The sequence below is a fragment of the Rhinatrema bivittatum genome, chromosome 8 (assembly GCF_901001135.1).
Source record: "Rhinatrema bivittatum chromosome 8, aRhiBiv1.1, whole genome shotgun sequence".
NCBI lineage: Eukaryota > Metazoa > Chordata > Amphibia > Gymnophiona > Rhinatrematidae > Rhinatrema > Rhinatrema bivittatum.
The window spans coordinates 22,333,855-22,478,033 of NC_042622.1; the positions used below are offsets into that span (position 1 = coordinate 22,333,855).

Consider the following 144,179-nt stretch of genomic DNA (forward strand, 5'->3'; position numbering starts at 1 on the left):
AAGGGTGAGAAGAATAAGTTTGCCTTTTTGCAAATGAGACAAAGATCTGCAACAGAGTGGACATGCCTGAAGGAATCGAGAGAATGAGAAGTAGTTGAAGGTTTGGCAGCTGGGATTCGATGCCAACAAGTCATGCAACTGGGATGCAGAAATCCAAAGTTGCTGTACGTGATGGGGGTGAAAGACTGATGTGCATGGACTGGGAGAGAGACCTTATGATCTGAAGGCAGCAAAAGCAATCTGACAAGGCAGTGGCCAAGGCCTAAAGGATGCTGGGCTGCATGGAGAGAGCAGAGGGAGGCATAATCAGCAGCAAAAAGGAGGTGGTGATGTCTTTGTTCAGGCCTATGGTGAGGCCTCACCTGGAGTACGGTGCTCAGTTCTGGAGACCGTATCTCAAAAAGGATAGAGACAGGGTGGAAGCCGTTCAGAGAAGGATAACCAAAATGGTATGCGGTCTGCATCAAAAGCCATATGAGATGAGACTGAAGGACCTGAATATGTATACCCTAGAGAAGAGGAGAAGATAGGAGAGACAGGGGAGATATGATACAGGCTTTTAAATACCTGAAAGGTATTAATGATATACAAAATCAACCTTTTCTTCCAATTGAAAGAAAGTTGTAGAACTAGGATTCATGATATGAAACTGTAAGGGGTAAACGCAAGAACAATGTCAGTCAGTCAGGAAATAGTTCTTCATAGAAAGTATGGTGGATGCATGGAATGCATGTCTTTGCACAATGTATATTTATTTCACTGTTGTATAAGATATGGTTACTTTTGATTTGCATGAGATAGTGTAACTATTTGTACTTCTTCCATTGTATTCCCCTGTTTTGCATGTATTATTTTTTCATAAACTACTACTTATCATGGCCTGCTACACTGGGGATGGGAAAGGCCAGATGGTTAGGCAGGGTCTACCTGGGGGACCGGATGGTGTGGAGCCGCTGTCTTCTGCCTAGGGCAGCCCTTGACCGCTGGCTACAACTGAAACAAGAATGGACTGAAGTCCAGGACTGGAGAAGGAAGCAGAAGCATAGCTTAAGGCCAAAACCGGAGCAGGAACCAGAAATCCGTACCACAGGAACCCAGCCAGGCAACAGGCTAACCAGTGAAGGTGTTTTAGGCTGGAGTTCCTTATTTACAGCTGTTTGTTTGGGCCTGCCCTGGAGGTGGGTCTCCCTAACTCTACTTCGCTTGGTATTTCCTGCAGAATTCTTGCTGATTCAGAATTCCCTGTGGCTCTGCTGCAAGATCCCCCTGGCCTTCCACACCTATGGGCACAAGTTGGATCCCTGCTGCCCCTGACGTACTACCTCCTCCCCCACGTGAGTAATTCTGGGCTTTTGCTTATGCTTGCATATTTCATCACTATGGCTTTATTTGAACTGGAAAATGTAGTTTAATGAGAAGCTGGAGACATGAGCTAATTGCACTGGGGCAGATTTTAAAACGTATGCGCACGGCGTACATTTGTGCGCGCTACCCGGCGCACACAAATGTACGCACAAGGGGGTGCACACTAGTGCACCTTGCGCGTGCCGAGCCCTCGGGGAGACCAGCTGGCTTTCCCCGTTCCCTCCGAGGCCGCTCCGAAATCAGAGCAGCCTCGGAGGGAACTTTCCTCCCCCCCACTTCCCCTCCCTTCCCCTGCCTGTCCCGCCCCCCCCAGCCCGAAACACCCACCGTACCTTTGTTTTCAAAGTTACTTCTGCCAGCCGAGTGCTGTGCCGGCGTGCGATCCCCCGGCCGCTGTGCCAGAGTCCTCAGCCACACCCCTGGATCACCCTGTCCCGTCCATTCAGAAAAGCCCCGGGACATATGCGCGTCCCGTGGCTTTAAGCACGCCGCCGGGCTTTTTGAAAATAGGCCCGGCGCGCGTAACCCCCCCATGCGCATAAATCCTCCTGGATTTACGCGTGTGGGTGTTTGAAAATCTGCCCCACAATGTTTTTCTACAGATTGCATTGTTATTGGAAAATATTTATTTATTTTATTTATTTATTATTTTTGTTATACCGAGTTTCATGACAGATATCACATCAACCCGGTTTACAATTAACAATGTGTGTAAAGCATAGCGTAACGTAATAAACAATATTCCCAATAAACTGTGAAACTTTAAATACAGTGTATCAATACCGTGTGTGAGAAAGTTACAATAAAACAGGGAAAATTAACTTGGAGCTGGAATAGGGGGAAAAATTGAACAATGCAATATATACATTTCTTCCAATTAATGAAATAGTATAGTAGAGTAAATAAATAAGCCTATGTGGATACATGTGATGGTACATAAATAAGAGACGGTAAAATAAGTGATCAAGGGAATAAATAAGACACAGTAGTGCATGGAAAGATATGATAATAAAATGAAACGGTAGTGAGTAACCAAGAGAATAAATAAATAAGACACAGTAGTGCAAGGTAATGATATGATAATACTCAGCAGGTAAAGATGATAGTACTCAGCAGGTAAAGATGAGTATAAGTTTATGGTAGGTGGATTCTTGATTAAATCCAGTTATTGTAAACAAGTTTATGAAGATGAGTAAGGGTTTTATTCAAGGCTTGGAAATGCCTTGAATTGAACAATGATTTCACATTTGGCAAGTTTGGGATGGTGACAATTGTTAAAATAACCCTGTTTTCCAAGGTTTTCCCAACATGGCCTTCTGTACTTTGAGGAAAATAGTATCTTTTTGCTCCCCTCTAGAATCCTTACTCTCGACTGTTCACATAATATTTTCAGTTTGTCTAAGGAGACAGACCACATAGAGATCGATATTCTAAAGATTTCTATGGTTAATATCGGCTTTAACCACACGAATCTAGCTCATTAAAAATTATCCCACCCCCTCCTCCCCAGACCGTATGAGCACTGGTTTAGCCAGACAAAAAAAAACCAAAAAACAGGCCAGGTTGGGGCACTCCAGGGGCAGGGATTTCAAATGTAGCCAGGTAACATGATATTCAGTGTTCACTTGCTAAATTTGTCCATCTAAAGGTGTTTGCGCGAGTGGCTCTCCTCAATTTAACCTCACAAGTTTTGCGCAGTTGGATTTCGTCGGATATTCAGCTGCAGATTTATACAGTTAGAGTCGCTCAATATCTGGGCAAAGTTAACCAGTGAATTGGCTACGCAGCAGCTCTTTGAATAGCTTCCCGATATCTCCCTTGGGACTCCGTGTTATCACCTCGTAGATTATCTGTTAAGGTTGTTGAAAAGCAGCAAGAATTCTGTTTTTCCTCATAAAGGGTGAATAAAAAAAAGAATGAGTTCTTTAAAATTATTTTGTCAGGATGGACTGGATTACTTGTAGTGTAATAAAACCGTTGGTGTTGTGCCATCCATTGGATTCCTCAGCAAATGCAGATCAGACATGACATGGTTTCATAGCATTTAAATAATACTCTGTTAGAACATTCCTGGAAATAAATGTCTCTCTCAGCTTATTTGTCACTGAATTTCGTAATAATGCGATGAGATTGTCATCAAATACCAAGCGCTCTGCTTACCCAGTTTTTGACATAGACTATGAATGGAATGGGATGAGACGGGTTGTGTCGACGAGCCACGTGTCTTCTGGACTTGACGCACTTTCATTGTATCTCATGGTCTACTTATTTACGACCCAAATGACAATGACAAGACTGCATCAGGCTTCCAAGAAAGTGCAGGGATTTGGAAAAATGATCCATTTCCTTAAAAAAAACCCCAACATCCTGACATCAGAAATAAATTGATTCACAGGTCCCTTACATATCTCCATGGAGCAACTTTTAAACTGGCAAATTGACTGACCAAGAAAATCTGACATGAAATCTAAACTTCCTTTTATGTGGTTTTATTACAGCTCTAACAATAAAATCTAAGAATTCAGTTGCTCAGCCGCATCCTACAGAGGCAGCTCGTTATACATTTTTACATTTTTCATTACATCATACACAATCAATACATTATTATTTGAGGTGATGATGTCATATTCTCATGACATCATCACCTCATACAGCCAATCATGGGTTTATTCCTTCACCCAAAGATATATTGATTAGTAATTAGTATGATATAAGCTACAATACGCCCCTTTCTTCCATCTTAGATCTTATCCTTCATTTTAGATCAAGGACAAGATATCCTTTTGTCATAAGAGCATGCCATACTGGGTCAGACCAAGGGTCCATCAAGCCCAGCATCCTGTTTCCAACAGTGGCCAATCCAGGCCATAAGAACCTGGCAAGTACCCAAAAACTAAGTCTATTGCATGTTACTGTTGCTAGTAATAGCAGTGGCTATTTTCTAAGTCAATTTCATTAATAGCATTCCTAACATTCTGTTTGCTTTTTTGCCTGCTGCAGCACACTGAACCGACGATTTCAATGTGTTATCCACTATGACGCCTAATCTCTTTCTTGGGTGGTAGCACCTAATATGGAACCTAACATTCGGGCCGATTCAGTAAAAACGCGGGAGAGCGGATGAACGCCCGCTCTCCCGGCGCTCGCGATTCAGTATGTAAATTAGGTGGTGCAGTAGAAACGGGCAAAAGGAGGCGCTAGGGACACTAGCGCGTCCCTAGCGCCTCCTTTTGACCCGGAGCGGCGGCTGTCAGCGGGTTTGACAGCCGATGCTCAATTTTGCCGGCGTCGGTTCTTGAGCCCGCTGACAGCCACGGGCTCGGAAACTGGATGCCGGCAAAATTGAGCGTCCGGTTTTCGGCCTGACAGCCGCCGGCCCAATTTAAATTTTTTTTCTTTTTTACTTTTTACACCCTTCGGGACCTCCAACTTAATATCGCTATGATATTAAGTCGGAGGGTGCACAGAAAATCAGTTTTTACTGCTTTTCTGTGCACTTTCCTGGTGCCGGCAGAAACTAGCACCTACCTTTGGATAGGCGCTAATTTCTTAGAGTAAAATGTGCGGCTTGGCTGCACATTTTACTTACTGTATCCCGCGCACATACCTAATAGGGCCATTAAAATAATTCTTGTTATGACTTAATCCTTCATTTCTTAATCAGATCATAAGACTTTAGACACATGCAAAAACAAATTGCCTAGCTCTGCTTTTTGTTCCAAAACCTTACTCTTTGCAGAACTGGCCCTGTAATGAAGACCCTAAGACACCAAGAGGTTCTTTTCTATTCTAAATTCCACAAAGGCACTGGGGGTATCCTGCACAGCAATTGCAACCCAAATTGCAGTGGTATGGCTGCATTGGCTTTCCAAGATTGCACTGGGGTAACTTGCATGGAGAGCCATGGTTAAAACCCAAACTTAAATGGCCTAGAGAGGCTGGATATTTTGCAAAATGGCTTTGCTAGTCTTGGTAGCTATGTGAATTGTTAGAAAACATGATAATAAGACAAGCAAGGGGTTTTGTAAATATCATAGAAGAAGATGAGGTGGTGGAGGCCAGTGCTTTAACAGATTCTGAGAACACTTGGGACTGATCTGGAGGGCATTGGCAGGAAAGAGGTTGAATGTTCAAATAAAAAACATAGAGGAAAGAAGCTGAAGTTGGGTTGAGTATGAATTTATATGCTGATGCTCATCTACCAAAATGGAAGAATTGCTACTGGACAGACTGCATGAGTCAATTTAGACCTCTGCTATCATTTGGACTTGATCTGATAATTCTCTTGTAGGTATGAGTTGAATGGGTTATTTGTACTCATGCTTAGGCCAGGCTTGGATTTTATTTATGTTTTTGTTATGCTATCACTTAAGTTGAATTTTTTTTATGATTTGTTATGTTTTGCACTGTTTGTTTTGCTGCTGGATTTTTTATATGTAGAAAATGTTGTTAGTTTTACGATTTGATCTTATTGGTGTTCATATTTCATTTGGCGGAATCACTTGAGAGCTATCTAGCGAAATGCTGACTTTTGAATATTTCCATCACTTATGCAGCTAAATTTTAGACAGATAACTCATTATCCAGCTAACGGTAAGATAGTCGAGTATATTCAGCGCTGCTGCTAATGTGCCACTGAATATCCTGCCAAATGTAGCTAGATAAACTTCCCCTGGCTAACTTTTCTGGCTGGACAGTGGCTGAAAATGGACCCCATTATTGTCAAGCTGCAGGCTGGCACCCTCCAGGGAGAGCCCCGATGACTGCAGAGAGCTGGGGAAGCAGCATTATTTTTATTTTCATTTTTTTTTATAATTTTATTTTTATTACATTTCAAATTAACACAATATATAACTTGTGGGAGAAAATAGGGGTACAAGAAATTCAATATAATCATTCATTGAAATCACAAGGAAATAAGTATAACCTTCAATATTTTGGAAATCAAGGAGGGAGGTAGCCCAGGAAATACCCAAAAGCGAAATATCAAAGAAATAAGGAAAAAAGAAAACAGAGGTCTTACCGCCGTTATACAATTGCCATACTGCACTGATTACAATTATCACTTAGGGTGAGAATCCAAGAGAAACCACAATTGCGACAGCTCGAAGAAAATATAGCTGGAATTTTGAAATGTTAATATACATTTGCAGGGATAACGTTAGAACAACTTGTCAGGGCTTCAGATCTCATGGATAGAAACTTTCTTCTCCTCTCCTGGGTAGAGCGTGTGATGTCTGGATAAATCCAGAGTTTCTGTCCATGGAAAAGTGAGCTCCTGTTTCGAAAGAAAAACCTAACGACTGTATTTTTATCACTTAAAAATGCAAAGCTCACTAACAACGTCCCTCTTTGAGCAACTTCATCATCCTGTGATAGTTGCAAAACATTCATAAGATTCATTGACTGTTGAACATTCAAGTCGCTTTGTGGACTCTTAGTAGGTTTCTGAGGTAAATAATAGGCCTTGGTGACTAAAGGCATAGCATCGGCCAGTATCTTGAGATTATTAGCCAAATAATTCTTAAATATGTCCACCGTGGATAGTAACCTGATAACAGGGAAATTAAGAACCCTGATGTTAAGGCTTCTTAAGGAATTTTCTGTATTTTCCATCTTTTTGACCTGAACATTTTCAGATTGTACCAAATTCTGTTGGAGTTTTCTACCGAGACTAATCTTTTTTCAAGGGCATTTAATCTCGTTTCTTGTTCTGAAACCCTTTTTTCAGTATTTATACTACGTCTATTAGTATCCAAGTAAACTTGAGCTAATGTAGCAATTGCTGATTCTACTGAGACTAGCGCCTCCCAGACCGAATCTAAAGTTATAACAGGCGGTTTTGAAAGACATAGGCCTGGTACATCCACATGCTCACCACTTCCAGTGATTTCAGGGTCAGTGTTCCGATTTAGGACCAACGTTAAAGCAGCTGCAGGAGTCTGTTCCAAAGAGGAAGAAGGTAAACAAGCCGTGGAAAGCCCATTCAAAACCTCTCCTGCAGCAATATTCACCTTGGAGCCTTCTCCCATGGCTTCCAGATCTTTCTCCTGCATTGCAAATCCCCCGGTAGAACAAGCCGGGGAATCTGCGATTGTGGCAGCTCTCACTGCACTCAGCCGATGAGGGGACGGCGTCTCTGGTGCGCCGGGACTGAGTGAGATCTCTTCGGCCATGGGAGGGAGGGGTTCACTCCACGTCTCCTCCCACCGCAGCCCTTGCTCCCGGCATTGAGGAAAAAAAGCTCTCAATCCGTGGCTGACTTTGATCCAAGGCATCCGAAACCGCTAAGCTCTCATGGAGCTTAGCTTTCCGTTTTGTATGCGGCATTAGGAAAATCAAAAAGGTAACAGTGGTAAGGTTCAGGCAACAAAAGTAAAGAGAGCCTTCTAATCCAGCTCCTCAATCGTCCGCCATCTTGGCTCTTCCCCCTCAGCAGCATTATTTTTATACTCCAGGGATTGGGGGATAGGACAAGAGTGAGGAGATTCATAGATTGAAGTATAATGAAAAATAATAAATTACTATGTTACTGCAGGGTGAAGTTTCAAAACATGTGAGTAAAAATGAGCATATAAGCAGGTAAGTTGCCTCTCCTCGCATACTCCGTATTTTATAAAAGTCCAAACTACAGGCATTTTTTCGCTTTCACTCGTACATGTATGCATGTAAAAAAGGGGGTGGAGCCATCATTTATGCATGTAAGTTGCTATTTTAAAAGGCACCTATGCACATACATTTGCCAACTTACTCACATAATTCTGCACCTGCTCGTTATCTGGCATAAGTGATATTAAATGTGCACTATTGGCTGGGTGGGCGGTCTAGGTGAGCGGGGGAGGGGGGGAAAGGGGGAGTTCAGGCTGAAGAACCAGGAGGGTCTCGATGACCTCAAGATGGACTGGATGAACTGACTGACTAATTGGAAAAACAGGTCATTTCATTAATGCACACATTTTAAAATACAGAGATTTGGGAGCTGACCTGTGAGGATGCATTGGCTGAGACTCACGGCTGTTTGCAGTTTCCTCCGAGCTAGACCTCTCGAAATTTTGCCTGTGGTTTGTTTCCTCAAAAGATATGCCTCATACAAAGAGGAAAGCACGGATAAGAGATATTTCCTGTGCACCCGATCAAGATTCTCGACAACCGGGGATCGAAACAGCCTTTGCGAAAACGCTGACGAGTAACCCCGAAGTTCTGGTCGCTGGGGCAGTCAAGGAGCAGCTTCCTAGCCCCCTAACACGAGAAACATCTTTGAGCCCAGGATTTCCAACTGCTCCGTATCCACCTATGAGAATGCCAGATAATGACGATTTACTTGGAAAAGCTTTTACTAATAATATACTAGCTACGAATGGTGTCCAGAGAAGAGATGGGGAACTTTCTTCGGTGAATCTAGTGGAAACAGGTTCCAGGAGCCATGAGAAACAGGCCCAACATCACCAGGAGCAACCAGGAAAGAGTGGAGATGGCCTTTTGGAAGTAGGAACTCCGATAAAAAATATATCTCTTATCAGTTCTACTCCTGAGCTTGTACCTTCCTTAGAAGAAATCAGGAATATCTTAATAGCGATGCAGAAATCTATTAACATGCTAACGGTTACAGTCCAGGAAGCAATAACTAAAACATATAAAGTAGAAGAAACATTGACAAATATGGAGAAAAGAACAGAAACTTTGGAAGGGAAAGTGAAAGAAATAGAGGATGTACAAATGAATTTGATAAAAATCGGAGAAAATGGTTGAAAATAAGATGGAGTTTTTTGAGACTCAATCAAAAAGAGCAAATTTAAGATTTTTAAATTTTCCCAAGACTAAATTGCAGTCTCCGATGGAGTTGCTGAAAAGCTACTTTATAAATATATTGAAATACCCATCAGAAGGAATACCTGTTATATCTGCAATTTATTATCAACCGCAACGATCATCTTTGGGAGAAAAGTTTCTACAACAAGAAAATCAGGATGATATAAGTTTGAACTTAACAGACTTCCTGGAAAAATTGAAATGGACATTAATTCAAGAGCAACATTACTAGTCCAGTTTTTTTTCTAGGACTGAAAGAGATAATGTTCTAAAGCAATATTTTAGATTCCAAAATTAAAGTTTTATGGTCATCCTATTCAAATATTCCCAGATACTGCGAGATTAACACAATTGAAAAGGAAAAAACTTATAGCAATGAGAGGAGAAGTAACTGAAAGAGGTTTAAAATTTATTTTGCGTTTTCCTTGTCATTGTATACTGCTTTGTGGAGACGCTAAGTATGTATTCACTGATCCAATACAATTACGTACGTATTTAGATTCTTTATCTTAATCCTAAGATCCTTCACAAGGTAGTTGGTAGTATGAAGTTTAGGCGACACTTACAGGGTTTCAGCTTTTTTATGAATGTTAATATGATTTTCTTTATATATCTGCTCTAATTATCCTTAGTCTCCCATATTTCCTTATGAATGGTTTAATGTGTACATGACCAGATGTATTATTTGAATTACTTTGAGAAAGATGATGTTGAATATTTGTATTTCTTTATCTGGAATATGTAAAACACATTGACAAAATTGCTTGTATTAATGCTAAAAATGCAATAAAATATAAATTTAAAAAAAATTCAGAGATTTATATGAGCAAGTCCTACTTTATTTTCATGTATATTTTTAAAATAGGAAAGTACCCATGTTTCAGTGCATGGATATACATTCTTTCAATGCATTGAATGTTGCGGGGATTTTCCAAAACATTGCAATATTATATGTGCCATATAAAATGTTAACATAGATATGCTCGCAGCCAGGGCTGGCGCGTCCTATTAGGTGAACTAATCCCGTGCCGAGGGCACTGACCATGAGGGGACACCGAAGACTAGATCAGCCATGTGGGGCTGCGAGCAGCGGCAGCAAAGAGGAGTGGAGATTTGGCTGGTGCAATCGCGAATGAGGAAAGAGTCAGGGCTGAAACCGGTTCGCCTAGAACGCCTAATCCCCTTGCACCGGCCCTGCTCGCAGCCATACATGTGCATATATGCTTCTGCACACATTTGCTTGAAAATGATCCTGTATGTTCATCCATCAAATTCAATCTTTTCTTGATTCACTAACTGCTGTTTCTTTCTGGTAATTCAAAAGAAACTGAAACAACAATAAAATGACAACATAGCCAGTTGAGCTGATAAGTTATGTGTTTTCTTCTGGGGGGGGGGGGGGGGGGGTGATAGGTGTAAAGGCCATTTAAGAAGCATTGGGACATTAGGATGTGTGTTAATGTCTCCATTCCCTTGGGATCAGTTATTAAATATCTACAACTCCTGAGTTTTCATTAAAATAAACTGACTTGCTTTTTTGAGGTAAGCAGCATTATTTTGTTATTATAAAATTGGCTATTAATCAGTTTCTTTGCATGCATTTGAAATTTCTATGCATTCAACTTCCATGCAAAGCAGCTCATTGTAGTAGGGCTAGGTTTTAGGCCTAAATATTGTGCAATATCACAGATATCACTGCAATATGAGTATAATCGTGTAATAAACAGCATTTTACATGAGATAAACCCAGTTTTATACCCATATTGCAGCTTACTAAATGAACACCAGAGTTAACTGCTTGCTAGTGGCACAGCCTCTGTTTTTCTAGGGCTATCCCTCACAAGGTGTGCAAACATGACTCACACATAGGGGCGGATTTTCAAAGGCCCGCGCGTGCCGGTGCGCCTAAAGCCCCGGGACGTGCGTAAGTCCCGGGGCTTTTGTAAGGGGGCGTGTCGGGGGCGTGTCGGGGGTCGGGGCCTACTGACGCAGCGTTTCGGGGGCGGGCCGTGGCGTTTCGGGGGCGGGCCCGGGGGCGTGGCACCGGCCCGGGGGCGTGGTCGAGGCCTCCGGACCAGCCCCCGGGACCGGAGGACGGAGAGGGGCTGCTGGCCGATGCGCGCAAAGTTACGCCTGCTTCCAGCAGGCGTAACTTTGCCGACAAAGGTAAGGGGGGGGGGTTAGATAGGGCCGGGGGGGTAGGTTAGGTAGGGGAAGGTGTGGGGAGGGCGAAGGAAAGTTCCCTCCGAGGGCGCTCCGAAATCGGAGCGGCCTTGGAGGGAACGGAGGCAGGCTGTGCGGCTCGGCGCGCGCAGGCTGCCAATTTTGTGCAGCCTTGCGCGCGCCGACCCCAGATTTTATAAGATACGCGCGGCTACGCACGTATCTTATAAAATCAGGCGTACTTTTGTTCGCGCCTGCTGCGCGAACAAAAGTACGCGCTCGCGCAACTTTTTAAAATCTGCCCCATAGTGTATGTGTGTGCTCTGCAGAATGAGTCCTTTTACACACACAAAAAGAAAGAGAATAAACTGAGAAAGCTGCAAGACTGCTTTTTTTTCACTGCAATCTGCAGATAAGCAGTGCAATGCATTATGCAGAGACAGATACAAAAATAGTGTTCATTGCTTCTGTATCTTCAGTCCACTATCCTGCCTCAGTGAATAGACAGAAAGCAGAGCTTCTGTTTCTATCTCACTGTGACTGCAGGGAAGATAAGAAAAACCCCTTTACCAATGCCAAAATTATTCTCCTTATTTTCAAAGCTCTTCTTTGATTTTGAGAGCTTCTGAAAAGATAAGCTTTCCCTCTGAAATCCAACAGAGAAAATGAAGATTCTTCGCACATGTTCTGATCTTTCAGTGGGTGAACATCAGTCACGTGATCCAGAAGTCAGCTATAGGCTAGTTAAAAAAATGCTTCATCTTGATTGATCCTCTGTCCTGTCTACTTGCCTACTTCTTCCGCTTCGGCTCCAGACCAGCTGTTACCTAACATGGACATTGGTTGGTTGCTATAATTAACAGTCTCATTGCAGCACTTTTCAATGGGCCATAGACTTGAATGGGAAACAAACAAATGAAAAAATGTCTCCATTCATTTTAGGGGTCTACAAATGAAAGCAATATGATCTTATTTGTTGCATTTTACCCATTTATTTCAAACAAATGCACATCATTACATTTTTTCCCCTTGTATTGAAGCTCAGGGGATGATGGCTCAGTGGTGGCACCTAGATTTGGCCAGCCAAAGTTAGCTAAATGAAAACACCCGCCCTGGGAATGACTGGATACATTTGTGCAGCCTGTGATTTTGGCCGGACAAATCTTTTGAAAACCCACTCCAAAGGAATTAGATGTGGACAATTTTCATTTTGATCCAGAGAGATGTTAGGCATGACCAAGAAAATCCATCCAGCAGGTCATTAAATATTCTGTCCACAAGGAAAACCAAGCAGAAACCCCCAGCAGTGTGAATTTGGGGGAAAAGGGGGTTCTTGAGCACCGTCGGTGGCAACACTTCAGACCCCAACTTTTAATGACTTGGCTAATAATTCCTCAAATGCAGGGATGACAACAGTGACTTTGATTTCGCATTGGACTCTGGGTCTCCTTCCCGGGCTTCTCAGCTTGCCAACAAGCCAGCAGACTTTGAAAGCCTGCCTTAAAAATAAATAATTTTGGTAGCAAAAACGGTTTGATCATGATTCTCTGTTTAATGATGCTGGCATTGTTTTGTTGGGTTTTTTTTTTGGGTTTTTTTTTTTATATAGTAAAGGCCGTACTCCGTGCCAGAGAGGATGAAGCAGGCTGCCCCCTCCCTGTATTAGCAGCTGCTCCCTTACTTTCCCAGCCAGAAAAAGTGCTGGCACAGAACCGACTCACCAGGGCTGAAGAAAGAGAGCAGGATAAGAAAGCACAATGCCTGCCGCACTACTTTGCACTCAGATGATGCAGACAAAGAAACGCGTCTGCTTTTGATTTTTTTTGTGTATGGTTTCATAGAGTGAAATAAGGTTGAAAGTCTAAAGGCTATATTTGGGCTTCCTTTCAGAAACTGTGAGGCAGCAAAGCATGGGACTAGATTCATATGGTGCATCATGAAAAGTAAATCGGTCCGATCTCTTCTGTATGCATCAGTTATCTTTGTAAATGTTCCCTTAGGGGCCAAGATAGTAAAGGTGCTTTAAAATGCATGAACTTGCTTTAAAGACCATGTAACCCTGTTTCACTCCAATGCCAGCATGTTAAATATTAGTACTTAACAGGTAGGCATCATGCTAGTAACCTTAGTGGTCAGCAGAGCGCTACGTACAATGTGCCATCAAACAGAAGCTATATTTAATGCACCTTTTTTTTTAGCATTTAAGATTTAGCTTCTCCCAGGAGCTAGCATTGTACTCCTGCGGGAGGCTACGTCCTTGACCTTCACCACCCCCCCCCCCCCCCCCGTTAAAATAAAGCCCCACCACCTTCAATCCCCCATTTCATCACCCCATACAACAGACATGAAGTTGCCATCCCTTGATCCCCCCTCCTACCTCGATCACCAAAAGATCAGAAACCCCTCACTCCCAAATCCCCAGCCTGCCTGATGGCAACAAAAAAACCCCAACCCCATCACCCCTAACCCTAATTCTCCCTTCCACCTGCCCATTGGAAAAAAAAAAAAAAAGTGAACCCTGCCCTCATGAACCCCTCCCACTCCTCAGGACCCGCGCGCCCCCAAAGCTTTCTAATGCTGAGCCAACAGGAAGAATCAGCCTTGCCTGCCATGCTACACGTTCCCCCTTCCCTATTTCTCCCATAGTCTTTCTTTCAGATGGCTTTCTCTCATTCTGTATATGTAGCAAAAATCATTGCTTCCCAGTCCCATCAGAATGATTAGGCTGCCCAGCATATGCTTTATGTCTGCAGAGCAGTGATTGATTTTTTTTTTTTTGCACTGCGCTGCACTGCGCAGGAAAATATAAGTAGATGGCTATTATTAAAACGCGACTGCCAAGCTACAGTATTGCATGCCTGAAACAGCAAAGATTTAAATAAGATTTAGGCATGTACCCCCCACCGTGTCCCTAATTATGGGACTAATTAGGAACTACCCCATTTAGTCACAGCTCAGACTCATTGATCCTTGGTTTCAAAGAAACCTCTCTTTTATCACTCACTGCATTCGATGTTATTAATAGGACTGTGCTAGTATTTGCTGAGAATGTTTCCTGTGAACTGTTAACATGCATAGGTGTGATTTGCCACAGCAAGGCAACAGCCCTGGAAGGAAAAAAAAAAAAAAAAAGAACATGAAGCAAAATAGAAAACTTGGAAGACAAGAATTTGACAAGGCAGATGCTAAATTCAGCAGCTAGGAAAAAGTGAGGTCAACACTTACAATACGAGGTGCCTGCATGGAGAAGGAACAGGTAGAATGCATAAAACTGATTTATGGACCTGGTAACCTCAAACTCCAGGTGTCTTTCTGGGGATGTTTAAATGGGGGACAACAGTTTGTGCCATACTAGGGTACAAATTATATCGCACTGATAGGGGGGGCATTTTATATGCGGGATGGCATAGAGTCCAACAGGATAAGGATCCTGCAAGAGACTAAATGCACAATTGAATCTTTATGGGTAGAAATCCCTTGTGTATTGGGGAAGGGTATAGTGATAGGAGTATACTACCGTCCACCTGGCTAAAATGATGAGATGGATAGTGAAATGCTAAGAGAAATTACGGTAACAAACCAAATTGGCAGTGCAGTAATAAAGGGAGATTTCAATTACCCCAATATTGACTGGGTAAATGTAACATCAGGACATGCTAGAGAGATAAAGTTCCTGGATGGAATAAATGACTGCTTCATGGAGCAATTGGTTCAGGAACCAACTAGAGAAGGCGCTATTTTAGATCTACTTCTTAGTGGAGTGCAGGATTTAGTGAGAGAGGTAACGGTGGTGGGGCCACTTGGCAATAGTGGTCATACCATGATCAAATTTGAATTAATGACTGGAAGGGGGAGAATAAGTAAATCTACGGCTCTAGCATTAAACTTTCAAAAGGGAAACTTTGATAAAATGAAAGAAAAAGAAAAAAATGAACAGTGCAGCTACAAAGGTTAAGCGTGTACAATAGGCAAGGACATTGTTAAAAAATACCATCTTAGAAGCGCAGTCCAGATGTATTCCATGCATTAAGAAAGGTGGAAGAAAGGCCAAACGATTGCTGGTTTGGTTAAAAGGTGAGGTGAAAGAGGCTATTTTAGCCAAAGATCTTCCTTCAAAAATTGGAAGAAGGATCCATCTGAAGAAAATAGGAAAAAGCATAAGCATTGACAAGTTAAATGTAAAACATTGATAAGACAGGCTAAAAGAATTTGAAAAGTTGGCCATAGAGGTAAAAACTCATAATAAAAACTTTTTTTTTTTAGTATTATGAGGAAGCCTGCAAGGGAGTCGGTTGGACCATTAGATGATCGAGGCTTTAAAGGTACACTTAGGGAAAATAAGGCCATTGTGGAAAGACTAAATGATTTCTTTGCTTCAGTGTTTACTGAGGAGGTTGGTGTGGAGATAACCGTTCCGGAGACAGTTTTCAAGGGTGACGGTTTAGATGAACTGACCCAAATCACTATGAAGCTGGTAGATGTAGCAGGCCAGATTGACAAACTGAAGACTAGCAAATCACCTAGATCAGATGGTATGCATCCCAGGGTTCTGAAAAACTAAAAAATGAAATTTCAGACCTATTACAAGTAATTTGGAACCTATCATTAACATAATCTGTTGTACCTGAAGACTGGAAGGTGGCAATGTAATCCCAATATATAAAAAGGGCTCCAGAGATGATCCGGGAAACTATAGACTGGTAAGGCTGAATTCAGTGCTGGGAAAAATTGTGGAATCTATTATAAAGAATAAAATCACAGAACATATAAATAGACATGATTTAATGGGACACAGCCAGCATGCATTTACCCAAGGGAAGTCTTGCCTTACAAATCTCCTACGTTTTTTTTGAAGGGATGAATATGCATGTGGATAAAGATGAACCAGTAGATGTGGTGCATTTGGATTTTCAGAAGGAGAAATTAATACTTACCTGATAATTTCCTTTTCTTTAGCACAGACACGTGTATCCAGCAGATAGAGACGGAGCAAAGCTGACATCATGGTATATATACCCCTGCACTGACATCAGTCTGCCAGTATTCTCTGCAAAAGTCAACTGTGGACAAACTAACAAAAACTTGATTATCAACAAACAACCACTCCAGTACTCAGCCAACAGGAAACCACTGAGCTCAGACTAGGAGTGCAATAACACTGGTTTAGGGAGTGGATTGACACTTACCAGTACTCCCTGGAACACGCAGTCATGCAGGAGGACCATAGCACAACCATTCGGCAGTCAAGGGCAGTGTTGCGTCGGAGGTGGACCCTTGGGCTGAGGTGGGGTTGATGTAACCCGTAGGAGAGGACCTACAGGTCCCCACTATCAGCAGGTGGAGTGGGTTGAAACTAGAGGCCGCTGGAGTTTCACCTATACCAGCCCTCGTTCCCCTCGGGTTGAGCCTTTGGGTGCCGGGGCCGGCAGGACTTAGGTGGGCCTCGAGGTTAGCTAGAGATGAAAGGTGTTTCAGCCCAGAGACAACAGTCGATAGAAGGCGTAGTCCTATCCTGGACTGGATTCGGTACTGGAACTCAAGCGCCAAAAGAACAATGAGGAACTGGAGGCGCTCAAGCAAAGGAAGGCCTAAGCCTTGAAAGTCCTCGTCCAGAGGATAGGTGAGGAGAGGCGTCACTGACAGGCTAGGATCAGAGCTGGCAGCGAGTGGAACTTGTGGCAAGCAACGTAGAACTCTGGACACAGGAAAGTCTGTAGCGTAGTCATTCAAAGCAAAGGTCAGGACACGGAGAAGGCAGGCATAATTAATCAAAGCAGTGGTCAGGGCACATTGAAGGCAGGCATGGTCAAGCGTAGCAGAGGTTCGGGGCTGGAGAGAAGCTAAAGAGTAGTCAGGCGTAGCGGAGGTCTGGGGCTAGAGAGAAGCTGAAGAGTAGTCAGGCGTAGCGGAGGTCCGGGGCTAGAGAGAAGCTGAAGAGTAGTCAGACGTAGCAGAGTCAAGTCCAAGAAGGCAGTCCAAAAAGTAGCAGAAATCAGGAACTAGAAGGGAGCCCGAGAGGCAACTAGGAGTGAGGGAACCTGTTGCAAAGGCAAACTCTGACTGGCAGAGCTTGCCTTAAATAATCCTGATGATTGATTACACCTGGACGGGCCCAGTGGCCCCAGCGTGCCACGAGCCCTTTAAGTCTGGGTGAGGGGCGTGCGCCCCAGAGAAACCCAGAAGAGGAGGCAGCCATCGGCGGCGCATCTGCAGCGAGGCAGGATGGCGGGGAGGACAGCAGCGACGCCTCCACTGCGCCACAAAACAAAGAGCTGCAGGCAGGACCGCCGAGAGGAGGGCCGCACAGGAGGCACTCCCTGCACATCGCAGAAGGGACCGCGTCTGCTCCGGCGGTGGCAGGAGGTGAGGAAGGCCGGCCATGGGTTCCGTGGTCGGTTGACGTAACAGGCAGGAAGGTGGATCCACCTGTCTGTACTAAAGAAAAGGAAATTACCAGGTAAGTAGTAATTTCTCCTTTCTTAGCGTTCAGACAGGTGAATCCAGAACCAGTGGGTTGAACCAAAGCTACTTCTGAACAGGGCGGGAGGCTGCCCGGGGTCCAGTCAAAACTGCACGTGCCAAGTCTGCGTCCTCCCGGGCCTGCTCATCCAGGTGATAGTGCCTGGAAAAGGAGTGTAAGGAGGACCACATCGCAGCTTGCTAAATCTCAACAGGAGACAACAATCTAATCTCTGCCCGTGATACTGCCTGAGCCCTAGTGGAATGAGCCCTAACTTGACTAGCCAACGGTTGCTCAGCATCCACATACGCGGCCGTGACTACCTCCTTAATCCAGTGGGCTATTGTAGCCCGTGATACCGGTTCACCCTGTTTACTTCCGCTATGGAGTATAAACTGCCGGTCATTCTTCTTGAGAGGTTCAAAAACCTCCAAATACGCCTCTTAACATCCAAGCATCGTAACAGGCGATATTCCTCCACATCGCTCTCTCTGTCCAGAGATGGCAGGGAAATTGATTGATTCAAATGAAAATCCAAGACCACCTTCGGCAAAAAAGATGGTACAGTACGCATCTGTATCACCCCTGGAGTCACTCTCAGGAACGGCTCTCGGCAAGACAATGCCTGCAGTTCGGAGATTCTTTGTGCAGACAAACTGCCACAAGAAACACCGTTTTCAACGTAAGTAACCTCAAGGACAGGCTACACAGTGGTCGGAAGGTGGAACCCGCCAAGAAATCCAAAACCAGATTAAGACTCCACAAAGTTACTGGCAACCTGCAGGGAAGTGTGAATGTGTTTCACACCCTTGAAAACAGAGCCACATCTGGATGAGCCAACAAGGGTCCACCATTCACCTGACCTCAAAAACAGCCAAGAACCGCCACCTGTACTTTCAATCCTTTTTCAATCCATCCTGTAAAAACTCCCGAATGTGTGGGATCTTAACCGAACGATGGAGGACCCCTCAATCCTCACACCAATCCTCAAACACTTGCCAAACATGCACATAGGCTAAGGAAGTGGAGAACTTTCTTGCTTGTAGCAAAGTGGCAATCACCGCAGTGGAAGACCCACACTTCAGCATCTGAGCCCTCTCATGGGTCATACTGTAAGACAAAATTGAGTCAGATCTTTGTGAAGAACAGGACCCTGGAGCAGCAGATCCCTGTGAACTGGTAATTGGATAGGAGGGTCCACTAGGAGCCTTTGCAGATCTGCATACCACGTTGGTATTGCCCACTGAACTGCCTTCCCTCACTGAGGAACCAGTTAGGGGAGTCCCAATTCCAAGCGAGATCTCTGGCAACTCTTTTCCCATTCCTGTAACAAGCTGGGAAGGACTGAGCTTAGCAAAATCAGATGGAGACAAGTCTCCTTGAGCCTCCAAACAGTGCTGACACAAATTAGAGGGAATACCAGGCTGAGATGGCCAAAAATGGCAAGCAGCACACAGCGCAAGGCACTTTGACTTCTCTGCTATTGGCGCTATAATAAACTCTAAACTGACTGCAAGAAGAGTAGGCGCCCAGCTGAGCTTGTCACTTGAAAAGGAATGGACACCCAAAAATTAGGTGTCCAAAAAATTATACGCACAATATACCTGATCAGCTGAATGCCCAATTTCTGGTGTGTCCAACTCTTAGGCACCCTAAAGCGCACCACTGTGCATCCAACTAGGCGCTTCCCAGCACACTATTCAGCACTCCAGAAGGCACCTATGTGCACAACTATGCGTCCATATGTGCCTACCTGGGTGTCCAGCCAGGCGTACTACTAGATGCGCAGCCAGGCATCCAGCCAGGCTTTCAGCGCAAACCAATGTCTTGAAGATGGTAGACTTACGTGCCATGGGAAAGCACGCAAACGTCGCTGCGGCCTACCACGTGGCAAAATTCTGAGCCTGAGAATGGGGCCTAGCCAAAAAGACTGCTCAACCCGCCAGGCCGCTCATGTTCTCCAACTCTCGCCGAGCACGGAGACCAGAGGGGAGAGGAATCCCTAAAATCAACTCCCCCTCTTTCACTTCCTTTTTTTTTTTTTTTTTTAAATTCCTCACCTGAATTCAGCCCATCCCAGCCAAGAATGGAATCGGTCTCCAGTTGCATGGGGAGAGGGCAAGTACCTCCACCTGCTTGCCTTTCAGCTGTTTTTTACAACTAAGTCCATGCCAGAAAACACAGATACTGGACCAAGGCACTCATCGGAGCAAGAATCCACCGAAATCACCTCAGGAAATCTCGACTGAGGGAGGGACCATAAGGTATCACCACAGGAGGGCGGGGCAATAAACTTCAATCCTTCTTTTTCCTTCTATTAAATTTCAACGCATTCCCCAGTAGGGAGATGCATGTCCACCATCTGCTGGAGATGGAGAATACTGGCAGGTTGATATCACTGCAGGGATAATATACTATGATGTCAGCTTTGTTCTGTCTCCATCTGCTGGTAAAGGTGCATAACCCACTGGTTCTGAATCTATCTGTCTGAACGCTAAGAAAGGCGTTTTACAAAGTCTCTCATGAGAGGCTTATAATAAAACTAAAAAGTCATGGGATAGGAGGCAATGTCCTTTTATGGATTGCAAACTGGTTAAAAGACAGGAAACAGAGAAAAGAATTAACTGGTCTGTTTTCACAGTGGAAAAAGGTAAACAGTGGAGTGCCTCAGGTATCTGTATTGGACTGGTGCTTTTTAATATATTCATCAATGATCTGGAAAGAGGTACGACGAGTGAGATGATCAGATTTGCAGATGACACAAAATTATTCAGAAGAGTTAAATCACAAATGGATTGTGATAAATTGCAGGAGTACTTTGCAACATTAGAAGATTGGGTGTCCATATGGCAGATGAAATTTAATGTGGACAAGTGCAAGGTGATGCATATAGGGAAAAATAACCCTTGCTATAGTTACAGGATGTTAGGTTCCATTTTAGGAGTTACCACCAAGGAAAAAGATCTGGGTGTCATAGTTGATATTACATTGAAATCGTTGGCTCAGTGTGCTATGACGGTCAAAAAAAGCAAACAGAATGTTAGGAATTATTAGAAAGGGAATGGCAAATAAAATGGAGGATGTCATATTGCCTCTGTATTGCTCAATGGTTACACCGCACCTTGAATACTGTGTGCAATTCTGGTCACTGCATCTCAAAAAAGATATAGTTGCACTGGAGAAGGTACAGAGAAGGGTGACCAAAATGATAGAGAATGGAACAGCTCCCCTATGAGGAAAGACTAAAGAGGTTAGGGCGGTTCAGCCTGGAGAAGAGATGGCTGATGGGGGATATGATAGAGGCCTACAAAATCATGAAAGAACTTGAACGGGTAAATATGAAATGGTTATTTACTCTTTCAGATAATACAAGGACTTGGGATCACTCCATGAAGTCAGCAAGTAGTACATTTAAAACAAATCGGCGAAAACTCTTTTTCACTCAACGCACAATTAAGCTCTGGAATTCATTGCCAGAGGATGTGGTTAAGGCAGCTGGAGTGGCTGGGTTTAAAAAAGGTTTGGATAAGTTCCTGTAAGAGAAGTCCATAAACTGCTATTAATCAATAAGGAATAGTAGCTTGGGATTTATTTAATGTTAGGGTACTTGCCAGGTCCTTGTGACTTGGATTGGCCACTGTTGGAAACAGGATGCTGGGCTTGATGGACCCTTGGTCTGACCCAGTATGGCATATCTTTTGTTCTTATGAAGGGAACGATCAAAGGTCAGAGCATGCAAAAGTCAGCTTCTCGTGTGTATTTCAGAAAGAAAGCCACAGACCATGAGGCAAAGCTGGAAAGAATATAAACTATTAAGAGCAGGCACTGTTGACCATTAGATAATCAAATGACATGTGGTGCAGCTAATCCCATGGGTAGCTTTTACCGGTAGGGTTTGCTTCAATAATAAATGGAGACAACAGGCAATAATCAAACAGCACATTTCCATGTTTTATATTCACAGCTATGACTTTCATTATTGTCCTCCCTGTGTTTTATTCTTCGTCTCTAAGCTCTTATGTTTTGATATGTTTCCTGGACCAGCTTTTTTGTGTTTTCCTGTTTGTTGAATTATGCGTTTTAGTGATTGGGCTTGTAATTGCTGTTTTTGATATTGCAAACCACCTGCGTTAACTTCGGTTAGAAAGGTGGTATACGTGGCTAAAATTAAATGCTAAAACTAGCAGTAACGTGCTCCCCTCCTGCCGTCTCACCATCTATCTAACACCCACATACACAGACACAATAAGTAAAATGCTGTTCTAGATTAGGAAACTTATTCCTAGCAATGCATCAAATGTAGGTGAGGGTTCGGAGAAGGGCGCAGATTGCTAATAATAATTATGTTTGAACTTCTTTTCTGCTTTTGCTGACATGATTTCTTTAGGTCCTGCTCAATAAAGATTCTTCATGTAAGCCCAAAATAGAAGAGAAGCATTCATGAACATGGCCATTCGAATTCGGGAACCATGTTGTTGACATTAACTTGGAGCCCAATTTTCCATAAACTGCATGAGCCGTGAAATGCACGCATAAGTGGCCCGCGTTTTTCTGCCCCGAAGGTGTGCATGTATATTTCGTTATGTGCATATATTTGTCATGCAGAAAAGCATACACTATCTCTACCCAGTACATAAAATAAATTACTTGTGCGCAGAAGAACCCGGAATCAAACACAGAGGTCAGCATTCTATAAAGTATGCGAAGACTCCGCTTACAAAACATAGTTCATTGTGCTCATAGTTGCATGCAACAATTTGCTGATACCTCCACCAGTTCACCCAGGCCGTCGCCATTTCACCTTAGATCCCTCCAGGACTTCACCCCGAGCCCACTCCCTACCAGTTCACCCCCAACTCTCCCACCCAAAATCTACAGACGAAAGACGAGTGTAACTACAATGGGGTGAGCCAATAATCAGGCTGATTAAAAAAAAAAATGAGGGAGAGCCGGCGCTCCGAGGCGAGCGCCCACTCTCCCGACGCACGCCCAGGCACCTGTCCTGGGCACGCGATACAGTATTTAAATTAGTGCCGGTGCTAATAAGGAGGCGCTAGGGACACTAGCATGTCCCTAGTGCCTCCCTATTAGCGGAAGTGGCAGCTGTCAGCAGGTCTGACAACCGACACTTAATTTTATTGGCGTCGGTTGTCAAACCCACTGACAGCCACGGGTTCGGAAAACGGACGCTGGCAAAATTGAACGTCCGTTTTCCAACCCACGGGCCGCAGGCAGATTTTTTTATTTTTTTTTAAAGAAGTTTTGTTTTTTTTTTAATTTTGGGGGCCTCCGACTTAATATCGCTATGATATTAAGTTGGAGGGTGTACAAAAAAGCAGTTTTTTCTGCTTTTCTGTACACTTTCCCGGTGTTGTCTGTGATTAACGCCTGCCTTTGGGCAGGCGTTAATTTCTGAGAGTAAAATGTGCGGCTTGGCCGCACATTTTACTTTCTGTATTTCGGGTGACTAACTAATAGGCTCATCAACATGCATTTGCACGTGATGAGCGCTATTAGTTTTGGGGGGGGGGGGGGGTTGGCTGCGCGTTTTCCAGGCACTATTACCCCTTACTGTATAAGGGTAATAATAGCGCGTCAAAAACGCGCGGCCAAACGGGGGCTAAACAGTGCGCTCGGCCGAGCACACCGTTCTGTATTGGCCTGAATGTAAGTGTGTATACTTCTTCCAAAACAGCGACTTGTGAGTCAACTTCCGAAACTGCTACGTCCCTCAGCCACCCATTTCTCTTACTCGAATATTTATGTGCAACACTGTTGATACGCGCGCACTTCAGGCCTTTGCGTAATACTGCTTGCACGCGTACATGCTACGTACACGCCTGCCTTCCATTTTCACATGCATAAACCTTTTAAAAGTTCACCCCTTATTGTAGAAATCTTACTAACATTGCTAGATATATCATCAAAAATGTAATTATTCATTTTGTCTTTCATTCTTTTTACTTTGATATTCGGGGGGGGGGGGGGGGGGGGAAGAATTAAAAACCCAGATAGCTAAAAGCATGAAGTTGAAAAGTAATCATCCAATAATTGACTACTCACTAATGGCATCTATTAGCTTATAGACACAGATGAACTCAGCTAATTTGTGCCTAATGGTGTTTAAAAGATAAACAGCCCAAATACTAAATCAACTTTGCATAATCTTTCCAAGGCATACCAAAATGCTATCTGAATATTTTACATTTTTAAACTGGTAAATACGTAAAAGACGATGATGTTAAAACTTGAAGAAAAATCAACATCAGGTTTTTTAGGAAATGCAGCAATATTCTTCAGGAGGAGATTTTGGATAAACCCGTGACCTAAATATGCAATCAAAGTCATATTAACCATTGGGTACCGAATCCTGTAGGGGTTTTGGACCACTTATTCATGCCTCTTTATTCTGGCCTCTGCATCTCTACCTTCTGTACAGATTTTACAATGCTATTTTGATCAAATTATAATAACATTTTTAGAATTCTCACATAAAGTCTAATTAAACACTACCAAATTATGCCCTTTTGTCCTTCTACTAATGCTACATATTTGTTTACCACTTGCTGGCCAGGTTTCATGGAGCCTTTTGCAGTCTCACGGTACAAGCTATTTATGCTGTGCATTGGACAAAAGGGATGGGAATCACGCTCTCACTGCTTCTGAGGATGAGCTGAAGCAAGCATCACGTCTTTCACATATTTTCTCTCGCCTCATACATTAGCTTGTAATAGAAAGGGGGCATGGAAGATGCCATAACTCCACAGAAGGTTTGCAAGTTAATGCAGCCAGGATGAAGGCATGAAGTCCCTGCTCTGTCTTGTGCGAACCCACTTTTACAGTATCTCGATGGGATGAGTCAAGCTAGAATTGTAATCTAGTTAAGGTAGAAGGAAGGAGCTGACATCATTTCAAGAACAATCTCTGTTCATCTACCAAAAATGCAAAACTAAAGCAAAGGAATGAACGATTTCCTCCATAAACTATCACATATGCATTCATCTCCAGAAGTACTATTATGACAAAGACAATTCATTAAAAAAAAATACATAAACAAAATCATTGGCTGATAAATATTTGCTCACTTTAGAGACGTATTCAGCGCCAATGTATAACAAGCCATTTACATGCAGAAACCTGTATTTTGCACACGTAAATGGCTTTGAAATCTCACCCCCATATAGATACTATGCTACGAACTTTCTTGGATCACTCCCCAATGTTTTGCACTACCTTCTGGAGTGTGCATCCTGGTGCAGATCTTGGCATTATCTGTGAAAAAGCAAACCTTCTCCAACAGCTGGCTTCACCCAAACCTACCACCAACATGCAACCATGAACAAGGGACTTTTCTGTGTTAAAGGGGTTTCTTTTCAAACCCTAAATAAAAATTAATTAATAATATGCAAAATGTGCCTCTACGTCAAGCTTTTTTCATCTTTAGAAACAATCAAACCAACCCAGCACTATTCATTACGTGCAGAAATGGGGTTTTATAGACTTACCCCCCTGATGTGCATATGTGCTGTTCATGAGTTCGTCTACCTGGACTGTAAGGAGGCATTTCTGGGGCTGGAGATGTCACTTACACTTTGTCATTCCACTTTTGGAATGACAAAGTGGGCATGAAAGTTTACAAGGGAAATGTACCACGCGTCAGTGAGCAGGTGTAACTTCTGCAGGTACATTCGGTGGGATTACTTCCTAAACGAACGCACCCATTTACACTCCCTTTGATATCTGGAGTCATTTATGCATGTATTTGTCACACATATTACCCACAAAGGTACACATTTATACTCCTTCATATTTGTGCAGCAAAGTTCCAACCTGCAGAACTTTTTTTTGTGCAAGTCTCAGATCTGAGGCTATGGGGGGAAAATGTATTTGTTTATTTATTTTAAATCATTTATATCCCGCCAATCCATAAAAACAATCTTGGCAGAGTACAATATAACAAAAATAGAACAAATAATCAATAAATACATTAAAAAGAATACAGTAAAAAGAACAATTCTCTCTAATATTCACAATTTGCAGGTGTGCTGGCAATAGTTTTGTTACCGCATCCTGATTTATGATATTTTATTTATTTATTTATTTGTTATTTTTATTATACCGAGTTTCATGATAGGAATCACATCAACCCGGTTTACAATTAACAATGTGAGTAAAGGCAGAGAGTAACAAAGTAAAGAACATTTCCCAATACAAGAACAAATATAGTATGAAACTTAACAAATATTATAACAATATTTTGGATGTGAGAAAGTTACAAAAAACATGGAAAAATAACTTGGATATGAAAGGGGAAGAATTGTAGAATATGTATAGGGGGCAATATTATAAGAATATGTATAGGGGGCAATATTCAGAAGTTTTTTACGCTATATAGAAACATAGAAATGTCAGCAGAAGAAGACCAAATGGCCCATCCAGTCTGCCCAGCAAGCTTCCACAATTATTTTTCCTCATACTTATCTGTTACTCTTGGCCCTTATTAGTAACCTTTTGGTTCTAGTTACCTTCCACCCCCACCATTGATGTAGAGAGCAGTGCTGGAACTGCATCTAAGTGAAGTATTAAGCTTAATTGGTTAGGGGTAGTAACTGCTGCAGTAAGCAAGCTACTCCCACACTTGTTTACCCAGCCTATGCAATTCAGTCCTTGTTGGTTGCTGTCTGAATATAAATCTTCTTTTCTTCATTCCCCCTGCCATTGAAGCAGAGAGCTACGCTGGATATGCATTGAAAGTGAAGTATCAGGCTTAATTGATTTGAGGTAGTAACTGCAGTAACAAGCAAGCTACTCCCCTGCTTTTTTGTGAATGGAAATCCTTTTTTCCACATTTCCTCTTGCCGTTAAAGCATAGAGCAATGTTGGAGTTGCATTAACCGTGTGTGTGCTTAGGGGCAGATTTTCAAAGGGTTACACGTGTAACCCTTTAAAACCCCTCCTGCGCTCACCGAGCCTATTTTGCATAGGCTCTGCGACATGCGCAACCCCCGGGACGCGCATATCTCCCGGGGCTTTGAAAAAGGGGCATGAAGGGGCAGGGATGTGGGCGAGGCACCGATCCGGGGGCAGTCTGGGGGTGGTCCAGGGGTGGAACCGAGGCCTCCAGCACGGCGGTCGTGCCTGGGGAATTGCACGCCGGCAGCCAGCCAGCGTGCGACGCCTGCCAGAGGCAGGCGTAAATAGGACAACAAAGGTAGGGGGGGATTTAGGTACTGCTGGGGGGCGGGTTAGATAAGGGAAGGGAGGGGAAGGAGGGGGGAGTGGAAGGAAAGTTCCCTCCGAGGCCGCTCCTATTTCGGAGCGGCCTCGAAGGGAACGGAGAAAGCCATCGGGGCTCCCCTAGGGCTCGGCGCGCACAAGGTGCACAAGTGTGCACCCCCTTGCGCACGCCGACCCCAGATTTTATAACATGCACGCGGCTGCGCATGCATGTTATAAAATCGGGCGTAGATTTGTGCACACCAGGTTGCGAGCACAAATCTACGCACTCGCGTAATTCTGAATATCTGGCCCTTATTGAATAAGGGTATTAATCACCAGGAAGTAGCTGTCGTTCCTGCAAGCCACCCCATGCCTCTTCTCTTCCTTCACATCCTGTAGACTTTATGGATCCACAGTGTTTATCCCACGCCCTTTTGAAATCCTTCACAGTTTTGGTCTTCACCACTTCCTCCGGAAGGGCATTCCAGACATCCACCACCTTCTCCGTGAAGAAATACTTCCTGACATTGGTTCTGAGTCTTCCTCCCTGGAGTTTTAAATCGTGACCCCTGGTTCTGCTGATAAATTTGAAAAAATACCCTCCCCCCTTACTGCAGTCAAGAAAACTCGCGCTGTTAACTGCGTTAAAAAGCATTGGCAAAGGTTGGGGGAAGGGATAGTATGAATGGGGATTTCATTTTGAAATCCCCGAATGTATTTTAACGTATGTACTTTGTACCTGCCTCCAAAGTACCCGTGTTCCTCTGCCGGCCTGCATTTTCCATGATAGGGGGGTCCGAAAACTGCCCCTCTGTGCCCGGATTTTGTTCCAGCCTGTGTGAAGACCGGAATGCGCAGTGTATTCTGCTTGAGATAATGACTGAATGCTGACAACCCCGCCTCATGCTGAAAACCATTCAACCAACATAGAAAGCTTGTGGAGAAAAGTCCTAGGAGCGGGGGGGTAAAATCATCTTCAGAAGACCGGGGCAGTAAAGACACCCAAGACTGCTTAATTACAGAAGACACATTCTCGTCCCCTGGTCAGGCAAATCAGATGCAGAGTGAATGGTGCAAAGAAACCAAACAACTAAACATTCATGCTGAACGCACATGGATGACAAGATTAGAATCACTCTGCTTTTTTAAGAAAGCTTTTTTTTGGCAGCTTTTAGTAAAGTAGCATGACTGACAGCGGTACAAAAAAAATATGGGTCTACCCATTGTACACCTCCAGCACTTCCTTATCCTCATGCTGAGAAATTTCCAGCTATTTAAAGTCATCCCTCCAGCCCGTCAGCTCCTGCCACCGTCCCTTTTGTTGTTTAGTTATGTTGGATGGATATTTGATCGTGTTTCCATTAAAACCGAGAGGTGTAACTTTCGTCTGAAAATAGCAAAACAAAAACAGCCTGAGTCATAAGCAAGAACATCACATGAGCATAACATCGTGGTGTGAAGGAAGAAAGCAGGAATGATTCTGTCTCACGTCAGTCCTGGCCGGTGCATTTGTTTCTAGAAAGAAAGCTGCTGGCACTCAGATACAAGCAGGGCCGGTGCTAGCTGTTAGGCTGCCCTGTGCAGAAAAAGTCCTGCGTTTCCTCACCCTACCTCACCCCACCCCCGATTCATTTAGTGCCTGTCCACGGCCCATCAAATAAAGCCCAGCTCCCGCCTGCAAGCCCATGGATAGGGAAGGATATGAGGTACCCTAGGCAAACCTTCCAGACTTGTACACACACACCCCCCACACACACACAATCCCACACCCTTTACAGATATACAGAATTGAATTATGCATTTATAACAAATTTTACATGAAAAAGAGCATTCAAGAATACAGTCTGCTGAGGCAAAAATATCACTTACAACATGCATATTATACTTACATGCACTGCTGTGGTGCCAACCCGAAAACTCTGCAAAAAAAGACACTTGCAGCTCCTATGGAATTAGATTTTTTTGAAATGTATATTGGGTGTGAGCTTGGCTCTCAGAAAGCCATGAACAAGCAGAATTACCATTACAATACAGTAAACCTCCCAGACCAAAACAACCCTAACTGCCAGCACTCAAACAGTAACAATCTTTTCTATGAGAAGGCTACACTGCACATATTACACCAGGCCCTAAAACACGAATAAAACTCTTAAGAACATAAGAACATGCCATACTGGGTCAGACCAAGGGTCCATCAAGCCCAGCATCCTGTTTCCAACAGAGGCCAATCCAGGCCATAAGAACCTGGCAAGTACCCAAAAACTAAGTGTATTCCATGTTACCGTTGCTAGTAATAGCAGTGGCTATTTTCTAAGTCAACTTAATTAATAGCAGGTAATGGACTTCTCCTCCAAGAACTTATCCAATCCTTTTTTAAACACAGCTATACTAACTGCACTAACCCGATCCTCTGGCAACAAATTCCAGAGTTTAATTATGCGTTGAGTAAAAAAGAACTTTCTCCGATTAGTTTTAAATGTGCCCCATGCTAACTTCATGGAGTGCCCCCTAGTCTTTCTATTATCCAAAAGAGTAAATAACCGATTCACATCTACCCGTTCTAGACCTCTCATGATTTTAAACACCTCTATCATATCCCCCCCTCAGCCGTCTCTTCTCCAAGCTGAAAAGTCATAACCTCTTTAGTCTTTCCTCATAGGGGAGCTGTTCCATTCCCCTTATCATTTTGGTAGCCCTTCTCTGTACCTTCTCCATCGCAATTATATCTTTTTTGAGATGCAGCGACCAGAATTGTACACAGTATTCAAGGTGCGGTCTCACCATGGAGCGATATAGAGGCATTATGACATTTTCCGTTTTATTCACCATTCCCTTTCTAATAATTCCCAACATTCTGTTTGCTTTCTTGACTGCCGCAGCACACTGAACCGACGATTTCAATGTGTTATCCACTGTGATGCCTAGATCTCTTTCTTGGGTTGTAGCATCTAACATGGAACCTAACATCGTATAACTACAGCAAGGGTTATTTTTCCCTATATGCAACACCTTGCACTTGTCCACATTAAATTTCATCTGCCATTTTGTTGCCCAGTTTTCCAGTCTCACAAGGTCTTCCTGCAATTTATAACAATCTGTTTGTGATTTAACTACTCTGAACAATTTTGTATCATCTGCAAATTTGATTATCTCACTCGTCGTATTTCTTTCCAGATCATTTATAAATATATTGAAAAGTAAGGGTCCCAATACAGATCCCTGAGGCACTCCACTGCCCACTCCCTTCCACTGAGAAAATTGTCCATTTAATCCTACTCTCTGTTTCCTGTCTTTTAGCCAGTTTTCAATCCTCGAAAGGACATCGCCACCTATCCCATGACTTTTTACTTTTCCTAGAAGCCTCTCATGAAGAGCTTTGTCAAACGCCTTCTGAAAATCCAAGTATACTACATCTACCAGTTCACCTTTATCCACATGTTTATTAACTCCTTCAAAAAAGTGAAGCAGATTTGTGAGGCAAGACTTGCCTTGGGTAAAGCCATGCTGACTTTGTTCCATTAAACCATGTCTTTCTATATGTTCTGTGATTTTGATGTTTAGAACACTTTCCACTATTTTTCCTGGCACTGAAGTCAGGCTAACCGGTCTGTAGTTTCTCGGATCGCCCCTGGGGCCCTTTTTAAATATTGGGGTTACATTAGCTATCCTCCAGTCTTCAGGTACAATGGATGATTTTAATGTTAGGTTACAAATTTTTACTAATAGGTCTGAAATTTCATTTTTTGAGTTCCTTCAGAACTCTGGGGTGTATACCATCCGGTCCAGGTGATTTACTACTCTTCAGTTTGTCAATCAGGTCTACCAAATCTTCTAGGTTCATCGTGATTTGATTCAGTCCATCATTATTAGGAAACCAGGCTGCTATAGATCCTTACACAGATCACAGAAATTACATGCCAGCAAAACAGCTCACCTAAATACCTCATCTCGGTCACAAATGCAGAAAATAGACAGACCCTCACCAAATACAGAATAAAGAGATCAGAAAGTATGAACAGAAACGTGCTGAGAAGAACTGAACTGGAACCCACAACAAGCCAGCCTCTATATGCAGAGCAACAATGGAAAAACAGAATCATTACCATGCTTCATAAAAACAATAAATAATAAGATCAAGAAATATAAAACAATCATAATAGTAAAATCATATTCATAAAAATAATATTTCAAACCAGTTAATGAATAAAATATTGAAAATTTCCCAAACACCAATAAAATATTTCAAAATATTTGATAAATAAAAAAATCCAATAAATAAAAAATTGTTGGTTGCAATAACATGTTTGTTGATCGCCCCACCAGAGGGTCCAGCGTCTTCACTGAGGCGAGGGGATTGCTGCGAAGACAGAGAATTCTTTGCTTCTGTGTTTACTAGTGAGGATGTTGGGGAGATACCAGTTCCGGAGTTGGTTTTCAGGGGTGATGAGTCAGACAAACTGAACGAAATCACTGTCAACCTGGAAGATGTAGTAGGCCAGATTGACAAACTAAAGAGTAGCAAGTCACCTGGACCGGATGGTATGCATCCTAGGGTACTAAAGGAACTAAAAAATGAAATTTCTGACCTATTAGTTAAAATTTGTAACCTATCATTAAAATCATCCATTGTACCTGAAGACTGGAGGGTGGCCAATGTAACCCCAATATTTAAAAAAGGCTCCAGGGGTGATCCGGGTAACTATAGACCAGTGAGCCTAACTTCAGTGCCAGGAAAAATAGTGGAAACTATCCTCAAGATCAAAATTGTAGAGCATATAGAAAGACATGATTTAATGGGACACAGTCAACATGGATTTACCCAAGGGAAGTCTTGCCTAACAAACCTGCTTCATTTTTTTGAAGGGGTTAATAAACATGTGGATAAAGGTGAACCGGTAGATGTAGTGTATTTGGATTTTCAGAAGGCGTTTGACAAAGTCCCTCATGAGAGGCTTCTACAAAAACTAAAAAGTCATGGGATAGGAGGCGATGTCCTTTCGTGGATTACAAACTGGTTAAAAGACAGGAAACAGACAGTAGGACTAAATGGTCAATTTTCTCAGTGGAAAAGGGTAAACAGTGGAGTGCCTCAGGGATCTGTACTTGGACCGGTGCTTTTCAATATATATATCAATGATCTGGAAAGGAATACGACGAGTGACGTTATCAAATTTGCGGATGATACAAAATAATTCAGAGTAGTTAAATCACAAGCAGACTGTGATACATTACAGGAGGACCTTGCAAGACTGGAAGATTGGGCATCCAAATGCCAGATGAAATTTAATGTGGACAAGTGCAAGGTGTTGCATATAGGGAAAAATAACCCTTGCTGTAGTTACACGATGTTAGGTTCCATATTAGGAGCTACCACCCAAGAAAGAGATCTAGGCGTCATAGTAGATAATACATTGAAATCGTCGGCTCAGTGTGCCGCAGCAGTCAAAAAAGCAAATAGAATGTTAGGAATTATTAGGAAGGGAATGGTTAATAAAACGGAAAATGTCATAATGCCTCTAAATCGCTCCATGGTGAGACCACACCTTGAATACTGTGTACAATTTTGGTCGCCGTATCTCAAAAAAGATATAGTTGCAATGGAGAAGGTACAGAGAAGGGCAACCAAAATGATAAAGGGGATGGAACAGCTCCCCTATGAGGAAAGGCTGAAGAGATTAGGGCTGTTCATCTTGGAGAAGAGACGGCTGAGGGGGGATATGATAGAGGTCTTTAAGATCATGAGAGGTCTTGAACGAGTAGATGTGACTCGGTTATTTACACTTTCGAATAATAGAAGAACTAGGGGGCACTCCATGAAGTTAGCAAGTAGCACATTTAAGACTAATCGGAGAAAATTATTTTTCACTCTATGCACAAAGCTCTGGAATTTGTTGCCAGAGGATGCGGTTAGTGCAGTTAGTGTAGCTGGGTTCAAAAAAGGTTTGGATAAGTTCTTGGAGGAGAAGTCCATTAACTGCTATTAATCAAATTTACTTAGGGAATAGCTACTGCTATTAATTGTATCAGTAGCATGGGATCTTCTTAGTGTTTGGGTAATTGCCAGGTTCTATGGCCTGGTTTGGCCTCTGTTGGAAACAGGATGCTGGGCTTGATGGACCCTTGGTCTGACCCAGCATGGCAATTTCTTATGTTCTTATGTTCTTAAGTGAAAGGCTGTGTGCAGGGCCCCAACCCCTGTGATCCTAGGGCCATGGAGGTTAAATCCTCCGCCTGCAGCGGACTGAGTGGTATGAGAGAGGAAAAAGACAGAGAGTTGGGGGGGAAAAGGTGGCCCTGGGGACAGCAGTGTGTGCGCCTGCATTCCAGGAGGTCCTTGAAGAGAGGTTTCTACCTAAATTTAAGTCCCTAAGCTTTCAGCTGAAAATTCACATATATTTAGGACGCCTAAATCCTAGGCTCCTCATTTTAGGCCTAAGTTAGGCACCTGGTTTTGAAAATCAGAGCTTTTTATCCCCATCCTAACTCTGCCCCCATAGCCGTCCACTAGTTAGGCTCCTAAATTCAGGAAGTGTAATGAAACCAGGGGATCAATACTGAGAGCAATTTGTCCGGCTGACTCCCAGACTTGGCTGAACAAATCACAGGATTTTAAATCCCGACGCTCTGACTGCCCCAGACTTGGCCGGCTGACTTTTTATCTGGCTAGACAGGTAGCCAACTATGTCAGGGCTGGGGTGGGGGCCGTTATGAGTCGGGGTCCGTAAACCGGTTCTGTCAGCCAGATGTACAGCATTATCTGGCTGACAAAACTGGGCAACGTTAAGACTGCCAGACAGTTGTCCTAAAGTTAGCCAGATAAACCTATTCGCTTGCTTGCAGGTAGTCGGGGATATTCAGTGGCATGTCCAAGGCTGAATATTGGCTTCTAGGAGGTTGATATTCAGAGACATTATCCAGATAAGTAAGGACTTGTCCGACTAAGTGGTGGCAGCTGAATATCTGGCCACGTTTAGCAGCTGCCACTTATCCAGCTTAGTGGTGGGATGGAAATGGGCATTTCAGGGAGAAGTTACTTATCCGGTTAATAAAGTCAGATAAGTAACGATATTCAAACGTATCCAGCTGTGTTAAGTGGATAAGTTAGATTTGCTCATTAAGAGCTCTAAAGTTAGCTGGTTAAGACTTATGCGGCTAACTAGTGATTTATTCAGGGATATTCAGCAGCATAGTGTTAAGAGATCAATATTACATTGTGCTTTTATCCGAAATTCATTCTCTCTTCAGGTGCACATGGAAACGACTTTCATTGCCTCTCTTTTGGCTCAGTCTAATTTACGTTTGCTGGTTTCAGCTTGGACTTCAGGTGGCAATGCCACTGCGCTCCCCTCTTACAGGGCTGAAGTCATTAGTCAAGGCCTCTCAGAGGTCGACCTTGGCAGCTGCCATCGGTCTAGGAAATGCTGCGTCTGGGAGCAGCGGCTAGTTTACCTGGGCACAAGAGCTTGTATCTTGTAGGGGGTCTTCATGTTAGCAGGTTCAGCAGCATCAGAGACGACTGGAGGACCAGGGTGCCTCACCTTGCATGGACCACATGTTTTTGAGGGAAATGTTTTTTGCCTGACTGTGTGCTAATTAAAGATGGCTGGGTGCTGGTAAACTAGTCTTAGACTCTGGAGGACTGGGGCTCGAATCTGAATTAGGCCACAAGTGAATTTCTAGTCCTTGGTAGATACCGTTTCACTGCCCCACAAAATTACCAGGCGATTCGGTGAAAGCTGACGCAGCAGCCAGCCTTTGCTTGAGGCATGGCGGGTACCAGGAGCAGTGGTGGAGACGTGGCGAGATCAGCAGGAGCTGCGGAGCGGCAAGGTACAAGAAAAACCAACCGCTCCTGCCAACCACACGCAGCCATCCCTTCTCTTACCCTGCTTACTTCTCGCATTTCAAATCACGTGCGTTCAAACTCACACAAACGGAAGAACTAAAAAAGAAACAAAACATTTTCGCACTCTTTAAATATAGCGAGCAGCATTCGCTAATGAAGGTCCTGAGCCCGTGCTTTGTACTAGTGTAGAAACAAAACGATGGCATTTGTCTGCTGTTATACAATGATCTATCATCCTGATCGAGATATAAAGCCCTCTGCACCGGCAGGAAGAATCTGTCAACAGCATGAACACTGCCTTACTTTCACATTTGCTAATATTTGCTAATTAACCAGGTTGATGCTACCACTAATTACACACTGCCCTACAAGGAGGGCAGTGTCGAAAAGTCATTGAGGTGTATATTTCATTTTGAAAATGAGTGTGAAAGGTACTCAAGCGCTTTGCACCAATGCAGGCAACCACTAAATTACACCCTTAAGACCATGCTCCGGGAGCCGGCCCGGGGGCTCAGTGGCCTTGCTGGCACCGTATTGTGAAGGGACCTGGATCTGGTCTTCTGCTCCCCGGATCAGCTGGGTCTGGGGAATGCTGCAGGAGCAGAGCTCACAGTCACTCGGGACGGGGGAGGGTGTCCCAGTTATAGCGCGACACCTAACGACAGGGCCCGAGATTGAGCCCTGGTGCACGGCCCACGACCAAAGGCCGTCGCTGGAACGACCGGGTTAAAGTCATTCGGGAAAGGGCACGGGGGAGAATATCCCCCCCAGGGTAGTTGTGAATGCAGGGTAGTGGTGCCAGATCCCAGAGCTGGTTCTGATTTAGCCTAGAAGCCCAGAGGAGCAGGAGGGAAAACTGATAGGGCCAAACCACCACTGCCGCTCCCTCCCAAAGGGGGAAAAAAAAATATCTTAAAACCCCAGAACCCTAAAATAAAATGAAGAAGTTTCAGTTTTTCAAGAAGTACCTGTATTCCACCACTTCTCGCTGGTGATTACCGTCACTCAAAATATCATTTTCCAAAGATGCCTGTCTGAAGCTTTTCCTTTGGAGCCGTGCCTGTAAATTAAATAATTCAGGCCAGCCAAGCTAGAAACGGCACGAAATTGCTGTCTTCTCCAAGATAATCGAGAAGAATCCCTGCCCCGTGCCTGCATATAAAGTCTCCTTCTACCCAGTTACCCATGCCATAAATATTTTTGGTATACTATATGTTGAATATTGAACAAAAAAATCCTATGGAAATGTCGTTTTATTGAAGAATTCATAAATTAAAAGTGGCTTCAAAATGTTGACACCACCACCAACTATGAATAAAGGGAATTAGTTACTAGGGCCTCAATATTCAAAGCTGAACGGCTATGTGTGAGTTAGCCAGATAAGTTATAACCAGCTAAGTCAGGCCTGCTCTATGGCTGGATAAGTCCAAATTTAGCCAAATACGTTCCTACTTAACCGGCTAACTAGCGCTGAATGTTGGCCTCCCCGTGCAGAAATCAGATTGAGTGACAGGGATAACAGTATTCAAATTACCGGTACTGAAGTAAGCACTTAAAAAGTAGCCACCGAAACAAGATAAGTCCCAAATATATTAGGTCAGGCTGACTCAGTTGGATCCTTTCTTCTTACTGTTCAGGACATTGCTTGTGCACTTCTGTCATAGCATTCACTGTTCCTTAAAACGTTCGGAGGGGCAGCGGTGTTAATCTGTGGCAGCAGGGGCTGACTGATTTATTATTTGATTTGTATTCCACCTTCAGGCATCTTGTACACAGATTAGCAGATTTATTGAGGGATAAGATTTCAACAGCAGGAGTCCTCCTTTTTTTCGGATTCATGATCCCCTGGCACCAAGTGTTCAAATTTCATGATGAGTGCGGGCCCCCATCCCCCCCAGATTATGGGGCCCAGAGCAATAGTCCCAGTTTGCCCTTCCATAGGGACAGCCCTGGGTGCATGCACTAAGGCACAATAAATCCGGCGTGGCGAGTTCCCGCTGGTTTTTAATGCCCATGGTGCACTGGACTTCTTGATGTACGAAATGAACGAGTGGCGGAATCGTCATGGCTGCCGTGTCAGCCGGCTCAGGTTTCCCCCCACGCCGGGGAACCCACCCTCTCCAGCTCTGAATATAATCAGTCGGGCCTTCTGACCCTGGGCCCACAAACACCAAAGAGCCCTTTGGACTTCTATTCCCCCACCCCAATCCTCCTGAGACATCCGTCCACAGGTCCTTCCAGGCTTGCAGACTCCTAGTCACCCCTCCAAAAACCACTTCTGGGCCTTCACCGGCAGGAAGGAGCCTGCACCGGGAACAAAATGAAAGTGGCATCGATGCAACTGACAGCAAAGCGAAATGCACGTTCCTTCTGCAAACCCTTCTACCTGAAACCCTGACTTTTCCCAGCAGTGACCTGTTTTGAATCCTGGATGGGAGGAGAAATTTGGGGTGGACCTTGCCAACAGTAGCGATGCCTCCCTTGAGGGTACCTGACCGCACGCCCCTGCCCAAAAGCATCTAAGGCTTAACCTTCATTAGAATAATTTCTCCTCCTATCCAGGATTCAATAACACACACGCATGCAGTTATTCTTACATTTTATTTGTTACTTTATTGCTCACCTTTCCTTTCAAACGCTCGAGGCAATAAACCGCTCCTTTAGCATTCAGCAGCAGCTCATTAAAGGCATCCAGGGCCCGTCAGGGGTCCAGGCTTGCCTCGTGGCTCCGGTCATGCCCTGGCAGACCCAGACTCTTATTAGCGTGGACTGCCAGAAGCACGGGAAAACGCACAGGAGCCAAAGGATGCAGCCACCGATACAGGCCCCCTGCCCGTGCCGCCTACAGGGGCCAAAGAGAGAAGCCACCGCTGCCGCTTCCCTCCTGATGTGGCCTGCGGGAGTCGAAAGCCGGCTACTTCTGTGCTCCAGCGCTGGGGAAACCCTTGGGCCTGCTGCTCCCTGTTCGGCTTTCCTGGAAAGGTAAAAAAAGGCCCAGCCCCTAATAAATCCGCCACTGCTGGGGGCGGGGGCGAGAACCCCAAGGAACCCCACCCTCCTAACCCTGTCGATCTCTGTCTGTAATCCACCCCTGAAAGCAGTGGCGTGCAGTGGCATTTATAGCAGGGGATTCAATCTCGCTCCCTCAGTCCGCTTTCCCCTCCTAATGTGCCGCCTGTCCTCCCTCCCTCCCTCCCCCAGACTACAGCAGTCTCACTCCCTCACCCCCTCTCCCCTAGATTCAAAAGACAAGTGGAACGCATGTGGCACTGGGCCTGTTGTAACATGTAATGAGTGTGGGCCTGGCCCTCAGAAAGCCATGAACAAACAACTGCAATATAGTAAACCTCCCATACCAAAACAGCACTAACTGCCAGCACTCAACCATACCTACGAAAAGACAACACTGCAAATATTACATGAGGCTCTAAAACACCAATACACCTCCTATTTAGAAAACAAAACAAGCCAGGCTGCCTAAAATACCTGTAAAATAAATATATGTACCTAAAAAAATTGTACACAAGCTTTTAAAACTACATAAGTCCCTTCTTCAGATGTCAGATCAGAGAAATTCACATCTAAAGATGGGTCCTATATTGTTGTAGATTGGGGGATGGAGAGCTATACAAACTTTATCCTCTCATGCACACACACATACAGGCTCTCTTCCACACACACTGGTTCTCACTCACACACCCACCCACACACATGCATGGGCTCTCACCCACCCACCCACCCAGGCAATCACCCATCCACCCAAACACACAGTCAGTCATCCACCAACACCCACACCATGGCAGTCACACATACACACACACATGCTATCACCCCCCCCCCCTCACACACACACACAGATAGGCTCTCAACCTCCCCCCCCACACACACACACAGATAGGCTCTCAACCTCCCCCCCCCCCCCCACACACACAGCCTCTCACCCACAAGCATGCATCCAGACTATCACCCATCCACCCAGGTAGTCATCCACACACACACACAGGCAGTCATGCACCCATAATCACACAGTCACACATACACACTGGCGCTCACCCAGACATACACACACACAGACTCACCCACCCACACTCTCATCCCCCCACCCATACAAGCAGTCACCCACCCACTACTACTCACACACAGCCTCTCTCACACACACAACTCACATATACACAGATCTCATCTACCTACAAACACACATCCAGGCTCTCACACACCCACATAAATAGTCATCCACAAACACACAGGCAGTCACACATACACCCCCACTCCCACAGGCTCTCACTCAGCTACTCAACCATCCACTGACATCCATCCACACAGGCTGTCACTCCTCCACATACACACACACACACACACAGAAGCAGTCACCCAGCCACACATACACATATAGGGCCTGGGCCACCAGTGGGATGGGGTCCACTGATGACCACGGTGTCCTTCTTCTTTCTTCAGCTGCCAGTGGGATGGGGGTCTGCTGGCAGCCGCTGTGTCCCGGGATGAGGTCTGCTGGTGGCCACGGTGGCAGATCTCTCTCTTTAGTCCTGCGGGGACAGGCTCCGCAGCGGCCTACTGAGTCATGGGGTGGGCGGCAGCAGCAGGAGTTGCGCTTGGATGAAAGCGACTCCTGCTGCCCGTTGTGAGGGAGGGGAGGAGTAGCTGGACGTGATGCAACTGATCGGATCGAGCAGGGTTTTTGGTTTATCCCTGCCCGATCCGATCTATAAATTTGGGGTGGCATTTGCCACCAGTAGCGATGCCTATGGGCTGGAGATTCACTGAATCCCTTGAGGGCCCTGCCACTGCCCAAAAGCATCTAGGGCTAACTTTGATTGGAATAAATTCCCCTCATATCCAGGATTCAAAGTTACCAACTGCGCTTGAGAAGAAAGAGAGAGAGAGGGGGCAAGAAATACTGAAGAATCAAGAAAAGAAAATTGACAGCAAACTGAAGCGTAGCATCTCATTTCACTTGGTTACAAAAACAGTGCGAAATAGATTATGTTTTTCCCAAGAATGCAGTCTTGGTATTACAGACTGTTTCATGCTTCATTAACCCTTTATTTATCCTTCAGGGAGTGTCCCTTTCTCAATTATTCAGCCGGAAAGCAACTGAGTCAAAGGATGTGGCGGCCTGACTTATTGCCGACGGTTTGCGCAGTAACGAAAATAATTAAAAAACGTGAAAAATGAATTCCCGACCCAATTAAGACCTCATTAAGGTCACCAGCTGTGTCTGCGTGAGGGGGGGGGGGGGGGAGTGCAAATTTAAAACAGCTGAAACAAAGACAAATGCAAAAGAAAAAAAATTAACTTCTTAAAGATTTTGTTTTAATGCAACTTTTCTTAAAGGAACTTAAAGGAACTTGAGGCTGAACTTTGGAGGATACAGGAACAGTGCAAGCATCAAAATCCCTAAGAAGAGAGCTTTCTCTGTCCGATTGCTTTTCTCACTCTCTCTCCCCCCCCCCCCCCCCATGCTAATCCCATTTCTATCTTCAGATCTCCCTCCCCCTCTACCTTTCTCTGAAATGAGGACACGCGGGCAGCCGCACATGTGCACCATTCCACCTGGCCACTGCTTACAGTTTCATTCTCTCCCCCCGGATCTCTTTCCGGGCGTTGCGGCAACCCACACCAGAGCGATCCGAGACCGTCTGACGCCAGGCAGAGAAGCGGGTCCACTGGCTGTGCTAGGCCTGTATTAGCACTTTCGGTTCTGCAAAAGAATTTTGCAAACCTACGCCATGCAAGGATATTTAGGGAGTTTAAAGAAGCGCGGGGCGGTAACACTGGCGGCACCTTCCAGTCACCCAGGGGGAGGCTGGGGGCGGTCGCAGAGACAAGCAGATGCAGTGCCTCTCGTACAGCCTGGAAATGGGAGGCCGGGTAATCAAGGCAAGCGAGCACCATCTTGGAGGTAGGGGGAAACCTAACGGGAAAGTTTGCAATTTGTCTTGAATCCGATGAGCTGCGGGATCCAACGCGGCAGGCCTTCACCAGTCAACCAAATCCAATCGATATTTCTTTCTCTGGGCGACCGAGGGAGGACGCTGGATTTTGTTTATTTAGATTTCAGTGTGGTTTGTGATGCCTGTTCCAGCCAGAAAACCCATCTACAAGCCGGATGGAGCCTAGGGTGCCAGGCTGACGGGGTTAGAAATTACTTAACTGCTAGGCCACAGAAGGTGACGGTAAAGAGAATTCACTGCGAGCAAGGCTTCAGTTGTGTGGTGCAGACGGTGCGGTGCCACTCGGAAAGGGGCGCAGACCGAGCTGACAGCGAGGGCGTGCGGCGGCAGAACGGTTAACCTCCGGCCATTTGGAGAAAGCGGGATGGCTTCCCACTGTCTCAGCAGCACAAGGCGCTAACATCTTCTGCCGCGGCCTAGACCCCGAAGGGAAGAATGTACGGTAAGTGTCCCGAGGGCCTCCACAGGCCGCATCCATTCTGGGGACTGTTCCCTTCCGGGTACTCATGCGTAATGCCGCAGAGGAGATTCTTTTATGTTCTAGGAGAGAAAACTGACATCAGAGGGAGCGGAAGAAAGGAGGAGAGATTTAAGGAAACTAAAGCAGTGGTCAGCTTTGTAACTGCCTTTCAGCTGTGCCAAGCAAGCACGGATGTGGTCCATTTAAGTAGCTGTGAGGCACAGCTCTTATGGCCGTGAGGATGAGCGAGCAGAAAACCACACTGACTCCAGCCTTTTTCTAATGCAGTTTCAAGTTTCATTACACTTTAGCACAATAGTGGACTGCCTTACCTCAGGACAGTGCACTCACAAAACTTCAGAGAGCGTCAGGAGCGCTTTGCTCATGGAGAAGCAGGGTCCTCCTGATCCCAGCTGGGCTCACAAGAGGATTGTGAGAAATTGCAAGAGGATATTGCAAAACTGGGAGACTGGGCTTGCAAATGGCAGATGGCATTTAATGTGGACAAGTGCAAAGTGCTGCACTTAGGGAAGAGTAACCCAAATTATAGCTACAAAATGCAAGGTTGCACAATAGGAGTCACCACTCAGGAAAAGGATCTAGGCATCATCATGGATGATCTAGGCATCATGGATGATGCCTAGATCATCCCACACCTCCCCTCAACCAATCCTGATACCTAAATTATATTGTCACCAAGCCTTAATGTATATATGTTATATGCTATAATCTTATTTTTTATTTTCCATGTATATTTGTTATACTCGTTACCATGTTATAATTGTTATCATGTTATAATGTAAAATAGGGCGGACCCCGCCCTTTTTCTGTTTCCTGTAAACCGATGTGATATCTCGATCGAATGTCGGTATATAAAATAAATAAATAAATAAATAAATAAATAAATAAACAAATAAATAAATACATTGAGATCTTCTGCTCAGTGTGCAGCAGCAGCCAAGAAAGCAAATAGTTTTCTAAGAATGGCATTTTTGGGGGAATCCAAGATGGCGGAACTGGCTGTGCATGGTTGAGTCATCTCTCTTACTTTTCTTACCTGTTTGTATTATGCCTCATTCTGGTTGCAAACGGAGGGCCTGGGAGAGGGATGTCCCAGCTGCCCTGCCCTTGACCCACATTGTTGGACCGATAAACACACATGTACACTGGGAGACCATTACTCCAGGAGTTGGATCGCTGGAGTGTGTACAAGAAGAGGAGGTTGACCCCTTTCCTGACTCGCTGATATCTCTGTCCCAGAAGGAGCAGACCGCCCCTGCAAATCCTGCCAAAGCGAAGACGCTAGAGCCACGACAAGACATGTCGCAGGCTGATGATGCCGTTAGCGCTGAGCCTCATCCTGAGGCCACGGGTCTGGCTGGATTTGCCTCGTAGCCGTTTGACATCCGTGGCAGTGCAGGGAGAATTCCTCCCTATACTGCTCAGCAGCAGTATAGAGAGGTTCCTACTCGGGTGATAGAGTTACCGTCATTACAAACTTTTGACCCGGTAAGACCGAGCACTTTTACTTTAGAAACGATTTGGGATGCTGTTGAGACTCATAATAACAAGATTTCCGCTCGTATAAATCTGGTGGTGAATCGTGTAACTGCTATGGATGTCCGAGAGAAAAGGTTGTAACATAAAAACACTGCCACCAAAAAAGCATGTGAGACTTTTAAATCGGATCTGGAAAGTACCAGTGCTCTTCAGCAATAGATTGGAGCAAATGGAAAATCAAATGAGGGGAAAACCCCCCGTTTTATTAATTTTCCTAGGACCCACTCGTTCCTCTTAATGATATGCGGAAGAAATATCTGGTGGATATCCTAAAAGCTCCTGAGGGTTTATTATTTACCTGATGAAAAGAATATGCAGGCTCCGCCTCCGATCCAGCCCTCCAGTTTGAACCTGACTGCAGGTCACTCCTGCAACTCTTAAGTGCCACATTTCTTCTGGGCTCAGACTGAGACTGGGTCTTGAAATTGTTTTTTCGAAACCAATTGAAAACTTTCCGAAATTTAAAAGTTTGAGTATTTCTGGATCCGGCCAGACAAACACAGAAGGAGAGGCGGCAGTTTCTCCTATTGAGAGAGTATTAGATTTGGGTTGCAGTTTTCCTTTTAAAGTTCCCTTGTAAATGCCTCATTGAGTATCAGAGTTTTTCTTATATTTTTTTTCAGCCATCTCACCTTTCATCTTTTCTGAGTGAAAAGTCTTCGCCTATTAGATTCCTCTCCTATTTCTGTTAGCAGAGCTTCTGATATCCAGTTATGAGTCGTTCATTATATGTTTACAGGTCCCCCTTTTAGGCCACTGATTGGCTTCTTTGATGTAATATCTGTTTCCTAAGGTTGAGTTAGGATTCCCCAAGACTGAGGGCTAGGATTCTATGAGTCATGTAGTTTTCTCTTTGTTTTCTTTCAGTTTTCGTTTATACTTCTGATTTGGTTTTATAATTTACTAAATGTCTCATTGTTTGCTGATTCAAGTGGATTCTTGAAATGTGTTTGAGAAAATTCATAAATAAAAAATAGAATGCTAGAGATTATTAGGAAAGGAATGGAGAATAAAACAGAGAATATCACAATGCCTCTGTATCACTCCAGGGTGCGACCTCATCTTGAGTACTGTGTGCAGTTCTGGTCTCCACATCTCAAGAAAGATATAGCAGAACTAGAAAAGGTACAGAGAAGGGCAACCAAGATGATAAAGAGGATGGAATGAGGAAAGGCTGAAGAGGTTAGGACTCTTCAGTATAGAGAAAAGACGGCTGAGGAGAGATATATAATAGCAGTCTATAAAATAATGAGTGGAATGAAATGAGTAAATGTTAAATCAGTTGTTTACTCTTTCAAAAAGTACAAAGACCAGAGGACATACGATGAAGTTACTGGGTAACGCATTTAAAACTAATAAGAGATAATATTTTTTTATTCAACACATAATGAAGCTCTAGAATTCATTACCAGAGGATGTGGTGAAAGCTATTAGGGTAGCTGCATTTAAAAAAGGTTTGGACAAGTTCCTGGAGGAAAAGTCCATAAACCATTATTAAGCTAGAGATGCAGAAATCCACTGCATCTCTTGTCTACCCCTTGGGATCCTGCTAGGTATACCGGGCTTGATGGACCCTTGGTCTGACCCCTATGGCAAGTCTTATATACTTAAGTCAGATGAATCTAATGTATACTCTTTGGGTGAGAGTGAGCAGTAATAGTGCTTTTCTAATTTGCTGTGACCTTGGCTCAGTCATGATCTAAATGCTGCTGTTGCGGGCGTGGATCCTTGGGCCGAGGTGGAGTTGGCACAGCCCTCAGGGAAGACACCTGCAGGTCCCCACCATCGGCAGGTGGTGGGGACCTGCAGGTGTTGGACGAGGCAGAGGCCCAGCTGGAGCTTCACCTTTACCAGCCCTCGTTCCCCTTGGGTTGAGCCTTTGGGTGCCGGGGCCAGCAGGTCTTAGGAGGGGGGGGGCCTCTGCGAATGACAGAGATTTTTCGATGTAGCAGGGTCGGAACGGACGGAGACGAGGCGTATCCTGAGGCAGGCTGGGATCAGCGGCAGGCAGTGTTCGAAGATGTCCCGGAGACAGGCAATGGTCAGTGGCTGGTGGCAAGCAAGGATGTACAGGAATCAGGCCAAGGTCAAGTACTGGGTATCCGTCCGAAGGGAGGAGGGGACGGAGGTAGGGCAGAAGGTAAGGAAGGTAAGAAGCAAACAGACAGGTGAGGGACACACAGAAGAACTGAGGAACATAGACCCTGGAGCTGAAGACGAGCTGGAACTGAAGAATGACACTCTGGAAATTTACACTATTGTTCAGGCAATTCACAAATATGAATAAAGAAAGATAAAGAAAGAAGCAGGGAAGCAGGCTGAGCTGTTGCTGAGGCAATGGAGTCATGTCAGGAGAGGCCTTTTACAGGCCTCAGTGGCAGGCATCATCAGTAGGGGCAGCAGGGAACTTCCATGCATGGTCCCTTTAAATCCTGAAGAGGGACACAAGCACATGCCTATGGCAGCATGCCGTGTAGGAAGTCGGCGGCGGTGGGTTTGCTGGTAGCGTCTTTCATGCATTGGCAGCATCCCGCAGTGTTGCAGAGTGGTCGGACTGGAGAAAAAAGCAGGAGCGGCAGTCCATGGAGCAACCCACGGGCCACTGATCGTATCGGGTGTGCTCGTTTCTGGGTTTTTCAGACTGACCTGGAACCTGATCTGGAGCTCAGAGAGGGCTCCTCTCACTCCTGGCTACCAAAAGATAGAATTTGGAGACTCTCAGGCACCTCAGTGGCTGGTGGAAGACCTAGAGGGATATGAGAGTCCAGGAAATCAGCTATGAATGTGCTCCTTTTTATCTATCTCATTGTGTGGTATGATGGCTTGGTTGTATGCTAGGCGACGAATCTCCAGCGGGAAAGAAGCTGCTGAGGGCTCTGCGATGAGGAGGGGGATCATCCCTACTGTCTGCATGCAAGTTTTCTTTTACACGATATGTCCATTAGGCATGCTGGCGTGCTAGGTAGCGATTAATTTTGTGTGTGTTCATGCCACAGTTCACACTTTATGCACTACCCATCTGCTGCTTGTATCTCTGTGCTGCGTGGCTGTGGTTGTAGTGTGCAAGACTTACATTTGTGCTTTGCATGTGGTTTGCTATTGCATGCAAAGGAAAAGCACATGCTTTTTGTGTGCTGAGCTAGTATCATTCCTGATGTGACTACAACCGGTTCTGTTTCTTATTCCATTGTCTTACTGTGTATTTTAGCTTTCCCATTTCAGTGTTTTGACATGCGTGTGCAACCGTTCTCAACTTGTATTGTCTTCCCAACCCGCCAGCCTCGTTCTGTTGCATCTTTTATTGCTTTCCTTCTTTAAAAGGCCTGACTGCTCTAACCTGAGGTCTCCAACAATGGATGCATGCACTAGGGCGTACTCTGGAGTGAAAGAGACAGGCCCTTTTACTTGTGGATCTGTATTACCTCTTCTACTGATTTCCATTTTCAGTACAAAGGTTTGCTTTGTGCTAGAAGTCACTTGAGGGTACTTTCCTGATTTTCTTTTTTCCTTTTCAGCTGCTCCATGGGATGCTGGTCATCAAGAGACAAGACTAGCTGAAGAAGAAGGAACTAGGGCTGAGAGACAGGAAAGAGACCGTCACCTCCTCAAGAAACACTGAGATGGAGTTTCATATCTCAAAAACAGATCCTTTTAGGACAGTTGCTATTTGGTAAAACCTGGATTTTGCAGGCATATTTACCCTCTAGAACCCCAAAATTGTGTGTGTGTGTGTCTGTGTGTCTGTGTGTGTGTGTGTGTGTGTCTGTGTCTGTGTGTGTATCTGTGTGTGTCTGTGTCTGTGTGTATCTGTGTGTGTGTGTGTCTATGTGTGTGTATCTGTGTGTGTGTGTGTCTGTGTCTGTGTGTGTGTGTGTGTGTGTGTTTTGGGGCTGGGGAAAGAGAATTGACTCCATGTGATTACTGACTCATCACTGACAGAGTTTTCCTGCACCAGTGTATGTTTCTCTCTTCAAAGGGTATGTTCAAAGGGTACATTTCATTTGTAGATTTACTGGACACAGGTCTTCACAATCACTACTGTTTTCTTATTTTTCTTATTTATTTATATTTCATCTTTTGGCACTTCAAAGCAGAGTATATTCAAGTGCTGTACTTGTGAACTCAGCTTTTGGCCAACATTTCTTTAATGACGTTTAAGTGAAATAAAACTCTTAGCTCAAATGAATCATGTAGCCTGCTAATGAAGGGGCTTGCTAAGTTAGAAGTATATCATTTCACTATCTGCTACTCAAACTGAACTTTAGTAAATACTGTATGAATTCTGAAAATAACCCTCATTTTTCAATTTGCAGATATTTTATTAAAGTGTCCTATTTTATTTGGCCCTTGTGGACCTGGATGTTAAGGAGGAGGGAGGGGCTAGAGGAAGAAGCATGTTTTTCCAGTGTTATGGGTTTCTTCCAGTTCTGCATTTCAGGTGTCAGCCTTGAAGACGTCTCACCGTAGGTCATGCAGATGTGACCTTCAGCTATATCAGAAGACTCGAGGAAAGAAGAGCGTCTCGCCACAGGGAAAGCCTGCCAGCTTTATGGCAGATTGTGCCTGGGTCAAGCATTTTGGTGAAGAGATAAAATCAGTACTGATGTGGCTTACCAGGAGCCCCTTCAGCTGGGATTTAAGGAGCAGGGTGAAAAAAAACAGGACAGAAAGCCTGCAAGTCCATTTGCTTCCCCTGGTTCAAAAGACTGCATCAGTTTCTCAAGAATTAAATTTCCGGCAGTTTCCGGAAGAGAAACCACGTTCATAGGGTTGGGTGTGTGTGTGTGGTGGGGAGGAATGATGAAAGCAAAAACTAGTGCAAAAAATTAGTGCTTTCAAGCAGGTGTTCCTCAATGTTTCTTTAGGCCAAATTTTGTTTCAACAAGTTGACGTCTCTGTCAATTGAGCCTATGGATGAGCTGAATGATACCTGGTACTCTATAATGGAATACTATAAGTAGCTCTGTATGGAATTATGGACGTTTGACTTGTCTGAGTCATATCTTTAATCCATTAACTTGTGTGGGGTTTTTGGGTGGGGGAACGGGGATTCAGCCATATAGGATGGACTGAGTCAGCGGTTTCCCCACAGGAAGAACCAGATGCATGTCCCTCTTCTGATTGAGTCAGGCCAAAGTCATTTTTTTGCTTCCATAATCAGAAATTAGAAAACATACTTCTGATAACAAGGCTCTTAGCCAATCAGATAGCAAGTGATATTGGAGCCCCAAGTTATAAATCACACGCAGTCGCTCTTAGTGCAGTACATTCCAGTATGTATTAAAGAAATATTTGAAGCACTCAATCAACCCAGATGCTAAAAAGGTCATGGTTTTAACAGTGTCAGTTACTCAAGGTGGATAAAAATAAATTTAAAGCAGAATTAAAACAGTTGTTCAAATTTCAGCTTCCTTGTACTTACTGTGCGCAGCTGGGCCCAATAGTGGAACTGCTGGGTAAAAGCCAAGAAACACAGGAGCCCAGCGTAAGGATTAAATAAAGGCTAAACAAAGAAACCTCGCCAATGCAGTGCTTTTAGAGCAGGTGAGTCAGAAATGAAACTTAGCCCTGGACAGGGGATTGTTGTGGGGCTGCCACCATGCGTCAAGCACCACGGGGGACACTTCTCACCCCCGTGTGAGCGAGGCCTCCACGGACCACGGCTCTGATCAGACTCCTGCTGGAGCATCTTTCTGCCATGTAAGAAGGGGGAGGGGGGGGGGGTGGAGCGGGCGTGAATAAATGGAAGAGGAAACCCTGGTATGTTTTGGCAGAATCTGAGGATTTATCAAAAAGTGGAGGGGGAAAAAAAAAACCCCCAGCAGAAGTGTACCGTGGTTTTTTTTTTTCTTTTTCCATTGACCTTAGCAATTATTTTGCAAGGAAGCCATTCCAGAGAGCGTGTGGGTGTCCGGAAACATCTGGCTTGGCTGTACCGTAATTTTGCTCAACCTGCAGGGTAATACGGGGTGGCTGCGGCAGCTTCCACGCTGAAGTCCTGTTCAGGAGTCCACTTGGCACCACGTGGGACGTTCGTGGATCCTCCTTGAATATTTTTGAAAGGTTTCAAACGGTTATTTCATGTTCTAAACGATATCGTTCAAGTCCTCCAATAGAAAACATTTTATTTCTTGTAACAGCAAGCATTTGTTGTGGAATTAATTTTTTTTTTTTTTTTACATCTCTTGTGCAGGCTGTGATTCAAAGTTTGCTAAGGAAATTGTGGGGTATTTTTTTTTTTTGTTATTGTTATGCAGGCAGTAAGTAAATCACAACTGGAAGGGCCAACACGCAAGCTAAACCTGTTGAGGCAGGTCTGACTTGTTGCATGCTGTTCTTTGCAGGCCGCTGCCTTCCTTCAGTGACTTCTCATTGTACTATTCTGTACTAAGTACACCTCTTTTCTGCTGACTACGCTCCCTTGCTCCTCAAACAGAAAAGGAAATAATTAGGGATGGGAAAACGAATGCGGCTTGAAACAGACCCCGTTAGCGCTCTGGGGGTGACAATGTATGCAAACGTATTTTGGGATGCAAGCCTCCTTATATTCTGCTTTTCCTTGTAGAGGATGCTGGGGAAAGTAAGGCATTTCCATCCAATAAAAAGCTCTCTCCTTGCTGCCTGTAACAGCCTGGTAGATCCTTTGGTTTAAGATGGCTCTATCATCCTGGCCCTATCATCCTTTCCCACTGCTACTGCCACCGCAAATCAAGATGGGTTATAAGCTTCCCAACTGGCAGGGGGAGGGGAGCAGGTTATTTATTTATTTTTATTTTTCAGCCAGGTCTGATCCAGACCTGGTTTAGTCTGCCTGCATTCACAAAAGGCGTAATCCTGTTTTTCTTTACTTGAAACCATAACTATAAACAAATTCATGTCTTCGGCAGTGTAAAACCGGGACCGGATAAGCCTGTCCTGGAACAAAGGATCCAGTTGTTTTGCAGAGGGCATGGAGTAAAGCGCGCACTGATTGTTTTTATGCAAAGTGCAGTTTTCTCTTCAGCTCCACGCAACATTTTTCTTGTTAAAGCATCAATTACAACTCCTGCTCCAGCCTTAACTGCTCACTGGTGTTACCGACTGCAAACCTCTACCAACAAGAGGGTCATTTGAAAGGGACTTCTGCTAAAATAGCCATTTTGAAACTTGCCCAGCTGAAAATGCATGTAAAATTATGCACCCTTCACCCTGTATGCAGGGAATTATGAGCCCATTGGGGAGAGGCATTTCAGAGGTGGAGTCTGGCTGGGATTTGCATTTACGTACATACACACTATTCAATTTTAACAAGTGTGCGCATAAACTAGCCAGTCCCCCCCCCCCCCATAAGTTCCCCGACGAAGAAGCAGGTGTAACTATGTGCGGGTTATTTTTGTGGGATAATTTCACAAGTTTGCTTTAAAAATTGATGTAACTTAGATGAATACTGGCCTGAAAATGTATGGGGCTGTTATAATATTAAACCCCCTCCCCCCCCATGATGATTAAATGAAAATCTGGAGCTATAAAAATTGCATTTACTATTTCATTTATACAAATTATTGGCCCTGAACCCAGAGGTGCTTTTGAATATTGTTAACCTAAACTGTATAGTGGGGTGTATGCCCGCATTTTCCATTGCCCAGATACGCCCCGGTAAGGCACTGCTAGCTATGTGCATGCCATATAGCAATGTACGGTGGCAAGAAACGTGCAGGTCAAGCTGAGGGGACACCGGCAGAACTCATCTTTCTTTTGTGATGTGTTTTTCCTCCTAAAACATGGCAGAGTGGGTTGTTCAGAGATGGACAACAGATTGCGTGTCAAGATGAAATCAGATAATTTGCTGTGCAACACTTGTCGCAAGAGAAGCGAGTCTACACCCTTCCTTAAAATAGCTCCTGCTCCCATCGTCTGCATGATTAAACTTCTGTTCATACTTACATAAGTTTACAGCCTCAGCCATGACATAACTGGAAAACCAGACTGGAACACAACACAAAGAAGGGTTAGGTGTGTTCTGCAGACAGGGCAATAGCTTAAAGGACAGAGGCAACGAGACTGGGCTTTTAGCCTTCCTGAGGTATTTTGGATGTATAATTTGTCACGTGTAACTTAATTCAGTTCCATTCTAAAATGAGATATTTTAGGGTGAAAAAAGGACCTATTGGCCTTCCAACCTGTTATAACTTTTGTATGCAGACCTTTAAATTACACTGATACGTTACATTTGATACGTTTCACATATCAAAACCAACCAGTTATGGAATGGATTTCTTTTTGAGAGAGTCACCACTGGCAGACGTTGCGTTAACCCTACCTCTCCCTGGTGCAGGGCTTCCCACAACTGTCCTGGTGACCCCACAGGCAGTCAGCTTTTCAGGATTCCCACAGCGAATATGCCTTGAGATAGATTTACCTGCAGATTTCTCATGCAACTTCACGGTGGACATCCTGAAAACTCGGCTGCCTGTGGGGCTCAACTGGAGAGGTTTGGGAGGCCCTGGCCTCGTGTAATTCTTTTTCAAAAGAATTCATTTCAGAAATGATCCAGGAACCCCATCGTTGGAATAAAGTATACCTATGTTGCTAGGAAGAATGGCAGAACCACTGCTTACCTTCCAATAAAGGAATAAGTAGATATTAATTTAAGGGCAATATTCAAATTCTCTATGTTGAGATGACGTTTGCAGATACAGTTTCCCCCATGAATTTTGCATTAATTTTCAGAGTGAAAGTAAGTACACAGGCACTATGGCTTTGAAACCTGCCATGCATTACGAAACTCCAGTGGATATTTGCATCTGCCTTTTTTGTGCGGGTACATTTTTCATGCAGAACAATGTGTACAGAGTTGGAAATGCAATTTTCCTCCTCCCCCCTAAACACAGGCCCTAGGAATGCCACCTCTGAATGGGGCAACTCGTCTACTTTTAGCCCTACGTGACGGCCCTTTTCACTAAGCCGCGGTGTGCGTTAATGTGCCTGAATTGCACGTGAGCTAATAGGTTTTTTTTCTGCAGGCTTGATTTTATTGGCGTCTATTCACCAAGAGCCTGCATTGACGTGCACCACAGCTCAATGAGCAGGGGCAAGTTTCACGCAGCCAGTTCCTATGCTTCGATTGCTATTTCCCCCTTTCAATGGCTTCGAAAATTGCCATTTTCATTTGAACAAAAATGTTTCCCTTCATGATTTATCCTCCCTTTTCATCTAAGTGGTTAAAAATAACTCAATCATCTATGTATTAAGCAAAAGTTCTAAAGTGTACACGATATTACTATTTTCCCCATCTCAGTTCTAATTGTTGGTTGGTGGGCGAGGCCTTTATAATCTGTCCTTCTGCTTTGCAGTCGCACTTTAAGGTGGATTGTCAAGTGCATCAGCATCCGATTGGTTCACACTTGAGGTATACTGTTTGTGATGTCACAGCCCATATGGACCAATCAGATGCAGTGGGCAAAAATGTGGTTTGTGGCACTCAAACAAGCATGTCTGTTCCTTGGTGAGCAGAGGACTCACAGATTAAGCAATTTGAATAGAACAGTCTGCAAATCACATTTCACCTTGATACTGCTTGCCAATGTGTGCACATTCGAAATGTGGCATGGTTTGCAGTTTTATTACAAAAATAAACCATCAATAGGGACCTGGAAAAGTGATTGTCTGGGACATCTGGAGTGAACCTGTTTTGTGCTCCTTCCTCTGTGTCATTAGCTTTTGGATGCTGTAGGAATCACATCCTGGGACATAGGCCTGTTCTGTCTCATTCAGTGGGCATTTTTCACATTAATATCTAGATGAGATCTCTGATATCATAGCTCTGATTTTGCTGAAATACATTTCAGAACTAAGATTTATTTATTTTATTAAGATGTCTTGACACACATTCACATGCTACCACTCATTGAATTTCCACAAGGCTGCATAATCTAACTGAAGTGGGACCAACCTATGGTAAACTCTTGTAGCACTTGGAGACACTGATCTTTCAAAAGCCTGACTAAAAGGCCAGAATCCAGTTTAGAGCAATAGTTCTATTATTTGAGGTAAAGCAGTGAATTACAGCAGATGCCACACTTGAATGAGCCAGCATTAGTAAATCATAGGATGAGAAAGCAAGCAGGAGACATGTCAGCCACAATATCCATACAAATAATAAAGCAGCAGAAAACAGCATAAAATTCACTAGCTGGTAGACCATGAGGACCGTAGACCAAGGATTAAAATGAGTGCCCTCAGAGTTTACTCCTCCTCATTTTATTCCATGCCTATTGTGCTTGCTCCATGTTATGGGGAGCTTTGCTTTTGCCTTGGGTATAATCATTACCATCAGCATCTGAATTTTGCTTCTTGAGTATATAAAAATTCAAGATGCCTGACGTAGGTGCCCCACGTATGCTTGATCTGCTCCACTGGCAAAACACATTCACTGTACATATATACACAAACGAGACACGAGTCACTATTTTCCAGGAAGCACGCAGCTCTGAATGCATTTTCTCAAGATTTCCATGTTGTCATAGAAAGCAATAGAATAAGCAAAGTGGCAATTATATAAATATATCACACTACTAATCAATCAATACAATATAGTGACATATAAATCTGTTTTAACAACCTTTATTTATACAAAACTTTTTATAAAAAGAATTTTACATTTTACATCATCTTCTTTCTTCTTCGGATACATACAAGAAACCTATATTTAGGAACAACACATCACTAAAATTTCATTCATACACTCATTCACACTTATATAAAAAATCCCACTTGATAATGAGACTTTCTTTTTCGCCGTTTTGTTGAATATTGACACGCCCTTCCTCTATTACTGTATTTGCAACACTCTCAACATGTTTCGCCTTGATCAGCTTCTTCAGGGGAGCAAAATCCAATCCACTATTGTTCTCAGATCTTCTATACGGCTTTCTCAATTACACACATGTGCAGGGGCGGATTGGGCTATCGGGGGATCGGGTATCCCCTGTTGGGCCGGTCGATCTAGTCACTTGGTCTGCCGAACACGGCTGTGACTCGGCAGACCACATGGTATCTCCTGGGCGGCGAATCCCCGGGCTGGTCGTCATTGGGAATCCGCCCCTGCCCATGTGTATCCTTTCTCCATGTCCAATTTCAGACTCATCAAGTCAGTCCACGGAGAAAATGCTATTTTTCCATTTTTACACAATTTTTTCTTTTCCATAAACCCAACGAAAAGCGTTCACAATCTCTCAGCGTCTTACCATAAACCCAACGAACGCTCACAATCCTTCAGCGTCCATTGCATCACGTCTTTCAACCAATTGGATGCGATGGATGCTGAGGGATTGTGAACGCTTTTCGTTGGTTTTATGGAAAAGAAAAAATTGTGTAAAAATGGAAAAATAGCATTTTCTCCGTGGACCTACTTGATGAGTTTGAAATTGGAAATGGAGAAAGGATACACATAGGCAGGGGCGGATTCCCGATGATGACCGGCCCGGGGATTTGCCGCCCAGGCCGGCCCAGGAGATACCACGTGGTCTGCCGAGCGCGGCTCTGTCACAGCCGTGCTCGGCAGACCAAGTGAATGGAGCGACCGGCCCACCGGGGGATGCCCGATCCCCCGATAGGCCAATCCACCCCTGCACATGGGTGTAATTGAGAAAGCCGTATAGAAGATCTGAGAACAATAGTGGATTGGATTTTGCTCCCCTGAAGAAGCTGATCAAGGCGAAACATGTTGGGAGGGTTGCAAATACAGTAATAGAGGAAGGGAGCGTTAATATTCAGCAGAACGGCGAAAAAGAAAGTCTCATTATCAAGTGGGATTTTTTATATAAGTGTGAATGAGTGTATGAATGAAATTTTAGTGATGTGTTGTTCCTAAATATAGGTTTCTTGTATGTATCCGAAGAAGAAAGAAGATGATGTAAAATGTAAAATGCTTTTTATAAAAAGTTTTGTATAAATAAAGGTTGTTAAAACACATTTATATGTCACTATATTGTCATAGAAGGCAATGGTGGAATAAAAGGGAATTCTGGTATATAATCTGGTAGATTATCTTTCTTGTGAACAGCAGTTTACCAGGGTGAATTATAATCCCAAACTGTGAGGGAGGGAATTTTTCCCATTTGTTTATTAAAAAATATAGCAAAAGAAAGCAACTATTAATTTATTTTGTTGTCATTTAAAACGTGTAGTGAGAGACATCGCTTCTTGTCTGAAAGATGTCATCTTGAGTCAGCCAACAGAACCATCTGGTTTCTCCTGGGGACCTCTTGCACTGCTTGTGGTAGATGGCAGGAATAATGTCATTAGAGATGGTTCTTCAAGCAGCTGTCAACCCATCCTTCTTGTTTTATTTCATTCTCTGCTTTAGGAAAAATTAGACATTTAATAGAAATACCCAATCTTTAGTCGTTTTCCAAATCCATCAAGTTGAAGAATAGCTTTGGTTAGCATTCAAATCAATTAAAATAATAATAGTAAAAAAAACAACCCATAGCCATTGGTACTTCATTCTATATGTGGATTTCAACATAAGTATTGCAATAGTTCTGCTCCATTTTGTCATTTTTTCATTTGAGGATCTCTGTTGCTTCTTCTCTCACTTGTTACCTAAGACAGTAAAAAGCTAGAAAGTATTTTCTTCTCACAGAGTCAGGGCTTGTTGGAATGCCTTTCTTTCCCTTACATTCTGGGGAAGACTCAGAACTAAGGTCAGGGAATATTTCTTCACGGGGAGGGTGGTGGATGCCTGGAATGCCCTTCCGGAGGAGGTGGTGAAGGAATTCAAAGGGGCAGAAATGAAGAAGAAGGTGCATGGGGGTAACCTGCACGGTGCAGCAGTTACTACCCTTAGCAGAAACACGGGGCTTACTATCCTCAACCAGCAGCCTTGAGGTTTTTGACGCAACTGCACCATCGCTCCTCACTTTGGTGGAGGGGAGGGAATGAAAAGGGGAATTGGATACAGATGACAATCAACATGGGCTCTGACTTTTTATGGTCTGGGGGAACTGACATTCAGACATAAAGGAAAAAGCGCAGGACGGCTTCTACAGCCAAGTCCCAAAGCAAAGACCATCAAGCAGCACTGTCTGAATTATCAAGAGGGCCGCTCACCCAGTAAAAACGTTGCTAGCAGTAATTTGTTATGGGTTTGACAGTTGCTTGGTTTTGATTGTAAATATTACTACCCTTAATATAAGGCTCGGGGGTAAGTACGCGAAGCGGAAGTAATTACCATTGGGAGAAACATGGGGATACCCTGCATGCAGTGGGAGAAACTATCATAAGAAGCTTGCTGGGCAGACTGGATGGGCCATCTGGTCCTTTTCTGACGTCATTATTATGCTACTACGCTCTCACTTCTTTTTCAGTCACATCCTGGAAGCAACTCCTCCTGTGGCTTTTCTCTCTCTCTTCTCGTGTCCATACCAACTCCAGGGAGACCTAGGTGGGATGCATCCCCATCCCATTGCTTTATTAGGGCATGGATTTAATTTACTGTTATCAAATTAAAGAGACCACAGGGCTTACATATAATACAAAAAAGCCGAATATAAATCAATGAAATAAAAAAAAAAGCATAAAATAAATATAATTTACAGTAATACCACACAAGGCTAACAAGACACAATTCTGCCTATCTTCTGCCGCCACAAAATGATGCATCTCACTTCTGTCTTTTACTGTTAACCAATGTGATATCATTGATGAATGTCGGTATATAAAAACTATTAAATAAATACATGCATAAATAAATGAAATCAAGGCTGAGTATTTAACTTGTGCAGGGGAGTTTACCCCCAGTCAGGAAGCAACTCATGGAGGACATATTTCTATTAAAGACGCAGGCCTCAATTTATCAAAATTCAGATGCACATAAATGGGCAAATATATGGAGCATCTGAGCCTATGGCATTTTAGTCCAGATTAGTTGAGGAGACGTAATCACAGTCTAGAAAATGTCCTCCAACCTTCCTTTATTTAAATATTATATATCAACTATTATCTCCTGAGATCATCATGCTAGCTCTTCTAGCTTGACACAGCCTTCGTAACCTTATTCATAATTACAGGTCGATGACAATAGTTTTGTTGTTATTGCGGTTAAAAATCAAGCGTTCATCTTTATTGCCCTGCTGCGATATACTGAAAACCCCAACAATTGGTTTGTGTTTCGATGCAGGATCTGGGTCAGGGGGAAATCACCTCATTCTTCTTTCCGCCATGGTACCCGTTTCTTGCAAGGTTCAGTCAGGAACAGCACCAAATTCTACCAGTCCCCCGGACGGTGTAGCCCTTCCTGGGCACGGAAGAGCAGAGTTTCCCCTTAGATCTGAGTCCACTGAAGTCACCGGTACTTCCCTGTACGGGCACCCCTGTCTGCCATGGGGGGAGGGGAGGGGGGGTTCCCCCTTCTCAGGAGTTGTCTTTCTGGCAGAAGCAGTAAAGAGGACATTTTTATTAGGAAAAAAAAATGTGACAAAGTCCCCACCCCCTTTATTTTTGGTTTTTTTTTAAAGAAATTTGTGTTTCCTAATTGCTGTTGTCTCTGTGTCCATGCCTGGGTAGAGGTCAGGCCATGTCCTTGGAGCATTCTTCACTCATCAATATGGCATTTTATTCAGGGCTACCAAAACACATTTGGGGCTGAAAGGCTATTTGATACTGCCCTTTAGAAATGTAAGGAAATAAAGATATGTAAATATCTTTGGTAAATAAATATGTAAATAAATGTAGAAATATAAATAAATGTAAATAAATATGTAAATAAATATAAATAAATATGTAAATAAATGTAGAAATAAAAGATAGCGCGTCTGTACAACCGACGCGATATCTTGATGAGCGGCGGTATATAAAAACCAATAAATAAATAAATAAATAAAGGTGGGGGGGGGGGGGAGGAATGCCAGACCGGGTCCTGAACCAGGCCTCTTTCCTGTTGGAGGGCTGAGCCACAGACCGGATCTTTTCCTTGTGGCCCAGGTGAGCTGAGAAGGCTTTGCCTACCTGCTTTCAGCCCAGACCTGCAACCCTGCCCTGGGGGACTGATAAGGGGACCACTGGGGCTATCCCAGTGTTCCCAGCAACTCCAGGGCGGGGATGCATGCTGTGCAGCCGAGAGGAAACTCTGTCCCTTGCCCAGAAAGTTCTAGTCCTCCAGTCCCGTTCCTTGGATCCAGAATTGGTGTAGCTTGGGGGCCTAGTATCCATGTTGCGCACCTTTGCCTTCTGTGGTGGAAAGCTTATGCTGAGTTATCCTGTAATGCAGGCCAGCGGTAACAGCCTACCCGCGTTTTGTGTTTGATTTGCACGGTGAAGTAACTTTTGATTTAAGAAATAAACCACGAGGGTTGAACCCGCCTTGCATCTGCGCCCCACAACTTGCCAAGTCCCAACCTGACACCAGAGGCCTAGAATATGTCTGGGATGTGCCAGTTTACTGCCTCCTCCCGTCCCCAAGGGCACGATTGTGGGTAAGATAGTCCTGTTACTGCTCTCCAGGCTTTTGACTATTTTAATCATTTGTTTGGAGGCCTTCTAAAAATACCAGCCAATTTACACGGGCTGCCGGCGAGACGACTTAGGCTGGGACCAGATCAGGCAACGAAGCAGATCAGGTAATGCAAATATCTAGTTGGACCTCACTCGCCAAGAACTTCCACCACACCTGTTCCCCTGTGACAGACAGAAAAAAAAGGAACATTTTCCAGATCCAGAAATGCATCTCTGGATCAGAATGTGGCCCTGCATCCCCCCATCTCTAGACTCTTTCTGGGTTCACGAAAATGCGAAGGTATTAATGCTGCTTCTCAGGGGTCAAACAGCTAACTTACAAATATATATACGCACTCCATGGAAACTTGCATGAAAAGAGTTCAATCTGATCTGTTGACTAGCTAATGATGGAAGTTTCTGGTATGTATTCGCGTTCTGGGAGTTGGCACAGGATGTAAAACAATTGATGTGATACATAAATCCTTAGCAAACTGATAGTACCATACACACCCAATTGAAAAATGTAAGTCAACACTATCCTGTCTTTTAATGCATACAGTATATTACTTCAAGCTTCAACAAGCCTTAATCCTGCACTATTTGATATCACTTACCCTCTCCGACAAATGCAAACGGATATTTTTCCTTTTGGACTACCTTAAACTTTCTACGAAATAAATGTTGTTTCATTTTGATTTTGATTTCCTTTGCTATTTATTTGCTTTGTTTCTTTGATATATATATATTTTCTTTCTGTTTCCTTTACTTTAGAAGGTGCAAAATAGCTGTATACGTGCTAAACGGCTTTGCTGCGCAGCACCACAATTTAAAGGGTAAGTTTGCACACAACGCGCATAGACAGGAAGACAAATATGTGCATAGACCGCACCGTTTTTTTTTATGGCAGGCATCTGCGCGGGAGGCCGCTTAGAAAATGATCTGCACACCCTTAAGCCCCGCTACGTGGGAACCGCAGTTTTGCCAAGGGAATGCGCACGCACGCATCCCTTTTTGCCTGTAAGTCCCAGCCCCCGCCAGAAATGCAGGGCATTATCGCAGTCCTGAGGAAATGCAAACGGAGGTGATTTTATTACCTAAACCCCGAGCCTTCCAGACATTTCCTCTCGTCTCCTCATACCTGCCCTCTTATCCTCCTCTGAGATAAGTGCCACCGAGCCCTTCCCTGCTTATTCGTTTGCTGGAGGCCACAGCCCAATTCGTAGCTCATACAGTTTTCCAAGTTCATCCCTATCTATTCCCTAGTGATGGATTTTGGGTTTTCTTGCCACCTCTAGGTTCTGATGGCACCGTGCTGCCCGTCCCCCTCAAGACCTTGAATCCAATGCCTCAATCCCCATTAACCCCCCACTCCCTCCCCCTCCCCCACCCCAATGTCCATCCTCCCCTCCCCCCCCCCCCTCCGCCAACCTCTGATGTCCGATCCCTCTGCGAACACAAGGGCTCCAGCCGCACTGTAAAGAGTTGGGGAGTGAGTGCAGGCCCCCACGCTCACAGGACACCCCCCCTCCCCTGCCCCCGGCATGGAAGCCCGGAGGGGGCGGGGCCTTTGAACCCATGGCCACAGGCTGACCGCGGCCCCACCCTCACCAGAGCCTTCATGTTCGCGGGGGTTCGGTGGGGAGGGGATCAGATTCTGGTGGAGGTCTGCGGAATGGTGGGGGACAGGAAATTTGTGCCTGCATATTGTGGCAGGCAGGTGCCAGCCCAGGGGGGAGTTTTTCAAAACCAGCCCACAGGGAATTTGTGACCAACTAACCTGCTTTCTGTGCGGCAGCTGCTTCCCTACCTACCTCCCAAAAAGCACACCGAGCCAATCGTTGAGCGGTGCGGCATGTGGCTTAGCGCCTGACAAAACTGAGACAAAAAAATCTCCAACACCCTAGACCGGAGTGAGCAAACCGAGCTGCCATCTCTATCTTCTATCCGGGCAGTTAGTCGGTCACCCCACACATCTGGTTACATCCCTCAGATATCCTGAATTCCTGGTCTGGTGCTAAAAGTCATTTTCCAACCAATCAGCTCTTGAACCGGTTGCCAAGCAATGAGACAGCCACCCTGCCAAGCCAGTGGCCCAGAGACACGCACACAAAGACATTTGCTGCTGTGCTGCTTCTCTTGTGCTGGCTCGGTGAGTGCCTCCCTGCCCCTCGAAGACCTCGGACAGGAGGCTCACTAACACTACACGGGCCCTTCTTCCCTTCCTATAACAGCAGCTTGCCTCCCCTTCTCAGGGCCTTCCCCACTCCAGCGCGTTCTCACCGTCCTGCCGCTCGCTCGTATGATTCCCCAGTCTCTGCTCTGCCTGGAGAGGGAGGGGGTGCTAGGAGTGACCCATACTGCCTGCTTCCTGCAAAGCTAAAGGGAAAGAAATGCGAGCCCTGCGCCAGGCTGCAATGCAGCGCTGCTGCGGCGGAGGCTGGGGGAGAGCCTGAGCCACAGCAGCGCAGCTCCACGTGGAATTCTGCTTTGCCACGTGCAGCCAGGGCTGGCGCAAGGGTATCAGGCACCCCAGGCAAACCGTACAGCCTGCCATCCCCAGCCCCTACCCCCCCACACTCACAACTAAAAATTATACATTCGTAACAAGATTTTACATGAAAAAGGACATTTGAAGTACAGTCTTCTGATATAAGCATCTAACATGCACACTACATTTACCTGCACTGCTGTGGTGCCAATCATAAAACCCTGCAAAACGTAAGACACTTAGAACTCATATGGTATTAGGCCTATTGTAACATGTGCTGCACGAGGGCCTGTCCTTAAGAAAAGCATGAGTACGTTAAATTAAAATTACAGTATACTAAGTTCCCAAATCAGAACAGCACTACCTGCCAGCACACAAACAGTAACAACCCTACCTATGAAAAAGCAGCAATGCACATATTACACAACACACCTCTTATTAGGAAAACAGAACAAGCCAAGCAGCTATAGAGCCCTACACAGAAACTACACCCTAACCAAATACCTCACATTTGATCTGGCACAGGTGGAATACAAGACAGAGCCTCAACAGAAACAAAATAAAGAGACCATAAAGTATAAAAAAAAAAAACAACAACAACAACAACATGCAGACAAAATCTGAACTGGAAACTGCAACAAGCCAGACACTGTATATGAAAAACAGAAACATTACTATTCTTCATAAAACATCAAACAATAAAACCAAGAAATATAAAACAGAATAGTAAAACCATACTAAAAAAAGAACAAATATTTCAAAACAACTGACAAATAGATTATCCAATAACTGAAAACTCATACATTTTTTTAAAATGCACTCTTTTCAAGTATTCTATTGCTGTTTGGGAGACACATTAAATAACACCCAATATGTAAAACTAGCAAAAATAAAAAAATATATGCTATTCTCCATATCTGTGATTTGATTTCCACCCATCCTAAAATTGTCATGGATTATTAGCAGGAGAGGGGGTGCACAACCTTTCTCCTTCCTCTCTCACACACATGCAAGCAGCCTCCCAATCATTCTCTCACGTATGCAAACAGGCTCCCAATCTATCTTTCTCACAGGTGCACACACACACACACACACACACACACACACAGGCAAGCAGGCTCCCAAACTCTCTCTCTCCCTCTCTTTCACAGGCACACGCACACACAGGCAAGCAGACTCCCAAACTCTCTCTCTCTTTCACACACACACACACACACACACACACAGAGGCAAGCAGGCTCCCAAACTCTCTCTCTTTCACGGGCACACACACACACAGGCAAGCAGGCTCCCCAAACTCTCTCTCTCTTTCACACACACACACACACACACACACACTCTCCCTCTCCTTCACAGGCGTGCACACACACACACACACACAAGTCAAGCAGGCTCCCAAACTCTCTCTCTCTTTCACACACACACACACACAATCAGGCTCCCAATCTCTCTCACACTATTGTACCTCTGCTCATTCTTTGGCTTCGCTGGCCTGGAATCCGGCAGCAGCTCGCAGCAAGTCTCTCTTTCTATTTCAGCCCCACCGGCCCACTGCATGTCTCTCTTTCGGTCCCGCCGGTCTGGAATCTGGTGGCGGCTGCTGCCAGGTCTCCCTTTTTTTTTTTTGCTCCGGCAGTGGCCCGGACCTCTCTTCCTCCTTTGGTTGTCAGCAGGATGGCTCTTCCTGCGGCTCCTTTAGGCCCAGACAGCGGGGACACAGCACAGCAAGCAACCAATGCAGAGGTCATCATGTAACCAACGTGACCGGCCCATCGGGGCATGCCCGAAGCCCCAGTAGGCCAATCTGCCCCTGCACAGGCCTCATAGACCTGTGCATAAACCCTCAGCTGCTATTCGCAAGCAACAGAAAACATTTGTTGCAGTAGGGTCAAGATCCTGAATGCTGCTTTTAACAAATGTATAAACCAGGGAGCTTCTAATTCTTCCTCTCGTACCCTTGTTCACCCTCTGTGCCAGCCCTGAGAAGGGACCATGGTTGTGACACCGCAGGCAGTGAAAAGGTGCACAGCAGGATTCACAAATTCTGAGAAATCTGAGGGGAGGAGGGGCTGTGAACTTAGGGCTTCTGCTATGGCCCTCATCCAGGAAACTGATATTCTCATATTTGTTAGCCTGGAGCGTCGTTAAAATTAATATGGTTTTTCTATCCACCCAGTGCAGATAAAGCTAATATCACTTTCCATTCTTGGGTAACACTTTAATATTGCCTTTAGGAAAAAAGCAGGATCTGGTTGCTCGGAATAAAAAGGGACAATGGTGCTTTATTTTGCAGGCGGCTTGTGAAAAAAACAAGAGAAATTGCTGGTCACTCTTTCCAAATCCATTCAACGTTTTATCAGCCGAGAGCTGCCACCTCGCCCCAGGTCGACCAAACAGGCTGATCCAGTCCTGATTCTGCCCCGTTATATGCAGGGGGTATGTAGCTGTGATTTTTCCCATTGGGCTTCCGACGAAAGTCAAAAAACTACAAAAATCCCTGCCTGCAGTGAGTGGGAGGCAGCATGGGAACTGGATCAGCCTGTTTAGTTGGCATAACCAGCCGGGGACCGGTTCTGCTGGGTCCCTTTTAAACTAAGACTTGCTCAGCATCAGTAGAGCTCAGAGATTTTTTTTTGCTGGACGACGCTGCTGCTGCTGCTGGAAAAAAAAACAAAAGTTCTCAAGTTTTGTAAAATTCCTCCACTGTCAATAATGTAAACACTGCAAAGTTTTGTGCTAACACGGACAAGGAACTCTGTGGTATGATGAATAATTCATGCCTGTGCTACTCTAAACGTGAGAAAAAAAAGAAAAAGTTCCCATTGAATAGATCCCTAGAGAAAATGGCGTGCATTTGAGTTTCAGTGGGAGAGAGGAGAGATTTCATGGTGTCTGCCAGTGGTGAAAATCTGTGCTTTATCGTGTGTGCTGCTCTGTTTTAAAATGTTGGTCTTTTTTTTTTTTAATAGGGGTTTATTGAGCTTTTGAATTTGGGAGCGTGAATAATCAACGTCTACCAAACATTCTCGGCATGGGATCATTTTGTTTTACGAAGCAAGACGTAGCACAGCCAACCTAGGTGTGCACTTTTCTGACTCTGAGGTAGTGTGCGCACTGGGGTTTTGTTTACGATCAGGTCACGTCACGGGTTCTGCCAGTCTGAGGGCCAAAAAGGCTAGGATCTGCCATCTAGGTAGGTCCACTCCAGGAGACCCACGGAACTGGCCGCCTCCCGCAGTGCTTGGGAAATATTAACTGGATGCATTTGCGTACGTACGGGGCTGCAAGCCAAATTAATCTGCAGAATTCTGGTGTCCTGAAAACTGGACCTTTTATGCGCAGCCTTGGAAGGATTGAGTTACCTAACCTGAACTCTTCCCAAAATTAGCCCTCAGAAAGCTTGATCACCAGTGACGATTCACCACCTTCTCCTCTCCCACAGTCACGGCAAGCTCTGCGCTCCACCAGCCTGAAGCTTGGAAACTGCAGGCCCATCCCCTGAAGCCTGTTCCGCTGAGAATCCCTCAGGCTGGCAATGTGTCAAATCTTGATAATTATTCCCTGCCCAGGGTTTGTAAGATAGAGAAAGGGGAGAGGTGGTTTATTCTGTGCTATTTTGAGCAATTACATTACCACATATGAAATACATTTTAGGTACTTTACAACATAAAAGCTTTACTCCATGTGTGAAGGAAGTGGTGGGACAAAGCCACATCTTGTTAAGTGGAAAGTATAGCGTTCAGAACCCCTCATACTATAAAGTCGGCAGACATCCTGTTCCCATATTCCTTGGCTAGCACAGCATTGTCTTTCCAAATTATATAATAAGACAAAAAGGACATTCAAAATAGCTCAGCTGCAAAGTCTGATTAAAATCAGATTGCACAAATCAGAAGAGCATTTAATACCAATTCTGAGTGAATTGCTCTCTGTGTTTCTGTTTCTACTTTTGACGGTGTTGTAATAGTGCAATAATAATTCATTAATATTGATGATTTGCTAACACATACTTCTGAAGGAAACTTGGTAAAAAAATAAAACAAAACACGATAGCCATTTTCTTCCGTTCTTGTTAGCATGGCACTTGTACAACAATGGTGATAGGCATGCAGGTCTAAGACCCTGCCCCAAAGAGCTTACATTATCAGGGGAGAATTCTGAGAAGGAGCTACGTGCATAAAATTAGCATATACGTGTATAAGCAGCTTGTAATCGCGCACCTGCTACTTCTTAAGCATCAAAAATATGACGGATTTTCGCTTTCGCGCACGCATTTACCTGCGGGGGGGAAAGGGGCAGTCGAAGAGCATTTCAGGGTGGGACTCAAAGGCGCATATGTACATTGCTATTTATGAGGTAGCAATTTTACACCTGCTAATTAGCCTGCGCAATTGATATCAGACGCATCAAGGTTTGGTTGGATGGGAGGTTTGGATGAACTGGGGTGGTGGGGGAGGGGCGGGGAGTTTAGGGTGTGGAACTGGGAGGCTCTCGATGACCTGGAGAAGGACTGGGTGGAATTGGTGGAGGTATCGGCAAACTGGTGATTTAAATTACGTGTGCAGGTTTTAAACTATCCCGATTCACGTCCACCTACAATATGCATGCATATGTTTATAAAATAAGTAGGAAAAGCGCACTCTGTCAGTGCATTGCAGGTATTTGCGCATAAGCATGCATACACAAGTATGTTAGGGGATAGGCATACACCTACGCCTGATAACGTGCAGGTCATCAAATAATGTGGCAGATCTCCGCCCGGGTCAGATACATGCATTTATAGGGCCCTGCGGAGTTCTTTGAAAGTTACTCTCTACAGCCTAATTTCAAAACGATCCCACGTGCGCCCACAGACGCGCGTATCGGCGCGTGAACAAAGATACGCTGGAATTTTAAATCATGTAGGCTCCTAATTTTAAGAGGTTACTCGAGCACAGCTTAGGGCCCTTGTGTCTTCCGTAGGACTTTGCTGGCTTTTCTGCACGCACGTAGGCAGATTTTAAAACAGGCTCGCGTGAGGGGCAAACCAGTTTTCCAATTAGTCCACCAGTCTGCCCAGTTAATATCGAGGTCTTCCAAAGCCCCTCTGGTTCTTCATCTTGTATGCCCCCTGCCCCGCTGACCCAGGCCCCTCACCCTGTCCTGTGGGCCATAATCCTCGAGATCTGCAGGCTTGCTCCTCCTCTGGAGCAGCAGTAACGTTGCGCGGATAACAAGCCGATGTGCATCGTGGTCTCCAGTTAAATTAAGGAGTTACACGCGTACCTGTTGGCCCCTCCCCAGAGCATCCATGCTCCGCCCATGCCACACCCCTTTCCTGCCGTCTCATTTTTTGACGCACGCACCAGCATATAAGTGCATGCTTCATGGGCTTTTTAAAATCGGCGTGGCTGGTGCGCGACCCAGGCAGCCGAGGCAATGGGGGATAAAGTGACTTACCCGAGGTCACAGGGAGCATCAGTGGGAGAAGTGGGATTTGAACCCTGGCTTCCAGCCTGCTGCACTAACCACTAGGACCCTCCTTGATGTACACTGAACATTCTCTAAGGTTTATCGTTCAGTGTAGGGTCAAGATCTGACGCAGGTCCTCATAAAATAATGGAGGTAGTTCTCAAACTGTCTGCAGGGGAACAAAGACCGCTCGTACTATTTACCCATATGCTTCACACCAATTATCAAAATGAATGCATGCACGTAGTTGTGCTTTGCAGCTCTCCGTGGGTCCGAAGGACCCTCGGTCACTTGCTCCTGCTTTTTCTGCATGGGCGGAGGAATTCTGCGGGTAAGTCCATGCAAACATTTGAAAATGCCATCTCCCATGTACTTTTTCTCCCTCAACTCCCCTCCCCCCTCCCTGGGGAATATCCCCGCCCAATGTTGCTCATTATGGAACACCATGCGACCTTTCATTGCACTGAGGGCACTCGGTGTGCATGAGTAAAACACTTGCAACCCACACAAGTCACTAAAGACCTGATTTTCAAAAGCATTTACTTGCTTAAAAATAGGGGGCAATCTCCAAAAGGAGTTACATGTGTAAATGTAACTACTATTGTAGCAATCTTCAAAAGCCCACTTACTTCAGTGCATTTTCTCATGTAAAACCCAGTTTTACTCGAGTAAAGGTTTTTTAAAACCAGGCCCATGGGTTTTACACGTATAAATGCACTTTACTCGTGTAAGTAGGTTTTTGAAAATTGCTACAATATATGCCATTGAGTTTCCATAGGATTTACTTGTATAAGTGCATTTTGCACATGTAAATGACTTTTGAAAATTGCTACGATAGTATGTTACTTTTACATGTGTAAATCCTTTGCAAATTCACCTGATAGATAATTGTCCTCCATGCACATATATTTTTATTTATTTTTATTTATTTAGCCATTTTATATACCTTTATTCCAAATGAAGATCACAACGGTTTACATCATGACATAAATATATAGGTAGCCAATTACATTCACTTGAGGAGTTCATATGTCATACATTTTAGCGAGAGACGTGTACATTAAGGCGGTCAGGGGAGGGGGGATGTGCAGGGACAGGGTAGCAGGGATGAGGTGCTTTTTAATAATGATAAAATAATCATTTCTTTTAAAATGAAACAAAAGAAACCAAACAGAATTTACTTCGTTTTTCTTGGTTTCTTTTTTTTTTTTTTTTAATAACTGTTCGAGCCCCCTGCAAAAAAAATAAAAATCCTCCTGCACTCCTCCCCCAGACCAGAGCCCGAGCATCTCTTGGACCCTCTTGCCGCTTGGCAATAGTGATCATAATATGATCAGATTTGAATTAATGACTGGAAGGGGGGGGGACAATAAGCAAATCCATGGCTCTCGTGCTAAATGTTCAAAAGGGAAACTTTGATAAAATGAGAAAAATAGAAAAAAACTGAAAGGAGCAGCTACAAAAGTAAAAAGTGTGCAAGAGGCTTGGACATTGTTAAAAAAAATACCATCCTAGAAGCACAGTCCAGATGTAATCCACACATTAAAAAAAGGGGAAAGAAGGCAAAACAATTACCATCGTGGTTAAAAGGGGAGGTGAAAGAAGCTATTTTAGCCAAAAGATCTTCATTCAAAAATTGGAAGAAGGATCCAACAGAAGAAAATAGGATAATGCATAAACGTTGGCAAGTTAAATGTAAGACATTGATAAGACAGGCTAAGAGAGAATTTGAAAAGAAGTTGGCTGTAGAGGCAAAAACTCACAGTAAAAACCTTTTTAAATATATCCGAAGCAGAAAGCCTGTGAGGGAGTCAGTTGTACCGTTAGATGATCGAGGGGTTAAAGGGGCACTTAGAGAAGATAAGGCCATCGCGGAAAGATTAAATGATTTCTTTGCTTCGGTGTTTACTGAAGAGGATGTTGAGGAGGTATCTGTACTGGAGAAGGTTTTCATGGGTAATGATTCAGATGGACTGAATCAAATCACGGTGAACCTAGAAGATGTGGTAGACCTGATTGATAAACTGAAGAGTAGTAAATCACCTGGACCGGATGGTATACACCCCAGAGTTCTGAAGGAACTAAAAAATGAAATTCCAGACCTATTAGTAAAAATTTGTAACCTATCATTAAAATCATCCATTGTACCTGAAGACCGGAGGATAGCTAATGTAACCCCAATATTTAAAAAGGGCTCCAGGGGCGATACGGGAAACTACAGAGCAGTTAGCCTGACTTCAGTGCCAGGAAAAATAGTGGAAAGTGTTCTAAACATCAAAATTACAGAACATATAGAAAGACATGGTTTAATGGAACAAAGTCAGCATGGCTTTACCCAAGGCAAATCATGCCTCACAAATCTGCTTCACTTATTTGAAGGAGTTAATAACCATGTGGATAAAGGTGAACCGGTAGATGTAGTGTACTTGGATTTTCAGAAGGCGTTTGACAAAGTTTCTCATGAGAGGCTTCTAGAAAAAGTAAAAAGTCATAGGATAGGTGGCGATGTCCTTTCGTGGATTGCAAACTGGCTAAAAGACAGGAAACAGAGTGTAGGATTAAATAGACAATTTTCTCAGTGGAAGGGAGTGGGTAGTGGAGTGCCTCAGGGATCTGTATTGGGACCCTTACTTTTCAATATATTTATAAATGATCTGGAAAGAAATATGACAAGTGAGGTAATCAAATTTGCAGATGATACAAAATTGTTCAGAGTAGTTAAATCACAAGCAGATTGTGATAAATTGCAGGAAGACCTTGTGAGACTGGAAAATTGGGCATCCAAATGGCAGATGAAATTTAATGTGGATAAGTGCAAGGTGATGCATATAGGGAAAAATAACCCATGCTATAGTTACACAATGTTAGGTTCCATATTAGGAGCTACCACCCAGGAAAAAGATCTAGGCGTCATAGTGGATAACACATTGAAATCGTCGGTTCAGTGTGCTGCGGCAGTCAAAAAAGCAAACAGAATGTTGGGAATTATTAGAAAGGGAATGGTGAATAAAACGGAAAATGTCATAATGCCTCTGTATCGCTCCATGATGAGACCGCACCTTAAATATTGTGTACAATAATGGTCGCCGCATCTCAAAAAAGATATAATTGCGATGGAGAAGGTACAGAGAAGGGCGACCAAAATGATAAAGGGGAATCGAACAGCTCCCCTATGAGGAAAAACTAAAGAGGTTAGGACTTTTCAGCTTGGAGAAGAGACGGCTGAGGGGGGATATGATAGAGGTGTTCAAAATCATGAAAGGTCTAGAACGGGTAGATGTGAATCAGTTATTTACTCTTTCGGATAATAGAAAGACTAGGGGCACTCCATGAAGTTAGCATGGGGCACATTTAAAACTAATCGGAGAAAGTTCTTTTTCACTCAATGCACAATTAAACTCTGGAATTTGTTGCCAGAGGATGTGGTTAGTGCAGTTAGTGTAGCTGGGTTTATAAAAGGATTGGATAAGTTCTTGGAGGAGAAGTCCATTACCTGCTATTAATTAAGTTGACTTAGATAATATCCACCGCTATTACTAGCAACGGTAATATGGAATAGACTTGGTTTTTGGGTACTTGCCAGGTTCTTATAGCCTGCATTGGCCACTGTTGGAAACAGGATGCTGGGCTTGATGGACCCTTGGTCTGACCCGGTATAGCATGTCCTTATGTTCTTATCTTCACAGAGCAGGAGCGATCCCCGGTTGCTTCTGCCCCACCATTGCTGCTATTTCCAGTGACTTTGATAGAGCAAGGCCAAATTGATCCCTGAATGTTACTATGGATGAAAACTGTAAAAATGTGCAAAGGACATCATAAGCGGAGGGCAATGCATTTTAATCATAGGTCCATTTTATGAAGTCCATTTTTACGTGCACAAATCATCAAAATCCACTTCTGTATGCAAAAGCATCAAATGCTTAACTTGCCATAAACTGTTATTCAACATCTTGTGATAGAAACCCCCTCAGAAGCAGTGTTTGTGCAGAAATCCTCAGCTTGCTGTATCGCTGAGATTCCATTTTGTCACGCATGCAGCCCTGGCTTGGAGCCGTGTTTCGAGATGTTCTGCATCAGGGGGTTAATTGCAGATTCCACTTCTGGAACGGCCCCTGCTGTCTCTCGGAAAATAATGTTTAAATGCAAAGTCCGTTTTTCCCCCCTAAAGAGCGAGTGTGTAACAGTCTAGTTCCACAAGTGATAACATTTGGCAGACTGAGGCCCGTGCAACGTTACTTTCTTCCGTACAAAATGGCCCAGCTTGTGCCCCATGAAGACTTAAACTGATTTTACAGACTTCATGGAGTAAGAAGGGCCTAGGAGGATGGGGTGATGGGGTTTTATTTTGTTTTTTATTTCTTTCCTTTTATTTCTTTTTTTTTTTTTCATTTCAAATAAACAAAATAAACTTTAAAAAGGTTGCAAGCTTCCAGAAAGGTTGCAAGCAATCAACATATATTCTTTTTTGCTTCAGACTATAATCCTGTTTTTGTAATTTTTATATAGAGGTTTAAACATGTTAAGTCCATGTATGCTAAGCACTGCAGCCCATCAAGCTTTATTTCAAAACACAGCCAGCTTTTCTGGAAGGGCTGCATTTTTTTTCAGCTTTTGCAAACAGACACTTACTGAAACCTGCCATGGCTACTAACGATAGCATTCAGATAATAAACTTTCCTTTATAATAAAGAAAAAAAAGTAAGCAGAAAAAAAGCAAGAAAAGTCATGCAATTCAGAGAATAAAACATGTAGACGTGTAATGGATGAAATACACTTGGTATGTCTTAGAAAAACAAAGCCATGTTTAGGAGGCATTGACATTTCCAGTTTAAAGTAAGGTAGATTATTTAAAGAGAGCCTTTGAGCTCCCTGTGTATGCCTACAGTGGGATTTCTAATTCTCAGCCTGCCAGTTAAAACAATGTTTAGATCAGCTTTGTGCAGGGGCAGGCGATGGTTTTTGTGTCTTAGCAGAGCCCCGATCTAATACTGAGTTAAATGCACGATTCTCATGGCTGGTCCCCTGGATCATCTGTGGTCCTGGAGACTCAGGCTTGAGGGCCAGCAGGGATGCATTGCAGGCTGCAGAGATGATGGGGGATCGGGATAAGGGGGGCAGGCAATGCCTGCTACTGGAGAGACTCCTGCTGGCACAAGAGCATCACTGAGTGGGGTTTAGTCCTGGAGGAAACATTCTTGTAATATCTGGAATGGGTATATTCTGCGGCCCAAAGTGCCATGGAAAAGATGGAAATGTTGTTGATCAAATTCACTGGTTGCAAGCCGTTATTGTTGAAAAACTACTACTGGAGGGAAAAAAGTTTACAGCTTGTAAATATCATTTGTCATTTTTAGGAGTAAGATCCTTTAAATTTGGGGCAATCTGCCTGGGAGTGACAAAGACCGCTTGTATTATTTACTCAAGTAGTTAGGACAATTCTGGGAAGAACTGAAGAGTCTTTATCTGCAGCCTGACAACAAGAGTTCGCCCTTAACACACCACACGTACTAGAAATCCTCCATTCTTCATAACAGAATCTACTATGAATTTAAAGAGCAACAAACAAATATCGTTCTGAATGCAACTCCCCGACTTCTGAGTGGGTAAAGATTTCCACTTACATTATGAAACCTCCTTAGACTGCAAGATGAAGTCATCTCTGTTGTCCTGGAATACAAGAATCTCAAACGATAACTAATATATACCCATACTTTAGCCTGAAAGCACCATGGGTAATTTGCAATTTATAGAAATCTTCTGGTGGCACCTCTGGTGTTTCCAGTAAAGGCAAAAGCTTTGCTGCTTGCTTGGAAAGTTATTACATTAAGAGAGCCTACCTTAAACACGACATGGCTTATCCATCAACAGCAAGCTCAACGGAAGGGGGGAAAAAAGGCAGATTGAAAAGTTTCCCTTCCAACCCGTGTTTCTATCTGATGTTGGGTGATCAATGTAAACACACGGGAAGGTACGGTCTTCTTTGGGCAGGCATGTTTTTGCTTAAGTGCCCTTACACATCAAACGGGTCTTTTCGCCCATTTCTTGCAAAATTTATATACGGTCTCTATCCTATTGTTCTTTAAACCTGAGACCAATTAGTTGGCTTTGGAGATTAGCTAGGAGACAACACAAGGAAGGCAGTGCTCCACGTGACTCCATCCTTAACCTACAAATGGAGAACAGGAAGGATTTTATAGATAGATAGATAAATAGATAGATAGACCCTTTCTTTATTATTTTTTACTAGAGGTTTTACTGTCTTACAAGCTATTAAATGCAGGGGCCTTCCCAGTAGTGCAGGCACTATCAGTTAAGTAAGGGAAGGGCATCTGTTCAGGACCAAGTCTTTCTTAAGACGTCTAGCATCGGAAGAAAGGTGGTGAAGACAAGAATGGTCTTGGAATTGTCTTGGGACAAACACAGAGGAAGGATCCCTACTGGCTGAAGACTGGAAATGAAGAAAAGGGATAACTTTTCTATTACACCTAGAGAGTTTACATTTAGGATTGGGCCTGCACCCAGTGGCAGTTGCCGCTACCCTAAAAATAAATAAATTGCCAGGCAGGCTGGATGGACCAATTTGGTGTTTATCTGCCGTCATTCACTATGTTAACCCCTTGACCCCCCTTGGATTGGGTAATTGAACGTGCACCCTACCCTTCCGACGTTTTAGGAGAATTTTGCGTAGTAACAGCTGCATGGCCTGTGACAACGGATGCGCTGCTGGTTTCTTGCTAGGGCTGCCACCTGGCTCCAGATTTTCAGGACAGGTTGATCCAGTCCTGCTTTTACCCCCATTGCATGCAGGGATTTGTAGTCTTTCTTTTCTAAGGACCTGCAATAGGGAAGTCTGCACTACAATTACCTGTGTGCAATGGGGTGAAAGCAGGACTAGAGCAACCTGTCCTGAAAATCCGGAGCCAGTTGGTAACCTTACTTCTTAAACTGTTGGGTGGGGGGGGGGGGGGGGGGAGCTGCCCCCTGGCTCTGCTCCCCTTCATAATTTAAGTCGTGGCAGTGCTTGTGATTGGCTTCCTGGCAATTATCCGTGGCTCTGCCATCTTTCAGTTGTTAGCTGCAACTTAGGCATTACAATATTTTAAAAGTCCTGCACAGTAGCAGTTAAAGTTAAGGAAAAACGTAGCTTAGCAGCTTTAGAATTTCATGGTGTATTTGTTTTGTTTCGTTTCTAGGGAAAGATTGCAAAATCCCAAATCTCCTTGTGCTAATCTGGCAAAACCTGTCAATGAAGAAAGCCTCTGTCCTGAGTCCCTTGGAAAAAGGTGACGGTGAGATCTTGCATCAATCTCTCTCTTTACATTCTGATTACATCCCTTTCTGCTAAATTATTATTATACCTGCATGATGGCATTAAGTTATGCCTAAACTGATGGAGCAGATTATATATCTGAAGTACTGTGCTTCTTCTGTGTGGTTATCACATTTCTTTTTATTTCTCATTAGTACCTAGTACTGTCATTTAAAAATCAACCTCTGACTCTGACATTTTCCTGGTTCAAGTTTGCATCAAACTGTTCCGAACATCCCTAATCAAGCACTGTAAGATTTTTTTCCAGTAATCGTTAACCCTAGCTTGGACAGAGGTCAAATAATTATAACTGAAAGCACTGTACTCAGGCAAACCATGAGAGGCAGTAAGGAGAATCAGGAGCTCCGAACTGAATACCCCTCCCCCCATCCCGCCAATCTTCCAAAAATAAGCTTTTAAAGCATGAAGGGCAGACATGTAAATTCTGGGAGACCCTTAATTCATGACAGCTATTGCTGCGGTTAATCTCGAGCAATGCAACAAGTATCTGTGATTACCACATCAACCTTCCCCTTCCGAGCCGCACACAAAGATGCGTGCGCGCTTAAAGGCAGAGACGGCGGGCAACGTTCCAAAAATAGAAGAGCGAGCGCAACGAAAAGGGGGAGGGGGAGGCAGCGCACTGAATGAATTTAAGGGGGAGCAAAATCAAATCATCTCGCCCACTTATTGACGTGAAATAAACAGAGGCTAAAGGTCGGCAGGGAAAGACCGCATGGCTTTCGGTAAAGCAATGCTGGTCGGTGCAGTGTGTGTGTGGCTCTCAACTCAAGGGGGAAGTAGATAAGAGAGGATAAACCCTCCTACCCCCTCCTTGGCACGAGCCTTTGCAATGGCTATACTTGCCCTGCAAAGAAAATAGTCTCAGGAATGAATGCTCCATCTGTTTTGTAACCACCGAGATCAAAGAATGGGAAGTATAAATGCGAAATCCCCCTGTTTTCCAGAGCTCTCTGTTTACACATTTTCGCTAATCAAAAAGAAAAGTTAAAAGAAGATGCAGATGAATGAAATACTCCCAGTGCTCTCTTAATGACTTCCAAGTCCTCCATGTTCCCCATAAAGAGGTTTTAAAAGGATCATCAGCTCTTGCATGCAATGGTGTTACTTTATCAGCAACAATAGCTCTTTTCATGTAGCGCGAGCCTCGCAGCAGCAGCTGAGTCTGCGTGGCCATCCAGCCGCTCGGGCTCGCTCTTCGGGACAGGAACCGCGGCGTCTTCTTCAGGGGAGCTGCTGGCAATACACTTCGGAGCAGCCATTGCTTTATGACATCCCAGAAGCTCCAAGACATACCATCGATCCCATCTTCTAGGGAAGACGATAGTGCCTTTCAGGTTGCATGAACAATGCAACAAGTATCTGTGATTACCACATCAACCTTCCCCTTCCGAGCCGCACACAAAGATGCGTGCGCGCTTAAAGGCAGAGACGGCGGGCAACGTTCCAAAAATAGAAGAGCGAGCGCAACGAAAAGGGGGAGGGGGAGGCAGCAACAAGTACGGGGGGGAGGGGGAGGCAGCGCACTGAATGAATTTAAGGGGGAGCAAAATCAAATCATCTCGCCCACTCTGCCACAGCCTTATTGACATGAAATAAACAGAGGCTAAAGGTCGGCAGGGAAAGACCGCATGGCTTTCGGTAAGCAATGCTGGACGGTGCAGTGTGTGTGTGGCTCTCAACTCAAGGGGGAAGTAGATAAGAGAGGATTAAACCCTCCTACCCCTCCTTGGCACGAACCTTTACAATCGCTATACTTGCCCTACAAAGAAAATAGTCTCAGGAATGAATGCTCCATCTGTTTTGTAACCACCGAGGTCAAAGTATGGGAAGTATAAATGTGAAATCCCCCTGTTTTCCAGAGCTCTCTGTTTACACATTTTCGCTAATCCGGGAGCGATCTCCTACGCTCCTGACGTCGGGGGACAAAAAACAAAATGGCGCCGGCGCTACCTTTGCCCCCCAGGGCAAAGGTAGCACCGGCGCCATTTCTACAACGCACCGCAGGCCCGAGAGTAAAAGAACACACCGGGACCCCCGCTCTGGACCCCAGGTAATTTAAGGCATTTTGGGGGGGTTCGGGAGGGTGGGGGATTTATTTTAAAGGGTCGGGGTGGGTTTTAGGGATGTTTTAGTGTGCCGGTTTTCCCGCCCTCCCCCGATTTACGATTTACACGATATTTTAAATAACAAAACCGCAATGATAAGATTCCCTCCCCCCCCAGCCGAAATCGATCGTTAAGACGATCGATCACACGATTCACATCTCTAGGGGCATTCTAGGGCTGCTCTGGGGTGGAGTTAAGTTAGCCAGCTAAGTTATCCGGCTAACTCAAATATTCAGATTTAGCCAGATAACTTACAGTGCATTCAGAAAGTATTCAGACCCCTTCACTTTTTCCCTCCTCAGCCTACACACAATACCCCATAATGAAAAGCGAAATCAGGTTTGTAGAAACTTGCGCAAATTAATTTTTAAAAAACAAACTGAAATATCACATTTACATAAGTATTCAGACCTTTACTCAGTACTTTGTTGAGGCTCCTTTTGTAATGATTTCAGCCTCAAGTCTTCTCGGGTATGACGCTACAATCTTGGTACACCTGGATTTGGGGATTTTCTCCCGTTCTTCTCAACAGATCCTCTCAAGCTCTGTCACATTGGATAGGAAGCATAGATGCACGGCTATTTTCAGGTCTCTCCAGAGATGTTCGATCGGGTTCATGTCCGGGCTCTGGCTGGACAACTCAAGGACATTCACAGACTTGCGCCGAAGCCACTCATGCGTTGTCTTGGCTGTGTGCTAAGGGTTCTTGTCCTACGGAAGGTGAATCGTCACCCTGGTATGAGGTCCAGTGCACTTTGGAGCAGGTTTTCATCAAGAATCTCTCTCTATGTGCTCCGTTCATTTTTCCCTCGGTCCTGACTAGTCTCCCATTTCCTGCAGCTGACAAACATCCCCATAGCATGATGCTGCCACCACCATGCTTCATGATAGGGATGTTATTTGCTAGGTGATGAGCTGTGCCTGGCTTAGTCCAGACATGACGCTTGGCATTCAGGCCGAAGAGTTCAGTCTTGGTTTCATCAGACCAGAGAATCTTGTTTCTCATTCTCTGAAAGTCCTTTATGTGCCTTTTGGGCTGTTGCGTGCCTTTTACTGAGGAGTGGCTTCCATTTGACCACTGTACCATAAAGGCCTGATTGTTGAAGTGCTGCAAAGATGGTTGTCCTTTCTGAAGGTTCTCCTATCTCCACAGCAGAACTCTTGAGCTCTATCAGAGTGACCATCGGGTTCTTGGTCACATCCCTGACCAAGGCCCTTCTCCCCCAATTGCTCAGTTTGGGAGGGTAGTCATATGTAGGAATTCCTCAGGATAAAGCTCTTGCCTCACTGACAAACATCCTTTACGCTCATAGGGGTGACCTGAGAATTCCTATTGACTACATCATTGGATTCGTGACCTTAGCCTTGAGCAAAAATGATTTTGCTTTCAATGGGAAGTATTTTTTACAGATACGTGGTACAGCGATGAGTGCAGCGATGGCACCTGACATTGCTAACATTTATGTGGCTGCCTTTGAAAGAAAACATTTAATTACGCATAGATGGACTGACTGCATGAAATGATGGAAACGATACATTATTGATGTCTTTGTTCTGTGGCAAGGATCAGTAGCATCGTTGATGGAATTCCATACTCCATGTGCAAGAAACCCATGTGTAAATCAGAGGCACGGTGGTCCAAGTGACCTGTTCCAGCAGTGGGTCCCCATAGACCGAGGATATTATAAGTGGAGGGGATTTCTGAACAGTGTTCTCTCAACCTAGCTTGATGGTCGCTCTACCTGGGTAACATCAAGCTAGGTTGAGAGAACATTGCACAAATCTCAACTTTGAGTGAGTTTCCTCACTCTCTAGGTCATCAAATCTTCACATGAGAGCACTGTTCTGTTCGTACGTCTCACTTTGAATGTCAAAGTGGCCCCTAACCCCCTACACTAATACCTAAACATCACCACGAGTTACTAGGTGGGCCTACCATAGGGATACAAATACCTACCTCTGGGAACAACATTATGGCCAGGTGTGCTCTCTCTCTCTCTCTCTCTCTCTCTCTCTCTCTCTCTCTCTCTCTCTCTCTCTCTCTCTCATATGTGATTTGAAGATGATCATATATCACATCCATTATGGGAAAAGTGTACCCCCATAGATACAGATGTTTCCTGTAAATCATTTTTCAGGATATTCATCATCAGTTGTCCATGTGGATTATATTACATTGAGATGACAAAATGGATGGTGAGAACTTACTGAATAGAGCATAAAAGTTGTTTGAACACAAAAAAGATGAAGGCATCGATTGTAGAACAAAGCCATACTGCTATGGACATACAATGAGCTGTGTCGGAAATCACACCAGCACATTGGAGAGAAGGGAATAGGGTGCTTAATTTGCACTCTGTTGCCCCTTTGGACTTGAACAAAGAAATTGAGTGGACTGTGTTTGCTGACTGAATGGGTTGCCTGATGTCATCAATGCGGTAATGTTTATGTAAGTAAATGTTCCTATAAGAGTGGGAATTAGGTTAGGACCGGTCACCTAAGACGGCTGCTTGATGAAAGACTAGCTGTGTCAGTGCCTGGTCATCATTCTTCTAATGCGGGGACTTTTCACTTAAAAGTGATTTTATATGTTCAGTCGACTGAAGCTGTTTATTGTGGAAATCTCTGGATATGTATCACTGCCCATCTGTTATAAACATGTTTGTTTTATTTTTTAGAGCATGAGTTGGTGTTTCTAATTGATATTCAGCCCCTGAAGAGGTGACCTCGAAAAATGGCGCCATGTCAGACCAACAGATTAAATTATGATTAAGCACTGCAAGGAACTCAAGTACACAGGTAGTATTCATTTCTTTTTTATGATTAACAAAATATATACAAAGAGAAAAAGAGCAAGTTTTGGAACCAATGATTATATATGATCAATAAAGCAGTAAAAACATCAGATTGACAAAGTAACTGCTCAGTATTATGAGGATCTTGTTATATTAATGAAACGTCTTTCGTCTCAGAATTGAAAATTCAAAACTTGTTATCCAAGTGTTTTTCTTGTGAATTATTGATTGATACACTTTGGGATGGACATTTTTTTGTATGATTGGTTCCAAACCTCTTCCATTTTAGAATGATGACGGCCACTGTTCTTCGGAATCTTCAGTGCAGCAGCAATTTTTTTGAACCCTTCAGATCTGTGCCTCGAAATAATCCTGTCCTGGAGGCCTTCAGACCATTCCTTCGACTGCATGGCTTTGGTTTTGCTCTGACATGCACTGTCCACTGTGGGACCTTATATAGACAAGTGTGTGCCTTTCCAAATCCTGTCCAATCAACTGAATTTACCACAAGTGGAGTCCAGTCAAGTTGGAGAAACATCTCAAGGATGATCAATGGAAGCAGGATGCACCTGAGCTCAACTTTGAGAGTCATAGCAAAGGGTCTGAATACTTAGGTAAATGTGATAGTTCAGTTTTTTGAGATTTTTAAAATTAATTTGCACAAATTTCTACAAACCTGATTTATTTTGTCAATATGGGATATTGTGTGTAGATTGAGGAGGGGAAAAAAATGCATATTATCCATTTTGGAATAAGGCTGTAACGTAACAAAATGTGGAAAAGTGAAGGGGTCTGAATACTTTCTGAATGCACTGCATCTGGTTAACCCTGGTCATGCCATAGGAGTAGTCGAAAAGTTAGCCGGATAAACTTTAGCCGACTAAGTTTAAGATAGTTGGATATATTCAGCGATGTGCCTGCACCAGATAAGTTTATCTGGCTAACTTTGCAATCCAGCCAGTGACTGAACATTACTCCCTAATACTCAGAGTCCGTGGGGGGGTCTCTGATGTAGAAACGGGCAGGACGGAACTTCAGCCACTCCCGCCCCGCTGCTGCTTACGGCTGTAGAAACAAAATGTTGCCAGCTTCAGAATTAGCCAGCGCAATTTTTTAAGTGGGAGTCAGCAGGGCAGGAGCAACAGGGGATGACTCCTACCACGTTGTATATTGGAGACCTTCACTGAAGGGGTAAGCACGGCACAGAGTTGGGTGGGAAAGCGGGAAGGGCGAAATCTCAGGACTGTTAAGGGTTTTTTTTTTTTTCCATTGGCATTCTCAAACAAAAGTCAATGGTTTATTTTGTCATTAAATAAAATAAAGCAAATAAAGTGGTGTCTTTATTTGCCTTGTGTTATAGACAGGCTCAAGCGTGTTTGGTGTCTTTTTGTGATTAAATAAAACCCAAACAAAATCCAAGTATTTCATTGCATTTAATCCATCCCCCTGAGCACTGAGCAGTAGTACAACAGCAACTGGAAAAGAATGGCGGGCAGAGTAAGATTCTGCAGGCTGACAGGAAATCAATGGCATATTCATGGAATTGTCCAACAGATAAAGTGAGGGACTAGGAATATGAACTGCTGGGACAGGGCATCCCAAACCTGTTCTTGTGACTCCACACCCATAATGAATATACATGAGACACATTTACATGTATTGGGTCTCCAATATATGCATATTTATCTCCTGCTGAAACCCAACTGGCTGAGGGCTCACCAGGACAGGTTTGAGATGCCCTGTCCTAAATAAAGTTGTCATGAGGGACAGTCCAAGTCGCTTGAGGTTTTACCTCACTGTAATCCTGCTTTCCTTAGAAGAAGGGCAATGGGGTAAAGCCAAAACCGATTCCATCCATCCCACAGCTGGCCAGCTTATCCTAGGCTCTAATACCAGTGGTTCTGCATCCATCCCACAGCTGGCAGCTTATCCTAGGCTCTAATACCAGTGGTTCTGCATCCATCCCACAGCTGGCAGCTTATCCTAGGCTCTAATACCAGTGGTTCTGCATCCATCCCACAGCTGGCAGCTTACCCTAGGCTCTAATACCAGTGGTTCTGCATCCATCCCACAGCTGGCCAGCTTACCCTAGGCTCTAATACCAGTGGTTCTGCATCCATCCCACAGCTGGCAGCTTATCCTAGGCTCTAATACCAGTGGTTCTGCATCCATCCCACAGCTGGCAGCTTACCCTAGGCTCTAATACCAGTGGTTCTGCATCCATCCCACAGCTGGCCAGCTTACCCTAGGCTCTAATACCAGTGGTTCTGCATCCATCCCACAGCTGGCCAGCTTACCCTAGGCTCTAATACCAGTGGTTCTGCATCCATCCCACAGCTGGCAGCTTATCCTAGGCTCTAATACCAGTGGTTCTGCATCCATCCCACAGCTGGCAGCTTACCCTAGGCTCTAATACCAGTGGTTCTGCATCCATCCCACAGCTGGCAGCTTATCCTAGGCTCTAATACCAGTGGTTCTGCATCCATCCCACAGCTGGCAGCTTACCCTAGGCTCTAATACCAGTGGTTCTGCATCCATCCCACAGCTGGCAGCTTACCCTAGGCTCTAATACCAGTGAATCTGCATCCATCCCACAGCTGGCCAGCTTACCCTAGGCTCTAATACCAGTGGTTCTGCATCCATCCCACAGCTGGCCAGCTTATCCTAGGATCTAATACCAGTGGTTCTGCATCCATCCCACAGCTGGCAGCTTATCCTAGGATCTAATACCAGTGGTTCTGCATCCATCCCACAGCTGGCAGCTTATCCTAGGATCTAATACCAGTGGTTCTGCATCCATCCCACAGCTGGCCAGCTTATCCTAGGATCTAATACCAGTGGTTCTGCATCCATCCCACAGCTGGCAGCTTATCCTAGGCTCTAATACCAGTGGTTCTGCATCCATCCCACAGCTGGCAGCTTATCCTAGGATCTAATACCAGTGGTTCTGCATCCATCCCACAGCTGGCAGCTTATCCTAGGCTCTAATACCAGTGGTTCTGCATCCATCCCACAGCTGGCAGCTTATCCTAGGATCTAATACCAGTGGTTCTGCATCCATCCCACAGCTGGCAGCTTATCCTAGGATCTAATACCAGTGGTTCTGCATCCATCCCACAGCTGGCAGCTTATCCTAGGATCTAATACCAGTGGTTCTGCATCCATCCCACAGCTGGCAGCTTATCCTAGGATCTAATACCAGTGGTTCTGCATCCATCCCACAGCTGGCAGCTTATCCTAGGATCTAATACCAGTGGTTCTGCATCCATCCCACAGCTGGCAGCTTATCCTAGGATCTAATACCAGTGGTTCTGCATCCATCCCACAGCTGGCAGCTTATCCTAGGCTCTAATACCAGTGGTTCTGCATCCATCCCACAGCTGGCAGCTTATCCTAGGATCTAATACCAGTGGTTCTGCATCCATCCCACAGCTGGCAGCTTATCCTAGGATCTAATACCAGTGGTTCTGCATCCATCCCACAGCTGGCAGCTTATCCTAGGATCTAATACCAGTGGTTCTGCATCCATCCCACAGCTGGCAGCTTATCCTAGGATCTAATACCAGTGGTTCTGCATGCTGTCTTCATCTTGGGTTACCTACATCCCTATAATCAGGACCCCCCCCTGTCTCCCCTGACTCCCATGGCTCCAGGAAGGGCTGACAAATCCGGGCCTTCCTACAGAATTCCCCAATGCCCGTGGAACTGCCGCATGAGAGCAGGCTCAGAGCTTTGGCTGTGGGAGCCTCGCACTCAGCATGATCCTGGCTTGCTTGTGGCACAGCAGCAATGCGGCAGATCCCGTCCCCTTCCCTATCCTCTATCCCTCTCCTAACCTCTTCTGAGATCTTCTCTCTCCCCATCCCCGGATCCCTTCCCCTCCCGCCTCTTCATCACCAATCACTAAAGAACTAAATAAGAACATAAGAAAATGCCATACTGGGTCAGACCAAGGGTCCATCAAGCCCAGCATCCTGTTTCCAACAGTGGCCAATCCAGGCCATAAGAACCTGGCAAGTACCCAAAAACTAAGTCTATTCCATGTAACCATTGCTAATGGCAGTGGCTATTCTCTAAGTGAACTTAATAGCAGGTAATGGACTGGATCCAGAAATGCCAGAAAATGCCAGAAATGCCAGAAAATGTCTTTATTTTTATAAAGCAAGAAAAAAAATCTTACATTTTAATATGCAAATAAGACACCTATTTGCTACAGAATCTTGAAAAATCTGTCACAGGAAACCGAGAGGGCCCTGCCTATAATTATGTAATCTAGGGAAAGCGCTGCTGCCAGACCATAGCCTTTCAGAAGCTGAAATGTTGTTTGATTTTATGTTTACATCTTTTATATTGTGCATTTGTTCCTATTGTATACCACTAAGCGCTAGGCTTAGATATGGAACTGTATTCTGTAAACATGGGAAATAAATTATTAACCCAATGTACCTGGTCCTCTACTCCGACAGCTACAAATCTGTTCTCTTTATGCTAAAATTGAGAATTACATTGGGGTCCTTCAGGAAAAAGAACATTTTATAAGCACAAACTGTGGATGAGTGCTCAGCAGCAGTGGTGGGCACACCAGTCCTTGAGAGCCCCCAATCAGTCGTGTTTTCAGGATATCCCTAAAGAAAATGCATGAGATAGATTTGCATAAACTTGAGGCATTGTGCATGCAAATCTGCCTCATGCATATTCATTGTGGATATCATGAAAGCCTGGCTGGCTGGGCGGGTAACTCGAGGACTGGCTTGAGAAACACTGATCTGAAAGATAGGATCATGGTGAAAGAGTTTCTCCCAAAATTACAATCACATCATTTTTCTCATTATTATTTGCTTGACTTGATTGACCACCACTCAGTTTATAAATTAACAATGAAAAGAAAACATTAAGTAGATGCAATAAAAATAAAACTAATGTAACATTTAAAAACAATTGAATTTCTAAAACAATAAATAAATGCAATAATAAAAATAACATTAAAATCAAATCAAATAAAAATATAATGATATGAAAAATCAAACAAGATAAAATGGAAGAAAAAAGAAGCCATCAGATACCTTCTAAGCTAGACTACACAAGCTTCATATACTTGAGAAAATCTCCATGCTTTCAAAGCTTAGAGAATTTCAGGTGATTTTTCTCTTTCCTCCTTGTTAGTGGAACCCAATTCCATAATGCAGATGCAACATAGCTAAAAGCTGTTTGCTGGGTGTGCTCAAGTCTAATTTTAACTGAAGAGGGAACAACCAGAAGTTCCTGTTGAGTAGGTGCACAACTGGCTGGCAGGGAATTAAAAGATTAACAAGATACAAAAGGAGTTCATTAGATAAGACCTTAAAGATCAAACAGAAGAGCGTGAACTTAATTCTACAGCTGATGGGAAGCCAGTGCACTTTAATCATGAGAGGAGTAATGGAATCATATCAAGATATAAAAAAGTCATAAAGTTTCCTATCTACTGTAATTAGAAGTTTAAAATAACTATATAGCAAAATTCTTATGGTCAAAAACACAATAAATGAATCTATTATTTACAAGAAATCCCTGGGAGTCAGAAAGGATTTTTTTTTCAATTATTCTTTTTTATTTGAATACTGTCGAAGAGTAATTTGTAATATTATGAAACAGCATTGACCAATTAAGTATATTGCCACATAGTTGAAGAAATAAGCACTCATTGCTCCCATATTCCTGGAAGCTGAAAAGTCGGTCGATAAAAGCAATGCCCAGGCAGGGTGGAGCAAAGCCAGCCTGAAATGTGAAGGAATCCTGGAGAAATATTGCAATTCTCCTTCAACTATTAGGACATTTTTCCTCAATTACATAAGGCACCTGGGCCAAAAGAAGCTACTCTCGCCTTCGCTCTCCTCCTCCTTTTACTGGAGATTAGAAGCCATGGAGACTTCTCCATGCTGGTTGTTGTTGCATTGGAAGGTGGTAATTCTGGTTGATACTCATCTTCATCTTCTTTCAGTCCATCTCACCATCTGAGTGAATTTCAAGTGCTATAACTTGTTTGTTGATCCTTATTTCTTCATATTCAAGTGAACTAACTTGGCACCACCATACCATGCTCAGCTATGGACATGCACATCACCTAAACTGTGAATAACATCAAGTTTTGGGGGGTAATCTAAATCTTGCATTTCCACAAGGGAACATTCAACACAGGATCTAGGTCCACTGGCTTAGGCCACAAAAAAAAGCCAATGCACAGACTGTATCTTAACAATATTATCCAGGTGGACTGACCTGATGGCTCAGTAGTGGTAATGTCCTTTGCGCGGGAGCTGGGTTTGATTCCAGGGTGAGAGAAAATCCCAGTGATCATACTACAGTGATATCTAGTGGCCGGAATTAGAGTCAACGCTAGCTGGATTCGGTAGGAGCTACGATTTGTGGCCTCCTGGCCGAGGACTTTCATTGCAATGGCTGTGCAGACATGGGAGAGATATAAAATTGGAGAAACCCCAACCAGGTAGTTAAGTATGAAGGCTCATGGTTCTGTAGTCCAACAGAGGCCAGTTCTGTTGAGTCAGAAACCCAAAAGGCGCAGGAAGAAACTGCTTGGCCAAAGAAAAATACCCCAATATAACCAGAGTATTTATCTTAGGCTGAAGAAGTCTACGGTGTGGATGTTATATAAAAAGAGTCCATATAAAAATAAAGCAGGTAATTTTTAAAATGAGTACATGCACACACAAGTAGTCCGTACTCACATAATCACTATTTTATAAAAGTCTAAAGTACGTGCACACATTACGTTTCATGTGCACATAAAAAAGGGGGGTGGTTTGGGGATATTCGAGGCAGGACCACCAGTTACGCATGTAAGGTGCTATATTTAATAGGGATGTGCATTGGGTGCCCACTTGTTTGCACTTTCGGGTTCGTGTGGCCGTGGGAAAATCTCGTTTTCATGCGGATCGGCATTTTTTTTTTTAGTAAAAAAAATAACAAAAATAAACTTTTTTTGTTAGTGCGCGCTAACCCGAAAAACGATTTTCATGAAAATTTAGGGAGAAAAGTGTTTGTTTCTCGTTTTAACTGATGTATAACGAATTAAGAAATATCGTACAATATTTCAAGTCGTTGTAAAAACGATTCGCATCCCTAATTTTTAAGAGATTTACTCACGTACATTTGGCAGTGTACACACGTAATTGTACACCCGATAATTATCTTGGGTAACTGATCTCAGCATTTTTTATTGTGTGGGAGGTGTGGGTGAAGTGGGGAGAATTCAGGCTGAAGAGCCAGGAGGGTCTCGCTGACCTGGAGAAGGACAGGGCGAACCGATGGAGCAACTGGTAAACTAGTTCATTTCGTTGTAAAATATGCCGACTTACAGCCAGTCCTACTTTATTTTTGTGCATAAAATGTACGCACTTATATTTTTAAACTAGATAGGAAAAGTATGCGCTTTCAACGCATTGCAAGTATTCGCCCATAAGCATGCATCCGTGCATGTGTTCCAGGGGAAAGATCCAGGTATTTATAGCACATGCTATACTCCCATTAGCGCGCCCTAACAAAAAAACGTTTATTTTTGTTATTTTTTGTTAGGGCACGCTAACGGGAGCTAGTGCGTGCTAACTCCCGTTAGAGCGCACTAAGCCGAAAAACAATTTTTTACTAAAAAAAAAAAAATGCCGATCCATGGGAAAACGAGATTTTCCTCCACGGCCACACGAACCCGAAAGCGCAAACGATCAGGCACTCGATGCACATCCCTAGCATATGCTTACATGATATACATATTTATAAAATACTGTAGTAGATCTACGCATGGCCATGTACACAAGAATATGCTGCTGTGCATAGCTGTTTGAAAGTTATCCTCAAAACGTAAATAACAAAACTTAGTTTTATGCTTGTTATATAACATCTTCCAAAGCATCTCCAGTGGCCTCAAATCACATTTTGTTCTCTTTTTTCCACAGATGAATTAATTTAGAGTAAGTCCTGTTGTCTGTAGAGCATTGAAAGTACAAATAATAAACAAGTAATTAACAGATCTTTTTTTCTACTCATTTCTAGACATTTACCTAACTAGTTTACAGAAACTGTAATTTTAAAAGTCCACTGTATGGGAATTATATATTAGATATGCTCAACATTACAAAATGCTATAGGGAAATTACACTAAAATAATTTTTTTGCGTGGTATTGAAGATATTTGAATTGAAATGCAGCCACAGACCCTTGATACAGCCAATTGTTATTTTATCACAGTAACATTGGAGAGGATGACAGATAAAGGCAAAATTGGCCAATCAAGTTTACCCAGTTCAGATTCCTCAACTTTGGTAGCTGCACATATAAATTCTCATATGCAACCCAGCACCAACTGCCCCCTTCCCCCATGACTTCTACCTGATCTTAACCGGAGATTGCCATGCATTGTTGATATACATTCCCCCTTCCCTCCAGCTAATCCATCCTCTCTCACACCCACTTTCTATCTCCCCTTACCACCCACCTCCGCCTTCCAGGGATGACCCAGCACTCTTCCCTTTCTTCTCCGACCCCCAGAAATGTCATCTCACCATTGCCCCCTATAAATCACTCACAGCTCCCTAACTTGTGATCCAGGTTGTCTGTGTCTCCTTACTTCTCCCCAGTTCTACACTCAGCTGCATCCTGGGATCACAGAGAGCTGCCGGTTGAGTTGTGCTCCAGCCCTTCCCCTTCTGTTTCTCCCCACATGCTGCCTGTTGGCATGGGAGGAAAGGAAGCGAGGCTGGCATGGATATATCAGAGCAGAAAATTACTCTGCCCCTTTCGCCAGCCCCTCCTGTCCTGTTTCTCCTCACATGCTGTCTGCAGTTTCTGCTCCAACCTCACCCTCACCACTCCTGTGGGGTTAGGAGGCGATGGGGTGAGGCCGGAGCAGGCACTGCAGACCAGAAAGCAATTGCTCTGCTTCCTTCCCCAGCCCCTCCCCTTCTGTTCCCTGTGTATTGCCTGAAGGGGAGGGGCTGGAGCAGTAACAGGAGGCCCCTGCATGGAGCTTGCTAGTGTTTCCCTGCCCCTAGACTTAGCAAATTCCTGAAGTCTCAGCATGCAATCCGGAGAGCTCCCAGGTCTGCAAGTATTGTCCAGCAAAGCAAGGGGAACAGAGGAAGTTGGATGTTCAGGCAACAGCCTTTTTAGCTTTAGTAGTTTAGATTATTACAAAGCTTGGATGTAAAACATTAGGGCCGGATTTTAAAAGCTCTGCGTAAATCCAGTGGATTTACATGCATAGAGGGAGTTACGCGCGCCAGGCCTATTTTATAAAGGCCCGGCGATGCACGTAAAGCCCCGGGACGCGTCTAAGTCCAGGGGCTTTAAAAAAGGGGCGGACCGGAGGTGGGGAAGAGGGCGGGGCCAGAGGCCATTTGCCGCTGTGTCGGAGGATCGCGTGCCGGGAGGCTGCCGGCGCACGCAACTTACACCTGCCCGGAGGCAGGTGCAAAAGGAAAGATAGAGGTCGGGGGGAGGGGGTTAGAATAAGGCTAGGGGGTGGAAAGGTTAGGGGAAGGGGTGGGAAGGTTAGATTAGGGGGGGAAGGGAAGTTCCCTCCCAGGCCGCTCCGATTTCGCTGCCCAGCACGCACACATGTACGCCCGCACGTACCTTTGAAAATCTACCTCTTCGTGTATATGTGGGGGAGGGGGGTTGGATGTAGGATTAAGTATGGGATCCTGTATGATCATCCAGTCAAGAGGGTAGAAAACTAGGGAGGAAGAAAACAGAAACTGGCAGGATAAGGAGTGATATCCTGCAGGCTGGCAGCTGGGATATATCCTTGCAGTGTAGACAGGAATAACAAGGAAGGCTTTTTATGCCACTGTCTACTATAAAGCAATGTAATATAATTTAGGGATTTTTACCCAGAAACCAGTCTATGTCCAAATGCAACAAGGTTTAGATGTCACAGTCGAAAAAAAAAATAACTAAGAGTGGTAGGGGTGTGTGCATTTCTTTTTAGATGAAAGAAAGAGCAAAACAAAACACTCCCCTTTTGCTTAAAAATGAAATTTAAAAAGACCCCCCCCCCCCCACACACACACACACACACAACTCAGGGGTTTATTTCATCAATGCAAAACGGAAGACATAAATTCCACCGCCACTGCTGCCTTCCCTGAGCGCCCCCCCAGTCCATACTTACCCCTTCCGTGGCGGTCTCTGACACGGTGATCCGCAGTCGCTCCTGCCCCACTGGCCCCCGTTCAGAAATTGTTGTACTGCTGGCACTTGCACGATGCTTCTGACACTTTGGGCTCCCTCTGGCCAAGGGTCGTCTGGTCTCTTTTGTGAAGTTGTCTTTTTATCATTTTTAATATTGTTCTTCATGTTTATGTTTCTTTGTGGTGTATGTTGTACTTTTTTATATTTTAGACACCATTCTGGGAATGTGCTGTATAACCTGGATAAATAAATACTATTGGCTTGCCGTAGCCGGAACATTTTAAGTAAGAGTTTGTAATCTATAATCCTCCTTATTCACGCTTGTTGTAAAGGTTTGTTTAACATTTCTAGCCGTGATAATAAGTACAATAGAGAATAACTGAAGTGTGCTGTCAGTGAAAGCCTATGACTATATTTTGCTTCTTTTATAGTGATTTTATCATCATTTTCTTGCTAAAACTAAGCATTCCATAACAAGGTTTGTGACGATTAATCATAAGCAGACATGTAGCCACAGCTGCTTAGCTATTTCTTGTCTAAACCTAGCCATGAATAACTTAAGCAACCAATAGAAGTAGAATAATAAATACAGAGACCAAACATAGGCAGAAATCCAAGGCTACCATTGCTGTTCTTCTTAAACCTGATGTCTTTCAACAGTGCCGGTCCCTGCCATTTTTACTGCTGTAGAATAAAAACAAAAAAACAAACAAAAAAAAAAAAATCCCATGCTGTCCGGCTGGTAACCTTAGCCAGCTCAGAGCACCTGCCCATCCTCAGCGAGTACTTCGCAGGCAGAAAAGTACAGCAAGCTTGGACTGGTTCGAGGCTTAACCTCCCCGCCTCTCTCCTCCGGCCTCCCCTTGCTATTTCGCACCAGGCGCACACCCAGTTTGCAGCCCAAACTGTGAACCTCACCCCCTTCTCAGGCAGGAAGCCCCCAGGTCCCCAGCACAGCAGCCAAGAGCAGCAGCTGAAGAGGGGCACAAACGCAACTTTGAGAAGTTTGTCCTCACACACTGAGCTGGGATTTGCTTGAAACAAGATCCCCACACACACACACACACACTCATAGAGTCAATAGTCCCTAACGAGCTGATACAGTACAGTGCGCTCCGGCGGAACGTGCTGTTAACCCGCGTATGGACACGCGCTTTCGATGCGCTAGCTTTACCCCTTATTCAGTAAGGGGTAATAGCGTATCGAAAACGTGCATCCAACCCCCTCCCCCTCTCCCCCGAAACTAATAGGCCCACAACATGCAAATGCATGTTGTGGGCGCTATTAGGTATTCCCGCGCGATACAGAAAGTAAAATGTGCAGCCAAGCCTCACATTTTACTTTCAGAAATTAGCGCCTACCGGCACCGGGAAAATGCACAGAAAAGCAGTTTTTACTGCTTTTCTGTGCACCCTCCGACTTAATATCATGGCAATATTAGGTCGGAAGTCCCAAAAGTTAAAAATAATTTTAAATAATAAAAAAAAAATTTTAAATCGACCCAAGGCTCGCGGGTTGAAAACCAGATGCTCAATTTTGCCAGCGTCCGGTTTCCGAGCCCGTGGCTGTCAGCGGGCTCGAGAACCGACGCCGGCAAAATTGAGCGTCGGCTGTCAAACTCGCTGACAGCCGCCGCTCCTGTCCGAAAAGAGGTGCTAGGGACGCACTAGTGTCCCTAGCGCCTCTTTTTACCGCGGGTCCTATTTTGAATATTTTTTTTTTAGTGAATCGCATGCACAGGAGAGTGGCCTGCGCGCGCCCTGGGAGAGCGAGCACTCGCCCGCTCTCCTGCGAATTTTACTGTATCGGCCTGTAAAAGAGGTGCATTTTATGTTTTAAAAACAAAGACGCTGCTTCGGACCTCCATGAATCTGAACTGAAAGTGCATTCTTCGTTTCGTCCCGTCTGCCTGCCTCCTTCATAAATATCCCTGCTTTCAGGGACTGAAGGATTCAGCGGGAGCAGAGCTTATTCCAGCTCACTTTTGTGACTATAAACTTTTTATAATACAAACAGACAGAGACAAAGAATGCCCCGGAAGTCTGTAATAAAACAGACTCCTTTCTAATTCTTTGAAAGGAGAAAAAAAAAAATAAAAGTTACAAGGATCTAAAGACTGGTTGATGTCTCCATTTGTTTAAAAATAAATAGCAAATTGGCAACGTATTTATGTATGAAGAAAGTTGGGCAGAATTAGGAGCTTTCAGGCGCAAAGGACACATGATTGCCTCCAGCTTTGAAGTAAGGCTTTTTACTATGTCAGTCCTGTATAAAGATCATTCCATGCTGTCTGCTTTTTTTTTTTTTTTGCTTTTTAATGGAATTTGCATGACAGATGCTCTTTGTCAAAGCACTAATATCAACTATATATAGGTTAAACAGCAAAATCTATAAGAGTTGATGCTGTATCAATAAGAAGATTGAACCACCATCCAGCTAACTTGGCCAAGAGCGCCGCTGAATATACTCAGTTATATTATATAATTAGGGAGATAAGTTTATCTGGCTAACTTTAGGACAGCCGAATAGCAGTCCTAGATGTATCTGGCTAATCAAGCTGGATAAACACTGAATATCAGCATGGTGAGCTGGGCACTTTGCTTCGTACAGTGACCCTCTACTTTGCAGTGATCGATACCATCTAAATACTCTCTTACAGGCTGATACAGTACAGTGCGCTCCGGTGGAACGCGCTGTTAACCCGCATTTGGACGCGCGTTTTCGACGCGCTAGCTTTACCTTTTATTCAGTAAGGGGTAATAGCGTGTTGAAAACACGCGTCCAACCCCCCCGAAACTAATAGCGCCCGCAACATGAAAATGCATGTTGATGGCCCTATTAGTCATTCCCCGCGCGATACAGTAAGTAAAATGTGCAGCCAAGCCGCACATTTTACTTTCAGAAATTAACGTCTACCCAAAGGTAGGCGTTAATTTCTGCCATCGCCGGGGAAGTGCACAGAAAAGCAGAAAAAACTGCTTTTCTGTGCACCCTCCGACTTAATATCATGGCGATATTAAGTCGGAGGTCAAAAAGTTAAAAAAAGTTACAAATTTAAAAAAAAAAAATTTTAAATCAGCCCGCGGCTCGCAGGTTGAAAACCGTACGCTCAGGTTTGCCAGCGTCCGTTTTCCGAGCCCGTGGCTGTCAGCAGGCTCAAGAACCGACGCCAGCAAAATTGAGCGTCGGCTGTCAAACCCGCTGACAGCCGCTGCTCCTGTCCAAAAAGAGGCGCTAGGGACGTGCTAGTGTCCCTAGCGCCTCTTTTTACCGTGGGCCCTAATTTAGATATTTTGTTTTACTATATCGCGCGCACAGGACACTGGCCTGTGTGTGCGCCGGGAGAGCGGGCTGTCGCCTGCTCTCCTGCAAACTTTACTGTATCGGCCTGTTAGGGAGTTATTTTCTATTGCTTATCGCATGCAATAGCTTGCCGGGGGTGGAGTCAGGGCGGAGTCGGGGCAGCAAGGGGAGGAGTCGGGGTGGCGAGGAGGCGGACGCTGCGATGTCTTTGCTGGCGGTGAAAAGGTAAGCACCGTTATTGTCGCCAGTAGCATGCCCAATAGCGCCACCTTTCATGATGGCGCTATTGGATGCGAAAGCCAGCAGCGATAACACCGCGGTGGTGCGATGGCTGCCGGCTTTCGCAGACCCACCCCCCGTTTTCGCTGGATTCACCATTCTGCGTTAGAATGGTGAATCCAGGCCTTAGTTTACTGTATTGTTTTATGTAAATATGTATTTTTTTTTATCGTAAGGCCATTAAAAACATTGGATTCTTGTGGCATATAAATATCTTAATTAACTAAGGTCTAGATTCATCAAAATGCAATAATTTTCACATGAATAATGTCTGTGATAAGGAAAAGGGGTGTGGCTATGATAATTTGAGAGTTACCCGGGGGAGTGAGGGAGGGGAAGGGAGAGAGAGAGCCTCTTTATAAGGCTCTTATAATAGTCAACTCTTTATAGCAATTTAGGAGGGCCAGCTAGTAACTCGCGGTGAGGTTTTGATGGTGGACTACCCTGGTAGGGTACTATCAAGCTAGGACGAGAGGACATTGTAGAAATCTCATCTTTGTTTGACTTTCCTCACTCCAAATCACGTCAAATCTTCACTGATGTGTCCTGTGCTGTCCGTACATCTCACTGTGCATGTAAAACTGGCCCCCAAACCCTACTGATGCGTCTGAATTTACTTTTAAAAATAGAATCTGATTAAATTCAGTTAAGATTGGCCGAATGATTAAAGCAATAGGCTGAGAACCAGGGAAACTGGGCTTCAGATCCCATTACCCCTGCTGACACTCCTTGTGACCTTGGACAAGTCCCTTTACCTCCAGTTGCCTCGGGTACCCATTTTAACGTGAATTCTAAAAGCCGGACACGCACCGAAATCTGGAGATGGACGCACATCTGGCACTTGCGCCCCGTCCACCCGATTTTATAAGGCGGGTTAGATGCGCGTACAAGTGTCGATGCATGAATATCTCACATCGGCCTAAAAATAAAAAAGGGGGTGGGGTGGGGTGTGGGGGTTCCAGGGCGGGGACGAGAGATGTGCGTGCAAGTTACCTACGCGCCTGGGCGCGCACCTATGTCTAGTGCCACGTGGCTTTACTTCTGCTATGGAGGAGGTGTAAATCTAAAATCACATTTTTCAAGCATCTGTGAGGGGTTTGAGGGGCTCTGGGGTAACTGGGGGCGGGGGGGGAGGGGCGGGCTAAAGAGGCAGGGGGGGTGGGTAGGAGGACCTAGCAGAGCACCGGACGAGCCGGTGGATGAAGTGGTGAAACTGGTGCTCAGCTGGACGCGCGGCTGTTATAAAATGCAGGCAGCCGCGCGTCCGACAGCCGACTTGCGCTGCTGGGCGTGCACAAGCTTAAAATCAGGCGCACAGATGCGCATGCCTCGGCTGTATTATAACGTGCGCGTGTATATGCAAGCATGTTGTAAAACTGCCGCGTCTCTGGGTGCACACCGACGCACACACACGTCGACGTGCACCCGCGCGCGCCCGTTTGAAAGTCGCCGTCCCTGACTGTAAGCTCTTGGAAGCAGGGGGCTTATTGCTCTTGACTTCAAATAATGCTGTAAGCTGCCTCGAGTATCATTTGGGAAGATGGGGCTAAAAAATTCTTCTCTCTGTTTGTATTTTCACCTCTAGGGATCTTCATACCGTGGAGTTCATCTCGTCCTGCTGTCCGTCCCCTTTTGTGAAAAAAAAAAAGAAAATCCGGTTGCAATCACTGTAGCACGCGTTACTCTTGTTTGCAAGGTTGAGAGCATACGCCTGTTTCAACCGCAAATTTTAATTAAAAATTTGAACAAGAACAAGAAAAAAAAATATCTTAGGTATAAGCTTTATTGCTCATAAAAAGAGCAGGATGATAACATTTGGTTCATGAGCAGTGCTGTGCATCCAGGCAGATACGTAATGCAATGACATCATTTCTCCATCACTTTGCAGAAACTGCATTCAGTGAACAAACAGGACTGGCATAGGTGGATAAGATTAAAAAAAACAAACAAACACATCATTAATTTGGCTAAAACCTGGGGGGGGGGGGGAGGGGGGAATCATGTCACTTTGGCAAGGTAGACTATGATCTCTTAGGAATTTAATATGGACACCGTCCAAACGGCCTAAAGGCGTAACATTAGTTTCCAGTCAGGTGGAAGCATCTTCCTTACGGGATGTTCGTTAAACACAAAACAGTTTTCTATTAAGTGGATCGTGAAAATCTCGCTGCTCAGCTGCTGCTGGGCACATCCAGCGATGTCACCGTGCCTCTCCTCTCGCGGCAGAGCCGGGGGCCGAGCAGGACCACGCCAGTTGCTGTTCGCGAAATGGATGCTCCCCCGTCCTCAGAGGGATCCTCTAGGCGCGTATATCCATGGAATGGAGCACCCCGGCTTTTTATAGAAGCGCAAAGGTCAAAAACAACTGAACTTCACAATGTAGTTCGCTGATAGGTGAGTTTCAAAAGCCCGGCCCGCGTCGAAACTGGGAGACACACGAGAACATGAAATCAAGCGCACACCGGGATCCCCCTACCACGTAATTTTACTTCTGCTATGGATGGCGTGTAAGCCCTAAAACAAAACAAAAATCTAAGCACGTCAGCAGGATTTTAAGGTTCGGGGTTAAGAGGGGAAACGGAAGGCTATTTAAGTAGGGAGGGTTAGGAAATCCTATCCCTTACCTGGGCGAACTGGGAATGAAGTGGTTTAACTGGTAATTGCATCGTGCGCGTTTCTATTAAAGTCCCCTCACTTACGCGGTAGAGGCGGCATTTGCACGCACGTGTGCGCATCCATATAAAACTGTGCGCACACGTACGTGCGGCCAGCCTATTTTTCTACCATGCATGCGTATGCGAGCGCCATAAAATGGCCGCATCTCTGGACGTGAGCCGGTACATGTGCGAACATGTGCGCCCGCCCGCCGGTGTTAAAGTTACCGCCCGAGTGTACACTGGAGCACAGGACATCAGTCCCTGATGCCTCCTTAGACTCCTGACATTCTGTGAGGTGCGTGCATGAGGACTAAGATGGCAGGCAGCCTATTCCAACATGTGCACATGGGCAAATGGTGACCTTATTTCACTTGCTGCCTTTTCCTCGTTAGGTATATGCAGGCAGCTTTAACGATTTGGCTTAGGCTCTGACTCTTGGTGCCAAAACAAACCCCAGTGGCTTCAAGCACGCTGGCTTCCCAGATTTCTATAATAGTTCCAATAATTGCACTATATATGGACTGTACAACCTGCAGTGCTGTTCTCTGCCTAGCATAGGCTTCAAGCTCGCATACTCCAGGAAATAATTCCTGTTCACTCTGAATTCACTGGCTCCTTTCTCCACATTTCTTTGATGTAAGGCTCCATCTGATGGGATGGAGTCTCTGCAGGTTGTTGGACCTTTGGTTGGGCCAGCCGAAAAGATATTGCCAACATGAGCATGTGGGGGTCTCTTTATCAGACACAACTACGTGGTCCCCGGAGATGTGCCAACTTTAAAAAAAAAAAAAAAACCAAAACAAGCTCCTCAAACCTCGAGAAATTTGAAAATTGTTTGATAAGAACATTTTTTATTTAAAGAAAAAGCAGAATCAGAAGCAGTTTCCTTGAAATCAGCAAATCTCATTGGAGTTTAAGCAAATTTGTCCAATTCGTAGGGTCTATAGTTGGCAGATATGATGTGGCTTCCCAGAAATCAGCAAATCCACATCAAATGCGCATCACATCCTGTCAACTTTCTCTCCAGGCAGGAGAAACGCTGACAAATTTCCTGGTCAAACCTAAGAAAAATCTAAAAAGCTTCATGATGTTTCATGATCTCAAATATTTTGCATACTTCTAGTGATCAACCATCTAGGAGCTGCCTGGGGTCTTGAAAGCTCATATGCTCCAACTAGTTCTCTCCGGGGCCAGTGTGGGTTCTAGAACTCTGCACATCATCTCTCCGGGGCCAGCGTGGGTTCTAGAACTCTGCACATCATCTCTCCGGGGCCAGCGTGGGTTCTAGAACTCTGCACATCAGATGGAATGCAGCGCATGTAAAAGGCATTCACAGTAACGCAGTAGATGACAGCAAAAGAAGGCCAATCAGACCATCCAGACTGCCCGGCATTGCAGGGACACATCCCAGCTGCCAGCCACTGAAGACTGAGCTCCTTATCCAAGTCGGTCCTGGTTGTGCTCCTCACTAGTCTCTACCATCCTGGATAGGTCTATTTCTGGAATGACAATATTAAAGTCAACCTGGAACAGGGCTTCGTTCTGCTAAGGTATTTGTCTCAAGACTGTGAAGAAGGCTCTGTTTTTGATTCAACAAAATCCTCAGGCATACAAATTCTTTGACAGGTTCAGCAGTTATCCACCGAGGAGAACTGCCATGAGTTTCTTGAAAAAACAGCTCAGAGTTTTCTCAAATACATTGGATAAAGTAGTGGAGTAGTTATCGACTTAGTCCACTAACTAGAATATGTGGAAACATCAGCCTCTGCCTTTGAGCTGCTCATTTTATTTTGACCTGAAGAAGGGAGTATTAACTCCCGAAAGCTGGTCAAGGAATGTATTCAATAAGTCCAAAAAAAAGGTATCATCTTATATTATTTTTTTGTTTGTTTACCTCAATTAATTCCTCAATGCATGTTGTACCTTGCAATAATTATAAATGCTCTGCATGTATATATGATCATAATAGCTCTGTTAATTTAATTTTTTTTTGTTTAACCTGCTGACTCAGTCCTACTTGCCAGATTCAGCACAAGTCACTTAAACCAGCAGAGGGATACATCGGTTATAATTATAGTTGCAGTAGACTGCCCTGATCCCTGGTTGCTCGAGGGGTTGGCAGGTACTATGTACATACCTTTTCCACTCCCTCTAGAAATGTAACTCATGGGTCTTTTATGGGGCAGGGGTAGGGTTTCCAGTATTACTTATTTATAAAATAAAATTATTTTTCCATGCATTCAAGTAGAATATAGACATCTTATATTAGGCCATCTTCCAAAACAGAAAATCAGTTCTTGCCTGGACAGAATGAGAGACCAAATAATCCTTTTCTTTCCGACATTATCTACTTTATGATTCCATAGGACCTTGCGAGCGCTTTCAAAGATGCTCGCCTGTTGTGAAGCCTAAGCACAGTATTTGCTTCCCGTATTTCACTTGTTTTCTCTCTGCATTAAAATCCATTTGCATTGGAGGGGTCATCTGGATTGGTTTTTAATTTTTTGTATGCAAGTGCACAAATCCAAACGATGTGTTTTAAATGTTTACCACTCTGTAATGTGTTGAGCAGGACAGCCTAGGAATGTGTCCAGTCCACTTCCTTTAGAATTAAGGACTTAACTTCATTTGTATGGCATGCCTTACTGGGACATTTCACTAGCAGAACTGGACACGCCTACGTTAAGTATGTGATTCTGCCTGCTAGGAATGGGATCCTTATGTGTTTAGCTACCACTTAGATCTGGTTTGTTTTTTTTCCCCAACACAAAATTCAATACAAATCAGTGTCGTGATACGGTCCCACCCAAAAGTCACAAGTCACACTTTAACAGTTCTATTCACTAACCTGCAGTGTGAATTCACGCGCAATATTATTATTATGGGCCCCATTATTCCTAATTATTGCTAACTTAACCCCAAACTGGGCTCCCCTAAAGGTGTCAAGGAACACACTCAATACCACAGCTAAGTCCTAGTCTTCCCTAAATGCAGGTCCTCCATTGATGGAAAAGATAAAACCTCCAAGGCCCTTGGGATTATGTGTCTTATTTTCTTCTGACTGCCAATGAAGAAGTTGGACACTGTGATGATTTTCCCAACATAAAATTTAGTTAAAGTAATAATTCACAACTGATGTTACTTTTCCAAATCAAAGGGGAAAAGATATTCTTTTAATGGATTAACAAATTAAAAGAAGAACGTGTGTGTGTTGGGGGAAGGGGGTACCTGACAGACAGGGCTTTGCAGACAGAGCATATTATCTTATCTTTGTACAGTGCACCCTTCTACTGGTCAAGGCGCCATCTGATGGCCAAAGACAGTCATGACGGTGTGACAACACAAGCCTTGTATATACAGTATATAGGCTTAATGCTATGATGATAAGCCTCTTGGATTTGTGGTCATGATTCTGGGGCTGCCAGGTGGAGCTGACTGTCAGATGCTTTAATTTGGTCTGAAGTCTGCCTCCATCCCATGACTAATTGTTCAGTGTATTCCAAGCCACCACGGCAGCTTGGAATGAAACCACTAAGCCAGGGTGTGCTCTCATCCGCTACCTGGAGATTCCTTTGGTAAAGGAGGCCCCCGCCTAGCTGACTTCTCTCTGGAGGCCCGCCAAGCTGACTCCTCTCTGGAGGCCCCGCCAAGCTGACTCCTCTCTGTAGACTGGATTCCGGAACATATGTTTCAGGCACAAAAGGCAACAGGCACAATACTGAAACGAACTGACTCCTTCCCATTCCTCAGCTTCTCTTGGAGGAACAGCCCTTGAGGGAGAAGGTGACTCATTGTCTCGAAAAAGACAAAGGAGAACACCTCATGCATCCCATCCAAACACCTCTGGAGGCAGGGAAGTAAAAATTAGAGCCCTGTTGGAGTTTGTGTGTCTCTTCCATGTCAAGTCATAAATCATAAGGTTATATAAGGTTATAAGTCTTGAATCTATTTTAATGGTCTTGTTATTGTATGTTTACTCTGGGTCCCTTAGCTGTTTATTCTTCCTTCCTTCCCTTCTGATATGTGGCCCTGGCACATTTTTGAATATTCTGTGGACTTGAGGTCGCTCTCAGTAACTCGTTGTCTATTCTTAAAGAAGATAAAAGAACTCAACGCTTGTGTAATTATGGAGGGAGGCGGATTAAGAACCAGTTTGTTACGGTCACATATACTTTGAGATTTTTATTCCCTTTGATTTTAATAATTAACTTACAAATCTTTTTTTTTTTCCATATTCTTTATTGCAGGAGAAAATCTAATCTGACCTCTGCAGACATGTACTTGTTATATGTTAAATAAATATACACTCTTTTATCATGACTGAGCAGAGAGTCAGGTACACTAGCAACTAACTCTTTGCAAAAATATGTTCTTAAGAATATATTTGGGGCTGGTAAAATAGGAAAGTGAATACCTCTCAAAGTTCCATCGTTTTAACCCTACTAGCAAATTAGTCATGCCTTTCATCCCTTTCTGGCTGCTGGCTGATTTTTGTCCTTTCAAATCTTTTTACTGAAAAAAACGTAGAAGTGTTAAGACCATACGAGCGTGACATTCAAACGCTGGATAGCCGGATAAGTAGGACTTCGGCTATGTAGCAGCCGCTGAATATCTGGTTATGTTCAGCGGTTGAAAGTTAGCTGGATAAGTCACTTCTCTGGCTATCTGGCTAGCCGGCTAACTTGGAAATGGGGTGGTGACAGTGAACGGGCTAACTTATCCTGCTAAGTAGCGTTTGTGGGCGGATATTGAGCAGCATAGTCATGCCGCTGAATATCCTTGTAACTTAGCCGGATAAACTATATCTGGCTAAGTTACTTGGCCAGCTTGCCTTTAAATATCTCCCCCTACATGTTTACCACTCTGGTGCAGCAGTGGGGATGTGCAAACTGGAGCAACAGACACTCAGCCACAGATGCGTAATCCACATTATCTCAAATTGTTACTTGTATCTAGCATTGCTGCGTCCCTTTAAAGATGATCTTCCCTAACCTGTCCATGTGGCCCGCACCATCCCCCGGCAGCCGGCCGGATTTTCAAGGTATCCACAAGGACTGTGCATGAGATCAATTTGTACCTACTGGGACTCCAATGAGTGCAAATCTACCTCATGCACAATCGTTGTGTAAATCCTGAAAACCTGACTGGCTGTGGGGTCACCAGGACAGGTCCTGCAAGCCCTGCAACAAATGGTTTTCACCGGAATAACCATAAGAAGTCAAACACAAACTTCAGACAGAAAGGGAGAAAATGATACAGCACTTTTCAACCTTTTTTTTTTTTTTTTTTTTTTTAAATTGCCAAAGGAGAAAAAAAGAACCAACATTAAACCACCAAAGAGAGAGAACCCATATGGATCTGGGTCAGAGGTGTCCCAGTGTTGAGCTTCAGAACCAACGGAAAGTGTTGGAAATGGTAACGAAATGATAACGAAATGGTAACGAAAGCAGGTCTACTCACAGGACTGCGGCAGTCTGATACTCCATTAGTCAGGGACTGAGGGGGAACCCAGCTGCCTTCTCAACGTTTCTCAGTTCGGCGCTAGGGACTCCTGCAGCGTCAACTCAAATGTTACCTTATGGAGACTTTACGTAGGCGCCACAACTCATCCCACTATGCACGCACCACTCCGCAGCAACCAGTGTGTCAGCCTCTTCCTAAAACAGAGCACTGTACGCTGGAATTGATGGCGCCTTTGAATTAGCAGTACAAATAAAGACAATATGCTCTTTGCGAATGCTGCAATCAGACCGGTAATACATCTAAAGCCTGTCTTAATTCTGTTACAAATTCTCTGTACTTACTTAAACGAAACCCACAATTAGCATTCCCGATAGTTATGCCCCGGAGTGAAAATGAGCCTAACTATGGTCTCTTTTCTTCTGCCTGAAGTATGGGAAGAATCCCAACAGAAACAAAGCTGAGCACTCATTTTGAGCTTGCGCGGTTCCTTTCTTTTCACTAAAGGAAAGCTTTAAAAGTACCAGAAAGCATCAAGGTTTCCGTAGCATCACAGAGCATTCGGACACCAAAGAGTTAAGACGCAGCAAGGGTCATTTTCAAGGCCTTCCCGCTAGGGTGGCCAACTGGCTCCAGATTTTCAGGGCAGGTTGATCCATTGCATGCAGGGACTTGCAGCTCTGACTTACCGATGCATGCCTTAAGAAATGCACAGCTGTACGTCCCTGCATGCACTGGGATGCAACCAGGGTTGGATGAACCTGTCCTGAAAATCTGGAGCCAGTTGGCCACCCTACGTGCCGCAGGTAAAAGAGCGTTTCCCTGCAGGAATGGCCTGCGTTGGCATAGGCTTAACCTGCACTGAGCAGAGACTGTTCCCAGGTGTGCGCGGGGGGAGGGGTTTGCACTTATAGGAATATTTTTGCATTTTCAATTATGCACTTACTTTCCTCAAAAAAATAAAAAATAGATCTGTGTGCATGTTAGCAACTATAAATGAATGCAGGCAGTTGTTTTTATCCCATTTGGAGCTACACGGGATATTCTGTTCAAACGGGTGTCCATTTGTCTCTCAGAGAACAACGGCGCGTTCACAGTAAACTGTTATTAACTATAGAAAAGCCCGAGGTGGTGATCCTGGAAAGGCTACCATCGACATCCAACTGGGAAGGATGTCGGATATCAACTGTATCTCAAGCCTTGGAGGGGGTCCTAGAGCCAGGACTGATAATGTGTGTTCAAGTCCAAAGCTGTGGCTAGAGCCACCTTCTTTAATATTACTTCGGTTAAAAACTACTGCTAGGAAGCTCGGATTTTGCTTGGTGCTGGAAGCTTTGCTCTTTTCCAGCCTAGACTACCGCAGTTCTCTGTACATCGGTCTTCCAGCTGGCGTCCTAAGATCTTTACAGGTTGCTCAGAACACAGCTGGGTGCATTTCGAGGGCCTGTGTGACCATATTACACCTGTTCTTATATGGCCTGCATTGGAGAACTCAATATAAAACTGCAGCAACTATTCATAAGCTATTTAGTGGCAATGTGGCCTCCCATGCACGCAGATCCTCACAGTCTGGGTTTTGGTTTTTTTGGATATATCAGCGCATCTCGATGAGACACCAGATAGGGTATTCTCAGCGGCTGGACCAATTTTCTGGACCTGAGCAGCTCCGGGTAATTCCATTTGTCAAGCTATTCAAAAAGCAGTTAAAAACACGTCTTTTCCAAAAAGGCCCTTGCACATGCGGTTTAAGCTCCCCCGGCTTCGGTTCGTGCCTACGACTGCTCAGTACTGAGGCATCACTTCTAGGATTGCTTTATGTCTGCTAGTTGAATTTTTATGCGTGTAATGTTGTGTCCCACCTGGAAGCTTGTGATCAGTGTGCTTTATACATTTTTTAAATGAAAGGAGAGCCTGCTTGAATCTTTCCCATTGAAAACTGGGACAACTTAAGTATGCGTTAGATTTAAAATGTGCTTTCATTTCTTTAGATTTAGTTCAGTCCTTTTAATGGCAGCTCAAGGCCAGTAAGATATCTCCCTCCCTGCTTGCAGGCGGCTTGCAATCTAAGATTTAAAATTTATGGGGCTGTTACAAAATTACCCCGGCAGCAACTTCTCAAATCCAGAATGTCACATGCAAGTCTGATTTGACCTAAGTCAGGAACTCACGGTTCTTACTTTTCTTAATTCCAATAAGGACGTTAGGCAGGCTGTAGGTACAAATGGCTGCAACCTTTATTAAATTATGATGAAAGCTAATATAATATACAAGCGCAAGAAAAAGCAGAGGACTTGGCCCTTTTCTTCAGCAACAAAATTTCCAACCTTCTAACACAGCTGAAGTCCAACACCTTAGCACCATTCAATTCTTACCTCCATCCCAACAAAGTCATTACTCTACAATCCTTTGAACCCACCACAACTTCAGAGATACTATCGGTTTTAAAGAAAATAAAACCATCGTCACATCCATTAGACCACATCCCATCCAAACTACTCCTACTAATACCAGACACCATCTCCAAAGCTCTGACAGACATTATCAACTGTTCATTAGCCCAAGGAATCTACCCAGATGACCTTAAAACTGCCTCCATCAAACCGCTCTTAAAAAAACCCAACTTAAATCCTAAAGATCCCTCCAACTTCTGTCCAATATCCAATCTCCCTTTCTTAGCCAAGGTAACAGAAAAATTAGTTAACGCCAGACTTTCAGACTACCTCGAAGAACACAAAATTCTGTTCCCGACCCAATATGGTTTCCGAAAATCTTTAAGTACTGAATCACTACTCATATCCCTAACAGACTACCTTATCATGGGCCTCGATAAAGGTCAAGCTTACCTACTGATCCTCCTGGACCTCTCAGCTGCCTTTGATACGGTTAACCACTCCACCTTACTAATTCAATTAGCGAACATTGGAATAACAGGTACAGCTTTGTCTTGGTTCAAATCATTCTTGGGGAACAGAGGCTACAAAGTCAAAATACAAAACAAAGAATCTCAGCATTATCCTTCATCTTTGGGAGTTCCGCAGGGCTCCTCCCTCTCACCTACGCTCTTTAACATTTACCTGCTCCCCCTCTGCCAACTGTTAACCGAATTAAACCTTAAACACTTTTTATACGCGGATGATGTCCAGATCTTCATCCCCCTCAAAGAATCCTACACTAAAACTCTAGAATTCTGGGAATCTTGTCTTCTAAAAATCAACGGACTCCTCTCCAGCCTAAACCTAATACTAAATTCTTCAAAAAGCGAATTCCTTCTAATTTCCACTGAAAACAGTAACATCAACACAAATCCTCCACACAACTTACAAATTTCACAAGTAAGAGACCTGGGAGCTATTATCGATAACAGGCTAAACCTAAAATCATTTATAAATCAAACTACTAAGGACTGCTTCCACAAACTCCAAGTCTTAAAAAGAATAAAACCACTTTTCCACTTTCACGACTTCAGAACAGTATTGCAATCAATAATCTTCGCTAAATTAGATTATTGCAACGCTATTCTATTAGGTCTCCCGTCATCTCACACCAAACCCCTTCAGATGGTACAAAACACGGCAGCGAGAATATTAACAAACACTCGGAGAAGAGACCACATATCTCCAATTCTCAAAGACCTTCATTGGCTGCCAATTCATTACAGAATTTTATTTAAATCCATAACTACTATCTACAAAGCCATCCATCAATACTCTCCACTTAACCTCCAAATTCCTTTCAGAAAATATACTTCCTCCAGACCCATCAGAGAGTCCCTCAGAGAATCCCTACAAGTACCACACTCCAAAACCACTCGGCACATAACCACCAGAGACAGGGCTTTCTCCACTGCAGGACCGACACTATGGAACTCCATCCCACCAGATTTGCGACAGGAACCCTGCCTTCCCACTTTTAGGAAAAGACTCAAAACGTGGTTTTTTATGAAAGCCTTTCCAGACCCCAACTGAACCTTCATTTACCATTAACTTATGCTTAGACTTTTTCTTAACATGGTAATTAATAACTCCACCTCAAAAGGGTAATTCATTGACGTTGCAAATGATATAACTTAGTTCTCACCATTAATTGGCAAACTTGTTCTCTATGTTAAACTACCAGCCCCTTTTCTCATTTCCAAGTTGTGTAATACCCTTGTTTTATTGTAACTGCAACCTTTTATCAAACACCTGTTAAAGTTTATTATTACTAATTTTATTATTATTTTGTGTTTCCTCACCACTTGTTAATTGTAAACCGGATTGATGCGATTTTCTTCGTGAATGCCGGTATAGAAAAAAACTTTAAATAAATAAATAAATAAATAAATAAATAAATAAATATATTAAGGGTCCTGTGCAGGGCAAATGACCTTATTGGAGTGTACAGATCTGACAATACAAACCAAGAAACCTTGGTTCCCCATTCCCTCTCCACCATTCTTATCCTCTCATGGGTCCAACTTATTATTCTGTCCTTTGGCGTTTGCCCATGAGTTGGCAAGAATCTGCCCAAGGGAGTATTAACCCTGAGGGCAACCACAGGACACCGCAGCCTGCAGCAACAACCTGAGTCGGCCCCAGCTGGCACTTATCCTCAGCCTGCAGTACAACAAGGCCCGTGCCATTTGCCATCCCCTTGGCCAGTCCCCTTGGCCAGTCCAAGGCCCGTGCCATTAGCCACCCCTTGGCCAGTCCAAGGCCCTCTCTACGGCGGCAACAGTCGTAGGGCGCCCCCAAATGGCCAGGGGGCCATGAAATTAGTCACGGGTTACTTGTCCCTCTGGTGAACCCAAGGAAGGATAGGAAGGAACCCCAGACTTCTTACCCCACCCCCAGCCACCGTTATCCCAATTCCATTTTACCCATATTCCCGACCCCTACTCCTCGCAGGGTGGGTGGGAAATCTGGCAGGTCGGTCAGAGGCCTACTGTCCCCTCTGTGCTCCTTGCCTGTGCTGGCTTCGCCCCCCCCCCCCCCAAAGGGCTGTGACTGTCCCAAGGATACACGAGGCATCCCTTCCCACCTCCGAACTGCAGTTCCACCTCACACCAGCAGGAAGCGCAAACAAGGGGGTGTTAACCCACAGAGGGGGAGAGGGGGGTGGGATTCCATGTGCTGGAAAGCTGCGCTTCGGCCCTGCTAGGGCCACCCTGCTGAGCGCCAGGCTGTCAAAGTGTCCAAGAGATTTACTTCAACCGCCTACGTCTGGCTCAAACCAGTTCTTGCCACCCTCTGCTCTTTGGAGTTAGCAGGCGTTGCTTGAGAGCTGCCATGTCTTGTCCTGGGAGTTCTTTAGCCTGTAGCCACACCCCCCTCTCATTTGCATTACAGGGCGTGCATTCCCATTGGCTAAGCCACAAGGAGGCCGGCATTACGGAAGGGATGCTGCAAGAGAACCGACCCAGGAACCAAGACGCTGGCAGGCAGGCAGTAGTGAGCAGTGCAATGGAAAGAGAGGCACATTCTAAAAATCATGAATGCAAACAGAAATCCAAGGCAAGGGAAAAAAAAAACAAAATGGGAAGGTTGTAGGGCGTGAGAGGAGAAATGCTCGCTGCTTCCGTGCTGGGGAGGTGTTTGGCACCAGCGCTATAACTTTGCTACCCATAACTATTTTGTGTTCACTTTCAGGGTTGCCCCATTCATTTAGTGCAGACACGCTGAAAAAAAAAAAAAAAAAGCATCCAGCAGCAGTAAACAAGGCATTAACCTATCCATTTTGCTTTCTGGCTTCCACTTCATTTCCTAAGGCAAAAATAACACAGAAAGACAGGCGTGCGGGGCGCACATGTGGCGCACTCGCCAGCCCACGCCCGGGCGCACAGCCGTTTTATAACACATGCGCGCACATGGCGCACGGCAAAAATAACCTGAACGCATGCACGTGAGCGCCTGATTTGAAGTGGACGCGCCTCTGAGCGCCCAAATGCCGCTTCTACAGCGGAAGTGGGGGGGGGGGGGATTATAATAGTCGCGCATGCTGACGCCATTACCAGTTTTCCCAGTTCAGATAAGGGATAGGACTTCCAAGCCCCCCCCCAGTTTAATAGCCTCTCTTCTCTCTTCTTAGCCCCGACCCCTAAAACCCCAGCGATGTATTTATCTTTATTTATTGCTTACACAGTCCTCCGTAGCAGAAGTAAAATTACGCGGCAGGGGACCCCGGCGCGTGCGCCTGTGCGCGCAGGCATTTACGCACTAATTTGACGTTTAAATCCAGGAATGCCTATGTCCCGTCCCCCCCAGACCACACCCACACCCTGATACAGGGGCGGATTGGCCTATCGGGGGATCGGGCATCCACCGGTGGGCCGATCGCTCCAGTCACGTGGTCTGCCGTGCGCGGCCGTGACAGAGCCGCGCTCGGCAGACCACGTGATGTGTCCTGGGCCGGCCTGGGCGGCGAATACCCGGGCCGGTCCGACATCGTGAATCCGCCGCTGCCCTGATATGTGCACTCTTTTCATTTGTGCGTGCCGGGCTTTTAAAATTCACCTTTTAATATTTTAACAAATTCTTCTTTCTTTGCAATGAGCATAGGTGCAGAATGGGTGGTGGGGGGGGGGGGGGGAAATCCTTTTTTGAATGAGGCACTATAATTGCAGCAGCTGCTCAGAATGCTACTGTACTGTTCATCATCCATCCCTCTCCTCTCCCGTGTTTGCACCGCCCTTGCTAAATCCGATCTATGCAAACCGGCAGGGTCAGCTAAACAGTACCCTTAATAGAACAGAGATGTTGAAATAGCACTGGGTATGTCCACAATTTAAGTGTGCAGAAAAAGAAAAAGGCAGAACTGTGAATGAGAACTGCAGAGGGGAAAAGATCCAAGAAATAAGCAAGAGAATACTTTGACGATGTTATGATTCGTAGGTGTGTGGACCCTTGGCCCGAGATGCGAGTTGTGGCTACCTCGGGAGGCGAGGTTCTAGGCACAGCAGGGAGCTCTGGGCACAGTGATGGAGAGGTCCCCAGGGATCAGGAGGTTGCCCCAGTAGGATGGCAGGCTGGAGGCAGTACCTGGGCTGAGACCCTGAAGGGAGGAGGCGCCAGACAGACCACGGAGTGGAAGGCGGAAGACTAGACATGCAAGAGGTTCTCCGGGAAGGCAGCCTTGATGGGCGGAGCTTGCGCAGCGTAGAGAGCGTTGATGCAAACATGCAGGCCAACCCGCGGAGCAGGAAATCCCAAGCCAGATCTCCGTTGCAGATGTAGGCAGAGTCCCGGAGAGCGGGAAATGCCGGCAGTCTAGAATAGACGCAACCCCAAGGAGTGGGGGCTGACAGTCACAGTGATTTCCGAGAGCACAACCCCGAGGAGCGGGGCTGACAGTCACAGTGATATCCAAGAGCACAACCCCGAGGAGCGGGGGGAAGCTCTGAGAGTCTCTACATACTTGTAGGCGTGGCCCCGAGGAGCGGGGAAGCCCTGTCGTGGAACTCACAGGTTGCCGCGGTGTTCCAGGGAGAATTCCGAGAGGTAGAAAGCCTTGCAGAATAGAACCCAGGAGGCGCAGGGCCAGCCCGAGGAGCGGGGTAGGCCAGGGGAGCGAGACCCTGTAGGAGCGCACACTGACCCCCGAGGAGCGGGTGCCAGACAGGGTCCAGGAGCAAAGGCTAGGCAGCGAAGTCTCAGGAACACAAAGGCAGGAGCTGTAGACTCGTACGGAACTTGTTGCCAAGTCGGCTAGCTGGGGGCGAAGGTGGAGCTTAAATACAGCAGTCCAATGATGTCATCAAACAGGGACGCCCCCGAGGTTCCCGCCAAAGAAGCTTCAAAGGCGGGGCCGGTGACTCGCGCACGTCTACGATAGCCTCAAAGTCATAGAGGGTGGTAACGGCGTCCATGCCGCCATGAGGAGACCCGGGGAACGCGGCGGTGTAGAGTGGCCCGTGCCACTCTACACCGCAGGAGAGTGGTGCAAGAAGTGAGTGCACGCGGTCGCAGCCGTCTGCGACCGACAGGCATAACAGTCGATGTATGTATGATGTATGTGCTGTTTTGGGGAGCAACTCATCTGCAATTTTAATGCATCTTTGTCAAATAAACTGAGTAATAAAATAAATGCGGTGCACATATTCAAATATTTGTAATATTGCTGAAATATATGTTTTAAAACTATTCCGTGTCTTCATTCCAGGTGTGAGTACTTTGCCTCGAGGGAATATTCTGTTGAAGATTTCAACAACCAAACTTTCATGAAACAAAAATGTTCAGGTTTTTGTTTCTTCTTTTCTTTAAATTAAGATTTATGTTTGCATGTAAAGGGTGGCCGTTTATTCTCAAAACCCTGCATCTGCTCCGTGGTATGGTACTTTTGCTGATACAATCTTTCCAGTGCCTCTTGCAGGAATGCAAAAGGCAAATAGCGTCAGTTGAATAAATATTGACAAACAGATATGCTGTAAGGTTGTTGTAATCCATCCTCATGCCGCTTGCTCCTTCCATGTCTGCGCTACATTACTGTTAATTCTTAATTCATGTTCCAGTGAGTGCCCAAGGCGAGGAGCAGCCAGCATATAATAAATAATCATACAATGCGAAACTCTATAACAGAAGAAAACAGCCCAATATACTGACTGGCAGATTTTAAAAGGGCCACGCTCGGGAGATACGCGCATGATTCGCCTCGGCACGCGCTGTGTGGATTTTTAAAAAACGCACAAATACGTGCGTTTCTCCTGGTGCCCTACCGCATAACTTTACTTCTGCTACGGACAGAGTGTAAGTAATAAAATAACAAAAAATTAGGCTGGTCAGCAGAGTTTTAATGGTCGGGTTTAATAGGGTAAAAGGAAGGCAAGTTAGCTAGGGGATTTTGGAAGTCCTCTCCTTTACTGGGGCGAACTGGGAACTAACTGGAGAAACAGGTAATTGCATTGGCGCGTATATCTACTAAAATCCTCCCCCCACTTACGCAAGCGAGGCGGCATTTGTGCACATTTGTGCATTAATATAAAGTCGTGCGCACATGTACGCGCGTATAGCCGATTTTATGACAGGCTCAAGGCTATACGCGCATATACGCGTATATGTAATAAAAATGGCGCAGCCATGTACACGAGCCGGAAAACGTGAGCACATGTGAACAAGCGCGCAGGTCTTAAAATTCACCTCTATGGGAGTAATTTTGTGAGAGCCTGCAAAATTTGGAGCAGACCATTTCCATGGGCGAAGGATTGTTTTACCGCCTTTGTTTGTTTATTTGTTTTTTTGTCATTGGTTTGTGTATGTTAAGTTTGAATATGTGTTTGATGTATTGCCCTTTTTTTGATTCTTTATACATTACTGTGGGCAGTCTTTATTTTTAAAGGCCTGCAAAGCGGTTTGTTTATATTTCCATAAATAAATAAACATGACAAAATAATACCACAAAGACAAACAGCAGAATCCGCACAACAAATTGCTAATTGTACATTATGAAGCAAACTAATACCCGGGGTTGATCAGGTGTGCTTCTAACTGTACAAATCAACAATTTATTTGCCTCAGAAACTTCAGATGGCCTCAGAAGAAGGGGTCTGTGCGGTGATGATTTCTTCCCCAGAACTAACTCTGCATTACTAAAATCGCAAGAAACCTCATCTCCAACCAGCTAGGGCATTGGGCCACACTAGAATGACCAGAATGTCATTTTGCCTGTTTCCTGGCTCTCCTGCTGTTGCTTCTTCTTCTTTCAGTCTTATCCATAGGCCTCACTGATTTTCAGAGCTAAATATATTTTATTTAATAAATCGTTACAGATTTGGGGGAAGGGCTTCAAACCCTAAGTCCCCTTTCTTAGCTCCTCAAGCTTTACACGTCTCTGGGTGATGCCTGCATGGGGATCATCCCAGATCACCAGCAGAGTCCTAGCGGCGATGGGACAGAAGAACATAAGAAATTACCACGCTGGGTCAGACCAAGGGTCCATCAAGCCCAGCATCCTGTTTCCAACAGAGGCCAAACCAGGTCACAAGAACCTGGCAATTACCCAAACACCAAGAAGATCCCATGCAACTGATGCAAGTAATAGCAGAGGCGATTCCCTAAGTAAACTTAATTAATAGCAGGTAATGGACTTCTCCTCCAAGAACTTATCCAATCCTTTTTTAAACACAGCTATACTAACTGCACTAACCACATCCTCTGGCAACAAATTCCAAAGTTTAATTGTGCGTTGAGTGAAAAAAGATTTTCTCCAATTAGTTTTAAATGTAAGGGAACTTTTAAATGTAAGAGAACTTCCAATGCGAATCTCTCCTCAGGAACGAAAAGAGCATTGTGGATGCATCAGGAGCTCTTAATGGCTCTGTTCCAACTGAGAACATATATATTTTTCACCTTGATGCTTTCATTTTCTTACCAGTCTATAAAATAAACCCATTTCTACGTATATTTCTCAGAACAACTCTAGGAATTAGCCAGAAGGAGCCAGTGGAAGAAATATCAAGTGAAAGATGCTAAAAGTCAAAGCTCATTAAAGTCAGGAAAAAACTCTAGGAAACATTTTGCATTTATGCACTCAGGGTCTGCATGCAAAACTCTTGCAAATATGATTCATTTAAATGTGAAGCCTGAATTTCTTGGGTAATCTGAGAAGGATTTCAGAGGCGTAAACGCTCCCCTTCACTCAAAATTGTTTCAATAACCCTCGATTCTGTGAGGTTTGGGGGATTATTTTTGTGTGGGACTTTTGACTAGACCTTAAATAGGACCCCCAAAATACTGGCGGAACCAGTCCTAAGTGCATGAACCACCCTAGGACCAGAAGAGAAATCTCATGTGAAACAAGCTGCGTCCATGTTTGTCGGAAAATTCAGGGCACTGGTTGCCGACAGCAGCCTGCAGACAAAAAAGCCAAGCAGCTTTGTCATTGTAGGGGCAGGGTCCTCAGATTGGTAACATCTGCCGGCCGCTTCCTTCTTAAACTCGACAGCCACCCCCCCCCCCCCCCACCCTTCAAGGACCCAGCCAGGAAGGAAGAGAGACAGTGCCATCCTCACGCAGTGACTCAGCCAGCAGGGGCAGGGATCCTGGGATGATAAGGAAGTGGGAGACATTTTTACCAGGCATCCTAGCAAGGATGTACTCAGAGAAAGGCTTCCAGGGCCTGCAAAGCCTAGCAATGCAGCGTCAAACCCCTCTCAATCCAATTAACAGGGCTCCCTTCAAGGGGGGGGGGTGGTATTCTGGGGATTGCCCTCCCCTCTTTGGGAGGGACCATTTCTTGAGTTTTCCATGCTAGTTGGGTCAACAAAGAATGCAACTCATGTGCAGCCGGGGACACCGTTTGAACGTCAGCCAGCACGGAGATGGAACGGGAGGTCTTATCTAATTATACGCCACAAAAGCAAGGCTCAGAAAGGATTTTTTTTTTTTTGTTTCAGGATGAAAAGAGATCTTTGCAAGTGGGTCACTGCTTTACTCACTTTTATGACTGGTGACTAGAAGTTGTTAGTTATTAATGATTGCTAGGAAAGTTCAGTCAAATGATCTCAGGCCAGCCAACATTTTTCGCAGAGGCTGACATCATTTCCCAATAAACTCGATTCCCTGCACTGTAAAGCAACTTGGGAAACGCAGAAACAACTGTTTGAAAAATAAGCCAGCAATGCATCATTGCACAAACAGAGCTGTTTATGCTGCATGGACTGGAGTAGCAGTTCAGTCCCGTGTTCTCAATCAGTTGCCCTTATTGGAGAGGAATTTCTATTTTATTTATTTATCTTAAAATATTTGAATAACTGCAGAGTCTCCAGAAACTGAAGCAAGGAATGTTTCCGGCTGCCGGCTTGCTTTGTTTCCCCAAGCTTATACGAGTTTGCCATGTGCCAAATTAATCAGCTTTCTCTCTGGATCTATTTCCTTGACCACTCTCTTTCCATTCCCCCAGCACCTCCATAAAAGATATTATTATTATTATTATTATGCTTTTCTGGCCACAGACACTAGCATGACACAGCTCTTCCATTGATTAATTCTCACATTATACCTTTACAGTCAGGTTGAACATTCTGACCTGATTCCAGTGCAAATCCTCCCATGTTAATTATGTCTCTGGCAAAGCACCATATGGGCAGGGTGTGGATGAGCTGGGGGAACGCTCCTGACACAATATATGCAGTGTGTGTGCCTGTGTTCTATATATTTGGTAAAACACCAAGACTTTATTCTCATAATTAGCCAAAAAGGACAGAAAACGCTATTAACCCTTTCCTCTTGCAGTCAAACAAATGCTATTCTCTTCCCGTCCTTCAATAAATATTTTAGAAAGATAAAATTGAAGAAAAGGTAAATATGCTTCTAAAGATGAAAATGATTACACAATAAATACAGTAAGCTAGGGTAGGGTTATGATAAAGGCAGAAGAGACCCAGGTGCATTTAAATCTGCATGTGATTGCCAGAAGTCTAAAACATAAGAATGGATAGTTAGAATATGTATAGCACTGAGCAAAGATGTAGACATAATAGGCATCTTAGAAATCCGGTGAAAGGAGGATAAAATCAAAGGGACACTTTGATACCAGGGTTCAAATTATATCAAAATGGTAAGCCAGGTCAAATTGGTGGAGAAGTGGCACTATTTATTAAAGAGGTCATAAAGTCAAACAGGATAAAAGTTCTGCAGGAAATAAAATGCAATTTAGAATCTCTATGGATAGAAAGTCCATGTGTGATAGGAAGAGTATAGCGGTGGGGATATTCTACAGTCCACCTTGCACGGATGAAGAGACAGAGAAATGCTAACAGAAATTAGGAAAGCTAAGAAATTAGGAAATAATAATAATGGGATATTTCAATTACCCCAATAGCTAAGGAGGTAAAGTTTCTAGATGCTATGAACATTTCATGGAGCAGCTGTCCTGAAACCGATACATGGAGGACTACTCTGCGATTCAGAATCTGGTGTGAAAGGTAAGAGTGGTGAGTCTGCTTGGCAACAGTGATCATGATGTGATCAAATTTAACATATAGTAAATCACTGAAGGGAGGACATTAAGGAAAAGTACTGCAGAAAGCATTTAACTTTAAACAAGGAGACTATGATAAAGTGAGAAAATTAGAAACAAATAATAAACGGAGCGGTTGCAAAGGTTACAAACTTTGGAAGCCCAGGCTAAATGTATCTCACGCATTAGCAAAAGTACAATGAGGACCAAGCGATAGTCATCTTGGTTAAACGGTGAAGTGAAAGAGGCTATTAAAGCCAAAAGGACATACGGTGGAAAGAGTATTTGAATAAAAGCTTGCCAGAAAGGCAAAAATCAAAAATAAAACTTTTTTCAACTATTTTTTAAGTAAGAAGCTTGTGAGGAAGTCAATTAGAGTACTAGATGACCAAGGAGTAAAAGGGACACTCAAGAAAGACAAGGCCATAGCAGAAAAACTAAATTAATTCTTCTCTTCGGTCTGTACTAAGGAGATACCTACACTGGAAACTTTCTTTGAGGGTGATGAAGCACACCATGGTGAACTAGAAAGAATTAATAGAGCAAACTGACAAACTTAAAGAGTACTAAATCATTGGGATTGGACGGTATACACATCAAATAAAAAATGAGATTGCAGATTTATTGTTAGTAATCTCTAACTTCTTATTCAAATCAGCTTATGATGATACATGTGAATTGAAAGGTTGCCTACCTAATGCCCATTTTTAAAAAGGGTTCCTGGAAGTTCCAGGAAACTACAGACCAGTGAACCTGATGCGAGTGCCGAGCAAAATGGTAGAAGCTATTCTCATGAACAAAATAACTGGCCATCTGGATAGCCACAGATCAATGGAAGAGAGCCAACATGGATTAAGCAACAGGAAGCCTTGTTTTACAAATCTGTTAGGTTTTTTGAAGAGGTTAATAAACATATGGACAGGGGTGAGTCAGTTGATATAATACAATCTGGATTTCAAAAGGTGTTTGACAAAACCTCTCATGCAGTCACAGGAAATTAAAGAGTCATGGGTTAGGAGGCATATGTCAATTAGCAGTTTAAAATCATAAATTGCAGTAGTAATAGTAAGGTCCTATTGTTACACGTGCCGTCCGCGGCAGACCCGCGGCGCGGCCCTTTCACCTTTCTGCAGTAACTCCAGCTCCTGGTTCCTCATCTCTGGTGGCGGTGGGCCGTCAGCTCCGTCCTGGGGCCTCCCCTGGTGTCTCTGGCTCAGCTACGGTACCTGGCGTTCCCGGTCCAGCCACCACCTCCATTGCTTCACGTTGGGCCTCTCCGCGTGGCCCGCGGAGAGACGCTGCTACACGGCGCCGCACCCCTCCCTAGGCGCGTGCGCACGCTTCTCCAATGTTTAAGTAGGGCACCTGACCGCAGTCCCGGATGATGACGTCAGCGGAGCGCTGGTACTTAAACCCGGGCTCCGCTCCCTAGCTTTGCCTTTGCAACAGGTCTCCTCGCTGGTCGAGTACTCGTTGCCTCCTTTAGAGTTTCATCTCACTCCCGTGTTCCTTTTCCTCGCTGTTCCTGGTTCCTGACTCCTTGCCTCTTCGTTCCTGTTTTGCACCTTCCCTTGGATTGCCTACACGGACTTTGACTTTGCTTTGCCTGACCACGCCGTTGCCTCTCTCCAGACCCGGACCTCTGCATTGCCTGACTACGCTGTTGCCTCTCTCCAGACCCAGGGACGTGGTTTCCACATTAGGTGGCACCACCCAGGAAAAAGATTGTGGAATCACTGTGGACAATACTTTGAAATCCTCAGCTCAGTATGCATGGCGGTCAAAAAAGCAAATGGAATGTTAGGCATTATTAAGAAAGGAATGGAAAATAAAATGTAAGACATCATAATACTGCAGGTTGAGTATTGTGTGCAATTTTGGTTGCCCAGTCTCAAAAAAGATATAGTGGAACTAGAAAAAGTACAGAGAAGGGTGACTAAAAAATGATAAAGGGGATGGAATGGTTCTCCTATGAAGAAAGACTAAACAGGTTAGGGCTCTTCAGCTTGGAGAAGAAATGGCTCAGGGGAGATGATAGAGGTCTATAAAATAACGAGTGGGGTGGAAACAGTTATTTACTCTTTCCAATAGTATTACGATCAGAGGATGCTCCATGAAGCTAATAGGTAGCACATTTAAAAAAAATCTGAGAACTTTTTTTTTTTTTTTTCACTCAGTGAACAATTAAACTGTGAAATTTGTTCCGGAGGTTGTAGTGAAAGCAGTTAACATAGCTGGGTTTAAAAAGGGTTTAGACCAGTTCTTGGAGGAAAAGTCCATAAACAATTATTAGTCAAATAGATTTAGGAAAGCCACTGTTTATCTCTGGTTATCAGCAAGAAAGACTGGACCTATTCTTTTGGATCCTGCCAGGTACTTGTGACCTGGATTAGTCACCGTCAGAGACAGGATGCTGGGCTCGATGGACCTTTGTTCTGACCCAGTCTGGTATTTATATTCTTAAGGTAGGGTAGGATAGGGCAGAGCAGATATAAGTAGGCAATTGTTTAAAATAGATTTTAAGCACCACAATGTATTGCTAATCTAATAAAAAGGTATCATTTGTTTTGGTTTATTTCTATGCATTTAAGAGGACTAACATGGAGCACACATTATTTTATCCAAGCATCACAAACAGAGTCATAATTCATCAGTGTACATTGTTTAACCCATGTGCACAGTTCTGCAGAATAAAGTTTTCTAATCTTGAGGTGCTGGGCTGTATTTATTATTCTTGGGCCATCCTAATTCAGCTGAATAGTGAGGCATAAAGACACTGCTTCACCCCATGGGGACAGCCAGCCAAAAAGGCAGATTATGAAATAGATACGGTAATTCATTTGAGGAGCTCAGTGTTCAGAATCTGTAACTATAACACAAAAAATGAAATAAACTTACATTGCAACTCCACCCTTAAGGATTTCTGCTTTTTTAAAAATTCAATTGGCTTCATGCTTGCATACATTATTTAAAGAACAGAAATGTAAATAAATAACTGGTCAGTTTTTAAACCCAGCCATTGAGAAGCCCCCAAGCGGTCTGCATTTCCGGATGTGCATCATGAATATTCATAAGAAGTGTCTATGAGCATTTGCCCTGGTGACCAAGATCATTCGCATATTGTGGCCCTGCTGCAAAGCAGACCTGCTGGAGGTTTCCCAGGGCTAGATTTGGGAACTCCTGACCTAGACCCATATGATTCCAGCTATGTGATCATAAAAAAGTTTTTAAGGACAGACCAAGGTCGCAGGCTGGCCATTTTAGTTCAGCTGTGGTAGGTAACCCAATTTTTCACCTCTGGGTGGCACCGGCTGAACCTCCTGAAATGAATCATGACTCAGGTGTAACAGAGCTGACCTTTCCTCTAATTCCTTATAAGTAAGTGACTTACTTTGGTTATTTAATCGAATCTCAGGGAATTAAAGATCAAAAGATAATTGCTTACCCTGAATACTGGCCAACACTGAAGTTTGCGCACGGTTATGCAACATGGAAAGTAGAAATGGCCGGAACCGCCCCCTTCGCGCATCTGAAGAATCTGCAGGGAGCGGCCTCTCTCTCTGGGAGGAGCGAGAAAATTCCACTGCACCCATCAGCTGCTTTAACTTTTTTGTTGCAAGGATAAATTTTACCTTCTGTCTTCCCCCCACTTCTAAAAGTCACATAGGGTAACCTCCTCTAATAGATCATCATTTTATTACATCGTCTCGACGCGTCGACAGAGGAGAAGGTTACAAGACGCTTGGTAACTGTGATGTCACAACCATGTCAAAGAACCGATCAGGAGAGCATAAAAATCAAGAAATGTAAGGCCGATTGTCCGTGTGACGACAGCAGCAAGGGCACTCGTGAACTGTGCTTTTTCGGGACAGCCCACAATTTGTTAAGTTCTTACATTGCTTCCTTGTTTATTTATTTATTTAAAAGTTCTTATATACCGCTTATACAATTAGGTAATTGATCTATGCGGTTTGCAGTTTGGTTACGTACATAAAATTACAAAATAAAACAGATAAGAGATAAACAGTAGTAAAAGACTGGCTAATAGTTAAAACACAAATTAAGATATGCAAAAGTCATAAAAACTGTAACTATACGTGATCTTATAGGCAATGGAGCAAAAATATGCTTTAAGAGCCTTTCCAAAATCCTTAATATTTGATAGGAGACGAATATTTTCAGGCAGAGAGCTCCATAAAACCAGACCAGCGACTGAGAATGTTCTCCTGTCGCCAATGCACCTAAGGTCAGCTGAAGGACACGCCCTGTCAAGTTTAATGCTATCCTGTAGGGTTTCAGACCGTGCAGGATGGCCTTTTTTTTTCCTTTCTCTGTTTCTTTGAAGCCGTCCTCAGATTAGCAGTAATGTGGACAAGGACTGGGCCATTAGAATCCCTTGCCTCGCAAGCTCGGATCTCCACTTGAGGACGTCAGACAGCAGTGAGTCATCCCGGCATGCCGCGGAAACATTTGGAAACAAGAACGAACCCTATCATCTCCGCCTTCCGCTGAACAATTTATGCACACCTGTTTATGAATAATCAATTATGAAATCTTAATCTTGCCAAGCTGTTTGAGATACAGCAGTCCTGTTCAGGCCTGCTTCTAAAGTTATGAGACGGATAAATTAAAGATGTAATGTTAATACTTTAAAGGAATATTTCCAGAACATTTTGAACTATCCTTGTGCTGTTGTGGGGGAGCAATTATAGTCATTAACTCAAAGAGCATGAGAAGATGATGGCTTGTTGCTTTAAAAAAAAAAAAATGTTCAAAGACATGACAGTGTTATTTATTATGAGGAAGACAAGATCAAGGATGTTTCATGCATCCCAAAATGTTAGAACGCAGCGAAAGAGCAAAATCTAAGCTAGGCATGATCACGTCTCACTATGTATTTGAGTCAAATTTACATTACACCTAGTCTATAGAATCATTACTGACCTGTATATTTTATTTAAAAAATGTGGATTTACTTGGTGCAGATTTATACAAGGAAGAGGTAATTTTCAAAGGAGTTACATATATGAATATAACGTACTATCCTAACAATTTTCAGAAGCCTATTTATATGCTTAAAGGTCACTTAACGTGGGTAATACCTATTAATAATTCAGTGGCCGTTTACATACGTAAGTGCACTTACATGTGAATATCCTATGGACAAATCAATGGCCTATATTGTAGCAATTTTCAAAAGCCCACTTACATGGGTAAAGCACATTTACAAGTGGAAAACCCAGTAAATCCTTTTTGAAAACTACCCCTTCTGTTCACAACATAGAATTATTTAAATTAATTGAGAGGTTTTCGTGCAGAAGTGCATATGTGGAAATATTTGCATTTGAACCAAGCAGATTCAGAAATTCTTCCGTCTGAGAGCAGTTTGTATTTATTGGGCTCAAACAGAGAAAGGACTGGTTTTGTCTGACTCATTATCTGAGCAGCGAGCACGCTTTTCCCCCTCCATCTCAGAAGGGGGGGAGGGGGCAGTCAGACTTAATCCAAATTGAATCACTGATCTGTAGAGGAATCATATCCAGGAACTGCAGCACTTACTTGGAGTGAGTGACTAAGGATTAAGGAAAGCGTATGAGGAGAGACTAGGTACAAGGGGGCCCTGCCTTGTTTTGTGCTACTGGGAAAAGCCTTTACAAACTGGGAATAGAAGGACTGGCCTAGAAATTCTGTATTTTGAGCCCAATGCACCATCGGTTTGTTTCTGAGCTGACCCCCAGCTCTAGGATTGTTTTCCACCCCTGCCAAATCCTCGCTCTGAGCCCCAGTAACAAAGAAAATCTGGCGATTTTCAAACAGGCTGCGTATTATTTTAGCCACGTTCTCAAAGAGAAATTACCTGCTTTTAAACTTGGCAAGTCCTAAGTATCTGCACTCAAAGTGGCAGATTTTAAAAACTACGCCTGCGGCCTACATTTGTGCACATTACCCAGCGCGCACAAATGGACGCCCGATTTTATAACATGCACGTAAATGCCGGGTAAATTGACCTCATGATCAACGAAGCCGATACCAATACCCAGTGCACGATGATTTTGAGAGAGAGAGAGAGAGAGAGAGAGAGAGAGAGAGAGAGAGAGAGAGAGAGAGAGAGAGAGAGAACCTTACTATAGTGCCTATGCCCTACATAGGTATTTTAACCCCTATGGGAGGGCCACCTACTAACTCGGGGTGGGGATTAGGTATGAGCGTCGGGGGTTGGGGGCCACTTTCGCATTCCACATGAGACCTACGGACAGAACAGTGGTCTCTAGTGCAGATTTGCTGGCTGTCGGAGTGAGGACGCTCACTCCAAGAAGTGGTTTGGGCAACGTTCTCTCTACCTAGCTTGATGGACACTCTACCTGGGCTAGGTGGAGAGAATGTTGGCCAAATCTCCGCTTGGAGTGAGCGTCCTCACTCCGATGGCCAGCAAATCTGCACTAGAGACCACTGTTCAGTCCGTAGGTCTCATGTGGAATGCGAAAGTGGCCCCCAACCCCCGACGCTCATACCTAATCCCCACCCCGAGTTAGTAGGTGGCCCTCCCATAGGGGTTAAAATACCTATGTAGGGCATAGGCACTATAGTAAGTCTCTCTCTCTCTCTCTCTCTCTCTCTCTCTCTCTCTCTCTCTCTCTCTCTCTCTCTCTCTCTCTCTCCCTCCCCCTCCCCGAGCCTGAAACTATTGTGGATGGCGGTAATCCTTTTCAGGTCCATAACGCGAGGTTGGAGTTGTAGTTATTAGCCACGCTAACACTGCGGCTGCCCCCTGAATACCAAATGACTAATTTGCATTCGTGAATTTATCGCACGCGGTAAAGTGCTTGGAAAATGAGGCCCTAAGCTTTCCCCCGGAGGAAAATTTAGTACCAGATTTAAATATGGGGTAAACTACAAAAGGCAGGCAAGTCAGTCTGCGTGCACAAGTTTTTAAACAGCACCTCTTTTGCCCCAGCATTTAATTTTCTGCAAATTCAGGAATGGAAACCATTCTCCAGAAAAAAAAAAAAAAATCATGCAAATCTGAAAACTACAGAAGAAGTCTTGCTACAACTAATTTTGCAGTGAGTTGTGATTTTAGTTTCAGCCAAAGTTCTTGACAAGGCAAAGGTTGGAAACCCCTGTTCTAACCACAAGGTTAACGCTAACAATTCAGACTAGACATTTAATAGCTATTTATTTGTATACAGGTGCACACAACTGAATTTTCTCCCTATGGGTTGTTACATGTACATTAAAGAAACCTAGGAAATAATAAATTAAACTAAGTTCTGACAGAAGAACAAAGGTATTTACTAAGTTGTTACTGGCAAAAATATTACCCCATATATTTAGGAGCTAAACAGTTCCTTTTAAGACAAAGCGTTGATCATACTTCATTCTGCATCGTTTGTGGTTTAGAAAGCGTGAGAAGCTGAGATCCTCCTCCTGTGCCAAGGACCAAGTCAGAACGTATATCGGTATTTGCTTCCCAGATGCTCCACTGATGTATGACTCATTTGCCCAAACCTTAACTTAACTTTTTCATCAGACATCAAACACTGTGGAAGTTCTGAGCTAGCATCCCAAAACAGATCCAACTGAAATGTAAAGGAGGCTTCTACAACAGCATACAAAATGTGCCTTAAAGATTATCCAAGAATCACAAAGTGCTCCTCTCACTTTCACAGCTTCGTAGAACTGCTCCATCTAAACTCTGATATCAGAAAACTGCAAAGCAGGGGATGACCTGATAGGAAAACTTGTTTATTTAAGCCTGAGCTACCAGGCTGTGAAAGGATTGATTTTAAAGAGGAACTTAACACAAATCACAAGAAAAATACTGAAAAATTAATTTAAAGAATAGGGTTAGGTTAATATACTAACTTGCTAGGGATGAGCATTCATTTTAAAACAAATGGTAATCCAAAGAAAATTGGGTATTTTTGTTTTAGTTAATTTCACTCTGAAACAAATATGCAATCTCCCTGAAAATCCCAAAAATGCTTCATTCATTTGTTTCAGAAAATTGTGCATTCAAATGATGCATGCTACATGCTGGTAGGGCATACTTTTCCCAAAATGAATAAATACATTTTAAAAAGCCCATAAAATAAAAAAATGAATTAAAAATTATCCAAAAATAAATAAAACAAAAACAACAACAACAACAAAAAACCTCCCTTCACATCCCTATAAACACCTCAGGAAGTACTTATCTTACAGGGCTTCGTAGGTGGTATAAACAGTAATCAGAGCACAAGAAAACTTGCAGCCTTCAGAGCCCAGTTTAATTCAACTATCTGCCACTCAGTGGGTGACCTTGAGCCTGTCCTTCATGCCCCCTTGCAAGGGATTAGATTGTAAACTCCTTGTAAGGGGATTTCAAGGGATGTTGCCACCCAGTGATGTGATATTATACAAATATTAAATAATTAGTTATTTCAGTTTGCTTTTTCCTGAACTTTCACAGTCCTGGCTGCTTCTGACAGCACCATGCAAAAATCGCTTTAAAGAAAAGCTTCTTGCTTCTATCATCCAGAGTTAATAATGCTTGGGCACAGAGGTGTTACGAAACAGAACCAGCAGTGGGACAGATTATTTTCTGAAAAATAATTCTTCTTGCTGCTGTAGTATAATCCTTATAAAAGATCACTTCAGAGGCATGCCAAGCTCTACTGCATATTGTATTTATTGTATAAGTCCATTTCCTTGCTCATCCTGATGGATCTGGAGGACACGTCCATATATGAGGAAGGCAGACTTAGGTATCTCCACCGCAGAAGGATGTAGGATGCATGGAACAGTCTCCCAGGAAATGTGGAGACAAGGACAGTATCCGAATTCAAGGAAACATGGGACAAGCACAGGCGATCTCTGAGGAAGTGATAGGCATTGTAGAGTTGGTGTGGATGTGTAGACTAGGCAGGTCGGATGGTCTTTTTCTGCCATCATGGTCTGTGTTTCTATGCATAGTTATGGGAGTGAGCAATATGGGAAGGACCGTACTATTGGGATCTGCCAAGGTACTTTCGAGTGACCTGGACTGGTCGCTGTTGGAGATAGGATGCTGGGCTTGTAAGGAATCGTTACAGTTAAGGGTTTCCTGACTTATTTAAATCAGATAGCATGCATCTCAAGTTCATATATAGGGAGCAAAATGGCTACACTATTTTGAGGGAGATAATAAGAGTTTTATTGTAGCAGCATAAAATATACAGTGGATTCATGTAAGGTAGATATTGTTTAAGTGGTTTGATGGAGTAAATCACTCTTGTTACAAAGGTTATGAAAAGACCTTGTGTATAGCCCAAAGGTAAGTTGCATATCTCAAATGCATTTCCAAGCTTAAAGTAGTAATAATTTATCCAGTTTATCTTACGCTGATTAGGCGTGCATGAAGATGTCTCAAGAATGGTCTCACTGAATAGGTTCTCGCACTCTCTGCGGCAGTCGGGTCAACCTTCTGGAGAATTCTGGTGCTGTTGTAGCACAGAGGGCAGGCATGTGACAGGTTAATACCACTGTCCCGGGTGGTTAGACCCAAAGTGCTTACAGAAGCCTCTGCAAGCTATGCAGGCAGGGGACCAGCAAGAAGATTGGCTAGGCCTGCAAGGGTTTGGGCAAGGATAGGATTGGCAAATACTCCCAAAATTAATGGAGCAGGACTGGGCTGAGCAGGGAGCCCAATCTTGAAGCTTAGGCTTGAGCATCATGAAATGTATTGGGTGCAGGATTCGCAGGTGTGACGTTTGCATGAACGTCAACAAACAAATCTGTAAGTCCAAAGCCTTTTTCTTCATCGGGACTTCATGCACGTGCATGGGATGGAAAAATTGATATCAACTGGATGTGACCACAATCCACTGGCATAGGATCGATGGGCTTCCAATATGACTTCTTCCTAGCTGATGCATTCATGCATCACGGAGAGGATGACGTGGGCTGAAAGACATTTGGCAAACAACGGTGTCCGGCGGTACCATCTAAATTGTAAGGTAGAGACAGATTTCCTGCTATGAAGAACAATAGCAGCTTTTTCTCCTCCTTGTCATGGGCATTCACATGAAAACTGTGGCTTGACTTCCAATTTGTGTTGCTTGGGCCTGCACTCAATTTGGTTCAGCTGCACCTTCCGTGTAAGGCTTGATGGGCCCTTGGTCTGACCCAGCTGAGCACTGCTTATGTTCTTAGGCTCTAGCTCAAAGCATCTCATGGAGGTCAGGCTTTCTCGCCGGACCACTGGGTATAGGCCAGATAATAGGTGGAAACAGGATGCTGGGCATGATGGACCCTTGGTATTACCCAGTATGGCAACTTCCTATGTTCTTAATTAAAATTAAAAATTGATTATTAATGCATTTTAATGGGATTTTATGTTGTTGGATTTTTTACAATTTTTTATGGAGGTTTTATTTTATTTTTTGCTAAACAATTCAGTTATTCACAGCAGAAACATCCTCTAAGTTTAACACTGTGAGGGAGTATTTAAGAAACTCCCTCAGAACACCTTAAACTAAAGGACCGGCCACAGTTATATATACTGACCTTCCTTAAGTCCCAACCCAGCAAGGAATTCTGGACTAGGGTGAATCAGTGCAGATGGGGGTAAGAGACCAGGTGGATGAGACAGGCCTCAGGGAGCAGGCAGGAAGCCATTCTATGAGAAAACCTACTATGTGTGATGTCTCTATGCTACCTGAACTTTTACTCCTGGTGGAATTCTGTGCTATTGCAGAGCGCAAAATTTGTGCAGAATTCCCTTCCTGTGCAGAATTTCCAATTCTGCACATTATTTGGAGCAGACCGCAGCATACCGCAGCATATCACGAGCGAAGCCCATCCTGCTTGTGGCAAAGAAAGAACAGGCCCTGACTTGCTGCATCATGGCAAAGAGGGACCTAGAAGATTTGGTAGGCCTGATTGACAAACTGAAGAGTAGTAAATCTGTATTGGGACCCGTACTTTTCAATATATTTATAAATGATCTGGAAAGAAATACGACGAGTGAGATAATCAAATTTGCAGATGACACAAAATTGTTCAGAGTAGTTAAATCACAAGCAGATTGTGATAAATTGCAGGAAGACCTTGTGAGACTGGAAAATTGGGCATCCAAATGGCAGATGAAATTTAATGTGGATAAGTGCAAGGAGATGCATATAGGGAAAACTAACCAATGCTATAGTTTACACAATGTTAGGTTCCATATTAGGAGCTACCACCCAAGAAAGAGATCTAGGCGTCATAGTGGATAACACATTGAAATTGTCGGTACAGTGTGCTGCAGCAGTCAAAAAAGCAAACAGAATGTTAGGAATTATTAGGAAGGGAATGGTTAATAAAACGGAAAATGTCATAATGCCTCTGTATTGCTCCATGGTAAGACCGCACCTTGAATACTGTGTACAATTCTGGTCGCTGCATCTCAAAAAAGATATAATTGCGATGGAGAAGGTACAGAGAAGGGTTACCAAAATGGTAAGGGGAATGGAACAGTTCCCCTATGAGGAAAGACTAAAGAGGTTAGGACTTTTCAGCTTGGAGAAGAGACGACTGAGGGGGGATATGATAGAGGTGTTTAAAATCATGAGAGGTCTAGAACGGGTAGATGTGAATCGGTTATTTACTCTTTCGGATAGTAGAAAGACTAGGGGGCACTCCATGAAGTTAGCATGGGGCACATTTAAAACTAATCGGAGAAAGTTCTTTTTTACTCAACGCACAATTAAACTCTGGAATTTGTTGCCAGAGGATGTGGTTAGTGCAGTTAGTATAGCTGTGTTTAAAAAAGGATTGGATAAGTTCTTGGAGGAGAAGTCCATTACCTGCTATTAAGTTCTCTTAGAGAATAGCCACTGCCATTAGCAATGGTAACATGGAATAGACTTAGTTTTTGGGTACTTGCCAGGTTCTTATGGCCTGGATTGGCCACTGTTGGAAATAGGATGCTGGGCTTGATGGACCCCTGGTCTGACCCAGTATGGCATGTTCCTATGTTCCTATGTTCTTATGTTCTTACACGTCTATAACAGTTGGCCCCTTTTCCTCCTCTTATTTTTGCTCATGCAAAATTGTGACTTTTAAAATCAGTGTTCTTCATGCACAGCCCACATACTCACATATGTAGGCTCTTCAACGCAAGCAACGTGCTTAAAATCAATCCCATATTGTTGCATGAAGGATAAATTAAACTTGGTTTTGTATAAATTGTCACTTGAAGATTGATTCTTTGAAAATGTTCCATCCTTGTTTTGGTGTACGATGATTAAACCCTGTTTTTTTTTAACTTATACTATAAATTCAAGCACATATGACTTTGACACATATTCTCTTTGTACATATTATTTTGCCTTCCTCTGGATTTTTACAACGTGATCATTGCCCAAACGTGGGGGTAACATTTGAAGAGGTTTGAACTTCCAAAAAGATGATTTTTTTTTTCCCCCATCAAACTGTGTAAAAGAATTGCACGAGTTAATAATGTCTCTCTGTATTATAAGATTACTAGGGGGCTCCAGGTAATCATTTCAGCACATCTGTGCACGTGCGGGGATCAGAAAATACGGACCGATGCGCTCAGCTGTGTACTGGTTAACTTATGCAATAAGGGGCGGATTTTCAAACACTACGCGCGCCGGTACTTTTGTTCGCGCCACCGGCGCGTACAAAAGTACACCAGATTTTATAAGATAAGAAATCCGGGGTCGGCGCGCGCAAGGGGGTGCACATTTGTGCAACCTGCGCGCGCCAAGCCCAGCGCGGCCTGCCTGTTCCCTCCAAGGCCGCTCCGATTTCGGAGCGGCCTCGAGGGAACTTTTCTTTGCCCTCCCCCCACCTTCCCCTCCCTTCCCCTACCTAACCCACCCCCCCGGCCTTATCTAAAACCCTCCCTTACATTTGTCGGCAAAGTTCCGCCTGCTTTCAGCAGGCGGAACTTTGCGCGCGTCGCTAGCAGCCCCGCTACGTCCTCCGGTCCCGGGGGCGTGGTCCGGAGGCCTCGACCACGCCCCTGGGCCGGCTCCACGCCCCCGGGCCCGCCCCCGAAACGCCGCGGCACACCCCCGAAATGCCGCGTCGTTTCGGGAACGCCCCCGGACACGCCCCCTCCCTCCCCGTTTCGAAAGCCCCGGGACTTACGCACGTCCCGGGGCTTTACGCGCGCCGGCAGCCTATGCAAAATAGGCGCACCGGCACGCGAGGGCCCTGAGCGCGTAAATCCTGCCGGATTTACGTGCGCAGGGGTTTTAAAATCCGCCCCTAAGGCGATTAGCGCGTCCAAAACGCGCGTCCAACCCCCCGCGAAGTTAATGGCGCTCATCAAATGTAATTTCGTGTTGATGGGGCTATTAGCTATTACCTTCAGATGCAAAAACTAAAACGGGCGCCCGACGCGCGCATTTTTACCCTCAGAAATTAACGCCGGCCCTGGAGCAGGCGTTAGGTTTCAAGGAGTCCCTAAAGTTGACGGAGAAGCAGAAAATGCTGCTTTTCTGTACTTCCTCCGACTTAATATCGCCACGATATTAGGTCGGAGGAACTGAAAAAAAGAGTTAGGTTAAAAAAATATATATTTTTTTTAAAAGTGTCTTGTTAGGAAAAGGGACGCTCGTAAAATTGAGCGTCCGTTTTCCTAACCCGCTGACAGCCCCCTCTCCTGGGCGCCCGCTGCCGAGGAGGCGCTGGGGGGGGGGGTGCACAGGTTCCCCCTAGCGCCTCCTTTTTACCGTGGCAGCCCATTTGCATATTGCCATCGGGCGCCCCGGAGAGGTCGATCGCGCCCGTTCGGAGAGCAGGCGCTCGATCGTGAGCGTCCGTTTTCCGTGCGCCGACATTGCATCGGCCTGATCGTGTGGGAGGGAGGGCACCGGCGGGAGAGAGAGAACCGAGACTGCTGTGGGTGGGAGGTAAACGCACGCAGCCGCGTTTTCACACCCCCCCCCCCGTTCGAGTCAGGGAGGAGACGGCAGATGAGAAGCAGGCAGCAAAGACATTCAAACTCCTACCAGGGCTTTATCAAACCTCCTGTTTGGTGTCTGTGAATAGTGTGTTAAGTTCTCAAGCCCAGGCCAGTCTGATTTCCAGGCTATAGGTAATGCATATGCATGAGATTCCTTTGTACACATTAATTTGCGAGCCAAGTAAATGTATGCACATATACCTCAGGCTTATTCATTATGGGTCACCTGAAGGCCAGGCAGGCTGGGGTGCTCCTGAGAGCTGAGTCAAGAACCACTAGTCCAGGAGCGCGTCCTTGAAAGGACTGGAATACGATAGGGAAAGTTTCTGCCCCCGGTTAGCATGTCACTGGTTTTTTTTTCTCAACAAAACCTAGGGAGAGCATTGGTAACTGATACACAATGCCATGGGTGAAAAGAAGATTAAATCCCTGGGTTTTTTTTTCTTCCTCTAGACACAGAATAGGAGAACGCCTTTAGACCTATTGATGAATGATTGTTAGCTAGAGCCTGCCTGGAACCGAATAAAGCTCAGCGCGTTGCTCCAGCACACATCATAACCAATTAAATCATTTTACCATTACTACCTGCGAGCACGCCATCTGCGGCAAGCTTTTAGCATCCCTGTCAATCATTTTGACCCGCAACCCAAAACAAAGTCTCCTGTTGTTTCTGCCATTTCTCAGGAATAATGCGGAAAATCAAATCAGCACTATTTTGAAAATCAAGCCTCGTTGAAATCTCTTCCTGCCCATGGCCTACGTAACGGTTTCCTTCACTGACTGCAGGGGGTTTTTTTTGTTTTATCATGCAAAAAACAGAGGAGGAATTCTGCCAAGACGAGAGTTTCCAAGGACTCTGTCATTTCTAGATGTAAAGATACACCACGGAAACCGCAAAAGGGGAATAAATGCAATTAGCTGAATTCATTTTTGGAGAATTCATAGAAAGCACAACTTTTTCTGTGCAGCGGCATAGATAAAGCTTATTTTTTTTGGACACCAGGCCACAGCACGGAATCCTGAAATCTGCCAGCAATGTGTGCCAACGGGGTCAGTTTTGAGTGGAAAAAAAAAATCTCTTTCGTCTCGTCTCCTCCATCTTCTGCCCCTTCTCCCGAGGCAAAGATGCTGGCACAAGGAAAGGATGTGCCTGGATGGGGGGGAGACTGGTGTACAAATGGTCTGCTGCTTTGAACACGAAAAACATGTAATCACATTCGGGGGCCAGTCTCTACAGCGGCAAATTGTGTCCGCAGCTCGCTGCCGGCCTCCATTAATGAGTTCCTAGTCATTGTGTGTAAGAAAATCAGCACCTGCTCCTGCTTTTGGTGGCCAGTCTCTCAGCAGGGTACATGCCTTTCCTCCATTACATATGCTCATTTTCTTGCAAGAACAAAATAATATCTGTATATATATATATATATATATATATATATATCTCTAGCGGCTACCACCGAAACTTCTTTCAGATTAACCTGACTGAAAGTGATGCAGCAGCTTTACTAGCCCCTGCTTTCATTAGCTGTGGAACCAGATGGTAGAAATAATCAGGATATTTATAATAAGGTCTTTGAATTACAATCATTGTTTTATGCCCTATGATAACACACAGTCATTAAGCTTTTAATGTACTACCATAAGCCCTGGAACCCTCTACGAAGATGTATAAAATACTATTTCCACCGAATACAGGAGGAAAATTCATGTAGCCGATCCCTAAAAGTAATCGACTTCTAGTGGATTGTGATATTATGTTTTTTTTAATTAGCTTTTGTGCTCTTTCACGTAGCTGAGGGCGCGGTCGAACAAGCTGAGAGACGGGATTGTTATATTTCCAGCCAGGGGATGAGGACCCTGGCTTCTGGCCTGCTTGTTAATGTTAGATGAGAGCTCCAAAGGAATAAAATAAATGAAGAAGGCTATGTGCAGCAAGCATAGAACAAGAATTGTGTTTCAGCAAAATCATTTTATGAAGACTTCATTATTTACCTCAGAAATCTAATAAAACAAAGCTTAGTTAATTTTTTTTTTCATTTTCAATTTCTAAATCTCTTGTCCGCTGCTGAACAAAAAAAGCCACCTATAAAATTATTACAAATTCCATCAGTAAGTAAGTAATAACATCAAAAAATACAAATTTACAAACAAAACATATTCATTTTAAAAAAAGCAATAAGTACAGATGAAATAGATCCTTATCCAGAATGTCAAGTCTCCAAAAAATAACCCAGAAAAATATTCTGGAATTATCTGCAAGTAGGCCAACTGAAACAAGTACGTTTTGAAAAGCAGCCTAGACCTCAGACGTTGTCTTTCCAGATGCAACTCTTAAGGCAGCGTGTTACAGGGGGTCTGGAAGTCTTGTTCCTTACCTCAGTGAATTGGGAACGGACTGGTAAAACTGGCAATGGTGTCGGCGCGCGTGTCTTTTAAAATCCCTCCGCTTATGCGGTGCAGGCAGCATTTTTTCACATAGGCGCGGGTCCAGCATTGCTACCTCATAAGATAGTATATAGAGTAAGACTGCATTTAATTATCCATGTTTTTTTGTAATCAGAAGATTGTATATAATGTAGGTTTGCATTCACTCATTCGTGTTTTTTGTAATCACTTATAAAGGCTATGTTTCCACTTCTTTCCATATAACTGTTCCTCTCATTTTCCATCGCTAGCTCTCTTTTCCTTCTGTTACTCTCCCTCCCTCTCTTTCTAGCCTTCTCCCCTTCCCCTCTCCCTGTTCATTGTGATTTCTCCATCTTTAATTAATTGTAAACTGGCGTGATGTCCCTCACGAATGTCGGTGTATAAACCCTTATAAATAAATAAATCCACTTAATATTTGCGCACCGCGTGCATGTGGTCAGGCTATTTTATAACATGTGCGCATATACTCGCATATGTCACAAAATGACCGAGTCCCTGGGCTCGGGCCGACGAACGCCCCCGCACACGTGTGCCTGCGCGCCCGTTTAAAAGTTACCATCCCCGATTGTTGCAACAAAAAGAAAACTTTCGGTTTCCGACCAATTCATAGCAGAGTGCAAGCTGGTGGTGTCAGAAATATGCAGGTTGCACTTGATAATGGTGGAAAATATATTTTGACGTAGTTTGCAATTTATTTTTTATTGCCAAAATAGATCCAGTAAATGCAAGTGTGAAGGCGCATACAGGAAAAAACCCCAGAACACCTTTAAGGACCTGCTCCAGAGATCTGGCCCGGTCCACCTTAAGCCCTGGGGCAGCAGGGCAATTTCCTAGGAGAAACTTCCTTCTCTACACATATCCAAAACACTGCTAAAACATTTCTTTCTTTTAACATTGCCAAAAACTGTCCTTTCCTTTCTAAACATACTACCAGAACCCTTATCCACTCTCTCATCTCCTCCAGCTTAGACTATTGCTTCCTGCTCCTCACAGGTCTCCCGGCGAGCCATTTCTCCCCACTGCAATCTGTCCTAAATTCAGCTGCGTGACTTATCTTTCCCCAAAGTCGCTATGCCCCCATAATCCTGCATTGGCTCCCTATCCGCTCCCGCATACAGCTCAAGCTCCTCTTTCTCACCTACAAATGCCTTCACTCTGCAGCTCCTCACTACCTCTCCTCTCTTACCTCTCTCTACACCCTCTTCTCCTGCGCTCCGCTCGTCGGATAAGTCACTCCTATCCGTGCCCTTCTCTGCCGCCAATTCCAGACTCCACCAAGCTGCGCCGGGTGCTTGGAACAGTCTTCCTGACCTGGTGCGTCATGCTCCCTCCCTCGCCGTGTTTAAATCCCAGCTAAAGAGCCACCTTGTTGAAACCGCTTTTAAATCTTAGGCCTGATTGTCTGCTTTCAGTCTTGTTAACTAGCTTTCTTTTCTTTGTAACCATTGTCTTGATTTATGAAATACCCCAAGTCTCTTGTCCTATATGTTTGTCTTATTAGATTGTAAGCTCTATTGAGCAGGGACTGTCTTTTTGTATGTTTGTACAGCGCTGCGTATGTTGTGTAGTGCTATAAAAAAGTTAAGTAGTAATAGTAGGGGAAGGGAATAATTAGCCAGGCCCAGGAGAGGAAAAGAGGCCTCAGGGATGAGTAGGAATCCTTAAAAACACACCTATTTCAAACTGCATTCCATATATCACCTACCAAATAATATATTCCACTTTCCCACTATCTTATTAGTTTGGCACCTTGTTCTAGCTTTTACTTAGTGATTTGTTTTTATATTAACCAATTTTATTTTAAACAACTATTGTTTTATATTGATGAAATTTTTGTAACATTATGTTTTTTATAATTTTTACGCTCTTGTAATCTTTCTTGATTCTTAATTTTTTTCTGGTAACATTTATTTTACCCAATTATGTAAACCGTTTTGACCAAACTCCGTTTGTAAAGACGGTATAGAAATTCTTTTAAATAAATAAATAAATAAATAAATAAATAAATAGGAAAGGCCAATACTGCTGAACTGTAAGCTACATTGCTATTTTCTTGTTCAAATAACTGCTATAGTAAGCAGAGCTGTTTTTCTGTTGTTTCTTAATAAAAGTTGATGAAAGGCAAGCCAAAATCTAGCCCGGGTCTATTCTCTAGCAGTCACAGATCACTCATGGTGCCACATATGGTGTCAGTTCAGGGATTTCTGCACCAAGCCTTGCACAGGCAGAGAGCCATGCCAAAAAGAGAGAGAAAAGAAGGGAATTATTTTTTGCCTTGGGCCCTAGCTTCCATTGTGGCTGGAGATTACTTTTTACAGCAGGCTAAGGAAGTTAGCTCTGCTGGAGAGGGGGACTTATATAGTGAGTCAGAGCCAAACAGGCAGTTGATTTCTGGTGTTTTTGCTTCTCCTTAAGGGAAAGATTTTGTGGTGTAGGTACTTCTGAACAGGGCAGAGCCCTTCAAGAAAGCTTTTGTGTTACTGGAGCTAGTTAACTCGCATGGAGCAATTGCTACAGGTCCTTGCAGAAGGACAGTAGCAGCTCCAGAAATGGATTTAAATCCTACATCAACAGTATAGCCAGCGGCTGGGATTGCTGAACCAGCAGCAGGGAGTGTTGACACAGATGGCCCAAGCAATGGAAGCCGCGACAACAAGGACAACCCCTGTGCCTCCAGTGTTGTTTAAAATGAAAGCTGGTGAGGACCCAGATGTATTCTTAAAATAATTATGAAAGAGTTGCCCGCTTGACTGGCAGAAGTCACCTGGACAGCCGAGGATTTGTCAATAGGCATCCATTATACTTGTGCCTAGGGCAGAAAATATTTAGGAGCAGAAGGCTGGCTAAGATTTTCTGCCTTCCAGCTCTGCTGAATCTTATTCTTATTCAGCAGAGAACAGCCCTCTGCTACCCCTTAGAGGAGGTGGGGGACTGATAGCACCAAAAGAGCCTTGAGGTGGCAAAATCCTAAATCTATCCCTGTACCTGGATCATGTATCTTGGCAAAAGCCAAGTAGCCTTTCAAGCTGCCAAACCCAATGGAAGAGCCAACTATTCCGATGTCAAAACTCCCATCCTGGAAATAACGGGTTACACGAAAAGAGGTTCCAAAGGAGTACCATACAACCTCTGGAAACTCCATGCAGCCTTTTTCACTGGCTAAACGATGTCATATGGAAGTGGCTACAGCCAGAGGTGAATATAGGCCTTGAGGTTGTTGCATGTGCCAGCCTCGGTGTTCTGCGGTCGGTTGCACTTACCCAGCATGGCCCCGGTTCAGCCCCGACCTCTCATACAATGGCAGGGAGTTACTGCCATCAACAAACTCCCTTACAGCCCAGAGCCACTGCTCATGCCACCAACGCTCGGCCCCACCAGTGCCTCCCTAGGCACGCACGCACGCCTCTCTTCTGATCTTAAAGGGGCCGTGGCGGGAAAAGTTCCCGCAGCTCCCTCTGATGACATCTGCCCTGCCTACTTACGCCTGTTCCTGCCTGCAGTGCCTTGCCTCAGCAACAGGTCGAGTTCCTTGTGAGTAGCTGGTTGCCTGACAATGTCTCCTAAATTGCTTCTCTGGTCTTAACTTAGATCTTTTCTGGACTTGTTGGATTGTCACCTGCCCTGACTTCTGGTACTCTTCTGGACTTTGTTGGATTGCTGCCTGTCTGACTTCTGGTACGTTTCTGGGATTTGTTGGATTGCTGCCTGCCCTGACTCCTGGTATGTTTATGGACTTCACTGGATCGCTGCCTGTCCTGACCCTTGGAACTCTCACTGCTCTCGCCAGCGCCCTTTGTGGAGTTGTTGTTCTCCGGAGACCCGCTCCTAAGTCCAGCCGGCCCCAGAACCCAAGGGCTCAACCTGTGGGGAACGAGGGCTGATATTGGTGAAGGTCCGGTTGGGTCTCCACACCGGCCAGCTCCGCCAACTGACAACAAGAACCTGCAAGACTCCCTACTGCAGGTAGTATCAACCTCATCTCAGACTAAGGGTCCACCCCTGCAACAGATGTGGCCAATCAGATCCTCCTGGAGCAATTCCTGGATGTGCTAGACTGGTCCATCCAGAATTGGGTGTGTTGGCACCCAGGATTCACCTTGGAGAAAGTGTTGTAAGTGACGGACGCCTTCCATAAGTCTCAATTGATGTCAGAATTGGTGCAAAGTTTAGACAGACAACCCACACAGGTTCCCTATCATGACAGTGAGACTGAAGGACACCAGCAATGGTCCCCTGAGCAGGATAGTTCTACTTCCCAGGACACAGCCATCAGGATTCTCAGCATGTTTCAACTATGGAAAGAGAGGTAATTTGGCTAGAGACTGCCGATACCAGGGAAGCGAGACCATGGACGTCAATCTGGTGACCAAGCCAGCACTAGAGGCTAAAGCATACACTGACAAGGGAGGACCTTTAAAGCAAGGGTTACCACAGAGTTGGAGAAGGAAAGAAGTTTCTGAGATACCCAGCCACCTGATAGCAAGAGTCCAGACACTTCCTCTTTTTGCTCACTTTATGCTGGGAATGGACATGAGGAGGAGTGTTGCCCCTATGATAAAGAAGAGAATGAACTCTTTGAAGGAAGCGGTAAACTTAAAGTGAAGCAGACCCTCAGGCATGCTTCTACTGTGCGGCAAGAGATCAAGCTGTCGAGAATTGTCCGTGGCTTGAAGATCTAGAATGGGAGGGCAAGCTAGCAAAAGATGCATAAGGGAAAGCGCAATTGTAAGAAGAATAGGAACGATGAACCCTTTGTGGGAATTGTTACAGTTAAGGTAGAGCAAGCCCTGCAGGCTTGCTTCCAATGTAGAGCGAAAGAGCATGTTGTTATGGATTGCCCCCAACTGGAAGATGAAGAATGAGAGCGCAAATGGGTGTGTACTTTTGCAAAGATGCAAAGCTGTAATTTAGTGGATGGCCCAGTTCTTGAATTTTCGGGCTTTGTCATCTCATTGGAGCTGAATGAGGTTCCCACCCAAGCTTTGGTAGATTCAGGGTACGGCAAGCACTCATTAGGAAGGAGCTAGCTCAGAAACTGTATGCCAACTATTAGAAGAATGTGACACTTGATTATATATATAGGGATCAGCAAAAGCACCCACCTGCCAGGCAGTACTGAAAACCATGGCAGGGCAAGCCAGTGTAGAGACGGGAGTGCTTCCTGAGCACCCCTACTCAGTTGTTCTGGGGCGTGATTAATCCCACTTTGAGAATCTGTGGGTCCAGCTGGATACTGGGATCACCAATTGCAAAGAAGACCCATTTCCAGAGACCTCACCTCTGTTATGAATCTGCTAGTGGACCCAAACGTAGAGGACCGCCTTACCTTACTGTGTACAATGGTTAGGGTTGATCTGGATACAGGAGGATGTGCACCCAGGGCCGGTCCAGATGATCCAATCCAAGAGGCTGGCAGAGAGTAAGCAAGTCCAAGTGACAATCCGGGTCGGGGCAGGCAACAAGCAAACAAGTCCAAAAGGCAGTCCGGGTCAGGGCAGGCAGCAGACAAAGGTTCCCGACAAGAAGATCCACTGAAGCTCCAACACAAGCAAGCCTGCTGTAGCCGAGGCAGTGCTGTGCTGGAGAGATCTCTTTAAATAATAGTTTTTCCCGCGCTACCGCGGGAACTTCCGGCCGGCTGCTTACGACATGGGGGCAGAGTCATGCCGTGAGTCACGCGGTGCTGCGCCGAGCCAAGCGAGGCAGTCGAGCTGCAGCACCACAGGAGTCTGCTGGAGCTTGTTGGATGGTAACAACCTCGGGGGAGCACAGAATTAGATGGAAAGAATTCAAAGATACCCAAAACCTGATGACAATGGAAGATGGGGTATTCTGCCTTCCCCAAAGATAAGCTAGAAGAATTTACTGTGACAAAGGCAGAACAGTGGTTACGCCACAAACCCTTAACTGGAACCCTGGAATGGAAGGGAATACCTAGAAGGGTTAGACAGCTCCAACATATGATGGGGAAGGAAAATAGGAACATTTGTCTTCTCAAGAGTATACCCCTAGTAAGGGCAAGTGCTCATTCAACCTGAAAAGTTTGAGCTGAGAGAGAAGATTCTGAAGGAATATAGAGAAGAAAACCCCAGAACACCTTAAAGGATGTCTAAGATCCAGAGATCTGGCCCAGTCTACCTGTAGCAGCAAGGAATCCTAGCCCAGGGGCAGTTTCCTAGGGAAAGGGAATAACTAGCCAGGCTCATAAGGGGAGAGGAGGCCCCAGGGACAAGAAGGAAGCCTGGGGAAGGCCAATACTGCGGAACTGTAAGCTACGTTGTTGTTTCCTTGTTTAAAGAAAACAGTAAGCAGAACTGCTTTTCTGCTGTTTATTAATAAAAAGTTGATGAAAGACGAGCCAGAGTCTAGCCTGGGTCTGTTCTCTGCTCAGCCACAGAGTGCTCATGGTGCCACTGCATTTAACCTTTTGCATTCTACAATACTGTACGCTATCAAGTGAAACCAAGTTCCACATTATATAAATCAGGAAGACCTTGCACGTGGCACTCAACAAATAACATTCTGGGGTTTCTGAAAAGGAACTCAGAAAAAAATCTGCAGTGGGGGAAACAATAGAGCAATATAAGGGAACAGCGTGATTTGTTAGAAAGGATAAAGCAGCGGATGGAAAAGAACGTGGACAGAAAGCGGGAAGCAGAGAGCACGATGGCTTGAATCGTTCAGATGATGTTTGGGCATCCGCCCGCAGCCAGTGAATAGAAGTGGAAAACACAGTGGATAGATCAGATGCCAGAGAACTTGTAGCCAATAAACGCCTAAATCCGTGCATTTTCCTGGCCGTCACTCACAAAGCACCCATTGTTGCCACAGTGTCAGGTAGAAGGATAAATACTCAAGCACTCTTCTGTCCAGCTGGCTGAGTGAGCTTCCTTTTTCAAGCTGGATTAGCGAAGATGCTTATGACAAGACCGGTGTAGCTGATGGAAAAGTCATGCCATGTCTTATTAAACAATGGTTTGGCCACGCCGGCACTTTTTCTAGAGAGGAAATTAACTCTTTGGTTAAAAAAAAAAACAAGTTTATGCTTTGAGTAATCAGTGGTGGTGCAAGTATTGTGTCTTCATTGATTGATTGATTTACTTCTTTTCACTCTACCGATGTTCAGGACAAATAGTCATATCACACCGGTTTACACTGAACACGGGGAAACAGCGAGACATGAGAAAGTTACATAAAACAGGGAGATGAATACAGGATAACTTAGTATGCAGATAATTTCAAGAAAGCATAGAAATTAAAACTGAAAAAACATAACTTAACTCAAGGTCTTAACTATAATCGTGAGGCAGGAAAGGTCTGGGGGTGTTGATAACCTGTTAAGCCTCGTAAATCTTCAAACAGTTGTCTGTCAAGGGGAATATGATGGCCACAGCATTTTTGTTTTATTCCCTAATTAGTGATACAACTAAAAAAAAGCAAATTTTAAGCACAAGGGCATGTTGTAGATCTTCCCCTTTCGCCAAGTGATGACAATGGATGGATGGATGAAGAGACAAATAGCTAGGTAGGCATATAGAGGGTGAGATATGCAGAGACAGACACAAACAGATGGATAGACAAATAGACACCATGGAGGTGTTGCATTGTAACGCTAACATCTTCTAATGAACTATGCTAGACACTATATTAAAAATAGGGTACAAGTTTAAGGAAAATCAGCTCCGGACTGGATTTAGTTTTACTGCTGTGCTTCCCCGTCAGATGCCTCTCTCCTGCTCTTACAAGCACTATTTATTTATTTAATATACTGTCACTCTGTGACCAGTCATGGCGATTTACAGCAAAAGAAAAAACCATACCCATATAATAAGATCAATGTATAAATAGTACAAATATCATCATTATCTAAGTAATAGCAAACTAAAAATAAACTCCTAAACACTTTTATCAAACTCTCCAGTTCTCTCATTATACAGGAAACCAGGCTGGAGAGAGAGAGAGAGAGAGAGAGAGAGAACGTTAACTCGGGGTGAGTTTTGGGGGGTGGGCTAGGTTTGGGGGGCAGGTTTACATACACAGTCAGAGGTACGAACAGCAAAGATGACATCAGGGAAGATTTTCTGTCATTTGGAGCGATGAAAGATAAAAGAGGAGTTGTACAATGTACTCTCTACCCAGCTTGAGGTACTCTCTATCTAGCTGCATACTGGTCTATACAGAGGTTCTATCTCTCTCTCTATCAACTGCCATTTGTGGTAAAAACCTTTTTAGTCGCTAACGTGGGCACAACGCACAGAAAAAAATGTGCAGTTATTTCCGGCGTTAAAACCTGCGTTGCTGTGTGTTACTCTATTGCATTTGACATTAGGAGCTGCTCATTACCATTAACTCTGCCCAAACTCCTCCCACTTGCATAACAAATGTCACATTTGCATACTAATGCACTGTACTACCACACGCATTACGGCGTTATCGCTAGTGTTAAGGCCCTAACGCAAAATGATAAATGACCCAGTTAGATTGTGAGCCCTCTGGGGATTGTACAAGGGAAAAACCTATCTGCTTTGACGTGCTGAAAAGTGGATTATAAATCAACTAAATAAACAATTACTTTCTCATTAATAAATTCTTCACAGAACCAAAAATCACATCACTACTTGAGGGAGGGAAGTGCCTTTGTTTCCCGCCCAGTGTAGTTTATTGATGGATGCTATCATTATCAAACAGTTTAAAAACAGGAAAATTGGAAGCCAAGGTGTATCCCAGGGAAGCCCGCACCAACAGCTGGGCTGGTGCGTGGAAAATACTGCTCCTCCGGATCAGAAGTAAATATGAAAAAAACAAAAAAAAAAGAGGGAGATAGGTATGCACACGTGTTATAAAATAGCCGTGTGCACATGGACATCCGCACGGTAGTTTGGTTTTTCTTTAATTCGACCCCATTGGCCGGATGGGAAGTATGGGGGTAGTTGAGACTGAGGAACCAGAAATGTGTCAATGACCTGGAGAAGGACTGGGTAAACTGGTGGACTAATTGGTAAACTGGTTAATTTCATTTATGGGTGCATGTTTTAAAATTGGGGGACTTACACAAGGAAGAGGATGGAATTATTGCACCTTCTCCTGCAAATAGAAAACCAGGATCATGTTAGGTCACATGTCACATATAAGGCTGCATTTTCCCCTGGAACTCATTTCTTGTGGATATAAGGTCTCCGAATATCTATTTGCATACAAGCTTCTTTCAGTGCAGAGTGCCAGATCAGAAGTACGAATTTCTAAAACTTCAGATCATTTTCCCATTTTCAGTGAAAGAATTTGAAAAGTAATAAAATCAGCTCGTGCATTTGTTTGATGAAAATTTGGGTTGTGAAAGAATTTACCATAGGAAAGGCTTTTCGTGTACTCTTGTAATGATGTATACAAAAATGGCGCACTGTTTATTCTTCTGCAACAAGATCATTATGTAAGGTTTAAAGTTCACAACCGTAACCTGTATTTTATGAAACTCTCCCTAAATTCATTCCAGAGATGCATCTTTTTTAGCTCAGATATCCGGCATCCAAACACTTTTCTTCTTCTAATTGTAGAAGAATTTCCTAAATGTTTACTCATGTGATTTTAGGTTTTCTTACAAAGTGTTCTGTAATAAAGATATACAGGATGATGCCTAGCAGGGGAGTGTAGAAATTAAAAATAAGGACGTATGTCATACGCCGTCTGAAGAAACTGGCGTGAACATGGTGATACTGATGGCACTCGATAAAGACCTTGTGTACGGAATCAAAACGCTGCCGTAAAATGTTCCTTTTCACCCTTGAAACTGTGTCACGTGCATGCAGATCCCTTTCCTAATGATCAATGACCCACAGTCATCGCCCAAGATATTCAAGCATACAGAGCTGTGCAGATAATCAGAAAATAAAATCAGGCAATGGAAATTATGCCATCTTCATAGTCCACATTGGTCTCAAACATCTGACAAAGACATTCGAAAAGGTCTTTGGCTCAATTATCTTTTTCTTTTTTTGAGAGAAGAGTTTTGAACTGTTTCTGGAGTTCCAGTAGCTGAACGAGTCATTGAGAAAACTGGATTCCATGTAGGGTGTGACACATTTTAGGAAGGGCATGCAGGAAAAAATAACCCTTTCATCTCATTTTGAATATTCTTTTTTTTCCTTTTCTATTTATATTGTGAGAAGGGGTATTCGTTTTTCATTCATTTCTGTCAGTTTAGCATGCACTGTAATTTATTTATTTATTTAATAATTTTTATATACCGACTTTTCATGCGAGCATATCAAATCGGTTTACAGTAGTTAGCAATTAATCGTTTAAAATTATTTGCATTTCCAAAGAAGAAAGAAGTAAATACATTATTTCATAATATAATTAACATAATTGCACACTACAATGACAAAAATAAAAAAAAACATTTCATTGTCTTTTGAATGGGAAATGACACAAAACAAAGCAACAAACGATACACTTTCCCTCTCATTTTAATACCAGGGCACGTCCCTATTTTTTATTTGAATTATCCCAAAGGTGTTAGTGTGCATGAGCTTTGGAGACCTCAGCTGTCGCTGACAGAAAAAAAGAGACCTTCGTGGGCCCTGATGCTTGCATGGTTCATCACTTTAGGATTACCCTTATGAAGGCGCTGTTAAAAGTGGCAGAAGATTCTGCAATGACCAAGAACGTTCAAAGCCATTTACACACATAAAGCAAAGTCTTATGGTCAGAAAACTGTCCAGAGGTGGAGCTTGCGTTCATTCTCTTTGATTTTGTATGAACGTAGGTTCACCTGCAGAACTCCCAACCTGAATAAAGCAGGTGTCACTTTCAGCATATACCAAGGCACTTGTGCGCCCATTTTCAAAGGAAACTTATGTGCACAAGTTTGCATTGAAAATTCCAGGTATAGCCTGCCCCACCATGAACAGTTACAAAATTACCTTCTACAAGTCTATGGCATGAACCTGGGCTACTGGAATTTCTGCATGAGATATATTCCAGTTTGTATCATCCTCTGACGGTTCAGGACCCCAGCTAAAACCATTACTTTCCTTACTGTGCAAGAAATCTTGTTCTGATTCTTCCCAGTTTTGCTTTTGCATGAAAGCTGGGGAGCCAGTCTAGGAGCGAGATGAATAATTAAATAAATAAGCAATTGAACGCTCGGTTGGTTGGCCCGATGAATGGGATTCACGTTTCTGAATTCAGTCCGCTCAGTTGTTGGAGGGTTTGATTTTTCTGATAGATCTAATGGTTTCCCATCCAAGTAGTAGCCAGGTTCCTCGATCCAGTAACAGGGAGAAATTAAAACATTAATTTTTCTAAAGTTAATTTCAAAAATAGATGAGGATCATCCCAAGATAAGAAAGTTTTGTGAATATTGGATTTTCTTCAGTGTCCTAGAGGTTTACAATGTTTTATTCCAGGAGCTGGAAACGTGCTGCTAATTTTGCAGAAGGTTCTGGTCACCAGGACAAGAAACAGAACGAATGAAACTGAAAAACAGAAATGTGTTCCTCCCATCCCCTTAATAAACAGAAAACATAAGTAAAGAAGGAATTTGGCATGGTCCTCGTATTAAAAACATGTGAGAATTCATCGGCTTCCTGGAAAGTTTTCTTAGGAAAATGTAAGACGACACATTAGACCAGGGGTGGCCAACTCCGGACCTCAAGAGCCCACAAACAGGCCCGGCTTTCAGGATATCCATCATGAATATGCATGAGAGAGATTTGTATACAATGGATACAGTTCATGCAAATCTCTCTCATGCATATTCATGGTGGATATCCTGAAAACCTGACCCGCTTGTGCCTCTAGAGGACCGGAGTCGGTCACCCTGCAGACGTATGAATCTGTACAGTAATAATGAAGCCGTCTGCTTCATGTTACCAGTAACTGTCTCTTACCGAAGTATCCAAGACAGATTGGGCCATTCAAACGATCACGCTTGTTTAAATTGTGCAAATTAAAAAAAAAAATGTAAATTTAAATTGCAGACAGTGTCCTGTGGTAATTTTCCATTGAGCCTCCTCATTTAAAACATCACCACGAATACTTGTCTACATTCTTAGCAGTCTCCAGAGAGGCAGGCATGTTGTCAGTCTCTGCTTCAACAATTAATAAATATTATTGAACAAGATAAAAAATACAACTGTCATCAAGTAGTGACGACCAAATTCAGTGCATGCAGGTGAGAAATTGGTCTTCAAGATAGCCACAATGAATGCTCATGCCTGCTTGCATTCACAAATAGAAACTGGGTCTGTTTTCCATTCTTACCTACCCTGAAAAGTCAGAACCATTTCCTGCCTTCAAAGTTTGCTATCTCTGGATTAAGGGATTGCTAGGGACAACAAAGGCTTTGCATTTCACAGTTTTCTGCCATGCCAGAAGTGCTAGAAATGTTTAGACTATAAAAACCTTGTACATGATATTTTAAATGTTGATCAGGGCGATGACAGATGAAGATGGGCAACCCCTGTCCTGGAATGTCGCAAACAAATCTGGCTTTCAGGATATCCTCAATGATGATGCATGAGGTATATGTTCATGCACCACCTCCATTGTATGCAAATCTATCTCATGCATATTCATTGTGAATAAAACCAGACCCGTTTGTGCCACTCCAGGACTGGAGTTGCCCACCCCTGTGATAGATCACCGGAGTTTGCTAGGGAAGGTTATTTTCTCTGGACAGTTATTTTAAGAAAGTGAAATACTGTTTGCATTAAAAAAAAAAAAAATTGCAGCGAGCTTCTAGGTTTCTTGTGTTATTGCTTTTAAGGGGGTTTGATTTTCTGGACAAGGAAGGATTTAAGTACGTGCGTACAACTGATGTGCCTCTAACATCACAGGGAACAACAGGACAAAGAAAACATTACTTCTTATCAAATATCTATTTCCTTTTTTTTTTTTTAACACCGTCCTTGTACGGTGAATTCATTAGCTCATATGTACTGAATTAGAAAAAAAGTAGACAAATCAAATTAACAAGCTGAAAAGAAGTTACACGTTACTTAGCACAGAGACCGGTTTGGGAGTTCAGCTGGACCCAAAATTGGAGCAATCTAAACCAAACTTGGCATCCCCCCTCCCCCATATCAATGTGAAAGCAAATCTGTTGCACCATTGCTGCATGCATATGGACGCATGGAGGGGCCGAAGCAATAAAGCATGCGCTTTTACTCCTGGCTTGGCACACGTTTCAAAAGTACGATAATAGCGCCCAATGCAGCAAGGAGTGCCCGTTTTTTTGCGCACGTCGTATTGCATCAGCCTGCGAGACAGACGGACCAAGGCCCTTTGCACTGGCAAACGTGCTCACAGAAAGACAATGGAATTTGCTGTTGCCAATTAGATCTGGCTTGTGCCAGCTGTATAGATATCAAACTTTGACAGCACGGTATTTTATAAAGCTGGGATCTTCTCCGAAGCACGAAAATCAGAAACACACCTAAGCAGACCTGGGCTGGCTCCATCCTTCAGCGTATCACCTCGCCTCTTTCTTGTCCATTGTTTCATTTCTCTGCTCCGATTCTAAGACTTCCTTTCTTTTCATTTGGCCTGCTGCATTTCGTTTCTCATGTTTTACATTTTTTATTTAATAAGGAACATGCCCTCGGCTCCTCTTATTCCCTCGTTTTTGCGATTTTGAAAGTTCTCCTTCCCCGTGTGCTCGCCGTCTGCATGAGTTCTGGGCAGGTTCGGTAAATCTGGGCTGACGGGAGACTGCTGCCATCTTCCAAAATTACATAAACCTCTAAAAACTTTAATGGTTATGTTCATTCGAATTGCCAGCCCAATTACTTTTGCTGGCAAAGTCAGAGTTTAAATATTTATTTATTTTTTTTGTTTAATCCCATGCACATGAAAAGGGGGTACAGTCGCACCCCTTCCTTCAGTAGGAGAAGTTTTAATATTTTTGCTCCTAGTTCTAACACTTTCTCTCTTTAGGACATTGTCACACATCGTGCTGTGTCCCGGCCTTTCCCATCCGGCGTGCCTTCAGCCTGATCAGAAAGGCGCCTCCAGGTGAGGCTCTGGTCCAAGCCAGCATCTGGACCCTGCTCTTACTACCTTATTCCAAACACGAGGCACCAGCGATGACTCTTAAAGGTGTGGCAGCTCCTTTCTGAGGAGATGCAAGCATGCATGCCTCTTCTTCCTCGCTGCAGTATGGGCTCCGGCCCGAGGTAAGTGATGGAGAGCGTGCAGGGTAGGGAGAGCTGGGTCCTGCTTGGTGCAGCACATACTGCGGCTCCTTCCAGCCTCTTATCTCCAGGCTGAGTGGGAGGGGGGATAGGGCACACTGAGCAAGTTGGGATTAGCAGCAGTGGAGAACGCTGGCTTCCTGTCTCTCAGCCACTTCGGAACTGCTCCATTGTGACGAGAGAGAGAGTGAGAGTGTGTGTGTGTGTGTGTGTGTGTGTGTGGGTGTCTCCACCCCCTCTCTTGCTTTGTTTTAAAATTTGGAAGAGACTGGTGGGGTTTTCAGTGCTTGGCTAGGCTTTTCTTTCA

At 44.2% G+C, this 144,179-nt stretch overlaps 2 long non-coding RNA genes across 2 annotated transcripts; one reads left to right on the top strand and one right to left on the bottom strand.

Moving 5' to 3' along the window:
- Nucleotides 1-54,800: 54,800 nt before the first annotated feature.
- Nucleotides 54,801-117,269, bottom strand: LOC115097300. Its single transcript, XR_003858255.1, has 3 exons — nucleotides 116,763-117,269; nucleotides 100,388-100,584; nucleotides 54,801-55,191 (listed from the first exon to the last, which is right to left on the bottom strand). It is a non-coding gene; the product is annotated as an uncharacterized LOC115097300 (long non-coding RNA).
- Nucleotides 75,614-79,206, top strand: LOC115097299. The gene is made up of 3 exons (XR_003858254.1): nucleotides 75,614-75,653; nucleotides 78,387-78,507; nucleotides 78,793-79,206. It is a non-coding gene; the product is annotated as an uncharacterized LOC115097299 (long non-coding RNA).
- Nucleotides 117,270-144,179: the final 26,910 nt, after the last annotated feature.